General features: G+C 37.3%; 4 protein-coding genes and 1 long non-coding RNA gene across 5 annotated transcripts; 3 read left to right on the top strand and 2 right to left on the bottom strand.

Moving 5' to 3' along the window:
- Positions 1 to 14,675: 14,675 nt before the first annotated feature.
- srek1ip1 (SREK1-interacting protein 1) lies at positions 14,676 to 20,436 on the bottom strand. The gene is made up of 5 exons (XM_038291560.1): positions 20,294 to 20,436; positions 19,877 to 19,924; positions 18,041 to 18,199; positions 16,889 to 16,961; positions 14,676 to 15,997 (listed from the first exon to the last, which is right to left on the bottom strand). Exons 1-5 carry the CDS (start codon positions 20,304 to 20,306, stop codon positions 15,772 to 15,774), a joined length of 519 nt encoding a protein of 172 aa, XP_038147488.1. The 5' UTR covers positions 20,307 to 20,436; the 3' UTR covers positions 14,676 to 15,771.
- A 22,228-nt stretch (positions 20,437 to 42,664) lies between these two features.
- alpi.1 (alkaline phosphatase, intestinal, tandem duplicate 1) lies at positions 42,665 to 61,583 on the top strand. The gene is made up of 11 exons (XM_038291796.1): positions 42,665 to 42,850; positions 43,342 to 43,467; positions 45,895 to 46,010; positions 53,362 to 53,536; positions 53,781 to 53,953; positions 56,314 to 56,448; positions 56,540 to 56,615; positions 56,994 to 57,128; positions 57,247 to 57,438; positions 59,145 to 59,261; positions 60,898 to 61,583. The coding sequence occupies exons 1-11, from the start codon at positions 42,757 to 42,759 to the stop codon at positions 61,170 to 61,172; spliced, it is 1,614 nt and encodes a 537-aa protein (XP_038147724.1). The 5' UTR covers positions 42,665 to 42,756; the 3' UTR covers positions 61,173 to 61,583.
- Positions 61,584 to 67,781: 6,198 nt separating this feature from the next.
- Positions 67,782 to 77,741, top strand: alpi.2 (alkaline phosphatase, intestinal, tandem duplicate 2). Its single transcript, XM_038291692.1, has 11 exons — positions 67,782 to 67,901; positions 68,264 to 68,380; positions 69,250 to 69,365; positions 70,844 to 71,018; positions 71,129 to 71,301; positions 73,698 to 73,823; positions 73,934 to 74,003; positions 74,697 to 74,831; positions 75,736 to 75,927; positions 76,043 to 76,159; positions 77,189 to 77,741. The coding sequence occupies exons 1-11, from the start codon at positions 67,826 to 67,828 to the stop codon at positions 77,449 to 77,451; spliced, it is 1,560 nt and encodes a 519-aa protein (XP_038147620.1). The 5' UTR covers positions 67,782 to 67,825; the 3' UTR covers positions 77,452 to 77,741.
- Positions 77,742 to 81,112: 3,371 nt separating this feature from the next.
- On the top strand, positions 81,113 to 98,299 carry ankle1 (ankyrin repeat and LEM domain containing 1). The gene is made up of 9 exons (XM_038291691.1): positions 81,113 to 81,486; positions 87,340 to 87,492; positions 87,608 to 87,713; positions 89,428 to 89,557; positions 89,977 to 92,313; positions 92,424 to 92,592; positions 94,278 to 94,440; positions 94,916 to 95,048; positions 96,831 to 98,299. The coding sequence occupies exons 1-9, from the start codon at positions 81,422 to 81,424 to the stop codon at positions 96,995 to 96,997; spliced, it is 3,423 nt and encodes a 1,140-aa protein (XP_038147619.1). The 5' UTR covers positions 81,113 to 81,421; the 3' UTR covers positions 96,998 to 98,299.
- Positions 98,300 to 111,191: 12,892 nt separating this feature from the next.
- On the bottom strand, positions 111,192 to 138,409 carry LOC119787641. The gene is made up of 3 exons (XR_005281344.1): positions 138,131 to 138,409; positions 124,938 to 125,062; positions 111,192 to 111,323 (listed from the first exon to the last, which is right to left on the bottom strand). It is a non-coding gene; the product is annotated as an uncharacterized LOC119787641 (long non-coding RNA).
- Between the last annotated feature and the right edge of the window lie 5,770 nt (positions 138,410 to 144,179).

Below are 144,179 nucleotides of genomic sequence, written 5' to 3'. Positions count from 1 at the left end.
CAGTTCTTTTTCTGTAACCAAGCACTCAAAAGATGTGTTGTGATTATTGAGTAAAACCAGCATATTTTCCAAATAGAATTTTTTCTTATGGTGACTTTTGTGGTTGCTCTGGGTCTGACAATGTCTCACATATTGGCAGTTTTTGTTGTCTTTGTGAGGTCAATGTTGTGATAATGTATGGTTTTTCCCTATCGTAAACTTTAATGCCTTTGGTTTTGGTTTAAAAGTAGGCAAACTATACTGTTTAAAAATAAAAGTGAAAGGAACACTTAAATAGCACATTCTAGATCCCAATGATTGAAATATTCCAAATAAAAAAAATTATTCATTTTCCTAGTGTGTCTCCAATTTGTAATCGTTGTCGGGTTGCTATTGGTAACCTGACGCACTCCTTCTGGTCATGTGTTCAGCTGCACTCATTCTGGAAGAAAATTTTTCATTTTTTTTCAGCAGCTTTCGGAAAAAGATGGGATCCAGATCCTCTTATTGCCATCAGTGGAATCTCCAGTGCTTTGCAACCAGCCACTAAAAGTGAGAAAATGGCTGTCTTGTTTGGTTCTGTGATTGCTAAAAGATTGATTTTGAGATTTTGGAAGAATGACTCTGTGCCCTCATTTGATTTGTGGTTGGGAGAACTAGCAAATACTCTGCATCTGGAAAGACTGAGACACTATAACGAAGATAAGGGTGCTGTGTTTGAGAAAGTATGGGACCCTGTACTAAAATTCCTTCAACGAAAAAGTGATTAAGACTGACACGTCACTACTTAATACTCTGTATAACTTTCCTTTTTTTTCATGCTTGTGGGATGCTTTGGATCAATATATGGTGTTTTCGTCATGTTGTTTTGACTGTGAAAGTGTTCTATGATGTGCTGTTCTGGGAGGGCAAGGGTAGGGTGGTGATTTGTTCTTTTATGTCAATTTTTGTATATTCATCTGGAAAATTTAATAAAAAAAAAAAAAAAATTATTCATCACATAGTAGAAGGGGTTATGACGGGCGGACCTTTAGCAGGAACGCGCAAACGGAGGGTTAGGGCTCAGGATTAGTGTTTAGTGGCCGGTTTGGGATTGGGCCATGTGCTGGATTGGATTAATATCATGGGAATACTTAGGTTATTCCATAGCATCAATGTCTACATCATGCAGGAACTGCCTACAAAACCACATTAGACATGTAAGCCACATTACATTTATAACAAATGAATATGAAAAAGGGTGTTCTCTAAATTATGTTTAGAATTCTACACATTGGGCCAAATTGGGCCCAGCTTTGTAATGCAGTCAAAAGAAACCACTTCACTAAAGTATGGTCTTACAATGGGTCTGAGGAACTGGATTTGGTACCTGATGGCAGTCAGGGCACTTCTGGCTAGTACATAGTAGGCATAGCAGCCCTACAAATAAATACCTCACCACACTATCATGTCCCCTTTAGCATCAAACAGGCCATACTGGAGGATGTATCAGGCAGCATAACAATCTCCGTGTTTTTTTTTTAGACTTTGTCACATTTGTCTAATGTCCTAACTTTGAACCTGTACTTATCTCTAAATATCATAGGTGCCAGTGGTGGATCTGTCACAATAGACTAGTACTCAAAAATACAAGTTGCCCCCCATGATATCGGAATGTGAGCACGGGCCCAACTCGCTGATGCTAGGCCCTCCGACCACCCTCATGGAGTCTGCTTCTAACAGATTGTGAAAAAAGCACATTAATGGCCTGCTGGACATAATTTTGCAGGACTCTGGCAAGTCTCCTGCTGTTCCTTCATGCACAATGGATGACGTAATGGTCCTACTGCTGTGTTGTACCCCTACTATGCCCCCCTCTCCATCTCCTGTAGTAGTAACCACTTATCTCCTCCACGGTCTTACTGATGTGCTATATTGGATGAGCCGACATATTTGAGCAACTTATAAGGTTTGCAGACACTGCCTCATCTTATTTCTGGAGATGAAAGCACTGACGAAATGTAAACATGACCTAAACATCAGCCAATGAGGACTCCTTTATGGGGGTTGTCTTGCAGATTGCCTCTCATTTCCACCAGATTTCTGTTCCATTTGATCAACGGCTGATAAAATTGATTTAGCCAACATTAGTCAGTCAGTCCCAACTGGACTGGCTGATTTCACAGGAGGGTGATTAACTTGAAGTTAGATTATGTTGCTTATGTGTTCCCTTTATCCCTTTCAACAGTATATACTTACCTACTTACTTAGCTTTTGATATAAAGCTTACAAATGATTTACATAAAATATGCAAGGAGTCAGAATGTGCAGATTTCTTTTATGCACTGTCTTTATTGTTTATGACCAGATTATACATAAGAACCTAAGAGAGAAGATGCAGCTTTATGGTTTTGCTCCAACTATTATCTTTGACAACCATACGATAAAAACCATACTGTATAGCCAAATAAATAGCACAAATGCCTTGACTGTGCATCACAAAAAAATAGGTAATAATAAGATGTTACAACTACACATGATCTATTTTAATTCACTGTAATGCAGTAGAATTCTTCTAAATAAGGGCAGTGAGTTACTGCTATCTTAAATGTATTATGTGTCATCTAATAATTCTGCACCTTTGATAAGATCTAGAGCTACTTTTCAGTATTCTCCTATTGTCACCCTGGAAGAAAAACTCTATCGTGTAATACATATATATCTTCATGAAACGCACAAAAATTATTTGGTAATTTTGTACCTTCAGTAATGGTTAGAGTTAGTCTTGAAACACAGCCTAAGCAGGAACTCTCTTAATCTTTATTATCTCAGTCTCTTTTACTTTTCTTTTCCTTTCTCAATGTTGCTGTGAAATGCCATTCCCATGCGGTGCAGGCGCGGTTAAACCGGAGTCCAGGAGGGAATTACTGGGAAAACATCTCTGGTTACTCTGTGGTCATGCTCTTTCCCGATTTTTTTTACCAACTGGCTTGTTTGAAGTCATGACTAAAAACTGACGATACTTTCTTGTAAGTGAGAGGTATTCAGCAGCAATTAGGAATATTGCACAAGTACTTTAGACAAGTGCCATGATGCCTTATTCTTATTATCCTTTATTTTAGGGATTTCAAGTGGCAGTAAAGATTATGTTAGAGCCAGGAGTTAAGTCCTACTTCCTATACTACTTGTATTTATGACCGAAATATCCTATTTCCAAATAAATTTTAAACTGAAGCCTACTTAAAACCTGTAGGGACACTGTCACAAGACACTACATAAAATAACCGGGTAATGAGTTGAAGATTTTAACAATATTTCAAAGTATAAAATGACAAGGTTGTTACACTGACTTTATGATAGCTGAATTTCCACTGTGATACTAGAAAACGGAAACAGCTAGACAGAAGCTAAAGTAGGCTATGTAGTGTGCCAAAAGGTAGTGGTTGGTTATTTGTGGTGAGATTCAAGAGAAAAAGTAGGTGGTTTAATGGGAAAAACAACTCTGGAAGACAGAAAAAATTATAAGGAAACCTTTCGTGTGGTGAAGTTAATGCCAATGGAAACAGGACATGAAACTTGAAATTTTAAATATTAAATAAATTGTTTTAAAACACCAGTGGCTATTATACTGTAAAAACCAGGTAATCTGCCTCACAGTTTATGTACTCTAAATCCATCCAAATGTCCCTCCGTAAAATGTTAAGTTTTATGGTGTATATTTGTATAGGAGAGGAAAAACACAGATCTGTGAGATACACATTTTGTCTATATATATATATATATATATATATATATATATATATATATATATATATATATATATATATATATATATATATATATATATATATATATATATATATTAGTTTGTTGGGTCATATAGTTAAGGAAATAGAATGGACTTTTCAGAAAATTTCTTTACTTTGAGGAACACAGCGGAAATCTTGCCAATATTGCAGTGTATCAAGGTCATATATGTTTGCAATAATTTGAACTTTAAGTAGTTATACCCATCATCAAGAAAGAAGTGCTTTGGAATGAGAAAACATATTCTAGCATGTCTTTTCATTTCATAAATGAACCCGATGAAAACTAATTTACACAGCGTATTAGCCTTAGCTTTGACAATTGTAGCTTTCGAAAACATAGCCAATGATTAATTTCTCTGTGAATATAAATTTTCAAATCCCTATTTATAGGGACGCATCCTGCTAATGACAAACACAAAAGCAGCTCTCTTTCTGAAACACATAAATATTCCAACAGAGCTGTTCCCTGGGATATTGCAAAGGAAAAAAGGTGATTAGCTCAGAATTGGCTTAATAATAACCAGAACATTAAGCTCTCTTGATGTTCAGAATTGAAAGCTCAGCTCATCAAATGCATAAATGATTGGTTTCATAAAATCAGACATTAAGAAACAGCCCACACTAAAAAAAACATCCAACACTGGATTTATTCCTCTCCAGCTGCCTAATAACCCTAACTCTTATACACGCCTGACCACTTAGACAATTATAGAGGCTGTTTGTTTTGCCTTAGGAACTTATGTCAGTTTATGAGCCACATACTACTCTTAGAAAGAATTAATTTGGTGCCCCCATGAGACAGCAGAAGAGAAAAGAACCACCATAAAATGCCAGGGTATATTGTAAAGACACTGAAATGGCTCTGTATGGTGAAATTAAACTGTTGGCATAATTCTTAAGTCCTTATTTTTTTTCTCTTTTTAATATTGTTCCTAAAAACCCCAATGAAAAAAAAACCTTTGCAAAAAACAAACGAAAAAAAGACTTTTTCAGAATCTCCTGGACCTGCATTGAAAGATGCGAAACCTCTTCCCAGATGGCAGCAGGGAGAAGTGTGAGGTGTCATTTATAATGTTACGGGCTCAGCACACGCAACGCTGGGATGAAATGTCTTTTATGGAGGGAAGAGGAGCCCTGATGATCTTCTCTGCTGTTCTCACTACTCTTTTCACCTTCTTCCAATCTGCAGAGCTGCAGACTCCACACCACACAGTGAGACAGCTGGTCAGGGCGCTCTCTATGGTGCTTCTGTAGAAGGTGGTGGGGATGGGTGGGGGTAGCTGGGCTCTCCTCATCCTCCATAGAAAGTACATGCGCTTTTGTGCCCTTTTGAACAGTGAGGTTGGGTTTAAAGTCCAGGTGAGGTTGTCTGTGATGTGCACCCCCAGGAATTTGGTGCTGCTGACCAACACCAAATTCCTAGGGGGGCACATCACAGACAACCTCACCTGTTAGTACTGCCTGTGATAATTTCCCTGTACAGGGGACAAGTTAAGCGCTGTCATTACCAAGAAAAGAGTAAGTGCTTCTCTTGAGCCTCTTTCCCACTGAAATTAGCAGGTTAACATGGGTTTTTCAAACATTGGTAGACCCACTAACAATCAGCATTCGGCCCCCTTCCCATTGACAAAAAAAGTTGGGTCTAACCCCTGTGTGCAAGCTGCATGCCCTCTTCACCCCCCACCCCCCTGGCTCGAGATGCAATCACACTGGGTTAGCGATGATGTCCCCATTTTGACAGAAATCAGGAAAATAAACAATGGAGAGCAACATGTAAGGAAGCCAGTGCTTAGTACGTGTGCTGTATTTTTTCGCTCTTTTATCTGCCCGAATCCTTCTTACCAGTGCTGCGCCATGTATGTAAACAGAGTTGTAATAGCTTGTTAGATCAGATGCGACTGATGCTGTGTGTTGATGACAATTATCACTTAGATTAGAGGGTCGACCCAGGTCTGATGTTTCCACTGAATGCCGATTGGAGCTGAGCTGTTTGAATGCGATTTTAACCCGGGTCACTTGCTCGACGCAGGTCAGTGAGGCATTCCCACTGCCACTAAAATACGATTTTTCCTGAGTTTAAACAGGTTTTTCAGTCAGTGGTAATTACTTTTAAGTTCTGCAAAAAGCATTTAAAAGAAGAGTAGTCCAACAGACACCTATGACAAAGAAAAATCAGTTAAAGAGATGTTCAGTGTATTTCTGCAAGTTTGTGGCATATCCCTTGTGTCATTTGTATATTTTACCCAGAACTTCAATAACTTGAGATGTAGCTAATTCCTGGTGTCATTTTATATTTCAATGTCCCTAAACTGGGAAAAAAAATCTGTACTTCTGGAACACTTATTGCCTATTACTGTGAAGTCGCCTGCCAAACAGTTTGTTCATATTGTAAATAAGACCAACCTATTAAGACATGGTTCGGACCTCTGGGAGTTGTAGCAACATTCTGACAGTGGTTTGGGTCATATATTTGGGTCCAGTAAGAATTAGGTTTAATAAGTAAAAGCCTGCTTAATGAAAAAGTGAAAAATAAAAAAATGTTGCTATCAAGAATTCTAAAACATTAAAGATGCTTTAATTTCTAAATAAGAAAAATTATAGAAATTGTTTAAAGATTTTGGAGAAAATCTATTATTGATGGGAAATTTTACTACTGTAAAATGTGTCAGTCTGATAAAGTTTGGTTTTCTTCCTCATGTTAAAGGCACACTATGCAACATTTTTCAGTTAATGAATGTGTTCCATAACGTTTTGGATGATTAAATGAGTCATTTCAGGTTGAACAAAGGTATTCTCGGCCGCCCTGGTGGTCTGTGGGGGAAATACCGCACTTGCAATTGCAGGAGCACCGACCCGCACCCACAGGCTCAGAAGTCTCGCGAGAGTCAGTCTTGCTTTACGGCGAGAACTGCTACACGCCCCCAGTTAAAAGCATTCTCGTTGCTAGCACAGTGGCGATCTTTGTGCAGTTATGCTACGTTCACATCGGACGCAGCAAAATCGCGTCTGCTGCTTCATTTTTACTGCTTGTACCAGTTAGTGCAAAAGTGTGTCTGACGCGCGTTGGGCGGAGCTTCACTATCCTTTCTCTGCCTTGCAGCTATATTTGCTGTGATCAGTGGGAATAAAGTAGTTTTAATATGTGTTTAAGTGAGAAAATACACCTGAAACGTAATCAGTGCCGTCAGTTCATTCAGATTATTATCCTGCCTTCAATATTTTTTCTGTAGGAGCCGCTCAGACCCCCACATACCAGCGGTGCGCCTAGGAATCCCTTCATCAGCAGCCTCTGGCCGGGTCGCCTCCTCGCGGTTCACCGCAGCAGCTGGTAGGTGTTTTTCATCTAAATAATCCAAACTGCATATTCTGCCGGCAGATTTCTGCATTTTAAGTTAATTTAGGCGTCAATAAACTGTTTAAGAGGAGTGATCATAGCCTCTGATCATCAGCGCTGTGTCTCTCTCCCTGCGTCAGATGATTAAACGCACCCGACGCACTGCTTCAGCTGCTCAGACGCGCTGCGCCTGCTGCTCAAAACGCGCCGCGGGACCTTTTGCTGCGCCTTGACGCGCGTCAACCATTGACTTTGCATGTAAACTCGCTGCTTCTGTCGCGCCAGCTGCGTCCAGTGTGCTCAAAAAAAAAAAGCTCAAAACAACCGCGCCTGTCTTGACGGAGAAACCAGGAGAACAGCTGTGCATATTTACGACAGTGCACTTTTACTTTTGCCCTCTGGGGGGAGCTTCGCTGGAAAATCAACACCGGTTGCATAGCGTACCTTTAAATTTAGCAAGCTTTTAGGTTGATTGTCATAGTTGTGAAAGCAAACATATGGTATGGTTTTTAAGGGTATTGTAAAGGAGACCTCTCCACTTAAAAAAATGTGTTTGCAAGAACATGCAAAAGCCCATTTCTCTTTGTGCATGCACTGTTTAAAATGGCTAGCTCATAAGCTCACTTTCTTTTTGTATACTCTCTGCGTGCACAAAATTATGATAGAGTCTGATTCTGTCTATTTAGATGATCTACCTGGCAATAAAAGATTGTCCTGTATACCTTTAATTTAGATTAATGTTTAACCACACAGACCCAACAACTGCTGTATGAAGGTGCTTAGGATGATTTAAAAATAAGTGAGATCTTTGTCAGGAAGCCTGCTAGATCACTTTGCTGCTGTGTTCTTAAAAAGTAGATTTATGTTCTTGCATTTTTATGTTTTATTAGGTTTTAGTCTTTTACGTCACTAAAGGCTTAGGTAATAATAGACTTTGCAAATTAGCTAAGGGTATAAAATGTTAAAGTCTTCTGTATTTGTTAATATGAAATAAATACATCAAAGAAGATCAAGCGGTATTAATATATATGCAAAAAGGGGCTGTTTTAAGTCACTCACACAGAAACACCAAGAAAACGTATGTGAATTCATTTGAGGGGGGAAAAAAACCCAGCTTTGACGTCTGTTCCAGAGTAATTTTTTGTCTCTTATGATGAATAATGATGAAAAATAACCCTTTCCATCAGCGTCAGGCCATCATGTGCCCCCCCAGGTCCTGTTTGATGTCTCTTTCAAACACAAAGACAGAAACCCCCCACAGAATGCAGAACAAAGGAATGGAACACTTTTCCATATAAATGTCGAGTGGAAAGAACTCTAAAACCAGAATAAGACTGAGCAGATGTGCCCGACACGGAGATGACACCATGTTGTTGGCTTTTCAAAAAGCCACATGTGTCTGATGTTGGGGACAAGTAAAATATCCATCCTCATCCGAGCAGCACACAGGAAAAGATCTGTGGTGCTGAAGCTGTTGCTTCTGTTGTCATTTGCTTTTTTTGGTTCTTAATTGTCGGCAACGCCACTCCCCCTGCTACCTTCTGCGGTTTTTCGGGGACAGATGGAACATGTCAGACGAGGAGGAAGACACCCAGATGCCAAAAGCACACATGCAAATAAAATACATCATCTTAAAGGAACTTATAATGAAGGATGCAGGGAGTCTTTTTTATTTATCCACCAACATTTCTTCTTTCGATTGTTGTGCAAGTGGTAGATTTAAAAGGGTAGAATATTTAATGAATTGGAATTGTGTGTAGAATTGCGTGGATGGTGGGCTTATATACTACTTGCTTATATACAATTTCTTCATATGGCTGAAAAGTGTAGTGTTTTATAAATAACCCCTGACATTCAACTTGGTTTTCCCCTAGTAAATATCTGAAGAAAATTGGCCTTTCAAAAATGGCATTAAACTGAATAAACCTTTTAAAACTTTGCTACCGTAAGTGACAAAATGTGTGCACTATATGGCCAAAATGAATCACTCAGCTGCATTGACTCACATATGAGCTTAAGTGACATCCCATTCCTAATCCATAAGGGTTCGATATGATGTCTGTCCACACTTTGAAGCCCGTACAGCTTCAACTCTTCTGGGAAGGCTGTCCACAAGGCTCTCAGTCTCTTCTCCATTTCATCCCAAAGGTGTTCAATCAGGTTGAGGTGCAGGCCAGTCAAGTTCATCCATACCAGACTCTGCCATCTATGTCTTTATGAACCTTGCTTTCTGCACAATTGCACAGCCAGGATCGTGCCAGCTATATATATATATATATATATATATATACACGAATATACATATATGTATATATACATACATACATATATATGTATATATATATATACATATATATATATATATACGTATATATATATTATATATGTATATATACGTATATATATATCTATATATATATATATATATATATATAGATATATATATACACCGTATACGGTATATATATATATATACACCGTATATATATATCTATATATATATATATATATATATATAGATATATATATACACCGTATACGGTATATATATATATATACACCGTATATATATATATATATATATATATATATATATATATATATATATATATATATATATATATATACGTATATGGCTGTGGAATATCTTGTAACTTGAACAGGACTGACTCCTTTGTCATGGCGACAAAGAAAGTGACAAAAAATTAAGTGCATTGCTAAAACAAAATAACTTGTGGAAAGTGTCACAATGAGGGGAATTTTTTTTGTTTACAGGTGATTTTTTTTATTACGTTGGTTTTTATTACTAATTTAATTTAAATATGTAAAATAAATCATGTTCAAATGTTGCTTCATTTGTTTTTGACCACACACACAAAGATTGAATAGGAAATAAAAAAAAGAAAAACACTGTTTTTTCATGCCAACATCTAATTTAAAGAACATGTATGGACATGTACTTATTTGTACCAGGCTTATCACTTATAAGACAATTATTAAGAATAGGTGGTTTTGGAAACCTTTTAAGTGGAAACTGAAAAAGTGTTTAACAGGGATGGTGGTTCTGCTTTTCATTTTACAGTACTGTTTCCTTTGTGGGAGAAGTTCAAAAAGTTCATGGAGCAGTTGTAAAGAGTCTGTCAATGTTCCTACAGCAATTTAGAAAAAACAGAACATGGACAGTCTAATGACCTTCCCAGCTTCCCTCACTATCCTCAACAGGACCTCCTCCTTCTGCCATATTGCAGCTACTACCATGTTGAAATGCAAAATTTAAACATGCCTTCCACCACAGCAAGGTGAGTCGGTTTTGGTTGTGCTGGAAAGAGAGATGTTTGTTTCAGTTTCGCTGTGCACATTACATGATACCAGTGAACTTCTTCCTGCAGGTGAGATAACTGAAGAACCTAATGCTATCCATCCTCTGTGAATTATATGGGATTGTGTGCCCAGAAGTTCATAATCATCTAGTTTTCTTTTATGAAGCAGATTATGTTTTTATGCAGATTATTTTTCATTAAAGCTACAGTGTGTAGTAATTACAGGGATATACAGTCAGAAATGTAATATATTATACATAACTATGTTATTTATCATCATCTACGAGCTCAGCCTCTTAACCTTAATATTTGCGTTGCCTTAGAATTCGTTATTTGTAATTACATAGGAGCGGGTCTCGCAGCCATGGAGGCAGACATCTTTGCGCTACGGCAGCGCAGAGCCAACAAACTAGCGATTGCGAGATCGCCCATTACGCTCGAAAGTAACTACGGCAAGTTGAGAGAGATGAACTGAGACAGTACTGAACAATAGATGGCAGTATTAAAATTATCTATGTAAACAAACCTCATCACTTGAGAAGGTAGGTGATGCGGACGCCGTGGAAGACATTTTGTCCTGTAACGCTCGCCGTACTGTTGGGGGGGAGAAGCGGTGGGGAGGAGATGTTCATGTTGCTGCGGTCTGCAGTCTGGACGTTAGATGTCGCTAAAAATTACACACTGTAGCTTTAAGCCAGGTCCTGATAGAGTTGTCATTTGCTCCAAATTGAGTTCATAACACTCAAACATGACAAGTCTTGCATTTTACTGTACAATTTGTGATCTAATGTTTACATAATCTAATTCCTGATGAAAAAGGTCTATCTTTAATAGAAACATATATACTCTTGTTAGGTTCTAATTGACCTATATTCCAAGGACCGAGGAACTGCACAACCAGCAGTTGCAAAAGCAGTCCAATCCCAAACAGGTTTTGCTGCCTGTTGATCATGATCCAATGCGATCTGGTGTTAATTCCCCAGTGAAAGCCACCCAGTCAGTCCAGCGATTCCTGAAAACCACAAGGTTTACATGAACAAGCTCTGCTCCAGAGGAGAACCCAGGAACTAGACCGGTAATAACAGACCTCTGGAAAAAAAAAGAAAAGTTTTGACCAAAAGAGAGGGTTAGGAACGGAGACTCACCCCATTCACCCTGCCGTTTTCCTTTCCTGTAAATTTTTGGAGAATGCTGAACAGGCTTCATGTGCAGCAATGTAGTATTAATCACGCCCTACATTTTGGATGCCCGGGGTCATGTAGCCTGCTGTCTATTTATCCTACAGGTCATTTGCTACATTAGGCCTAGTTTCAGGGCCAACAGAGGAAGCGGGGAGTGAAATTTAAGATGAAGGAGCTAAATTGGTAGCAAATGTAAAGCTTCCAATCTGCCCCTTGGCCCCAATGCACTTCTCAAGCACTGTGCTCACCGTACTGCGGGACACGCCAACTGATTGCCTCTGAAATAATATTCAACAGTGCTTACTGACGCTAAACCGGCGCCATCTCTCAGCTCGGGTTATTCCCACTAAGTTGCTGCATCAGTAATTTTGAAATTTTTTCTTCAAAGATTCCGTTTTAATGGGGATCAGACAGTGAGAATAGACTAAAACTTCTGGGTTTTTTGTTTTACTTATGTTATTTCTTATGAAGCAATAGAAAAAAAAAAATAAAAAATCATATCTATAAAACCTTAAAAGAATGTAAGAAACAAATTGAAAACATGTCTATCGATAATGAAAAACCATTTACCAATATTATATTTACTCAGGTCACCCATTTTTGAAGAACATATTTCCTTAACGGTATAGAGTGGTGCCTCAAAGATGTTTTTTGTTGAGGATATGCTGCCATTCTGCTGAGTTTGACCATCTCATTTCCATTTAAATGACTCAATGGAGTCCCATTTGCTCTCTACTTTCCTGCAGCCAAACAGGCTCAATAAAAGCCAATGAGCTGATGCAAACAGGAAAACCTAGTTGCTTTCTTATACAAACAGCATATGGTTTGCTCAGTGTGGCTGCACATGGTAGCCTTCCTTCAACTTCATTTCATTGTCTGCATCAAGTTTGTCCTCTGGCCATCTGCTCTGCTAAAGTTGCATCTAACTTTCTTTTGCTGCTAAGTTTCTTTCTGTTGTTACAGGGACAACTTCTTTCATCATTAATCTGCAATATTCCTCCAGAAATTATTTTTAAGAGTAAATATCAAGTCTTCTTCTATGGATAATAAATTGCTAATCTTTTTTAAGGGCTAAAGTTATTTTTGTTTCAATTTCTACAGTTTGTCTCATGAAAAGGAGTTTTTTTTTTTTTTTTTAAGTTTAAGGCTATTGTCATAGCAACCAACCTCTGAGCAAAATATGACATGTAGTGATATAAAATGTGCTAACTTAATGCAATATTTATTCATCAGTCTCCATTGTTCTAAATAAATCTGACTGAAGGAGTCTATTTGAACTATTGAAAGACGAAATAGGGACTTCAGATTGTACCAAGAAATAACAAAAACTAGCAACTAATAATAACGTCCTTGGATTTATATTTTGGTAATTACCAATTAGTTTTAAGATGTAATTAACAGCAAAAATGAAAGAATCTAAATATCAACAGTATCAAAGAAAAAAAGGCAAATTACTTATCAGGTGATCAGCTCTATCTTGATTGGTGGGCAGTTTTATCCCTTTAAAGCCTGATCCAAGAATAAAACAAAACAGAAAATTACTTTTTTTGATTTGAATTCCTCATTCGTCCTTTTAACAAAATATGTAAAAAGAAAAACAGAAATACATTTTTGATATTAATAATTTATTACTATGCGATAAGTCAAGATTATTTTTTGTGTAGTCTTCTACTGGCTGTTATCAGGTATATCTGATTGTGTACAATAGGATTTTGAGCAAAGTTTTTACCATTAAATTATGCAAAAGGTGTCAGATGCAAAACATTTCAGAAACCGTATGTATAAAATACGATACATTTGGCATTGTAGGGTTAATCAAGTGTAGTGGGAGGGATACCCACTGTTTTTCCTTAATCACCTTCCTCAGAGCTCAGAAAGTCCTCTTGGTTTTAAAAAAATATCAAATACTAGCCAAGATAAGTCTCATGAATGTGGATCTTTCTAAAAATGCATTCACAGCCTCACACATTAAGAACAAATATTGATTTTTTTTTTATTGTTTTTTTTATGTATATGGAGATCTATTAACTGGATAATATTATAACTTTATTAAAATGTTTGATGTGGGAATAAATACATCTGAAGTAAAAAAAAAAAAAAACAGTCAAAGTGGTCTGTAAAAAGTAGGGCTTTTAAAAGGTATAGTACCAAGTGTGGGATAGGGAGGACTATGCATATTGCATATTACAGTCTGCTTGTCAGTCTTCAATATGAAAGCCTAACAGCTCTGATGAAGCTAGGCTTCCTTTGACAGCGCACAGCCTTTTCTCTGTGGTTTACAAAAGACCATGGAGGTAAAGTAAGGAACAGTAGATTAAGTGTACAGCCTTTGCCAGCTCAAAAGTAAATGTGTGTCAAGATAAAGTTTTGCAAACAACAGACCAGCCTGTCAGCCAGACAGCCTATTACTGTTGCACTCTAAACGTAATTGTTGGAAATGAAACAACCCTTTGTTGAAACACAAAATGTTTTACTTTCCCATTTCTTATACTTTTTGATTATCTAAAAAAATCAGAACTAATTCATGTCACACGTTGGACGTGGCTGAGCTAGTTTAATAAAGGAAAGAGGAATTTCACTTTATCTTCGTTTAGACATTTCCTGTGTTATTTAGATCTATGGTTGCTGCGCTTCATCCTCCCCAATCAGTTAGTGAAGGTGTTAACTTCATTAAACGTCATTTGGTAGGCAGGCCTCAGGCTCACAAAGTCCATTCATCCTCTCAGACTGTGCGTAAAGTTCATGAATCAGATCTCCCTCTTATTATGTTTTACAGAGTCTTTGTATTCATTAAAATCCTTCTAAATATTTGTTGTACAAAGATAGATGTTTGACACAGAGGCCTCTTCCATTATGGAGTAAAGCCAAAGCACTACTGCCGCCCATTCATGATTGCTTGGCCAATTGATCAAGAGTCAGGAAGTTTAAAACCTCTCGTATAGATCTGTTTGATTTCTTCCATCCCACATGAATAGATGATGGCAGTAATCTCAGATGATGGAGTGTGGTGTCTTACCGTTCACATCTCTACCACCAGGGGGCCTAAGAATAATTAAAAAAACTATACAGTATGAGCCATTTCAAAATTTTATTGATAACCATTATCCAGTTGGTTTTGTATTTTAACATTATTTGACTAGAGATAACAGTATTTCTAGATGTGTGTGTTCTTTTAAGCTATTTTCGAGATAATGTGATGGTAGACCGACCATCACTATTCTATTATACATGTACAGTGTTGCTATAGGCGTCCTGTTGGGTTTATTTACACTGTCTCCTAAAGTTAGACAGAACTGGCTTGATGGATTCCTAAAGAAAATAAATTGGAACAACTAACAAGATTTTTGGGATCATCCCTGAGCTTTCTGTGTCATTGCAGATCTGCACTAACCATAAAAAGTATTTTGCTGCCCTCTCTTGATTTTTGTCTGTACTACACATGCATGTAATATGATATTTAAAACAGACTTTTTAAAGAAAATGTGTATTTTTAATAAGAAGGAATGAGACAGTAAAAAAAAAAGGATAAATTCTGTAAGAACTAATGAGTAAAATTGATCAGGTCTGTGGAATAAATAAATCCTCACAGGACTAGAGACCAGATGGGCACCATTAGTGGAAAAAATATATATCCTGCTGAAGACTGTTGAGCTTACACCAACACCAGTCCTTTTTATACAGCTTTTGCACAAACCAAATTTGTTTACTGTTATATGCCTTCATAATTGAACTACAAAGAAACATGACAGCAAAAATCCAGTTACTTTAGAGTCCAGAAGTTTGGTTCATATTTGACCTTTTACTATAAAACATACGGTAATAATAGAAATACATCTGCATCATTATTATGATGGAATGTTTCTCTTGCTCTGAATAACAGTTTCCACTGATACACAAATGATATTGTACACCAGCTTTAAATAAAGATTATTGCAATGCGCATAAATAATGATGAAGCAGTTTATAAACTGATCACAGTATGTTGTCTAAACTAGTTAAGAAAGCAGAAAAACAACTGATGGTGGCGCCATATTTACAGACCTAGAGGTGTGTAGACACAGGTTAAAAAAAGCAAACAAAGAATCTTTAAAAAAAAAAAAAAAAAAAAAACTGGTGGCCGTAATCTGCTCTATAAATACCTCAGACGTGAGGCTTTACGGATAGGCGGCTCAGTCACTTTCTGAAGAGTCACTAGATGACGAAGAGGATGATGATTTATGTTTCTTCTTTCTCTCTTTCTTCTTGTGATGTTTTCCGTGCTCCTTTTTGTTCTTTTTGCTTTTCTTCTTGTGACTTTGTTTCTTTTTCTTTTTCCTGTTCTCGTCGTCTGATGAGGAGCGTGATCTGCTGCGTTTCTTTCTCTTTTTTGGTTCTTCATCGCTTGATGATAAGGATCTAGGTAAAGATGAAAGAACACAGATGTAGCACATTCTTTCCGTTCTATTGATTTTTCCTAATATCAAATTAAGAACATTTGCTCTTTGTGACTGTAATGTTTTAATGAGACAATGTTTAGTGGGGAGTGGCAGCCTATTACTTAGGGCATAGAGCTTGGAATCCTAAAGTTCTGTAACCTGACTCCGCCAGAGGGATTTGCTCCGCATATCCATCTGGAAACCTTCCGTTGAAGTAGTTTTGGGAAGGGGAGAAAATACTGGTTAGCTGATTGGCCTATGTTGGTGATAGACGGGCCAAATAAACCAATCAGATCAACGAAGCATATGACGTACTAACAGAGCGACGACGAAGAGGAGCCAATTGATAGATCAAACTCTTGCCGAAACCAGTTGGGAGAACATCTTTCGGGAGAAGCCTCCAGAGCAGTGTTTTGCTCTTCTTTCAGTGAAGAAATACCCTGTAATTCCGATAAAACTTGCTCAATAGTCACGCTAACACTAGTTTAATCGGCTGAAGCCGCCATGTTCTTTAGACTGAACTGTTGCGCTTCTCTTTGCGTCACACCTCAACCCGCCTCAAAGCCAACACTGTTTGCATATACGTTTGGTGAACGGCTCCAAATTTTCTTTAACGGAGAGTCTCCAGACTGATCTGCAAGTGAAACCTTGAAAGCTCGCGAAACCAGGATGGTCTCATGAGGCTAAAAGTTCTGAGCCCTACTCCCACAAACTGTCACTCTGGGTCCTTGACCAAGACCTTTAACCCCACACTGCTCCCTAGGCGACCCATGATGGCAGCCCACTGATCCCCATGGGGATGGGTTAAATGCAGAAATAAAATTCTCTAATGTGAGATTAATAAAGTTCAATTATTATTATTATTTCTTACCTTTTTCTTGGTTTTCTATCCTTGCTCTTCTTTCTTTTCTGTCTTTTTTTGTTTTCATCTTCGTCATGAGAATCTGAAAAATTTAAATTGTGGAGAAAAACTGAGAGCTCTGTGAAGACATGCCCATACACCAAATGTAATCTACATTGGGATGCCGTAGCCTCTGCCTTCTGACATGCCACCAGCAGTTTGCACGGCAGGCAATAATATCTACTTCTGTCGCTTCACCGCCTCATATTTTTTTACTGCTACTTTCCAATTTGACCTCAGCAAGGCAGTCCTGAAGCGGGTCTACGTGGAGTTTGTGAGTCCACCAGATCCTCCAGAGATGCTCCCACTTAGGGGAAGATCCCTTGAACAACACAGGTAAGGTGAGACAGCTTTTTGGATCCCAGAATGGATCAGCGGGACATCAAAACAAGAACCCTGGCTGGTATGCACCGGATTGGAGCAGAAGCAGCCGTCTATGTCCCCTTCTGCAGCTAAGTGAGGAGGACAGTGAGGAGTCAGAGCATGATGCTGGATAGAGACAATGCCTCAGCCTGGCAGAGGCAGTGGGGGGCCAGCTCTGGAGCTACTAATGATGAATGATTTAAAGGGGTCATTGAATGATTATATATGGGGTATTTGGTCCTCAAGGTCTCTAAATAGGGTGTGTAACATTAGTTTGGCTGCAAATGGCATATTTGCTGTTCTATGAGACCTAATGCAAGCCTGGTTAAAAGCCCTATAATAAAACAACAGATTTTTCTTCCTTTTATTGTATGCTAATGAATATTTAGATGAGCTGTGCGCCGATTGGTTGGTTTACAACGAATGAAGCTGCTGAGCAAAGACGCATCATAGCAACAAGCACTCACTCACTGAAACATCAAATGTTTGATATGGTAGGGTGACCAGACCTCCTCTTTTTCCTAGACATGTCCTACTTTTCATACCTAAAAAAATTGTCCTGGGTTTTAGTCGACTACATTGCAGCAGTAGCCTGCTTTGTAATCCTGGAAAATCCAAGGAACAGGTCTACCTGGACTGGGTCCTTCAACTAATCCTGCTTTGAACTGTCCAAGATTTTGGAAGCTGTCGTTGGTAAAATGCTTAGAGTAAATGAATCTATGCAAGTACTTTATGTTAGTTATTGAGAAGGAATCCTACCTTTATGACGCTGAACATTCCGTCCCAATTTCTCGTTGTGTTGAGAGGAAGGAATGTCATCTTCACTCTCCTCAGTGCTGGTGCTGCTAACATCCAAGACGATGTCTTTCTGAGGATCAACCCGGACAAAATTTCTGCACTCGAAGGTTAAATGGCCCGCTGCGAGACAAATAGAGAGACAGCATTGATGTAAATCAGGCACTAGCTTCAGAACACCCAACTTTACAGCCCCCAAATTGCAAGTAAAAAAATCTCCCGAAAAACAGTTTTCCATTTGTTCTGCTTCAGGGATCTGAGTAATTACTAGGGGTGTAAATAATAATCGTTTTGTATCAATGCATCGATCCAACAGCCGACGATCCGATGCATTGACAGGTCCGCAAGAGTATCGTTACATGTTTTTTTTCCTCCGGTCTATTTTTATCCATTTTGCTCCTGGGCGTGATTCTCACTCCCCTGCTGCGGTGGCGCTAAAACAATTTTTCCCTCCTACCGCGCTTCCTGGTGATACTCTTACAGCAGTGTGTTGCAGTAAGCTTGACACAGACATTTTCAATTTATGTCCAATATTGAAGCGTGGTCTGTGCTACACGCTTTGGGTCTAGATATGGTCGAGGCGGAGAGGAAGTGGGGGCGAGTTTAGTCCTACAAAGGAGGGACATGAGGGCCAAAAAGAGCAGGGATCCAGGTGGAAAAAGGGTCCCAGCGTTCTTGCGCACCTCGATTTTCTAGCTGGTCAAACTTCACGAGTATTTTTTCGCAATTTCGGTCATAAAAACAAAACAAGCCGGCCTCCTGTCTGCGGAGGGTGCGGGGACGTCTGGAGCCGAGGTATTAAATTGCACTCATTGGACTGATATTGTGCAGTATTTTTTGATGCAAAGCCTTTCAGAATCTATAACGCAGGAGAAATATTATTTTTCAGTGAATGAGGTTTTAATAGGAATAGGTGGAGTGCAACTTTTCTACTTCTGTTATTTGTGGTTGTTTCTCAAATAAAATGCATAACAATATTACAGCTTTCATTGATTTATTTCAAATTTTAAACATTGTCCAGCCTGTAAGGTAAAAAAAAAAAAAAATGAACCAATTAATCGAATCGTATCGTGGTGTATTCTTGAGTATCAAAAATAATCGAATCGTTAGGTCAGGAAATCGATACTGAATCGAATGGCCATGATGGGTTTGGATTTTTGGAAATTGTAATTTCTGCATATCATAGGAAGCTATTGTTATATACTGAAATCAAAATGCTTAATGACAGATAAATCTATCATAAAATGTGCTGATTGGTGTTAGAATAGAAACTAAAAACTACAATAAAACAAAGGAAAGAAAAAAAAAAATTCATGCACTAGCCAGTATTGTTTTGTTTTTATCTTAACATTCAAGGTTAATAATGATGTTTGTAGTAATAATCATTAAAACCAAAACTGAAAGCATTAGTAAGCTTTAAAACAACTGATTCCTGACTTATAAATACAGAATCTCTCACCTCATCTCCATGAGCATAGATTGCAACTAAATGCCTCAACAGTAGAAAAGAAGAAGCCTAACTTGATTTAATAAATTTTAAAAAAATGTACATTCCATATCAGGAAAAAAAAAAACCGCAATACCCTGGTGATAAATTGGCAAACTGGGCTCAGATGATTATTTATAAAAATATCTGCAGGGAGCAAATATGTGTGCGAAATATTTTTTCTGAACATGAGTGGCAGTAATGAATAAACAAAACCTGCATATTTTCTCTGTAATATATAGTTTCATAATAAATTGAATAAATTGAAACAATGTTAGCGACTTCTGTGTTTGCGACACAGAAGCTTTACTTACGGTATCCGCATTTTTTACACCCAGCTCTGATGTTGTCCTTATTGGGCCCTGTAAAAAAAGGTAGTGGTTGAAATATAAAATAAGTCTACAAACAGTTACTTTTAGTAATAAAGATATTTGTTTCTTGACCTTCTACCGTTTTGGAGTAGTATAACTATGAAGAAAACATTTCTTTGTTTTTCTATAAGTTAACTGCTCAAAGCTAAAAAAAAATATATTAGTTGTTAATGCATAATATCGAAATGAATGGTAAATATCAGCGCACAAAAACTAGTACAAAAAGTATCCTGTCAACACTACATTACGGAGTTTGATTCATGTGAATACGGAGGTATCGAAAGGTTAGAGATACTTTTAATGTCTTTGCTTTATAACTTTACTATATCACTAATAATAAAGCAAAAATAAAGTACATACCGGGAAGAGCCATTGTTATCTGCGATAATCAAACGTTAGTTTTGTTGTTTTAGCGCGAGGCAAACTGAGCCGTCCGAGGGAAAAATATGATCGACTGGAAACATTCTAGAAACTACTGTGTTCCTCTGTCTTCTTCTTCGTGTTTTGTCTTGTTGCTTTTAATGGCGGTTGGCAAACAACTTTCTTTGGTGCATTACCGCCACGAACTGGTGAGGAGCGTGGATCAGAATGGCCCTATTCATAAAGATACTTATATTTATGCATCTATATATTTATAATAGTAGTACAATAGTATACTATGCTATACTATAATAGTATATAATAATAGTTTTATGATAGATTTACCTTTCATTAAGCATTTTGATTTCAATAATATAATAGCAATTTATTTACAAATATTAAATCCGTCTTATTATTCCTGTTATTATTAAATATTTAAATAAATATTTATTTATTTATTTTTTTTACTTTTTTTCTGCAGAATATCTATCAAATCAAATTTTACTTTCTCCTTATTTAGGTCTTTTACCAAATTGCTTCTTTCTTATTCATACTTCGTGTTTTCTTCTATATTGGTAACTAAAAACATGCATACCGCCACCCTCTGGTTCCTATTCATGATGTCATGGCTTACCTTCTAAACAAACAAACAAAATAAATAAAAGCAGTGTACTTTGTAATCAAGCATTTCTTGAATTTAATAATCTAGATTTTTTTTTTAATAACGAAGGTAAAAAATAAAAACCTCCTCTTTAGGCCTTTTTAGTTTCTTTATGTTTCTTTTTAAATAATACGTCTCAATATTAGACAGTAGACTTTTAAATATCCCATGATCAGATTATATTTTTAATTTGTGATGCATCCCAGTCTTTAGCAGTGGGTGTTTTTAATTGTTGAAATTTGATCATAGTTCTTCCTTTAATGCTATGATTTGCTGTTAAAAAAGGAAAAAGAGCTTATTAGCGCTGTCATCAAAGTTGGGATTGTTGTTTATTACATAGTGCGTCATTATTACAATTATATTTTAATATTATTATTTCAAATAATAAAATATTTAATTTTAATGATGGAAAAAAGCAATTATAAATTTTTACTACTATATAGCATAACCAAACCAAGACATGTCTAGTTAGATTCTAAAATAACAGTTTTAACTGATGAGATTTTAGGATTTTTTTGTGACTCATTTTAGCATCGCTCTGAAGGCGATACTAAACTCAATAGTTTCTTTCAGCTATCAGTTATGTATCTTTGCAAGATAAAGTGCATTGTAATGGTGAAAGTGAAGAAATAGACAATCCTACTGTAGAACCTCAACTGCCTAAGAAATACAACATAACCATAACATTTTCTGCTCAAACCTAACCATGAAAATGTTTATAATTTATACATAACCTGTCTCTCTATTTCCTCCAAGCAGCTCGGGTCTGGAAGCTTCAGGGTTCTGCGCAGTGTCTTTGCTGTTCCTAGAACTACACTTTTTTGGAATGAGATGTCTGTCCAGGAATCTGCTCTAACCACACTTCCAGTTTGGGGGTCACTGCCCCTAGTGCCCCAATGACCACGCCACCACTGATGCCTTGACCTTCCAGGTTTTCTCCAGCTCTTCTCTGAGCCGCTGGTATTTCTCTAGTTTCTCATGTTCCTTTTTCCTAATGTTGCAGTCACTTGGTATTGCTTTGTCAACCACAACGGCTTGTCTCCACTCTTTGTCCACCACCACAATGTCCGGTTGGTTTGTCATTACCATTCTGTCCGTCTGTATCTGGAAGTCCCAAAGGATCTTGGATCGATCATTCTCTACCAGCTTTGGAGGCGTTTCCTACTATGACCTTTAGGGTTTTCCACCCCATATTCTGCACAGATGTTCCTGTATACTATTCCAGCGACTTGGTTATGACGCTCTATGCAGGCTTTCCCTGCTAGCATCTTACACCCTGGAGTTAGTTTGTGCTGGATTGTCTTAACAGCGGCCACTTTGCACAGTCTACACCTGGGGTCTTTTCTGGTGTTGGAGATCTGGGCCTCTATTGCTCTCGTGTACAGGGCCTGCTCCTGTGCAGCCATGATGAGTGCCTCTGTGCTGTCCTTCAGTCCAGCTCTTTACTCTATCTTCATCTTGCCTAAAGTTAATTAATCTACATTTGGATGAGGCAACAACCCTGCTGGTCACACACAGGGATTTGGAGAAAGGGCTTCGTCACCACCAAATGAACAGATCTAACAGTGATCTACAGCTGGGTTAATTGCCTGTATTTATTAAAAAAAAGAAACTATTTTAAAAAGTTTCAAACTGCAGGCAATGTCAACAAACAATGTAGGTCAAAGTGCAGAGTTAATGCCTGAATAATTAATGCCTCCAGGAGCTGCACACCTCCAGGACTCTGAGGCTTGCAGGGAAGATGGTGGCTGATCCCTCGCACCCCAGTCACAAACTATTTCAGTCACTACCCTCTGGCAGGAGGCTGCGGTCCATCAGGACCAGAACCTCCCGTCACAAAAACAGTTTTTTCCCATCTGCTATCGGCCTTATCAACAAGGCCAAGACCCGCCCGTGACACTGAACAATGTTTCTCTCCCCCATTAAGGATTTCTGCGTTACATTAACGCACAGTCTACTGTTTGTATATAGCTTCTGTGTGTATATATATATATATATATATATATATATATATATATATATATATATATATATATATATATATATATATATATATATATATATATATATATATATATATATATATATATATATATATATATATATATTCTATCTTATTTTGCTATTTTCTTTTGTTTTGTTTTGTTTTTTGTCTGCAACAACAACACCAAGTCAAATTCCTTGTAAGTGCAAACCTACTTGGCAATAAACTTGATTCTGATTCTGATTCTGAACCTGATGAACTTTTCAAGATGACAGAGGGGCAGAGATCAACATCAGGACTGAGTACCACGTATGTCAAAATTAGATAAATAATATTTTATTTATTAAGCCCAATTTCTATAAACATGAATGTTTTGCCAATAGCTGCACCTTTTCTTAAGTTGATTCCCAAGCAGAGTTCAGTTGTGGTATTTTTCAGGGGTTAATCGACGACAGCCAGTGTAGATGGAAAATGCTGACAGATGTGTGGCCCCTAGACATGCTCTCCTTATTATGCTTGTGGCTGTGAACAACATTTACAGAGGCACGCACACACAATCCAGATCTTGAGTTTCTGATAGGCACATGTCTTTGCTAAATCTCAAACAAATAATTAATTTCATCTGTAAGACAAATGGAGACTGTTACTCTGCATAAATCACATGACTCTTAAGCTGCCTCTTAGCTCTTCAGATTAGCTGAGTCAAAGAACTTTGATCCATTACACGTCATCTTATCACATGCTCATAATTACATACTCATAAAAATCAACATCTCTGTTTTTAATAATAGTTTCCATTCAAATACTAGGAAGAAAATACAATTCCTTTCAACTTATCAGTAGCTCTGTTTTCAATCCAAAGTCCTTTCTTATCCTAAGGCTTATAGATGCAACATATTAATGTAACATAAATTGTTTCAATTACGTGTTTGGGCTTATTGATTATATTCACATTAAACTTTGGATCATTATACTTTAAGGTAGGGTGTAGTTCATACCAGGAATTTGTACCAGCATTACTGTGGTTTTAATCTCTCATTTTTATTCTCTTATTCTTCAAATAGAGAATAAAGAAGCCGAGACACAGTTCAAAAGTCCATGTTTTAGCTTTGCTGGTTTACTGTCTCAGATGAGAGATTAAAACATCAATCATTAGAAATACACACATCTGCTGCGTTGATAACGTCTTCAGGACATTTGCTCTTTAGTACTGGAAAGATTAAATGATATTTTACAAGAAACAAGAAATTATTCTGAAAATTCAGTGTGACCATTAAACATAGTTCTGATAGTCAAAGAAAATAAACAAAGAGTAGGATGAATGGAACAACATGATGGGGATTAAATTTTAAAAATGAAAAATAACTCAGTAACTTGCCTATAACAGTACATTTGAGTAAATAATTATTTAGGGGTTACATGTAGATTATAGTAAACCAGAGGTTTGTGTTAAATAATAATACCAAGTATTTCTTTTTATATGAAAAGCAGACCATAATATATATAATATTTAGGCATTTGAAGAAAAGTACAGGGACTAAACCAGTAGGTGACAGTGTTGACAAGTTGGTGGTAGAAACATGTTATTTCAACTTCTGCCTTTGTCCATTGTTTTCTGTGTCCAAGCTTACTGTAGATAAAAAAAAAACTTGTTTGAAAAATATTAATATAATATTTCACTTTATTAAGGCAAACTCGTCTTATTTAAATATATTGATCCAGTTTAATGTAAAATTCTTTAAAGACAATTTTGGCTTCTGAACAGCTTGTAGCACATTTAATTAGAATCCAATTTATAATATGGTACAACAAACTTCTACTAAGGTATTTCAGCCCCCCTGGTTGACCCCCCTCCATTTTCTTATTATTCAAACAAGTCTGCAGGTGATCCAGTCAACCTAGAATCACACTTCTCTCTGCACAACCTAAACCCCCCCGGGACATACAGGTGCTGGTCATAAAATTAGAATATCATGAAAAAGTAGATTGATTTCAGTAATTCCATTTAAAAAGTGAAACTTGTATATTATATTCATACATTACATACAAACTCATATATTTCAGATGTTTATTTTGTTTAATTTTGATGATTACAAATGACAACAAATGAAAATCTCAAATTCATCATATCAGAAAATTAGAATATTGTGAAAAGGTTCAAAATTGATGGCCCCTGGTGCCACACTCTAATCAGCTAATTAACTCAAACCACCTGCAAAAGCCTTTAAATGGTCTTTCAGTCTAGTTCTATAGGCTACACAATCATGGGGAAGACTGCTGACTTGACAGTTGTCCAAAAGACGACCATCGACACCTTGCACAAGGAGGGCAAGACACAAAAGGTCATCGCTAAAGAGGCTGGCTGTTCACAGAGCTCAGTGTCCAAGCACATTAATAGAGAGGCGAAGGGAAGGAAAAGATGTGGTCGAAAAAAGTGTACAAGCAAGAGAGATAACCGCACCCTGGAGAGGATTGTGAAACAAAACCCATTCAAAAATGTGGGGGAGATTCACAAAGAGTGGACTGCAGCTGGAGTGAGTGCTTCAAGAACCACCACACACAGACGTATGAAAGACATGGGTTTCTGCTGTCGCATTCCTTGTGTCAAGCCACTCTTGAACCATAGACAGCGTCAGAAGCGTCTAAAGAGAAACAGGACTGGACTGCTGGTGAGTGGTCCAAAGTCATGTTCTCTGATGAAAGTAAATTTTGCATTTCCTTTGGAAATCAAGGTCCCAGAGTCTGGAGGAAAAGAAGAGAGGCACTTCATCCACGTTGCTTGAAGTCCAGTGTAAAGTTTCCACAGTCAGTGATGGTTTGGGGTGCCATGTCATCTGCTGGTGTTGGTCCATTGTGTTTTCTGAGGTCCAGGGTCAACGCAGCCACATACCAGGAAGTTTTAGAGCACTTCATGCTTCCTGCAGCTGACCAACTTTTTGGAGATGCAGATTTCATTTTCCAACAGGACTTGGCACCTGCACACAGTGCCAAAGCTACCAGTACCTGGTTGAAGGACCATGGTATCCCTGTTCTTAATTGGCCAGCAAACTCTCCTGACCTTAACCCCATAGAAAATCTATGGGGTATTGTGAAGAAGAAGATGCAATACACCAGACCCAACAATTCAGAAGAGCTAAAAGCCACTATTAGAGCAACCTGGGCTATCATAACACCTGAGCAGTGCCACAGACTGATCGACTCCATGCCACGCCGCATTGCTGCAGTAATACAGGCCAAAGGAGGCCCAACTAAATACTGAGTGCTGTACATGCTCATACTTTTCATGTTCATACTTTTCAGTTGGCCAAAATTTCTATAAATCCTTTGTTTTTATTGGTCTTCAGTAATATTCTAATTTTCTGATATGATGAATTTGAGATTTTCATTTGTTGTCATTTGTAATCATCAAAATTAAACAAAATAAACATCTGAAATATATGAGTTTGTATGTAATGTATGAATATAATATACAAGTTTCACTTTTTAAATGGAATTACTGAAATCAATCTACTTTTTCATGATATTCTAATTTTATGACCAGCACCTGTATGGAAGGATCTTAAATGTTCACTCATGTTTGCCTTCAATGCCACCAACTCAGATGTCCTCTATCTTTCAGACACTGTCATAATCAGCAACATGATGGAATACCTTGGCAATACCTTGGCTGCATATATTTGGAACTCTTTCAAGTCATTACTCTGATGCATCTTTAGATATAATTTCTGATTTTAGTCTATTTAAGTAAACACCCTAATACAAGATATCAGATAGATATCATTGCAAATCTAATTATGCTGAAAAAAGTTCAGTTGCTCGTGTGGGATTTTTCTGACCAAAGAATCTCATCAAACAAATATATCAGTTAGGAGGAAGAACAAAATAGAAAATTCCATTAGCATTATGTATGTCATTTCTAGGACTGTATGTACTGAGGAGTCTTTATAATTTTTTTAAAATATGCATAATGTCCATTGTGTCATTACTTTGGCGCCGATGTCTGACGAACACAAACTTATAAAAATGACACAGTTGACATACTGAGAAAAAAATATATACTTTTTAAAAAAAATTCTTTGACTAAATACCAGGAAAATCTTCCAAATCTTCATTGAAAATCAGTAGGGTCACCTGCAGGTGGCTTTAAACTAGAGGTTTCAACAAAATCCTAAAATATTTATGGAGCTTTTACAAGGTGAAGTTTGCAAGTATTATCAAGGCAAGATATGGCATGTTGATAGACTCCTCCCTAAGAAAAAACAAATGGAAAAAACTGTAGTTTTGTTCACAGTTTAGACCACAGGTTGATTTCTTCACTTTTCTGTTCTCTTTTCTGTTAAACAGCATATAATGCAGGCCAGGTTTGGAAATTATTAACCCTGGTCTCTTGAGGGCCACTATATGCTGCTGCTTCCATCTGAGACTTTAATATATAATGTCTGTGTCATCAGCTGTATTTGTGAAGCTAAGCAGACCCTTTTCTGTTACAGGGACTTTCAGAGTTTAACCACGGCTTTGAAATCCCTCCTCCCATTTAAAAACAACTTTTCCTGAGTATTTTTTTTTTCCTATTCTGCAGATCAAAGCTTGCCATGATAGTAGATTCCCGTCTTGGAGTAGGAATTAAATCTGACATCATGGGATTTAAACCAAGGTATTTAAATCCAAGGTATTAAAATCCTGGGGCTGTTATGTACTTTATTTGATATGCTATCTTACTATAGGTGTTTTGTTATTTTTTGGTTGTCATGTATTAACTAAAAACATAGTTGAATATAAACTAAACATTCCTGAAACTAAACAGACCTATTAGAAGAAGCTGTTAATAAATAGAGCTTATTCAGTTATTCCTTGTAGTTTAATGGTTTAAAGGTTTCTTATCAAGAGTCTGTTGTATAGTAGGTGCTGTAAGTAAACTTAAAAATATATACCAAAACTAATGCTATAAATGCTATAATTAGATACAGTAAATTTCATGGCACAATTTATTGATTGATCTAAATCGATTAAGAAAAACAATAATGAATTTATCATTAATGTTTTTAATTATTACATTTTGTAAAACTTATGGAGTAAAACTTAACAGCATTGTGTACACTTTTGGAACAAACTCAGTATAAAATGTATTCCTGGTTTGGGAGTCAGCGATCTGATTTATTATTCACATCTCTGGCACAAAGTAAGAGCTTCAAACTGTGGTTTTACATAAGCAGTTTGGTGGTTCCTCAAATCCCTTTTTCCCCAACCAGAATGTTTTTCTTACCCAGTTTTATGTTACTCCCCAAAGCCCCTGGAAAGCCGGACTGTTTGCAGTGACATAATTCAGTAGGAAAGGATTCCTTGCCCTGACGCAAGACAAATCCCAATACTTTTGTATGTCACTCTGTTCTGTTTTGAGCTCCAAATGTAAAATTTATTTGTCCTAATGGGGAAATGTCAAAGTGACCTGAATCTATTGCTGATCTAACCAGTGGCCTTTTACCCAGAATCAAAAAGCTCAGAGAAATTTGTTTATTTTAGAGTAATAAAGCATCTAAACCTAAATACAGAAGTTTTTTGGTGTTTTTTGGGACATTTTTTTCCAAAGTATCTCCTATAATGTATTTTGACTTTAACTAAAATCATGAGAAGGGAGACAAGAAACCTCTGGTTTGTCATATTACAAAGAGATCTCCATTGGTGGTCCAAAAAACTCTAATATCTGCAGTATGTTTCAGCAGTAATCTATATCCTAGTGGGTTTCCTGAATTCTCAGAAAGAATGAAATGAACAGTTCTGTTCTAGTTGTGTATAACAGTCTGCCTGCCTCACAGCTTTTCTACCGCATTCTATGTGAGCACCCTCTGGTCAGCACCTGGAGACTGCAGAGGATTATTTTGGACAGAAGCTTGACAAGATAAACAAATCTGTGTCTGACCTCAAGCGCCAGTCACAGAGGGCCGGATTTATCAAGATCCAATTTTGCGTGCAGTAATTTGCGCTCGCAAACTGGAATTTTGCGCGAGGGGCTGAACCATGGTTTGCGGGTGATTTAACAAGAGTGATTGCGTAACTGGTGGAAGGTGCAAAACTGTTGGAGACGCCCTATTTAAATTATGGTTTTGCGCGTTTTGTGGTTTGCGGCAAAGTAGTTTGTAGTCTGTACAAACTAGTGCATTAAGAAATTTAAATCTTGCAGTGACCCCCAACAAAAAAAATAAATAAGTAAATATATATATATATATATATATATATATATATATATATATATATATATATATATATATATATATATATATATATATATATATATTTATAAATTGGCAACCTTTATTCCCTAAGGTGGTATGTGCTGCAGTAAAAAAAAAAAAAAAAAAAAAAAAAACAGGTGTTTTGTATTGGCCTGTGACTGTGGATGAGATCCCCGCAGCATTTGGCACGTTGCTCCACAGGCGCAGGGGGAGAACCCCGACCCCGTCGGACAGCACTTCTGAAAAAACGAGATTGGGAGATCCCAGCTCACGCTGCAACCGTACGCTGGAATGACCCAGATGCAAAAAAGTGCAATGTTGCAAGGAGTTTTGTGATATCTGGTATTGCGTGTGGGTCCTCCTTGTGGCTGGCTCCAAATCCATTCGGAGTTCCCCCAACAGCTTCAAAATGGCAATGCTGGATAAACTATATGTTTTGATGATCGTTTCCTCGTTCATTGCAAAAATATTCACACGGAGTGAAAAAATGCGTTCTCTGCGTCTCCTTGCTTCATTTCAATGTCTCCTTCTTGCGACAATAACCGCTGCCATGTGTGCGCAATTACGCATACAGACCATTTGCACCTTCTTTTGAAACGTGTTAAATATAGAGTCAGATACCGTTAGCAAAATTGCGTTCAAGTTTGATAAATCACTTTGCGAGTGCTAAATTAATATATTTACATGTTCTCCTCCCACAAGACGCACTTTAGCGTGTAAACGCCCCATATTGCATATTCATTGCAGAAAAAGTACTAAATGGATCAGAGGCGCTATTTAGCACGTTTTAAAGACCAAATGCTTTTAGCACGCTGTTGATAGATCAGTTTGTACATTTTTTAGCGTGCGCAGTGAAATAGCTCACGTTTTAATACACGCAAACCTTTGATAGATCCGGCCCAGAGTCTCCTAACCTCACCACTTGACACAATGTTCCACATCATACCTGGGTGGTCATTATAGACAGGAAAAACTCTTAACATGGGAAACAAATATATAAGGAGGAATGGAGATTGGATGGAATTTTATTTATTAAGACATATTTTTGTAATAGTTTTTTTTGCCTTCCACAGTGCCAACAATTGCAATAATGATTTGTTTGTTCAGCCTTCCGGTTATCTGAGAACAAGAAAATATACAGTAGTCCTCCCCATTTCTTTGCACTGTTACAGGGCTTCCCTGTTGAGGAATGAAAACAGTACTTTACATTTAAACTGAGCGTTGAGAATAGAGAACAGCCTTCTCTAAGAGATAATTTGAACAATTTGGAGGTGTGTGCTCTAATCTGGAGTTGGGAGTGGGGTTCATTGAAAGAACATTGGCATTTACCATGCAGGAAGGCTGAATGTGATTTTCTTTTGGAAGGGCTGTAAATCATGTGATCCATAATTTACAGCCACAGAATCATCGGGATCACATTTCTAGCACACTCCTTTCTCTTAGTAAATCTCTTGTTATCACTCCATACAATGTTCTATGCCTGATGATCCATTTTGGAATACAGCCTCTTTAATCTTACTCTTTTTTGCGGTAAGTGCCCTCTTCGGATGGGAAGGCCAAAAAATGCAAGGCAGGTAGACCACAGTTGTGTCTCCTGGTTAAAACCCCTCTTAGGCCAGACTTTGTTCAAGCAACTTTACAATGAATGCATCTGTTAAGTCTATGGTTTTGTGCTTTCCCCCAAATTCTTGTTTATTTTTCTGCTAACCCCAAACAATCTGTCCCACTTTGACTCTTTTGAAACACTTCAGGCATTTCCTGCAGCCAAAGACAAAGCTTGAACCAATGTAAGTCCACCATGGAAAAAACAACACAGGTTCATTTAGCATAATGCAAAGTTGAACGATAAACAGGAATACAAGAAAAATGGGTCTACCTTTTGATATGATCGATATTTATAACCCAGATTGACAAAAAGGTTGGTAATATCTTATTGCTACCATGAACTTAAGTTAATTTCCCAGAGAAAGTACTTCTTGCCAAATAATAACGTGTAGCTGTTTCTCTGTCTGCCAAATCCATTGACAGAGATATTGTCGTCATTACATGTGTGCTTATTTTTTTCTGTTTTTTGTAGTGTTAAATTCACACATAAAATTGTAATTTTTTGAGTCTCCCTCATGTTCTCTCAAACCCTGACCAGTCAGAGCAAATGGCAGACCATGCTGAGTTTTGGTCTTCTGAAAGTTTCCATTTCTTTTTGAAAGGAAATGGCTTAATTGCACCATCACCAGTATTTCCTCGAGATGAAGAATTGCCATAACATCAATGAGCTAATGCAACTTGCTTTGTGGCCTGAATTTCATTTTTTCAAAATGGTATCAGAAGATCATCTGAATCTCACTCCCAATTCGTATCCCTCGCAGTATCTGATGCGCAGGGAACTCGACCAAGCGTCAATATGTGACAAGTTGGGACTGAGACTATATTAGCAACAGACAATCAGGCTTATTTGGACGGTGATTGGATCAAAATATGTTTGTATGATTTTTTTTTCAACTGAATTGGTTTGGCTATTCAAGGTATGCCCTTTTATGCAGAAGACGTTGTGGATAATATAAGATAAGATGTGCACCATTTTTGAGTTTTTACTATATAAATAAACTGAAATAGAAGAAATTATTACGTTGCCCTGGCTTCTATTGCTAAATATTGCTGCCTGACGTCTTCAGTGTTAAGTCATAAAGATGTGCTTCAGTAATTGATAATTAACCGTGCTGCTGTTTAAGGGGTATGAAGAAAATGACAAACACAAGCTCTTTAAAAAAGTTTATCTGATTTTTCTGATAGGGTGTTCAACACCATATCTCTCTAACGTTCCATTATGTGTGTCAATCCCCATCAGTTGGCTTTACCCCACTGTTTCAATTTGTGATCTCTACTCAAACAACTGAAGTTTGTTTACAAAACTTGCTATCTGGTAGCTAAAGGCTAAGAATCCAAACATACAGTTAGAGTTATCTTTCAGTCTCTTAAAAGTACCTTTATGGGTCACATACAGTGGTGACAAATTAGGACACCCTGCAACACTTTCAATTCAGTTCAGTTCAATTAATTAAAAAATGATGTACAGTACAGTCTACTCTCTCCTGTTTCTTCTGAAATCCACAATAAACTCCTTTGTTTTATTCAGATTTTGGATCAGATGATTGTTTCCACACCATGCCGCAGGTCAAGCAGCTCTCTGTACTCAGCTTCTTACTGTAAGAGTGTGGTAAAGAAACTAAAGACATCTCAGAGAGAATTGAAATAAGTTATTCCATGTATAAAAACTGCCAACATGTCCACATCTGGAAATGACACGAAACCCTTAAAATACAAGAACATCTTTAGAAAAAAAACATATAAATACATATGATATGATAATATACATATAAATAAAACATAAAATAACTATAGTTCTTTTTTTCTAATTCCTGCACCCATTGTTTTTTTATGATTAAAACTTTCTCAGCTTCATGTGGTTCTCATTATCAATACAGTATGTGCCACTTTGATGAGGTGTTTTATAAACAGATTTTTAACAGATTATACGTTTTTAAACACACCTATTAGTTTCTTAAAACAAAAATGTCTCCTACCCCTGCCTATGCTTTACTAGGCATTTTTCTTACACTTCTTTATCTTTACTTTTTAAGTTCACGGTTATGCAGTCTCTAATTTACCTATTGAAGATATAGACTCCTCACACATGAGAGCCTAATTAGATTAGCTCTAACTTTCTTTTATGAGTCAAATTAAAACGTAAAAGAGGCCCCTTTTCAAAGCCGTCAGCCTGTTTGATGGGGTTTGTCTTTTTCTGTTGCTGATGTGAGTAGCTGCCTTCACCATGGATGGGGGTGTCTTGAGGTTTTCTACCTTTAAGTGCTTCCCTGTTTATTTTCATCTAAGCAGTATAACTTTCTTTCGTCTGTCAAAATATTCTTAAAACTCAGTATTCTTTATTAACGTGACTTACATTATTTATGGTTATTTTCAATTGATCAAGATACTTTTCAATCCTCTAATGTGGAAAATATTCTAAATATGTTTTTTTAGGGTACAAATCTGGAACAGATTATTATTAACATCTTTAGAGATGTAGTTTGACCATTCTTGCCTTGGTTTCATTCTATGTAAGAGATGTGACTCAGCTAGATTTTAGATATCTTTATCATTTACAAGACAGTTGTTCTTAAAGTCTTCTGTTAACAGTTAGGGGAAATGCCTCCCCCCATCCTCCTTTAAACTGGAACTGTGTGGTCTGGCCTCGTCTACATCTGTAACCTCACTTTGACAACCTCAACCTAAACATTTTCCTGCATGAGCTGTAATCTAAACGCAAACTCTAGCTAACCACTGTAATTTACACAATCTATAGGTTCACGAAACCTTGCAAGTCAACCAGGGGGAGGGTCCATGAAAGTACAGCTTTCATTTCTGAGAACAAAGTAACAGTTGAATTGAATGAGGGATTGGAGTTAATTAGATTTAAAAAGTGCCCTTTTGGAGTCTTATCAACACAATAAAAAGCCAATACATGGCTGAACATTTTTCATTTAATTTCCTTTTTTTAACCATTTTTTTTAACCATTTTAACATTGGGATGATTAACAAAGTCGCATTGCTCATTCTTAAGAATTGTTTGAAATAATGTCAAAGGGGTGAGATGAGATATCTTGAGCTCATACTAAAGATTATTTAATGCCATAGAAACCTTTCTATGGCATAGAATAACTATGCCATAATTCCCTTTATTTGTCCCAACATTTGGAACTAGCAAAAGCAACAGGAAAATGTGTTTGAAGCCAAGAGAATAGACGGTACTAGATCTCTTTAAAAGATAATTTAGGGAAGACAAAGTCAGGCCAAGTTGAGCTTTATAGATCAAAGTCATCCAATTAATATATCTCCTTTGACTCAGAGGAGGCCATTCAGCTTTGGTGTACAACTCACAATGAGCGTGATGTCTGCAGCATATTAACTTTCAAAACAGAGTGATTAACATTATTTAATGACTGATGACATTTGGCTGAAGTGTTCAGACTCATAACATTTGACTTAAGTAGATGTAAAAAGGTTGCTGCAACCAACCTTTTTTTAAACTTCATGCTTTATTCTACTGAAAATAAATGCTTTTGTTATACTAATAACGGTTTATCTTGCTAAAAATCTCCCGAACAGCCAGTTTATACACTTCACTTGTAACTTGCTTCCCCTCCCTTTGCTTTCAGAAATGCTAAAAACGCAGCCATTAGGTTCTGAAAATAATAGTGTTACACTTGAGGTGGAGTTTTGTTGACTGTAAATTGTTTTTGCATGAATCGCTTGTTGTAATGCATCTGAAAGGTGCACTAACGGATTGAGATTTAGCAAGTGGGTAGGGTTTTATTGTCAGTGAACAATTGCCAAGTTCAAGAAATCAGTCTAATTCAAGTGGAACATTGGTGCATTATGCTTTTAATATTTTCTCTTATTTGTATTCTAAGTCCCGTATCTTAAAAAAAAAAAAAAAAAAAACACCACAGGCTAAACAATATCGAAAGAATGTGCAGAAAGATTACCTGTGCAGGTCTTGTGGAGCTCTTTTAGTTCAACAGGGCAAGAGTTTTAAGAAGGATAAAGGCTATCCTTGCAGATCAATACAATCTCACTCCTAACTTATCAAATATTGACGGTTAGTGAAGCTCCTGTCGTGTCAAATGCTGACGAGATGGGGATACCCATCTTGAGAGTTGATAGGCTTGGTGCATGACAGGTAGTGGCAGTAACTTGTGGAAAACTGTCAATGAACTTCAAAGTAGAAAGGTAGCACTACCTCATCCCTTACTCTAACCTTAACCACTACACCAGTGGTCGGTAACCTCTGGCTCCAGAGCCAGAGGTTACCGACCATCTGTTATGTTTTCCAATGCTGTAAACATTTATATATTAAATAAATTTAAACAATAATTTTAAATATTTGTGTCAATGAAAATGTGCGTCATAGCCACACACGTTTCAGCCCAGCGCGGTGCCAGGCACATCGCTGTTGAGCGGTGGGTAAGTCTCGGGTCATAGATCCCAAAGGGGAAAAAAGGATTCAAAGAATAATGGACCAAATATTTTGCTTTCATTACCAATACGGAAGGATTGCCCTTCATGCTTGCTTTGTAATGAGAAGTTGTCACACAATAAATAGAGTAATTTGGAGAGGCATTTCCATTGAAGGCATGCTAAATATGCAGCCGACCACCAAGTTGAGAATCGTGATTTAAAAAAAATGCGATTGCAGAATTTCTGGATAAATTACAGGAACGCAAAGATAGATTTAAAAAGTGGATGGCATCTCCAAACTTCTGCTGATATTTTTGTTTCAAGCATGGAAAACCGTTCAAAGACCGAACAGGTAGTGCTCTGGTGCAGGAATGGGAACTTTCTTCTATTTTGTTTAACAAATCCTCAAAATAAAAATAACACCAAGGAACGCTGGTGACGGAGGATGTGGGATTTCAGGGTTAGAGAGCTCTGCTCTGATGGATGTCAGCTCCTGCTTGGGTCCTCATGACTCAATCAACTCCTCCCAACAGAAAAACAACCACCATAGAAAGATTCCTTTATTTTTGGTTCCATTATTTCCATCAAGGTAACAAAACTTAATATATAAAAATCACGTGGTGAAGGGCTTTGATGCGGTAAGCAGGGAACTCCACTGCTCCTCCCTCACCTCATGCTACTATGTGACATTTGTTCCAGGATAAACATTTAATCATGAGCGCTTATTATATATTTAAGCCCACGTAGTCCTTTTTCATAGTGGGCTAATACACTTAGAGCCCATGATGCCATACTAGGCTTAAACAAGACGTTTACATGTTTGCTGCTTCAGACAGATTTGTTTTTTTGGTTTCTTGGTCCAATATGGCTTTTTAAACATTTTGGGTTTAAAAAGCCTAAAGAAACACTAGTATACATCTTATGATACACTCTACCAACAAAGCTACCAACAACAACTTTGAAGGTTAAAAACGTTTAAAAAATTTTTGGTGTCACAACATACAATGATCAACTGCCATTTACTATGGACATCAATATATGAAGAGAGGGTTACCCCTTGACGCACAGGGGTTATGAATCTATTATTGTAACTTGACTGTCTGCAAAGGGCTGACCCAATGCTTTGTGGTGGCACTAAACCACAGAATGTGCCATTCATGTGCCGGCATAAGTCCTGTGTAGTGGGTGAAGGGTTTGCTCTTTAGAAGTGGCTAGTGAACCGAAATGATTGACCACATTTTTATCCACTAAATTCACAAGAAATGATTTTTCTAAGCTAGCTCATACTTAAATGGAGGCCGTTTGAAAATTTTGTTTTCTTTCTGGTTTTGGTCTCTTTTTTATTTGGTTTTTGTGTAAACATACATATCATGTTTTAAAGTAGTTGTATACGGTTCACTTCAAGCTGAGCTGTTGATGTTTTCTCCTTTTCACTTTGTTATTTGTTTTATTCGACATCCCGTTTCTTGGCTGGAACTGACTGTTTCCAACTAACTCAAGGACACTGAGACTGTTATAAAGAGGTATAGGGATTTTGATATTAAGGTTGTAAGTGTTGTATATCATTGTAAGTTTTAAGCTTTTTTTACCATTGTGTAATTTGTTTAGTTTTGCATTAATATGGGAATTTCTTAAGCAAAAAACCCTTTTTGTGCTATGTGTGCTCTATTTAATATGTTAAACTGTTGTACAAATCTGTATTTTTGACATACCCCTTGAGTCTTTCCAAAAGAGTTTGGTTTGTTTACCTTTTGCCAGTTGTTTAGTCTATTTCTTTTGCTTTTTCTAATTGTTTTAAGTTGTTGTTTTTTCCATTCACTATTTTTTTATTTTTGAATTTATTTTCTTAGTTTATTTCTTGCAGTATTTATCCCTGTTTTATCATTTCTCCCTTTACCCAGAGCTGCCTGTTAATTAGTTAATTCTCTGCACCTGTGTTTCTTAATTTATTTGCACCTGTTTTCCACAGTACTTAAGAAGGTCTCACTCATTTGCCAGTGTTCACTAGGTTCTCAGTTGATTTTTAAGTTTCCTTATCTGCTATTATTTTGTCTGTCTGAAGGACTTCATGAAAGTCTTTAAAGTCACCATTTTGCATGGGAGCCACATGGGTTCAGAACAACACTGTGACATGTGTATGCTAAATTCTGAAATTGAGACTTATCAAAATAAGCAAAGTTTCCCTTCTATCCAGCTTTGCTGGCCCTGTAATAACTAAAAGCTGTGACAGCCACAGAAGTCTTTCACAGCTGTAGCTCATCAGCATCATGTATCAATGCCATGTAGGTTCAGAGCTTCGGAATGCACCAGCATCAACATTTGGCATCTAGAGGGAGACTTACAATGGTTGTTAATATCTGCTCAGTTTCACTTATTGGACTGATATGTTTATAAAATACCAACATTACCAATGCTGATGTTACTGTAAATATATATGGTACATGCCTTGTATTTCTCAATTATGGACAGTAGTTAATTTAACTTTTTGGATTCTATTAAAATGGAAAACAAAGATATATAAGGAAAAAAAGAGATTAACTGGAATTTGGTACCGGTATATTTATTGAGACCCAATTTTGTAATTGATTTATTTATTTTTTTTCCAGTTTCATCAATTGATATTTTTTTTTGCCTTTTTGTTGTAGCATTTTATAACCTCTGCCAAGGATGATATATTTTTAGGAGTGTGGGTGTGTGTCTGTGTCTGTGTATGTCTGTCTGTGTATAGCAGGCATCCCCAAACTTGGTCCTCGAGGGACGCTGTCCTGCAGGTTTTAGAGGTTTCCTTGCTCCAGCACAGCTGATTTTAATTGAAAGCTGATTAACAGGCTTTTGCTCTACTGCAATCATTACAATCAGCTGTGCTAAAGCATGGAAACCTCTAAAACCTGCAGGACAGCGGCCCTTGAGGACCGAGTTTGGGGATGCCTGGTGTATAGGATAACTTGAAAAGTTATGGACGGATTTAATGACATTTTTATCAGTGGTTTCCCTCATGCCAAGGAAAAATCCATAAAAGTTTGGTGATGATCCAGATCAAAATCCTGTCGCAGGAATTAAATCTCTAAAATTGTTAGAATAGGATATTTGGCAGAACAAGCAGTCTCTCCCCTTAAACCAGAGGGTGGCAGCACTCAATATTGACAGTTTCAGCATTGGACTCAAATATTCTAGAGGCATTTTACTGAAGACAAAAACAGAAGAAAAGGGAATGTTGTTGGTTTGTTTGCAGGATAAATTAAACCCATGAACAGATTTGATTGAATTTGTTTGTTTTTTTTAACCAAAAGTTGACCTTAAATAACTTGAGTGAGTAGGGCCTAATATCCATCCATCCATCTTCTTACACGCTCAATCCCAAGTGGGGTCGTAAGGGGTGCTGGTGCCTATCTCCAGCTGTCTACGGGCGACAGGAGGAGTACACCCTGGACAGGTCACCAGTCCATTGCAGGAGAAGGGCCTGCTAGAAAAATACACAGACCAACCCTATTTACTCCACCATACCTTCTTTAAGATCATTTTAATTCCCTTTCCTCTTTATGCAATACTTGCTTTGACTTTAGCAAGATGTTTTTACCATATGTAGATGGCTAAATGCATTGGGATTGTTGTGCCATAGGCTGTGATATAAATTTTGGACATTTGGGACCCTCCCTTACGGGTCTGGCAAACTGCTGTAAAACGAAGAGTTTCTAGCTAAGTAGGGTTTTTTAGGGAGTTAGGGCTCTAGATGATTTCTGGTTATTTTGGGTGTATTCATTTTGAGGAAAGCAAGCCAAGAAACTAATGGCAACCGGGTGGTAGCCAGGCCAAAATTCTAAAATGTTTTGAAAGTTGTTTAGAAAGTTAAGACAAACTTTACTTCAATAAGGGTTTAAACACTAAAATTTCTAACATAAAAAAGTTATGTTTCCTGATATGCTTTTACATTAGACTGCTAAAACATGACCTAAGAGTCCTTCATGTCTACTAGTTACTGGCTCCATTGTCTTCATAAACCAAACCTAGCTTAGGAAGCTAGGTGGTCCTTATCCTTAATAATTCTTTAAGGTATAATCACAGGAGGATATATTTTATTATCTAAACAGTCACTGAAATCTAATTTGGGCAAACTATTTAATATCATTTTACAAAAACAAAGTTTTATTTCCCTCTTGGATTTGCAATGTGAACTGGTTTGAGCACAATTCAGTTTTTCTATATTGATGAAAGCTTATTTATTCCAAGCTTATTTGATTAAATTGAACCCAACGTTTAATCATTTCTGTAATTAATTATTCTTATGAATAGAATTTTTTTTTAATTTATTTACCATTTGACAATCATTTGAAGTCAGATCACACTTTCATTTGTTGTCCGGACCCACAACCAGTTGGGCTTGTTTTCACAAAACACAAAATATGAGAGTCCAAGTTATTTCATGATAAAAATATAAAATACAACATCATTTAACTGCATAAAAAACTAATAAGACGCAGTTGGCAGTTTTTTCTTGTATAAAACATGCTTGTGTATCTATCGTTGAGGGCAGAGAGGGTAAGATGCAATTGATATAAATCCACCAAAAAAGGAAAGATAATAGATGTATTTACAAAGCAATGTTATTTTAGATTTAATAGAACAAAGAAATATGGAGATCACAATCTTTACAAACTCTTTTGCTTTGTTTACTTGTACAATGTGAAGCTTTATAGAAAAAAAGTTGAAAACCTGAAGCTCTCACCTTTCACCCTATAGAATAAAGAAAACACTTTTAAGTATAAATTTGTAATTTGTCATCCTATTTAACAACATAAAAAACATGCAATTGCTGATATTTATTTTACGATATGTATGTTGATAGAAGTTTAGGAAAAAGAAATCATGTTCAGCCCTAGAGATTAAAGGTTTGTTTTGGTACGATATTTTCAAGCTGCATTCAAAATAATTTACCGATCCTATAAAATACAGTTTCAGCATCCATTCAGAAAAAAATTACTCTTTTGAGGGTGATATTTTTTACACATATGGACATGGGCTACTTATGGTACAGAATAAAGAACAGGAAACGTACCTAAATCTAACCCTGTTCGGAGGAAAGCTCCCCTCTGTCCGGTTTCTGCTGATTTGTGATCTTAACACAGCCCACCATCTGCTATGCTATAAATATACTCTTAGTCTTTACCACAAGCCAAGTTAAACAATCATGACTTTGGTCAAATAAATCAACATTTTTGCCACAGTCCCTTGAAGAAAGCAAGTCAAAATTAATAAAGCTTGAAATTTAAAAACATTAAAAATACACTAAGCGTTTAGGTTTTTGGCTGTTTTTTTTTTTTTTTTTTTTTTACATAGTTTAAAAAAAATCTTAAGTATTTTTTTTTTCTGCTCCTATCATGATCATTCAGAACAACACTGTCTGATGATAAATCAGATTGAAACTTTCCTGTTTTATGGAAACGTACTCAAAAAGTTTATTTTCCTTAAATACAGTAAAAAGAGAACCTTTTTGCTCACAATTGTCGAGTCAAACGCCTACGCATAAATGCATATGCCTATCTTTAGTATTTGGTAGAATTTTCTTGCAGACTGTTTGACTTCGGTCAAACATTCCTTCCACAACCTTTCCCCAGTAGTTTGCCGGGGTTCTGCCCCCTCCTTCTCACTGAACTGTGGTAACTGAGTCAGCTGGAAGGACATCTTTCTTGCAAAACATTTTCAGCTCTTCACACAAATTTTCTGTGGGGCTGAAATCAAGCCTTGACGATGGCTCCTCCAAAACCTTAACTTTATTTCGTAAGACTATTTTCCCAGAAATCTTGGCACTTTTATAAGTCGTCCTCTATTTAGCGACTGCATTTACCCCTAATGTTAAACTTTCTGGCTGATGCCTAGGAGATGTTGCTACGATATCTACACAAATGTCCATTACTCATGGTATCATCTGTTTTGCATCTATTTTGTGAAGTGTAGCAGTTTCTCCTGCAGCAACCCCAGCCCCTCCCCACACACACAACATGGTGCAGCCAACACTATGCTTGATACTTGGAATGATATTCTCAGGCTTGAAATCTATTTTCATTCAAAATGTCACAGTGGTAAGAAACGTCACTGTTAGTTGTTCAGCCCACAAAACATTTCTCCACAACTTGAACTTCTATGAAACTGTGTGACAGCACATCTATGTGTGTAAACAGCTGACTAGTTTCACTATGACTTTGGCATTTAACAAAAAATTGTAATCCAAACGGAAACTAAAATGCTCAACATTTTGTCTGACTTGATTTCAGACATTTTAAAGCAAACAAAGATGTATAATCTCCTTTTGTGACGGATAAAAAAAGCCACGGGGTTAACTTACTTTCAAAACACTATCCATTATTTCTCTGAGCAGCAGACCTGCATCACAGAAGAAAAGACAAACATGCCTGAGCAGATTTTTTGTTGGGTTTTTGTCTGTGTGATTTTAGTTCTTTTTTTTTAAATGCTGAAGATATTTCCAGTTCCTGTGTTTTTGGCAAAGTCATGTGAGATCCCCCGGTTGCTTGTATTGCAGTCTTGATTAGACACACGTGACTGACTGGAAACCCTTACTGGCAATACAAGATGGACTGGGGAAAATCAGAAAAGTTCCAGAGTTTTGAAACATAACAAAGATTGAACCTTGTGGGCTACTAAAAGCAAGAAGGCATTCACCAGGAACTTGATTCTCTCCTCACTGTGTGGAATATGTTTGGCCTAGCTCACCTCATTTCATAAATTAACTGCAGTGTTTGTGTAGAAGAGAAGACATTTTTACTTTTGCAAGTGAACTCCACTACCTCACAGAGGAAAAATGCTTCATTTCCCACAGAAACACCAGCCAAGATGAATTGGTGAGGGGAAAATATTGGGGTATTTTGTTTAGCACAAGAATTTCAAAGAGACCAAGAAATGTAAATGTGACTTACTGATATAAAAGTAGAGCATATTATGATATTTTACAGAATACCAACTAGCCCCCACCCCCACCCAACCAACACACCAGCTCCTCCGCTTTGGGCTTTGTTTTTGCAGGGGTTGAGGGCAAGAAGTGGAAATAGCAAAGTTACGATTTATATCATAATGAATGCCAACATAAATTGGATGCCCAATTTTTCTTTTCCTGTTGCTGCATGCTAGATTTTTTGTTATTTTACCACATCAGAAGATCATTTCTATTTTCATTGATTACAGAGAAAAAGGTGCCAGAGACAATATCGAAACTGCAACTGATTTAATGCTCAAAAACTGTAAAGCAGAAACCCGGCAATTCCAGGATTCAGAGTGAGCAGAGGGTCTTAGATGGCATAAAAAATCCTGTGATCCCAACTTTTCCCAATCTTTTTCTGTCTCTCTCCTGTCTCTTCCTCCTTCACTTAGATTTCACCCCCCTCCTCCCATTTTTCATGGCTCTGAGCCTATGAGCTGGCGCAGGCCCTTGCTTGTTACACACCCCAGCGGGGCTTTATAAAGGAGGGCTGCAGGTCTCAGCAGCCACACACAGTCTCCGCTTGTGCCTCTGCCTTTTTCGTCTTGTTGTTTCTGCTTCTTCAGTCTCCTGGTTGGATTAGTGATGCAGATGACACCCTGCAGGACCAAGTATTTTCAGCTTATACTTTTGGGCCCCTTCTTGATGGCTGTAGGCCTGGCCGCCATGGACAGCCAAGGTGAGAAGATCATAGGGTCAGGATATTGGTTATGTTTGCGGGCAGGCTAAAACATATAAGCAGGTAACCACAACCTGGAAAGTGTGAGATTGTGATGGCAGACATGTCGCTGGGAATTAAATTAATCGTGATCCAGGTTGAGGTGTGTGGGTGTCACACAGTCTGAGCTGATGAACAAAAAACCTTGTGTGAGAGTGTTTATGCCTATGCCAACCTGTTTATGTAAACTGTAGGACCTTATATTTATTTTTCCGTTGTTAGCTAAGCTTTCCTGAAAGTACTGCTTTTGACGGCTTAATGAATAGACAGATTTCTGTTTTGGCAGTTAGACATCTGCAACTTTTTTCCTATGTCAAATCCTTTCCTTGTTTTCCAAAAGGTAAACTCAATGTTTCAGAAATAGACTGAACAAATAAACATGTGTACATAATTACTGTTCATTAAATCCTTCCATTCTTAACCTTTGGAACATCTTTCTGTGTTTGGAGCAGCATTGCATCAACTTGAGAAGGACCCATCTTACTGGGATGCAAAAGCAAAGGAAACACTGGATGCTGCACTTAAGCTTCGTCGTCGAGAACATCGGGCTAAAAACATGATTCTCTTTCTTGGTGATGGTAGGTTAATGCTGTCTTTATTAAATGTAACTCACTCATTTTTAAACTAGTTTCGATTTAATGTTATCGTAAGTCCATTAGGTATGCTTCTGACCTGAATTTTTACATGCATATTAAATATATCAATAAAAATAACACATTAATAAACATCAATACATAAGTAGTAATACTTTCATATAGAACTAGCAAAAAGGGCCAAGTGGTAACTTTAATAATCAAAAAAGATCTTGAACATAATATCAAACATGATTTAAAGTTATTAAGAGCATACTTTTTATAATTAGATAGATTTAACTAGTGTTAAAGATAATTTTTACTAATATTAAGATCTGTTATGACCCTTATAGATAAAGGTTATAAAAACCTGTATATCTCAAGACAGTGGGCTAATACAATAAGCTGTTTAGTTTTCTCCTGATAAATACAAATTTCACTCCTCAGTTTTCAGAGAACAGGTTAACAATGCTAAAAAGAAATTTAACAGATAAATTTGCATGACTTCACCTACTGTTTTAAACCAAAAAGGTCTATAAGAAATCTTAATATAATTTTATGTAATAAAATTGATAAAATACATACAAATTTAAAATAAAGTTTATAAAATACATACAAATTTACAAGAATAAAACCTAATCATGAACACTCTTAACCTAACGCTTTATTAAAACCTGTGTTTTTTTTCCTTTCTTTCTATAGCAAATAGTCTCAATAATTGGAGGAAATTTGGGGAAAACGGGAACATTACAATAGACTAATACTTTTTAAATTGAGTATTCTCTAAGTCTGTCATATGTAGATGCTCTGTATATACTGTATATATCCCATGCACCTTTTTTCTTCTTTTTTTTCAATCAATCAATCAATCAATCAATCAATCAATCAATCAATCAATCAATCCTGAACCAAGAAGTATTTAATAGGAAATGTGGCTGAAACCCTAAAATGTGTTTCAGGATATGTTTGGGTTTAATGAGGATAAAATTTAAGTTTAAGACAGAAAAGGGAACACGATGAATTTGACACATTGCCAAAAGCACAACCACTACCATATTTCCACTGTGAAGTATGGTAGTGGCAGCATTATGACCAGGGGCTGGCTTTCTACAGATGAAAGCATTATTTTTTTCTGATTAAGTAAGGATAGAAGCGGAAATAATCCACATTTTAGTCAAACTTTTCTTAAAAGTGCAAAACAAAGTATTTTTTATATATTGAGTCGAGGCTCCATCCAATAATACATATTACTGAATGATAGAAATAGGAACGTTTTTGGACAGCCTAGTCAGAATCCAAACCTCATCCCGACCGAGCAACCTATCAATCACTCAAAGGTGTACATTTATCTGGCAAACTGCTTCAGTCTCATGGAAATGTTATTTTCCTTCTAAAGAGTTCTGGATACCTTTATGTTCTTTTGGTACATCACTACTTTTCTTGGCTCCATTACTTGCTGTTTAGCTCTTAAGGTAGGAGTGTGATAGTCTTGGCAACAACTCAATTTTCCTGTGTTTGAATGTTATTGAGGAATAAATGTAATAGCCTTGTAAAGTTTTATAGTTTCTAACTTAAGTGGGCACCTTTGTGCTGTGTTTGCTGACTTGAACAGTCATGGCCGAGGTTCTAGCCTTGTCCTATGATTTTCCAACGTCAGTAGAGTTAACCTTAACAGGAGACCATTTACATCTGGCTTGGATAGAAATTCTTGTGTGTTTACAGTCAGCAAGGCATTAAATTAATTGTTGCAGGAAAAGCTGTTCTAAGACATATGGATTAAATAACTGTTTTCCAGTTAACTACTAAAGTATCTGTTTTAAATCAACTCTACTTGGTCACATTTCTGGGTGGTCGAGGTTTGGTTTTCTTGGTGAATCTCCCCTTTCTGCCATCTCTGGAGCCTGTTCTAAGTTTTATGACTGAGATTCTTAAGTTAAATTTGCTGCAGCTGACATGTTCTTTTGGCATTTGCTATTTATAGGTTAAGGGACAAAGTCCTGAAGGTAAAGTACATCCCTTAACTATTCTACATAAGCTACTAATGTGATGTTTGGGTCTTCACAGCAGAACTTGGACCTATTCTCACAAACCCACCCAACAATTTTCCCCAGTTTTATTTTGCACTGCAAAGGCATATTATCTAAATACTGATTATGTTAGCTTTAGTTTTTTTTTTAATTAAAATCCAGTCACTAAAAAGAAACTGACTGTTATAAAGGCAGCTACATAAAGTTGCAGTTGTGTTATTCATATTTAGAAAATGGGGGCAGAAAATGCTGTGACTTTTTGTGACCTTGGTGGGCAATGAACACAGATATGTGAACCATTCTTTGCTAAATATGTGATTAATTATGTTATTACTTTGAAATAGCAAAGACAAGGAAAACAGATGGGAGCCTAAAGTAAATTTATTTGTCTCTCATTCTTTGACAGGGATGGGTGTGTCCACGGTGTCAGCAGCACGTATTCTGCGAGGCCAGAATGAGGGCGGGTCTGGAGAAGAAACAGTGCTGGCCATGGATACTTTCCCATATGTTGCCCTTTCTAAGGTAATAATACAGAGCATGACTGTTGTAATCTAGGTTGTTTTCTAGGTGTTTTGAACCATCATCAAGCTTCAATATTTACAAGTTGGGACATCAATTTAAAAAATAGAATAAACTGAGCAACCACAATACAATCTTCCTCCCATTTATCATGAGTTCCAAAGACCTAGCCTTAGTTCTGGTCATTGCCATCACTGATGAGGCCCACCACCGTGGTGTTGTGCAAACCTTCCGAGGTGATTGGTGGTGAACCTAGGGACGCAGTCATGTGTCATCAGGGTAAACAGCCGGAGGCTCAGGACGCAGCCCTGAGGGGAGCTTGTGCTTAGGATGATGACATCAGAGGTGTTCTGTCCGACCCGGACTGACTGCGCTCTGTTGGTGATGAAGCCTAGCAGCCAATTTTGAAGGGTTGTATTGAAGCCCAGCTGTTCCAGTTTGCCCATCAGATGCTGTGGGATGATGGTGTTGAAAGCTGAACTGAAGTCCATGAACAGCATCCGCACCTGGGTATTCTTCTCCTCCTGGTGTGCCAGGCCCCGGTGGAGAGCAGCAGAGATGGCGTCCTCAGTGGAGCAGTTCCGTCGGTAGGCGAACTGGAATGGGTCGAATGTTGGCGGCAGACTGGAGATGATATGTTCTTTAACCAGCCTTTCAAAGCACTTCATCATGATTGGAATCAGTGCATCAAGGCGGTGATCATTTGGTGAGGTGACCTGATGCCTCTTTGGGACCGGAATAATGGTGGCAGACTTGAAGTATTCTGGCACTGTGGATTGGTCCAGCGAGGTGTTAAAGATGTCTATGAGGACACCAGCCAGCTGATCTGCACACTCCTTATATACCCGCTCAGATATGTTATCAGGTCCTGGGGCCTTTCTTGGATTGACTCTCCTCAGAGTTTTGCTCACTTGAGTTACGTCCAGGTTTAGTGTCTCCTCTCCCTGGTGTGGAATGGCTTTCACTGCTGGAGTGCTGTTTAGTGCCTCAAACCTTCCAAAAAAGTTGTTCAGTTAATTTAGGAATACAGTGTTTGCTGCATCTACCAGGGGGAGGGTGTGTTGTAGTCTGTGATTATCCGAATGCCTTTCCACATCCTCCTGGTGTTGCTGTCGTTGTGGAAAAGATCCTGGATTTTCTGGCTGGGGTTCTGCTTCGTTGATCTGATGGCATGGTTTAAGTTGGCACACGCTGTCCTCAGTTCCTCTTTATCACCAAACTTGAAAGCTGAGTTCCGTACTTTTAGCGATTTCCTAACCTCTCCATTTATCCAGGGTGGTTGGTTGGCCCGGGTGGTGATGTTCTTTTTGATGCTGTTGTCCTCAATACATTTGTTGATGTAGGCTGACGCAGTCATGGCATACTCATCAATATTTAATAAGTTGTCATATGCTGCTGCAGCCTTGTAGATGTTCAAGTCAGAGCATGCAAAACAGTCTTGGAGGTCTCCATGGCACCCTCAGACCACACTCGGACCTCTTTAACTGTCGGTTTAGCCCTGATCAGCTGGGGCTTATATGCAGGGATAAGCATGACCGAGGTGGGGCGGGGGCCTGCTCTGAATGCATCTTTGATGTTATATAATGAGGTCTAAAATATTTTCACCCAGAGTTGCAAAGTCCACATGTTGGTAAAAATGAGGAAGAAAAGTCTTCAAGTTAGCCTGGTTAAAATCCCCAGCAATGATGAAAACACCCTCTGTGTGCAGATTGGAGCTCAGAGATAGCCTGGGATAGAGTCGTCATGGCTTCTTATGTATTAGCGCTGGGGGGCACATAAACAGCAGTGATGCAAACCACACTGAACTCTCTGGGCAGATAGAATGGTCTGCAGTTAACAGTTAGAAACTCGATGTCTGAGAAGCAGAATCTGGCGACCGATCTAGTTTTTTTACACCATCTCTTGTTGATGTAAACACAGAGCCACCTTGAGTCTTACCGCTCAGTTCTTTGTTTCTATTGGCGTGGTATAGCGTTAGCCCCTCCAGGTTAATAGCATTGTCTGGTATTGCTGGATGCAGCCATGATTCTGTCAGAATAATGGCGCAGCAGTTACTAATTTCCTTCTTTGATGAGAGTTCCAGTCGAAGATTATCCATTTTGTTTTCCAGCGAGCGGACGTTGGAGAGCAGGATTAATGGAAGCGTAGGTCTGTGGGGATTTCTCTTTACCTTTACATTTAGCCCCCCTCTGCAGCCTCGCTTTCTCTGTCTCACGCATCTCTTCCTGCAGCAGTTACGTTTTGCTGTTGTGTTGTTGAGATTCATTTGTAGCACTCTGCAGCTCTTTAAGCAGTCAAAAATGTCAGTATTTAAAACGTTTTGTAACCATAGATGTCAGTTGAAAGTCTAGTTTGTATTGTTTTAAGCGGCATATTCTTTGAAATTGTTAAGAGGAGTTGTTCTTGGCCGCTGCTTTGGAGCGCCGCCATGGTAAATTCACAGAACATGTCATCACAAGGCACTTTGCAGAGACAGTTCAACCAGATCATACAGTCAGACTGATTCAACGTTTACTATCTAAGGAAAACCAGCTGATTGCATTGACCCATTGACTCCACATCCCTCACACTGAGTATGCCGTCATCAGCTCTAGTGGCTCCAGATCAGGGAAAGACACCTGCTGTTGGCTCTGGTGCTCAATTCTTGCGGGGTTCTTGCTCTGATCTAATGCTGTCCTCCTGCAGTTCTTGCAATTACAATAACTTCCAGAGCTGGCCCTCGCAACCCATTTCTTTCCCCTCCTGCCTGTCTAGCGCACACTCTGTCTGGCCCCTTATCTTACTTCTGTTTTTTGGGCAATCCTTCCCTGAAGCAGAATAGTTTTTTACCGAGACTCATTAAAATTCAGATCCTCCATACTGTTGAAACCGGCAAGCAGCAGATATAAGCTCCTTCTATTTGTTGAGGTGGTGAAGTGGCAGGTGTGCAGCCTGCCGCTTGTAAATTCCTGACCCTTGCCATGTGAATTGCTGGCAACATGATAGGTGAGCAACAGAATGCTGGAATACCATGCAGAGTGAGTGCACCACCAGATCCGTTGCTTGGTATGTGGTAGGTTTTCAATGAAGGTGGAAAGATGGGGCCACTGTGTTTAGCAAGATATCTACAGGTGTTTACTTTCTGTTTTTTTCATTGTTTCTGTGTTGTTTTCTCAATGTAAACGCCCCACTGGTGTATGATCGCTAAACACTTTGGGATTTCCTCTGCCTATTGCTAAAGTTCTGTATTGATACCATGATAAACACAATTATTTGCCTCCACTATTGGCTGGAGTCCAGTCTTACACATGTAGGGCACCACACCTTCCTCACTGGAGAAAATGTCATCGGCTTCAGATTAATTGCAATCCGCTGTTGGTGAGTGTAAGGACCAGTTTGGCACAATCACAAGAGTTTTTTTTCTCCCTCTGTAGTCTGCTGCCTGCAAGATTTGTCATAATCAAAACTTTTATTCTCAAGGATTTATATTTGGTTCAGGGTTTGGAATTTCTTTGTGCAACTAGGACTTTGATTCCTTTGGCTGAGTCCAGTGTTTTTTTCAGAATTATTACCCCAAGGCTGCACATACTTAAGTACCCCAAGGTCCTTAAGGTCTGCATCCTCTGGCTCTCCAGACTGCTAGCTTTAAACTAGGCATATATAAGTTGGGCTACTTTCCTTCACTTTTGGGCACAATTATTTACCACCCAACAAAATACAGTATCCCCAAGATTTGCTATGTGTGAATATATGCCCAAATACAAGCAGGTTTTGATTGCTGGATATTATTGTATGCATGTGTGTTTCCACAAAAGGCGCCCATAGAGGATTAAATTACAAACTCTCAAACCCCTTGTGTTCTTTACAATATAATTGGCACTGTTCTTGATGCACCTGAACCAGCCCTTTTAGGTCTCAAGAAAACTTTGGGACATTTCTCAATTTCTCTTAAGACAAGGCTGTTAATACTAGTGCTTTTAATCTTTTCCATCCCATGATCCTTCTGTCCTGGTCCCCTGTCTCGCTGTATTTGATCATTTGGAGCCTATATCGTTCTCCAGTTTGGAGAAACCTGCCACCAAAATCAAGTCATCTGGTTCCCCCTTTGATGTTTTCTATTAACTGGCATAAGCCAATGTACAGACTGATCCAGATCATCCCAACCATGCTTAATCAATATTAAAATTGTGCTGGCTATGCTAAAACTAAAGTTCTCAGCTTCCATGTATGGCTTAAAGACCCTTGCAATTTGCATTTGTGTTATCATGCTTGTATGAGATGATGATAACGGATTGATGGCACAACGGGCCTCAGGAAGTAATCTCTTTAGTACTATACATTCAAATGCCATAAATAAAATGCCATCAAAATGTCCAATTTGTCCACTCAATCAACAATGTCAACATCAGCAAACCACTCACTTATTCAACTTATGTTGGTTACAACAAACTGTAATGAAGTCTTAGACATAGAAAAATGTATTGTCATTTCATAAACACAGAGTGTAAACAAAACAAAATTTCAATACATTCAGCTTTCCGACAGTGAGAAGCAAATTAGCAGTGAGAACATTTCCATTTATAAAAGGCAGCAGTGATCAAAATGTAAACAGTAAAGGAGGGACATAGTGCAAAAGGCACTCAGAAAGACTGAGTTGAGTTATTTTTCGTACAATCACCATGTAGTGCCAGTATGTGTACAGTGTGATGCGGAGTCTCCATTTTTGACGGGGAAAAGCTCTTACAGAACCAGTTGGTCCTGCAGGGAATGCTGTGAAACCTCTTCCCAGGGAAAACAGTCCATGGTGGGTGTGTGAGGGTGATGATGTTACAGACTCGGGACATGCTGCGCTGGTATGAAGTGGAGACCTAAATGAGGACTACAAGCAAGCTGATTAGGTTCCCTCAGACAGTTTCTAACAATATGCACAGAAATTATTTTGAAAATTAATAGCTGTAACTGATATGCAGTTTGAGATGGAATATTATATAGAAATTAGCATTTAGTTCACAGGCCACAGCTCTGGTGGAGTAAAAATGCTTATCGCATGCTCCCTGAAAACTATCACTATCTCTGATATGGAGCTCTGTGATAAAAAAGCACATTTAAAGTGGCATTTTATTATGCTCCGTTTAAGACACGCCTGTGAATAATCATGTGGTCTAATCAGTATCTTGATATACCACACCTGTGAGGTGAATGGATCATCTTCACAAGGACAAGTACTCACAAACTCAGTTTTAGGTAGATTTTTAAACAATATTCGAGAGGAATAGGCCTTGTGTACAAACAAAGTCTTCCACAAAATGGGTGTTGGGTACTTCATTATCTTGATGTTATAAGCATTTTTTTTATGATGTAATTTATGTTTTAGCTCTAAAGTAATCAACAGAGAATTAGAACATATGTCCTACAATCTAGACCCAGAAATAGCTACAACTATTTCAGAGATGTTTTTTTTTTTTTTATGTTTCACGATCTTCAGAGTTGAGGTCTAACTAGGCCTTCTGCTTAACATAATCTTGAAACATTTGGTCTTCATCTAAAATTATAATTCATCTTAATCCATTGAGCAGATTTTACTATTCAGAACAGATAAAACGCCTTGGGGAGTTGGGTTAAAGAATAGAATGAGTCATACCTAAGGATTTAGGAAAAAGACAGCCAGACTCCAAAAGGAATCTTCCAGCAATTACAGTAGGTTGTGGGCTCTTTACTGAAACTACTGATGTTCCAAAAGGTTAACCCATCTCTTTTTCTAAATGTTTTATTTTAATGACAGGATGGAATGTTATTGTTTCAGCTTATCGTTCACACTCACAGATACCTGTTTTCTTTAAGCATCTGTTTTTGCATGGTTGGAAATAACCAGTATTTCCCCTGGAATTTCTTATGCCAACATACTCTTTATAACATATATGTTATAAAGAGTACATTTTCAGGGTTTCTCCTTTACATTTATGAGCAAAAAATGTATTATTTATTGTAGTTTAACTAACTCTATTTAGGCTATTTAGGGCAATCTGCATCAATGTGCAATATAGAACTTCCAATGTAAGTTCCAAGAAGAAAAACGTATACAGTGCAGCATAAAAAGAGAATAAAATAACACTTCATACTGGCACACATCTAACAAATGCTCTGGCATAGTGAACACTTTGTCTGCACACAAAGTAAAAAAATCAGTCAAGTGATATTACTTGTCACTTGGTGGAAAAATCATAAATCTTGTTTAAGTCTGATACAGTTTCCAGAGTGAATGTTTTGTTATACTTCTCTTCACCTCTCCTTTGAAACAACTCCAAAAAACTGCAAGACACTTAAAATTGTCAGCATATAGAAGCCTGTTTTATCAAGAAAGAAATTAATCAAATTTTCACCTAGACTATATTTGAGTTAATCAGCACATTGTTTAATAGAACACAATATCACTTTTAAACCAAGGAAACTGCAAAAAATATCTACACAATCAGTACATCTTAACTAATTTCACGGTTCTCTGGAATCCTTGAACATATCTACCACCACAAACACACATACAACATTAAAGCGCATAAAGCTGTAGTGAATTTTAAGCATACACATGCAGGCATTGAAATCGTTTATGCATTTTTGGTTGCTTGTCAAATTGGCACTGTTCACTATGAATAGTGAGACAGAATTGTTACTCTGCTTTTCATCAGCATGTTGAATCTTGTCTTTTAATATGCACCCACTGCAGTCTAAGCTCTTAAAACACAGAACTAAAAGATTTAAAGGATTTTGTTCAAATCCACCCTCGAGTTAAAATGCTGACAACAAGCTATAAGTACTAAACACAAGTTCTGGGTCTCACTTATCTCTCTGGGTAACTTTGATCCCTAAATTACAGTACCTAGGCATTGTGGAAGGGCTGAGTATTTATTAATTGTAGTTTTTCTTCCTCAACCTATAGTCAAGGAAGATGCATACTTTGTTTGAAAAAGCATATCAAATTTTTTTTTTTTTTACCAGACATTAAAAAAATTATTAAGAAGTTGTAATATTTGTATATTGTACTTTTTTTTTGTCTGTGTTTGTCATTATTATAAGTAAGTTAGTAGCAGGCCTTGTTAAATACTTATCTAGGGCTTTTGAAGATATTTATCATAAATTAATGAAACTGTGTTTCTTTGCCTTGTGACACATCCTCATAAGTAATAAATAAAAGCTTTTACTTTTTCAATTTACTGCTCAGACTTTAAATATGTTCAAGTTTGGGTAAATGGCATTTTTTTTATAATATTTGCCAGTTTCCTGACTTGTCAACTGTCAACTTGAATACAAACGATTAGGGTGTATATTTAGACCGTATGTTATTTGTGTTTTTATTTATTTTTGCTACATTTTATCGCAGACCTACAGTGTGGATAAGCAGGTTGCAGACAGTGCCAGCACGGCCACAGCTTATCACTGCGGGGTCAAGGCCAATGCAAAGACAGTTGGACTCAGTGCTAAAGCAGTGGCCTATGAATGCAACACCACCTTTGGAAATGAGGTCTACTCAGTGCTACGACGTGCTAAAGCCCAAGGTAAATGTAGTGGATGAATAGGTGTTCTGCATAATGGAAAGATCAGCCAGTTAAAACTGGATTCTTATCTCAAGATACAGATTAACCTCATTTACCTTAGCTGAATATAGGCGTAGTAAAACAATCATCTGATAAGAATTTGATATAGCATCTTATGGTTAAATGCACTTATAAGACTTAATGCTTGACTATTTGATGTTCATTTCATGCAATTCTGATATGAGCGTATCCCTGTGTTGTCCAGGTAAATCAGTGGGTATAGTGACCACCACACGTGTCCAGCATGCCTCGCCAGCTGCAGCCTATGCCCACTCTGTCTCCCGCAGTTGGTACAGCGACGCAGACCTGCCTTCCGATGCTCAAGAACATGGCTGTGTGGACATTGCCACCCAACTGGTCACCAACTTTGATATTGATGTATGAAAGAATAACTCTTTTAATTTTGTGATTAATTGTAAACATCTACAGGAATCTTTATGGCTGAAACCAATGTTAGATCGGCTTTTTTTTAAATCTATTTTAACTGTTGCCACCTTATCTAAAAAACACCCAGAGCACTGCTAGTAGCCCCATACATGCTTGTGTTAAAAAGGGCTATTACTTTACCTTTGTCTTTTAAACCTAACAACAGTCATTATGGTCAGATAAATAAAAGTTTTATCAAACCAAAGGACATGTCTCAAAAACAAAAGACCTACCCCTCACTCAAAAAGAGAAGGTATCCTTGTAACCTAAATAAAATATATCAATTTGTAACAAGTAGAGGATTTAACTTAATTTGTCACTAATTGAAGCAAGTTATTTAAGTTTTAAGTTGGTGCCTTCATTTTAGAGTACTCAGTGCATTTGAATTAATTAGAGAACTAACTTCACTGTGGATACTATGGGTCGGATTTATCAAGATCCAATTTTGCGTGCAGTAATTTGCGCTCGCAAACTGGAATTTTGCGCAAGGGGCTGAACCATGGTTTGCGGGTGATTTAACAAGAGTGATTGCGTAACTGGTGGCAGGCGCAAAACTGTTAGAGACGCCCTATTTAAATGATGGTTTTGCGCGTTTTGTGGTTTGCGGCAAAGTAGTTTGTAGTTTCTACAAACTAGTGCGTTAAGAAATTTTAATCTTACAGTGACACCCAACAAATATATATATATATATATATATATATATATATATATATATATATATATATATATATATATATATATATATATATGTAAAGAAAAAACTTTGGCAACCTTTAGTCCCTAAGGTGGTATGTGGCTGAATTTCTACTTCACTGCAGTAAAAAAAAACAAAAAAAAAACAGGTGTTTTGTATTGGCCTGTAGAAAAATGCACATACCAAATGGCTCACAAGAAGTGACTGTGGATGAGATTACGCATCCCCGCAGCATTGGCATGTTGCTCCACAGGCGCAGGGGGAGAACCCCGACCCGGTCGGACAGCACTTCTGAGATTGGGAGATCCCAGCTCTCGCTGCAACCGTACGCTGGAATGACCCAGATGCAAAAAAGTGCAATGTTGCAAGGAGTTTTGTGATATCTGGTATTGCGTGGGTCCTCCTTGTGGCTGGCTCCAAATCCATTCGGAGTTCCCCCAACAGCTCCAAAATGGCAATGCTGGATAAACTATGTTTTGATGATCGTTTCCTCCTTCATTGCAAAAATATTCACACGGAGTGAAAAAATGCGTTCTCTGCGTCTCCTTGCTTCATATTGATGTCTCCTTCTTGCGACAATAACCGCTGCCATGTGTGCGCAATTACGCATACAGACCATTTGCACCTTCTTTTGAAACGTGTTAAATATAGAGTCAGATACCGTTAGCAAAATTGCTTTCAGGTTTAATAAATCACTTTGCGAGTGCTAAATTAATATATTTACATGTTCTCCTCCCACAAGACGCACTTTTGCGTGTAAACGCCCCATATTGCATATTCATTGCAGAAAAAGTACTAAATGGATAAGAGGCGCTATTTAGCACGTTTTAAAGACCAAATCCTTTTAGCACGCTGTTGATAGATCAGTTTGTACATTTTTTAGCGTGCGCAGTGAAATAGCTCACGTTTTTATACACGCAAACCTTTGATAGATCCGGCCCTATGTGGCACTATCTTTGATCCCAAGATCTTTTACTTTTGTTTTTTGGCTGCATACCCAAATTACACCTGACAGCATATTACTGTATCACACATGGAATCTAGCTTCTCCATGAAATGTAGTGTTGGCGGACATTCGCCTGCTGCTAAGTGTGTGGAGGTCTGCAATTGCCTTTCCTAATATCACTCCTGGATTACAGTATTTGACTATGCACTTTAAATTATGAAATTCACACAACTGCTTTGCATGCATCTCATTTAATCATGACTCGATAATCTATCCAATATGCCATCAGGCAAACCTCCCCTCTATGTTAGCCTGTGCAAACCTAAAGAGCAATGACAAGATAAGATAACATGTAGCTAATGGTAAACTATCTTATCCAGCTCAGGTAGCACTTTAAATTGTATATTGCCTCGAGGCACACTGTGACTCCTGCAACTGTAAAAGATTAACTATTATTGATCTTTTTATGGTTGGTCATGTTATTCTTTTATTGTCACTTCAAGAAAAACCTTTATGCCTTTGCCTAAAGTAGCTACTAATCAGTTTCCATTTCAAATATCCCCCCTTTCAGCATGAAAAATTTCCCAATGAATACTTTGAATTCAGTAAAGCTTTTCAGGTGAATGATGCAAAGAAATTCTGCACTAAGTTTTTCAAATTTTTTTTTTAAAGGTTATTTTAGGGGGAGGCAGGATGTACATGACACCAAAAGGCACTCCAGATCCTGAGCATCCCTCTTCCAATTCTCGCAAGGGAAACCGCAAAGATGGAATAAACCTTATTGATGTGTGGCTTAATGCTAAACCGGTACAGTTAATTAGCAATAGTTGGATATATTTTCCTATATTTAATTGACCTCTGCAACTAACAGATACATGTGACCTTGGATGTGTTTCAGAACAAAAAATCACACTATGTCTGGCATAAAAAAGAGTTTGATGAGATAAATGTAAGAACCACAGATCGTCTTATGGGTGGGTATACAAGTAATCTATAATGCCTTTATCTCTAAGTATTACCCTTCATCTTTACAGCCATGTCAAACCATCATGTTGTAATGTGTGAATTTACCAGCATTATCAGGTACAGTTACAGAGATAAAGCCTTAAGGGTATATTTCTTGCTGTAATTATCTATGCAACAGTAATCCAGGGGCAGCTATGAGTTCAAAGTCTTTATTATCTTAGTATTGCCTTGCCGTCTGATATGTAAGGTGTTTAACTTGTTGCACTTTCACATGGCCACTATTTTTGATGTTCATGTCATAATTACTTCTAAACATAGCTGAATCTTTCCTCTCTAGCCACGTCTTAAAATTCTGATTTGGTAAAGCCTTTCATTTGTGGTTCTAGGTCTTTTTGAACCAAAAGACATGAAGTTTGAAGTTTTCCGAAATACCACACGAGACCCATCCATTGTGGAGATGACAGAAAAAGCTATTCAGATCCTCAAGAAAAACCCAAATGGATACTTCCTCTTTGTGGAAGATAAGTATAATGAGTTACCAGTGAATATAAAATCACAATGAATCACACTTGCATTTTAGAAAAATGTAATTTCAGAATCCTATTTGTGCATGATAAATGATGTCTTGTACTTTATTACGAGGTAGAATTGACCATGGACATCATGATGGTATTGCTAAACTGGCTCTTACTGAAGCGGAGATGTTTGATCGAGCAATTGAGCGTGCTGCTCAAATTACCAGGGAATCTGACACGCTGACTGTGGTAACTGCGGACCACTCTCATGTCTTCACTTTCGGTGGTAACACACCCCGAGGCAACCCTATTTTTGGTAAGAATCTAAGATTTTTTTGTTTATAAGAGTAACAAGCATGCAAAGCAAATATTATTTTACTAAAGGCAAAAAATATTGACATGGCATTTAATTTCATACATGTATTCTAAGGCTATGTTTACAAGCAGGCATAAGGGATCCAGATCTGATCTTTGTGGCCATATGCTACTCATGTCGGATTTTGTAGCAACAATCTAAATTCTGCCCAATTTTTATATTTTCACCCCCCAACAAATCATATTTGAGCAAACTGCATAAATGGTCATGCCAGGTTTCTTCTGACTTTTACTAGAAAACAACTGCACAGTCAAAAAGCCACATAGTATTTACTGTATATTTGAAGGAAGAATCAGGAGGAACCCCATGTGACGATGTACAGGTTCTACCTGCTGCCAGGTGTACTTTTTCAACCAGTAAACTAGTCTTATCCCATAATGTTATTGTGATTAAATATGTATCTTTGATATTTTAAATACATAATTTACCTTGTCAAAATGAACATTTGAAACAATATGAGTCTTCACTGCAAAAATTTCAATTCTAAACAAGTATTTTTTACTTAAAATAAGTGCCTTTTTTCTTGAATTGAGGAGATAAGTAAACAACTTCCCAATGGAACAAGATAATTTACATTTAAAATAAGAAAAAAAAACAATTGCATTGTCTTATTTCAAGGGAATCTTAAGTAATTATCTTATTCTAAAAGAAAAAAAATACTAATTCGATTGGCAAAGCATCTTATATACCTGCTCAAATCAAAGGTAAATACACTTATTTAAGAAATGTTTACTTATTTCTAGATTGTTTTTGCAGCGTTCATATCTAAAATAAACATTCTGGATGTCTAAAAATTAATTTCCTCTTCCCCTTCAATTTGTATTATTTTCATAGGGAAGACATGTATTTCAGAAATCATAAATACAAATACAGTCAAGCTGATAAATGTCAAAACAGCCAGCTAAAATGCTGGTGAAGATTCTCAGTCATCCAGGTAAAAAAAAAAAGTAAAAAAAAAAAAAAAGAATCCACTGCACTTTGTTTTCCAAGTTTGAAGACATTTCACTTCCCAGAGGGAAGATTTTTCAATTAAAAAAATTGAAAATAGAAAATATTTTGAATTGAAAAAGCTTCCTGGATAGGAAGCGAAAAGTCTTTAAACTTGGGAAACAAAATGTCTAAACATATCAAGAAATATAAACTCTTTTGGTTTTTAACATTCTAAAAAGCAGTTTCTGCTGCAAAAATGTGATTTCGGAAATCTATTATTTCAATACTGACCTGGAATGCGATTTTGACCAGGAAAAATCCTAATTTAGTGATCTACACATTGAACAACAGAGAGGAGAGTGCTTTTAATAAATGTTAAAAAGGCCTGCCAGAATGGGCATCATATAAACCTACTCATTAACTCATGCAGCAATATTATCCTTCGCCATGTCCCTATCCTTTGCAGCTGTAGTGCTGCTCCTGTCTTTTACACACTGCCCAATTTGTGTTTCATTTATCCATTAAAATCTATAGCTCCATTTATAAATTTGCATTTATAAGAAGGGTCCTGTGAAAAGATTCTGTTCCAATGAGAACTGCTGTATGAACATAGCCTAAGTTCTTTATCCTCTTTGGTTATGATGTCAAAGCCTGTTCAAGTATCAAGGAAAACTTTGCATTACAAATATTGTTCACTTTCCTACACTATCATTCAGGTCTGGCGCCAAAGAAAGCTGATGACGAAATGCCTTTTACCAGCATCCTTTATGCCAATGGCCCCGGTTATGTGCATGTAAACGGAACCAGAGGCAACATCACAACGGTGGATTACTGTGAGTACAGGCTAATGGTTTTCAGATGCAGTCCTTTGTCTGTGCTGATCTATGTACAGACAGCTTTAACTGATGTGGTTATGGCTGAGTCATGCCTGTACTTGCCTGAAAACAAAGTTGAAATATAGTGCATTCATTACATTGTGATCTGTTTTCTTTTTCCCACAGAATCCTTAGCATTTCTGTATCTCAAATTTTAAGAGGCCTTTGTATGTCTTTTTAAAACATTTAACAATATTGACCAGATGGAAAACTTATAAATACTTATGCCGTGTGATTATGCTTGTAAATATCTTTTATATCCCCAAATTATGCTCCTTTTGATGAATGGACCGACATTTTGGAATCAGATTTAATGTTTAATAACCATAGACCCAACCCAGCTCTGTATGGAATTTGATTTTACAATGTATCCATCTGGGGAGGCAGGGAGCCTTGTAAAATACATGTAAATGTTGTAATGAAATTCTAAAGCAACAAGAGAGCAAAACTCTCCACAGTACTTTTCTTACGATCTGTGCACATTGTGGGTCAAAAAAACAAAAAGAAAACCTTTATCTGGACTTTAGGAAAAAATTTAATGTTTTTAATCATAACAACTCCTCTTTCATAATACTTTATCTTACTTCCTCTGTAATATGTGCTCATTTTATTTTAAAAGTCAGGCACTATTTCTGTAATTTACATCAAAAGAACTTTAATTGCCTGGGTGCTGGAGAAGGCTGCCATTAGCTTTGTGTTGGTAAATTATGGCAACTTTAGAAAAGACTACTTTAAAGGCCAAACTACTTTTAAAAAATGAGGCAAATGTAATAATAATAGTGCAAAAGTAAAAATAAACCCATAAAAAAGATCATTAAAAGCAAGAGTAGTAAAGGCAGGAAACTCAGGTTTTTACCACATTTTTACTGTATAAAATTAGGAAGATAAAACATGACAACAGAAGCTTTTTAACAATATATAGAATAAAAACTAACGGTTTTAAAGCCTTGTTATTTTCTGTATAATCTTAAGTGTTTTGCTTTTATCAACTGTAACTGGAAGATCATAAGTTTTTATTATTTCAAAATAAAGAAAAAATTATTTTGATGTTCATTTCTAAAAATAATTATGGTTGGTATAATTTTTTTTTGGATTGATATTCTATGCAGCTTCTCAAACATATGTTGCAAAGCTTAGGTCTGGTCAAAGACTGTAATTGTTCAGTATTTAACTGATGTCTTATTTGGAAGTTATATAGCAAACTTTTAACTTTAAAAACACTTCTTGAGCTGTGTAATTTTGATCAGTGGGTTTTATAGAGGCTTCTGCAGTTGGGTGTATTTCTTATCATTTTAAGGGAAAAAAAAATTATGCTTATTCTACCTGAAGATCTCCACCAGTAGCCATCAGTTAGGATTTAACATATTTAATTCATTTCCCTGTTTTCTTTTGCTTTCAGTACTATTTCACATCTTGTTATTTACACGTCCCATTTAACGGACTGATTGGTTTTGACTTCTGTATCGATTGCTCTATACAGATTGTTATGTATAGATGTTTATCTAATTATTGTCTGTAAAGTTAATTGGTGACTACTGCTTTCTAAATAATTGACAGGGTTATGCTTTTGTTTAACTTGGCACTTGTCTTGCAGTTGACGAGGAGTACATGCAGCAGGCTGCAGTTCCGTTGGATTCTGAGACACATGGGGGAGAAGATGTAGCCATATATGCTAAAGGTCCAATGTCTCACCTGTTTCATGGAGTGAAAGAGCAGAACTATATAGCACATGTTATGGCTTACGCAGCCTGTTTGGAGCCATACAAAAACTGCCCTCCTCACCATCACAGCCATTCCTCAGCTGTGTGTTCGCACAGACATTTAGGCCTTTTGCTCATCATGCTTGTCCTTCTCTGTTTTTTAAGATGACCTTCATACATACACACACATGTTAGCAGACATTTAACTTGCTAGGCTATATGTATGCAGTAAAACAAAGACTATGGACTAAGTGCTTCCAGGTAAATATGCAGACATGTCTGCTATGTGCGTGGGCAAGAAATAGATTGATAAACATCGGCAGTACTGTAATAATTACCAGAAAACTCCCTTAACCACATCACATTTATCAACACACAGTTGTATTTTACCTTGCATTTGAAATACATGTTTGAGCACGTGACTGTTACCTCATATCAGCTGCAAAGCAATAAAAAGGCAAATACTGACAGCGTGTGCACATGCAAATATGCAAAGATTAGCTGGACTTTCATTAAAAACTGTTTACCTTAGACAAACAATTTAAGAGTCAGGTACTGATCCAGCTTTCCAATTGAACAATGAACAACTTCAAAGAGACTACAGAGTTGCACTAACCTGTAAATTCATCATTTAGCAAAAGGTTTTCAGAGCTATTCAAGCCACAGTTCAGATTTATATTGAGTCAAAATTTACTGTGTGTTCATAAAACAGATTTTTTCCCCTGAATAACTTCAAACCAAAAACCAAGCTGGAGCTGAACTGTGTAATGTCTGGACTCTATAGAAGCATATACATGAATAAAGTTTCTCAATAACATAAATTAAACCTGACATTTTGACAAAACTGAAGATGTTCAATGGGCATATAAAAAGGCAGGTTACTTGAGCTCTTATGTCTAGTAAATAACATGTATGTATTTTTATATTAGATATCCATTGGATTCCAGTTTTAACATTTTTTAATTCAGTTGTTTTGCTACATAAGTGTTTGTATTGTAAATAAATATAATTTGCCTGCAAATGGTTAATGTAATTTTGTACTAATTGTTTCTTAAATATATAATTTTTAAACTTGGGTTTTTCGTGTTGTTTTTTATTGAATCGATTGCCAGTATTTTGCTCCTCTTGGTGTCTTTCAAACAAATGTGTTGAGTTAGGATTCAGGCATATTTTTGCACATTACTCCCATCCAAAGAAAATCTTAAGATTAAAGGTACTTTTTGCAAAGTAACAGCCTCAAGCCACGCATTGGAAACTTAGTCATTGTCAAGTTTGTAGCTTTCAGAAGGAACAAGGTGAAGACTGCAGACTGTTGAAACTGATAACTTTAAAATAGAATAAGATAAACATACAGGTAAAAATGTTAGAGGAACAGATCTTTGAATAGGTATCTGTAGTATTTGGGCAGTGAAAACGAGGCATCAGAATGTACAATGTTAATGGAAATATCTGGCAAGGAAAAAATGTAAACTACTGAGCTTATAGCATTTGAGGGAAGAATGGAAGGGTGACATAAAATATAGGTGTTTAAATTGGGGAATAATGTGTGCTTAAGGAGAAGGTGTGCAGGGGGGCTGAGGGAGGAAGGCTAGTTAACATGGATGGAGCTGTACAAAGACATATAAGCCAGGTGTAAGAGAGATAATTTCAGATGCAAAAAGAAGATAGGACAAGATCAAACCAAGACATTAATGGTAAGGGATGAACTAATAAAGCAACAGTTTAGAGCAGTGGTTTGAATCCTTGTTCTCAAGTACCACTCCCCTGGATTTTACAATTCTCCTCCTTGCCACACACCTGACCTATATAAAAGAATGACAAATAGGCTTTTGCAGTGCTTAATGACTTTAAATTAGGTGTGCTGCAATAGAGACATATAAAACATACTGGGAGGTGGTACTTGAGGTGCAAGTTTGATACCTACTGCCTTAGAGAACATAAACAACTAGGACATTATAAAAACAGTGAGAGCAAAGAAAACTCGGACACATGAGGATCCTAACATTTTAAACATAAGAGCAAACTAAGAATTTAAAAATAGTTGGCTCCCAGTGAAGGTCAGCTATAGTTAATCTTTGATACACCACATAAGTGTGAATGGATAGTACAATTACATTTTTTGGCAGGGATTTGTCAAGAAAAAGCTCAATTGGCTTAAAAAAGCAGATGTTATCCCATTCAGATCATATAGTTCAATTGTTTTAGTGGCTATTGGAAATTATATATTATATATTGAGCAAAGGAAAACTGGATCTCCTGGATCTTGAAGAATCTACACCTAAGCATATTTGAATGCATAAATAGTCAAAAGTGGAGACAGAAAATCTACCATCTTAACGTCGTAAGGAAATCATATTTAAATGTCAAATCATTCTGGCTTAAACATGTATATAAATGTACTCTATATCAGACAATATTGTCCTAAGATTTAGAAAATTTCCATTAAAACAAATCCTGTCTTAAAATCTGTGTTGTTTTTTTTTCGTTATCTTATGCAGACCAGCTAGTTATACATCAGTTATAAGTGTAAACCCATTATACACTGCTCAAAAAATTAAAGGAACACTTTGAAAGAACATCAGACCTCAATGGGGAAAAAATCATGCTGTTTATTTATACTGATATGGACTGGGTGATGTGTTAGGAGCTAAAGGATACCACATCATTTGATTGAATTGAAAATTATTAACCTACAGAGGGCTGAATTCGAAGACACCCCGAAAATTACAGCAAAAAAATGATGCGGCAGGTTAGTCCATTTTGCTGAAATTTCATTGCAGCAACTCAGAATGGTTTGTATGGCCCCCACGTGCGTGTATGCATGCCTGACAATGTCAGTGCATGCTCCTAATGAGACGACAGATGGCTTCCTGGGGTATCTCCTCCCAGATCTCGACAAGGGCATCACTAAGCTCCTGTACAGTCTGAGGTGCAACCTGGTGGCGTCAGATGGATCGAAACATAATGTCCCAGAAGTGTTCTATTGGATTTAGGTCAGGTGAGTGTGGGGGCCAATCAATGGTATCAATTCCTTCATTCTCCAGGAACTGCATGCATACTCTCGCCACATGAGGCCGGGCATTGTCGTGCACCAGGAGGAACCCAGGACCCACTGCACCAGCATAGGGTCTGACAATGGGTGCAAGGACTTCATCTCAATACCTAATGGCAGTCAGGGTGCTCTTTCACTAGGCTGTATAGGTCTGTGCATCCCTCCATGGATATGCCTCCCCAGACCATGACTGACCCACCACCAAACCAGTCATGCTGAACGATGTTACAGGCAGCATAACCTTCTCCACGGCTTCTCCAGACCCTTTCACGTCTGTCACATGTGCTCAGGGTGAACCTGCTCTCACAGGGCGCCAGTGGCTGACTTGCCAATTCCCGTGTTCTGTGGCAAATACCAATGGAGCTCCACGGTGCCGGGCAGTGAGTACAGGGTCCACTAGAGGACGTTGGGCCCTCAGGCCATCCTCGTAAAGTCTGTTTCTGATTGTTTGGTCGGAAACATTCACACCAGTGGCCTGCTGGAGATCATTTTGTAGGGCTCTGGCAGTGCTCCTCCTTGCACAAAGGAGCAGATACCAGTCCTGCTGATAGGTTTGTAAACATTCTACAGCTCTGTCCAGGTCTCCTGGAGTAACTGCCTGTCTCCTGGAATCTCCTCCATGCTCTTGAGATTCTGTTGGGAGACACAGCAAATGTTCTGGCAATGGCATGTATTGATGTGCCATCCTGGAGTTGAACTGCCTGTGCAACCTCTTTAGGGTTCAGGTAGCTCCTTGTGCTAACAGTAATGACAGTGACCTGGTGAAAAATAGTCAGAAAAGATGAGGAGGGGAAAAAATGTCAGTGACCTCCACCCCTCTAGTGCACCTGTTGTTAATTTCATTAACACCAAAGCAGCTGTAACTGATTAACAAACCCCTCTGCTACTTACCTGACCTAATCAATATCCCATAAGTTTAATTAACTTGATGCTATACTGTGATTGCAAAGTCTTCCTTTATTTTTTTAGTAGTGCAGTTGAAACATACTTTCCAGTCACCCACCAACCTAGACTGCCAGTCAAGAGGCACTGTCTACACTTGTCACACAATGTTGAAGAGGTTTGTCACCACAAAAGCCCAATACAGAGATCCAGAAACATTGGATACTCAGGATAAATCCCAGGTTGGTCTTGGACTGCAAGGTTGAAGACATACTTAAAGCACTCATTTACAATCTCCTCAGTACAAGTTATCAACTTCCCACTCCTACAGTAAACAATGTTAATGAAGCACTGCTACCCCTTCCAGGAGCTTGGACAATTTGCTAGATTCACTTTAAAGCAGACCAACAGTTTTTTCAGTAGATGCTCACTACTAGCAAGGGCCTACCCAGTCTGTCTTGCTTCCTCCACTTACCTTCATGTGGTAAATGGTAGACTAGTCTGACCTTCTCTTCATCCCGTGTGTCCAACACATGCAGCTAAAGGTCAGAACATAAGACTACAAAGCAAATCATTTACTTCTAGCCCTGGGCATTCTTGTGCCATGTGCACTGATGAACAGCCTTTTGTTTAAACTTGGAGTTCATGACTAGCACAAATGTCCGAATCAAACATGGGTCAGGTTCTCCTCTACCTAAAGATAGAGGGATTCATCCCACACACCCACCAGGGTAAACCACTACACAGGACAGCTGAGCTTGAAGGGAGACAAACTCAGACTTTGAGCCTATCCTGTGAGGCACACCAGACAAGACAACGTCTTTCAAAGAGCTGGGTGCCAAAGCCCATACTGTGCCTTGAGATGAGTCTGACCATTTGTTACCAGTGCTGTTTAACCTCATGCACAAGCCCATGCTCCTTACCCCATCATGAGGTGATATCCACATCCCCAGAGCTAGTTTAAGTGATTATGGATAAGGTGCCTAAGGCTTCTACGTTGGACTGCTGCCCAGTCCTTTAAGCACAGGTCTCTCATGATTCCCCCTGTAGGTGGTGGGCCCAATAGGAGATTGCCAAGTTCGGCTTGCCCCATCAGGGTTTTACTGGGACTAACCAAAACACTGGGCACTTGCCGACGAGAAGCGATCCCAGCCCAGCTCCTCAATCAGGTCCTGGTTCCATTGTTCAAGGGGATGCCACAGGCTTCGATTGTCTGGCATCCGGCAGGTTTTCCAACTGCTCTTTCTATTTCAGTCAGAGCCTGTTTGCCTATCTGTCTGAATAATAATGAATGTTTGAAGTTAAATGTAAATTTTTGACACTAGGGACCTGTAAGTTAGAGGCCTGAGTGGGACAGATTTTCAAGTCCCGCGCCTGCCCGCTCCTGCAGTATTTAGTCCCGCTCCTGCAAAGAATTATGATTTTCAGTCCTGGTCCCGGTCCCGGCCACACCTGTAATAGTTTGTCCTGCTACCGCCTGCAATTCCCGCATGATTCCGACGTTCGCCTACTGCTCAAGGCAGTCACCCTTGTCTAGCACCCCTAGTGGCCATAAACGCTGCAGCACTGTCACAAAAGTCAACAGTCAGCCAGCCTCCTGTGTGTTCTTCATCATCATCACCATCATCACGACCAGCAGCGAAGCTAAGGAACAAACTCCTTACACAAGATTGACTCCTGTTTATCCTTGTGCATGATCCTTTTCACTTTTTCTTTTTTGGCCTCATGAGAAGGTTTAAACTTTTTCCTTTTCTCAGCAATGACTAGTAGTTGAGCAGGCAGAAAAATAGTACAGCAAACGCCTTTGCGTCATGACTATATAAGAGCCTGTGGCCATAAAGCGATATGTTCTTCCAGGTCAGTTGACCTGACCAATGGCGGTGCGTCTTCTCCCAACTTACGTAGTCAGTATTTCAAGATGGGAGTCCTGATCGTAGCATTGATAAGGTTAAGCTCTGTTTATTAGCCTGAGGGAATCATTTGAAATAACTCATATGCTTCAACCCTTTAGGTCACAAAGTCCGCGGTGTGCCTTCGAATTAAAGATTCTTTCTGCACTGACTATTCTGCACTGATAACATTAATTATTAGTAAGCATATTGTTATATTGTGCATATATTGTGCATGTATTGTTAAGCGACAGAAGGGCTTACTCAGGATGGTGTTTATAAAGCCACTGTAAGCTGCTACATCGTGCTCCTGCAGAGCATTCATTTGCTAGATATTATTGAGTGGTCATACAATGATGTTTGATGACAATAAAAATGTCAAAGATCAACAATAAATTAAGATTTACCAAAGTCTTCTGTTAAATGTATCTAAGATTACCAGGAACAAATATATAAAGCAGTTAAAAGCTAATTATTTATGTATTTATTGGTTATTAATAATTGACATCTTCTCTATTTCGTGTCATTCACCTGTGGTAAAGTGATTGTTGCTCTACTGGTTTTCAAATATTAAACAAAACATAAAAGAAATGTAGCTTTTTTTAAAGATTCAAAAAGTACACAGGTTAGAATAATGAAAGACACAATTTGATAACTGAAAGCAAGATGGTGACTCTGTTATGTAGAAAAACAGCTGCTCGCATTCCCATCCCTACAGTGGTAAACATTAAAAACCGTGTCACTTTTTTTATTTTTACATTTGATTATATACACACACAAACACACACCATATAGTCTGAATATAGTAATTTTTTTAATTAGCCTTGAAAAGTTATTTTTTCCATGTAAAGGTTTGAGTTTTTGTGTTTGGTTGTCATTTATAATGTTGTTCTTGCATCACAAACCATTTCCATGTGCACTTTGCTCCTTCTGCAGTTATAAAGAGACTTTAGACGCTCGCACAATCACAGTTTTGTAAAGTGACCTGCGACCAGGAGAATGGCGAAGACGCAGAACCTCATTTTTGCTGGATTGTTAATATTCAGCTCAGCTCAGTGGGCTTCAGGTGCAACAGGTAAGAATCTATCAAATATTTCTTTTATTAAGTGTCCATTTATGAATAAATATATTTCAAACACAACTGTAGACACGTATCACAAATATTAATGCATAATGTATCATAGCATAAACCATGCCATAAATGTTGCTATATCTGTAAATTAGGCCAAATAATTTTAAGGATGATTATAAAAGCAGCATTGTTTTTGTTCATTTTTTGTTAAATAATGTATACAAAGACTGTGACATATTTAAATTGAAGGAGTGTCAGTTCATTTATGTGACTTCTAACTACTTTCTTCTTAATTCCTTGAGATTTGATGGATGAACACTCATAATTACATGATCAAATTCCCAACTCATTGTCTTTCATCATAGAGGATGAACTTTATGCTGATTACTGGAACAACAAAGCTAAACAAGCACTTCACAATGCCATGAATGTTCAGAAAAGCGTGACCCGAGCCAAAAACCTCATCCTTTTCCTGGGGGACGGTGAGTCCTTTCTACTATTAAATGCATTTTTCTGAAACATCTGATTATGATCTGTTTTACCTCGGATTAGATTAGTTGTATTGCAAGGCAATATAGCTGAACGTCAGTGTAAGTTTTATATAATAATTTTCATAAAATATCCAGTTTGTTTTGCCTACTTTTCCTAAAAACAAAAACAATGGCTTTAAAAATTCTACTTTGAGATAAAAGAGCATGTAGAACAGAACTCATTGACCAGCTTGGGTTGCTTAGGAAACCACTTCTCCATGTGCCATTTAACTGATGGAGATGCAAATGAAGTGATGCCATACAATGTTTTTTAGATGTGCATTATATTCAGATAATGTGACAATTATTATTCATCATTCCGAGATAATCTGTATGACTTTGGTAAAGAAAAAATCTTCAGAGTTATGGAGTTCTGATTAGAACAGAATCGGTGCAATAAGGTGTTTTGTTTATAACAAATCTTTCATCTAAATAATGATAGATGTTTGGTCTGTAACCCTGCTCTAGCTGTCTCAGGTGAGAAGACACTTCATCCACCTTCCGTTTGTGCTTTTAAAATGCACAGAAAAATAACAATAGAAATATCTCCAATTATGAACCAATTTTATGAGTGCTATATTTTATTAAATATAATCATAGTTTTTACAGTGACTGTTAAAAACACAAGTATTTGTTTGGTTAGAAAAACACGTTTGCAGCTCTCAAAATATGCTGTATAATATTTACAACCTCACATGCATCACTGTCTGTGATTGTAAATACCCTGTGTGTATTACTGTGAAGTAATTTCCACATCAGCAGAGTGTTACAAGGTTCAAATAGTAAAATGTCGACCTTTGATCCTCTGATTCTGTATCCAGGAATGGGAATACCAACAGTGACAGCTGCCCGGATCCTCAAAGGCCAGATGGAAGGAAGATCGGGAGAGGAAGGAGGTTTAGTTATGGACACATTCCCGAACGTGGCCTTGTCCAAGGTCACTTCTCTTCAACTGCACATTTTCACTGCTTAGGAGACATTCTATATCTGAAAAAATGTAGCTGTTGCACAATAGTGAAAGCCAATCCTCAGCTAATAATCTCTGACAGTGAAAGCTTGATGAATAGATAAGATTTAAAAATTTCGAAACAAAATGTCATAAGCAAGAAATTACAGCTTTTTTAAACTGTCAAATGCTCATAAAATACACATATATATATATATATATATATACCTGATGTTTTCTAAATGTTCACCATAAAATAGTAGCTCCATGTCTGCATGTGTCAGGGTAGTTTTGCTCTATATCCTAAAGTTTTTATCCAAATTGCAAATATGATTTTTAAATCATATGATATTACTGTTTCACCATAAATCCTATATATTATTATCTGATAAATTAACAATGGTATTGGGATTGCTTTGGTTTCACTTTTGGGCTTACAGTTTTCTAGCTAGTCTTTACAGGCTAAGCAAAATTATTGAAGAAATGTACCCATAGCGGAATTTTATTTTGTAAACATGTTATACTCTCTTCGTTATATTTCGACCTTGGTCAGACAGATTAATCTGTTTTTTTCAATACACAAGGCAGGGCAAGGGAGTACATGTAAATTTTTGTAGAACATTTAGGCCACGTCCACACGAAGTCAAAACGAACACGAAACGCTGTTATTTTCCAAAACGTTTGCCGTAAAGACGGAGACGTAAAATAAATGTGAGCGTCCACACGAATGCATGAAAACGCTGCAAAATGTATGCCAGGCCTGTAAGTGGCGCTGTCGTGCCAAAGCAAAAATAAGCGACGAAATGTTGGGCATGCGCACTAATATTTATACATGGTTGCCCTGCGGGTCCATTTTCGTGGTTAAGTCAAATTCAGGTGCTGAACTATGTCGTTGATATTGCTCTGTTCTTCCTGGAGATATTCCAGAAGAAGAAGATTCTGTTGTAAGCCCGACAGCAGGGTGAGGAGCATTAGCAGCAACGGCGCCATTGTTGTTGTGATACTGGTCGCGCATGCGTGTTTAGAGGCGACGCTATGACGCATGCGTGTAAAAAATAATATGCGGTTAGAGCGTAAAGATGGAAACGCGAAAACGGCGTTTCGAAATCTTCCCACTCTGAAGGCTGAATAAAAAAAAGATCGTTTACAGACCCCCGAAACGCCGGCTTCGTGTGGATGAGAGGCTGGTTTGGTGAAAAATGTGTGCGTTTAGGCCAGGGTTCGTCTTCGTGTGGACGGGGCCTTAAGCAGCAAGCCAATTCAAAAATGAAATAAGGTTTCTGCATCAATCTGAAAAACTTAACTTTAGAGAACAGAAAAGCAAATTTTTTATGTAAGCAAATTTTTTTTTTCAAAGCAGAGGAAATGTCTTGTGAATTAAAAGTAATAGAAAAAAAAAATCCATCCTTATATGAATGTAATTTTAAGGTTTTGGTTTTTGTTGTTGTTGCAATATTTGATGCTTGCAGACCTACAATGTGGACCAGCAGATGCCAGACAGTGCTGGCACAGCAACGGCATACTTATGTGGAGTGAAAGCCAACTATGGGACCATTGGAGTCACAGCTTCGACCCCAAGGGGTAATTGTAGCGCCGTTTCTGGTAATGAAGTCACATCTATTCTGCACCGTGCCAAGAAAGCAGGTAGGCACTATTATCTACAAAGCTTAACCACCATAACGGCATCTTATTTTATTAAAGAAAAATTGTGTAGATTGCTGCTGTTACATCAGTCTGAAATCTATGTGTTTTAGGAAAATCGGTTGGAGTTGTCACAACAACGAGAGTGCAGCATGCCTCCCCTGCTGCCACCTATGCTCACTCTGCTGACAGAAGCTGGTATTCTGACTCCGACCTCACAGAAGAGGCTCTTGCAAATGGCTGCCACGACATTGCTTACCAACTGGTTCACAACACTGAGATAGATGTGAGAATTTATTAATGGATGATTTCATTGTAATTATCAGTGGTGTCAAAAGCACACACATTTGTTACTTAAGTAGAAGTATAGATACTGTAGTTTAAAAACATTCTGGTAAAAGTTGAAGTATGAACTTCACCTCTTTACTCAAGTAAAAGTGAAAAGGTATGTGCTCCAAAAACTACTTAAAGAATAAAAGTATAAAGTAACTTTTTAAAAAAACAGTCAGATGCCACTATATGAAAGCTCAATTTTTCGGCTATTTCGAAGAATGGTTGAAATAGGGCCAAGGATGAGGGAGGTCATGTTGGTCTCCGTCTCCCAACATGCTCTGGCCTGTGTCCGACCTTTCAGACATTTCAACATCTCTGAATCCGAGACTTTAGCATGGCATAGACAATTCACGGTTGCAGTTTGAAGAACACCTGCTTGCTTCTGATGACTTCCTTTAGCTAACCAATGAGTGTTTGCATTATATGCAGAGATGGGAAGTAACGAAGTACAAATACTTCGTTACTGTACTCAAGTAGATTTTTCTGATAATTTTACTTTACTTTACTACTTATTTTTATGGCGACTTTTTACTTCTACTCCTTACATTTTTACACAAATATCTGTACTTTCTACTCCTTACATTTAAAAAAATTGGCTTGTTACTTTAGCTTTGAATCATTTCAATGGAGTTAGTTACCGTTATTATTTTTCACGTCATCAATACCAAATTCAATCTAATTGGATGGGAATCTACGTTGCATTTGACGCACCACTACAAGATGAATCGACAGATTTGGTGGTATTCATTGGCGGCAAATCATTGCAGCTTGGTGGCGGTGGCGTTAGCATAGTAGTATGGACGACGAGATGATTGAAAATGAACACAACGGAGATCTAGTCCTATTGGCAGACGTCCATTTCAAATGTAGGCTACGACATGAAAAAAGTGGTTTCTACTTTTACTTTTATACTTTAAGTAAATTTACAAGCCTGTACTTTGTTACTTTTACTTGAGTAAAGAAGTTTAATCAGTACTTCCACTTTTACCAGAGTATTTTTTAACACAAGTATCTGTACTTTTACTCAAGTACGGAAAGTGAGTACTTTTGCCATCTCTGATTATATGACTCATCCAATTACACTAGTTTTCAATAGATATGGATAGCGCAAATGATCTGCATTGGATGGCGCACACGACATGAATAAAATTTTTATAAACATTATTGTTTTACAAATGTAAGGAATAGAAAGTACAGATACTTGAGTGAAAATGTAATGAATAGAAGTCAAAAATAGGAAGAAAAATAAGTAATGGAGTAAAGTACAGATACCTAAGTGCTTCAAAATTTATCATATGGCTTTCTAGAATTTGACCATTCAAAAAAATACACTTTTAGTTCTTATCTGTGATCGTCTGTCATGGTCATTATTTCATTCATATCCATTCAATTCATTTTATCCCTATCATACAAATTCACTACAAAGGTAGTATTATGCCTCATCACAAATTAAACCAATCTAATTTATACAACAAAATGAGTTCAGCCAATAGTTTGAACAGATTCAAAGTCAGTTACTGAACAAACACTCCAGTTCTCAACTCTAATATAAAACTGTGCAGCTAGGTATGTTTAAAATGCCAAGAAAACACCAAGAAAAGAGTTTACTATCTAAGAAACTTAACTACAAATGTTTACTATCTAAGAAAATCCAACATTGTGTCTCCAATTTCTTGGAGACACAGATTTTGCTAAACTTTCTCCTCAACAAGCCCTTGTTGTCAGGAGAGAGTTAATTAATAAACAGCATGTTTGCAATGTTTCTTACAAAAAAGAAACCTCCAGAAGAGAACCAGAATTGTTAAATAAAAAGGAAAGTAGTAATGGCAGTAGTTTTTTTTGATGGTTTTGTCAAAGAGAGAAACGCTGATTAACTCTGAGCTCAAACTTCAATCTGAAGGAAAGATCTGTGTTGGGAACATGTGGAATAATTGCATCTGTAAAATATGATGGAGTTTGAATACTAAGGGCTTTGTAAGTATGAACAAGATTTTTGTATTCTAGAAGGTCTTTCAATTATTAATGAGTAAATTTTCCTTAAAACATTTATTTCTTAAATTAGTTTCACTAAGTATAACATTACTCAGATTAATCAAACACAGATCAATGTTTTCTAGCCTTTACTTTGTCATTTTTCTGCTTACAGCAAATGCAAAAAGAAATTTATAATTAGAGTATTAAACCAGTTATTAGACCAGAAGTTAATTTACTTTTAATCTGATAAGGGAGCCTCATCAGAAGGCTTAATTTGTTGAATTTGACTTTACAGTAAGGGAAATGGATGGTATACTTGCAAAAGACTTAGCATTTTAACAATTGTGCAAATATTCTTCCTCTCTTTTAATGCAGGTCATTCTTGGTGGAGGTCGTGCATATATGTTTCCCAGAACCGAAAAAGATCCTGAGTATCCGGATGATACTGGTGACCGGAAAGATGGAAAGAATCTTGTGCTTGAATGGGAAAAGAACAAGACAGTAATTTTGTTTTTGTTTTTATTAAATAACTTAAAGTCAGGTATTCAAAAAGAAATGTATAACCCTCTCTGAGATTTGCACTTTTTAATTTTTGTTTATGGTACTTACAGAATGCAAAATATGTTTGGAACAAAGCTGATTTTGATGCTGTTGACCCGCGAAAAACAGATTTCCTACTAGGTAAGCTGTTATTAATATTCTATATACAATAAAATAACCACATGATTTGCCTTAAGGTCTTACAAGTTTGCAGTAAATACAGCAAACGATTGAAGGCTGTTTACATTGACATAACACCTACAAAAATACGGATCTAAACCTGCAAAATAAGTATTACCACAAATTGCATAACAGACCAATACTGTGGTCAGCTGCTTATGCTGTTGTGTCTCTAACCCCAATTGTGTTTGAAACACTCAAGATAACCTTCTTTTAAACCCTTTCAGCCCATCCTGAAACTCTTGGTAAAAAAATGCAGAAAGTAGTTTTCTTATGGCATAAAGCCATGGTGCTGCATTGTGTACAACTTGGTTGTTTTCATCCCACTATGTAAGGTGTAGCTGATCTTATACAAGTTATCAGCTAATGATTATACTATATATATATATATATATATATATATATATATATATATATATATATATATATATATATATATATATATATATATATATATATATATATATATATATTTTTTTTTTTTCCCCTTTTGTCAACATTAGCTAGGTAAAAACTAAGTATTTGAATGCTGTTATTCTTACACAATAAACAAAACCTGAAAAAGGTACTTACATTTCATTCATAAGCTACACATTTAAAACCACACTGCATACCTTAGCTTTGAAATCAATTTAAAACTCTCTTTGCATTCAGGTTTATTTGAACCCAAGGATTGTCGTTACGAGTTGCAACGGGATCCATCCATGGACCCCTCGCTTACAGAGATGACGGAGAAGGCAATCAGAATTCTAAGTAAAAATCCCAAAGGATATTTTCTGTTTGTGGAAGATAAGTATTACACACGCTTCAGATTTAGAAACCTTTTCCATTAGTGTTGCTTTTGAATTTTGAAAAACTGTTCTTTTGTTCCATAGATTTTAAAGTCCTATATTTTATGTGTTATGACTTGCATTTATTATAAACACACAATCAAAGACTCCACATTTAAACCTTCAATCAAAATGTATTCTCTGAGAGATATGATCCAGTGCTATTAAAATTAGCCAATGTTTACTTAAAGGAATTGATGAGAATTATTGCCTTAGCTGACAAATTCGATACATCAGTCTGCAACAATTAGAGTCCATTTTTAAAAACCTTTAAAATATGTCAATACTTTCTAAGCAAAATGAAGTGTATGATGCTTTTAACAGATATCCTGTTTGATTTAGATGGTGCAAGAAGAAAATTTAACAAGATTTCTAGTCAGACTTATTGCCTAATATACAAGAAAAGTGTAAAAAAAACAATGAAATTAAACTGCTATAATGTATAATGCAATAATTGTTCTCTGTATTTATAACATGGGAAGCTTAATGGTGGCAAGACACCATTGTCTCTATTTCATGTGTAAATCATTTTCTTGTAAATTTGAACATATTTTCAAGCTGCATGATGCAGATGTATCAATGGCCCCAATGCCTTAAAAAAATGTAAAATATCAGTGGAATATTTTATAAGAGAAAAGTTATTCAAATTGAGCAAGTCTATTTTTTGTCTGAGGTCCTTTTGGACTAGCTGGTAGTTGCAGTTTGTTGTACCAACTAATTTTGACACATAGAACAAAGACAATGTGATAGTTTTCCACAATATCTTGCAAGACCTCAACAGAACCTCAAACATGTAGCTACTATTATTCTTTTTAAATTGAAAAGATGTGCTTTTGAGTCAGTGTGCTTTGATTGAACTTTAAGGGGAAGAATTGATCATGGTCACCATGCAACCGAGGCGAAAAAGGCTCTCCATGAAGCTGTAGAGTTTGATCGTGCCATAGGTCGAGCTGGCGAACTCACCAGTGAATTGGACACACTGACTGTAGTCACTGCTGACCACTCCCATGTCTTTTCTTTTGGGGGATATTCTGAAAGAGGAAACCCTGTTTTTGGTAAGATTCAAAACGAGAAAAATATCTTGAAGATAGCATATTTAAGTTAAACTCAATTTGCATTGTCTAAATGTTGACAATAATGCAAACCACCCGCTTGATTTCTTATCCGCAGGAGTTTCTAGTAGTTTGGCAGACGATGGCAAGCACTTTACTACTGCTGTTTATGGTAATGGCCCAGGATATCAGATTGCCAATGGAACACGCCCTGATGTGAACGATTCAGTTGCATGTAAGTACGTGGTGATAAGCTTTGTGTAGGAACAAAAATAAGGAAAGCCAATAGCTCTACCTAGTGGTGTATCCTGATAAATTCTGAAAATACAATATAGAGTAGGATTATGTATTATTGCCTTGGCTTAATATAACGTGATTTTATTTTGCCTAAAGAGCTGAAATCACTATTTTTTTATATTCTTACTTAAAGGAGAATTTATTCTTCACTTATCCAATCAAAGGGGAAAGTCTGAAGTTCACCTATTTCCAGTAAACTTTGATTTTCTTCTATTTCTCCAGTTGTTGTGTCAGTTCAATTATTAAGCTTAGCTCCTCCTACAAATAATAGTCATGAACTCAAACATGTCAGTTATCGTAAAGAAATATCATAAAACAGAGATCTTCATAGTTTATGACTAGGGTTGGGTATTTTTGCCAAATTTGTGATTCGATTCGCTTTTGATTCATACAATTCTAAATCGATTAATTTCGATTCTATCCGTTTTTACAATAATGAAAGTGGTTCAACTGTGTTTCAAAATACTCATGTATTTTATGTTTTCCTGTCATATTAAACAAAAAGTGCAAACTTGTAAATCGGACAGTTGAAACTTAACCATATTTAACCATATTTGCAGTGTTGTCTGTAACAACCACAGGGTGTTTGTTAGTCAGCACCCATTTGTTAATGTCTTCAGTCAACCTATTGGCTATATTTGCAGCTGTCTGGTTTGAAGTAATCTTGAGTGCATCTTTGCTGCTTATTTGAATATGAACATCACACGTTTCACTATAAAACTAATCAATCTCATTCCCTAGACATCGATTTTGCAAAAATTTAAAAGAATCGATTCAAAATTTATTAAATCTACTTTTTTACCCAGCCCTATTTATGACCATCTTTTTTCCTGATAAATATTTCATTTCTATGTAAGTTGTTTGATGATTTTAGCGAGACAATTTAACAGGTTTGAAAAACTTAAGTGCCGGAAAAATGTGAGAAACTACTTGTTTTTTTCCTTTTTCTCTCCCTGTTCCCCCTCAGCAACGACTGGTTACAGACAGCAGACTGCCGTTCCTCTTGATTCAGAAACCCATGCTATAGAAGATGTGGCCATATTTGCAAAAGGACCAATGTCTCACCTTTTCCATGGAGTTCAGGAACAGAGTTATATTCCACATGTTATGGCGTATGCTGCCTGCATAGAGCCCTATGAAGACTGTACCATTCCAAGCAAAAGTGGAGGAATTCACCCCAGCATGCTTCTCCTTCTGATCGGCCTGCTGCTTACCGTCTGCTCTGCCTGAGATATTAAGATGTTGGAATTACTCCACACTCCATAAAGTATTATTGATACAATCCTGTAAAGAACGTAAATACTTTTCTAATGTTCATTTTTGTTCTAACAAATGGCTTTTCGAGCTATTCAGATTAATTATTTTTTTTTTTTTTGTAGTGTGTCAGAAAAAGTAATTAAATGACTGCTGAACAGACTGGCTGCAAATGTTGAAATATTGTAAAGTATTATAATAGAAAATGTATTCTCAATTATGTTTCATATAAATAATTTTCAACAAATAACGTTGTTTTTCCTTATTGTTTAGAACGTGTCTTATCTCCATTAATAAACATTAGTTTAAAATACACTCAAATAAATAAAAAAAAGTTAAAATCAAGTGTTACAGGAGGTTTACTATTTTATTACTAAATGCTCTTTTTATGCATCATGATATTGTAAAGTTGCAGCACTTGTCTTTAAAACAGTTATATGCTGAAATTAGTCAATTATTAAGCTTCCTTTAAATTTCCTCTATTTTCACTGTTTCAGTCATGGTCATGTTGCCTAGGAATGGACTGGTAACCTTTCCATGATCTGTCTGCCTTTCACCATAGACTACTGGAGAAAGGCTGCAGTTCCCCAGGATCCTCATGGGAAACCATAAAAAAACTGATGGATGGACCATGACCAACAAATGATGTTAAAAACAACCTTTACTCTCATTCCGTGTTTTCAAAGTCAATAATAGCATCATGTCAACCTGTGGGACTGCTCCACATGGAAACACATTACATCCTAAAGCATATTGCACATTACAGGCTCTTTAATTTTCTCTAACATCAACCTAAGTCACATTACAGTAGACACAATTTTGTCACCCATAGAGCATTGTATGGTTCATTTTAGTTTGCCTCTTTTTTTTTTTTTTTTTTGCTCTAAATGTTTAATTGATATAAAATCTACAAATTAAATGTTTTTCCTAAAATGAAACATTTTAAAGAGAAGGCAATTCATTACCAAGGTTATTGAGCAACCAGTTAGTCCCCAGTTTTATAAAAACTACATGGTTAGGTCAACCTATTCTATTTGTTTTTTTTTAATTCATCATGCTGCCAGTGAAACTGTTTGCCAAACGTGTAAACTTACGATGAGTCCAAAAGGCACACTGTTCAGCACCACCCTCCTTGGACTTCTTGTGCAAAACATTACCTATCGTCACTCATGTGCAATAGTCTTCTCTCTTACTGCGCAATAACACATGTCAACTACTCTGTAGTCTGTGTAATTTTTACATTATTTATATGGTTAGTATATTACTGCAGGCAAATGCAATAATCCAAGTCAACTACTGTGTAGTCTTTTCTTAGCTCTCTATATTATGCTCTTTTGTACTATGTACACTCATTGTATATTGTCTGTTGTATCATTATCTTTAATGGCATATTGCTTTTAACTCTGCGCTTTGTACTCTATATAAGCTACTAGAACAGGACTTTCCCCGAAGGACTAAGCCCAAGTGATAAATAAAGTTTAAGTCTAAAGGTCTAAGTCTAAAATTACAGTAGCTCCAACATCTGTACAGTTACTCGCACCATGCAAAAAGATTTGAGTACAATGGTCAAGATCAAAGATGAGGGGTAAAAATAAACAAGTGCTTTTGAAACAAATCATTAATAATAACTATGCATAGAGAAAGAAGAATACCTGTTAGAATACCTGTTGGAGCAGTGGCTAATCTGTATCTGAGAGAAAGCGGCTGGGTAAGCTGATCAGGAAGGCCAGCTCTGTGATTGGATGCCCTCTTGACTGAAGTTGTTACATTCATACTGATTTTGCAGTTTCTATCTTAGTCAGTTAAACAACATTCTGCTGCCATTGTGGCACATCTCTGATGTTGCTGCTATTTTTCAAATATCCATTACTGTAAAAAATGTCCACAGCTGCATTTTGGTTATTTATTCTCCAGGTGCACATTTTTTTATATTGTTACAGTACTTTACAGTACAGTATTTCATTTGTTTATTTTTAACTCTTCACTATTCTGTTATTCTTTTACACTTTTGTATTGTTCATATTTGTGTGACAATTTTTTTTATACACATTGTGGGACAATAAAAGGATTTTCTGTTTTATTCAAAAATTCTGACATGCTCATTATTGTTGCTGTTGTCCTTACCATTTGTTGCAGAATCTAATGGCTTGTGTTACTGGAGTAAACCTGTTTCCATTTGAATTGTTCAGACTCTCAAATGTAATCAAAAGAGACTTTTGATTTTTAAGATCAGTCTAACTTGTGCAGCAGTGTTTTTTTTTCCTGAAGTGTGCTTTTAAAAAGATGCATATTATTTGTTGCATTCCTTCAGCTAAAACATGTTCTGTATTGTCCAGTTGTAGCTATTTTGCAAAATGCAAGTAAAAATACACCAACATACAGTACCTATAAGGTTTTCGTCAATAGATCCGAACATTGTCACATAAAAATGAGCCTAAAAGGGAGACCTAGATGCCAGAATATTTAAAAGCATCTGATTGATATGAAGTTGTCCAATGCACAAGTGAGGGTAAATCTATTATTCAGAATAAAATCTGTAAGGTTTGGCAGGAACAATGGGATAATCATGACACTGGTAGAGATCTAAACAAAATTCAAAAGAATGTGGGGGGTAATAGTTGTAAGAATGGAAGGTGGAAAGAAGAGGTCATATCTCGATTTAGAATTGGTTATACTGGACTTAATGGTTCTCTTTTCAGAATAGGGAAACAAGAAACAGGGACTTGTATTCACTGTAATCAGATGAAAACAGTGGAACATGTATTATTCGAATGTAATAAGAGGAATGTCAGCACTTAAAGTCAATACTAAACAGAGAGAGAATAGGAGTTTCTATGATTAATATTTTAGGAAATTCAGTTAGAATTAATTAGATTTTTTAAAAACACAGGATTATTTATTCACATTTAAAGTTTGCATATAAGTGTGTGTATGCATGCGCTTATACACAGATATAAATCTATATGTGAGTGTGTATGGATAGAAATTTGCAGATTTGTGCATACCATTGAGGTATGTATTACTTACTTCCCTCTGACATCATTGATGACTACGCTCCAGTCTGATAGGTGGCATTGAATGCACCTTTAGTTGATTGCCATCCGCCAGTAAAAAACAAAAGAAGAAGAAGTTGTCCAATATAATGAGGAGAAAAGGAAGAAATAATAAAGAAGAGGAAACCATTATATTCAGATTACGTTTTGATCATACAAGGTCAAATAGTAAAATATTTAAAATGGGAAAAACATCCAACAGGAAATTATGATTTTTGTTTTCAGGAGGAGACGGTAAAACATGTTTTGTTAGTCTATTCTAAATTTTCTGTTGAGAGAAGGGAATTAGTTTGTTGATTACAAGTAAATAAATTGCAATTAAATATACAAGATATTTTGGAAAAACTTTCTACTTGTAAATGTTTTTTTCATTTAATAAATTACCTTAAGAAAACGAAATTGATAGAATATAAGATTCAGTAACTTAATTATTATAATTTTTTGTGGGAAAATTTATATAGAGCACCCCGATTCACACTCTATTCCAGTAGATGACGGTAATTCGCATCATTAAGTTGCTTGTCAACCGCCCTAAAAAAAAGAAGAAGAAGAAGTTGTCCAATCAGAAGAGAGTATGGGCGGATCTTCCGCGTTTCTTCCTTGGAGGGAAGAATCAAAACATTAAACGCAGCTTCGGTTCTTTTGATAACCTTTCATTCCGGTTTCGTTAATCGCCATAAAGATTAGTAAATAGCGTATTTTAAACAATAAGTCATAAAAATAATTTGTAAAACGACAACATCCAAAATGCAGCCGACCCTATGTGAGCAATGTGGAGTTTTGCTTCTATAGAATTAGCCCTGTTAGCTTACATCGGATGAAAGCTTTCTAAAGCTTCCCCATTCATTTCGCCATGAGCTAAGCAGACAGAGATTAGGTGATCATCGGTGGTCATGGATCGCGACGAGGAGAAGCTTGCAAGTCAGCTGTGCGCTGCGGTGAGCGATGGGGATCCCAGGTCGGTCACACGCCTCCAGACATCTTTCTTTAACCCTGAGTTTGTGCATGTGGATCAGATTAAATCTAACTACTACCACGTTAAAACAGCGAGAGTCGTTCAGTCTAACTGTAGTCTTAAGTATTTATTTAGTATAACATTAGACACTAACAAATAATAGGAGTTTTGCAATTAAAAGATGAATGAACGTTTCAAAGTGAATGCACTATATCTGAAATATTTGTATGTTTTTGTCAGTCCTGGCTGCGGATCTGCAGAGTTGCTGTTTGAATTTAACTATTTTTAAACAAATTTTTGAGATAATTCTTATAGATAGAAAGCACACAGAGCATGCTACTTCGGTAAATTTGGGAAGATATTCGACTTTTCGGTCTAACAATCTGTTCCCTCTGTGTCGGGAGCGCGCATCGCAGCCAGAGAGGCGGATCTCGTTAAAAACAGCTCATATTATCATCCCAAGGTTGTAACATTCAGTTTAATCGGCTGCTGTTGTTTACAAAATTTTAAAATATATAAATAAACGAGATCCTTTTACGTTGTTAGAATCGGTCTTTTTCAATTTTTTTCACTTAAGCCTGACAGAAAAACAAGTCAGTCGCCAAACACAGATTTCCATTTTTTCATTGCTGATATAAGATGATGGAAACTGATAGCAGGACACAAAAAGTAAGACTTTCTGCAAAGATGAGAGCCCTAGTTCCAACAGTATGACGTGAAAGGGCGTCACATGATGCTGTTGGTCCCATTGCAGTTGAAAAATGGTATTTTGTCCATAAAGATAATCTCTCCTTCCATCTTTAAGTCATTGTCCTCCACCTTAAAGCCCTGGCTTTCCAAAATTGACACATCAAGATAACCTTTGCTGTGCTTCACCACTTAGGTGTCCTCCTCTGAATCAAAAAACACACACGGAATAAAAAACCTCTGTTGCCATCTTCATGCTAGTGCATTTTAGAAGGAAAGCAAAGGCATATAAGGCTTATTCCATTATGTCTTTATCTGTAGTTTTCGTCACCGATGCTTGTAATACAGCATTCAAAATATGGGCTGAGCAAAGATGAAGCACTGTAAAGGTTGGGATTTCTTTCCTTTTTTTTTTTTTCTCCATACATTGTTATATGCTCAGCCAAGGTAGACAGAAACATCTTTGTTGAATGCAATAAACACGCCGTTAATCATAGCCCAGCTATGATCTGTCTCAACAAGGGTGTTGTGATATTATACGCATCGTGATACTTGGGTCACGATACATTGATATATTGCGATATTCTACCCAGCTAATATTAAAATTAAAGGTAGAGATGAAAAAGCAAGTGCTGTGTATGTTCATCAGGAGATATTGATGTTTTGCACAATTTCAATGAAAAAAAGTGCAGTTGCAAGCACTTCCATTGTAAAATAAAGTGCAACAAGTTTCTTTTAACCGAAACTGGTGTTTAGACATCTCAAAATAGTCATTGCAACATAATGACTACATTGTAACAACCATAAAAGTGAGAATATAAGGGATAAAGTTAGCCTCGTGAGACCATCCTGATCTTGCGAGCTTTCAAGGTTTCACTCGCAGATCAGTCTGGCTACTTTCCGTTAAAGAAAATTTGGAGCAGTTTACCAAACGAGCGTCCAATCAGCTTTGGCTTTGAGGCGGGTTGAGGTGTGACGCAACAAGAAGCACGACAGTTCAGTCTAAAGAACATGGCGGCTTCATCCGATGAAACTAGCGTTAGCGTGACTATCGAGCAAGTTTTATCAGAATTACAGAGTATTTCTTCACTGAAAGAAGAGCAAAAAACTGCTCTGGAGGCTTTTCTCAGAGGAAAGATGTTTTTGCTCTTCTCCCGACTGGTTTCGGCAAGAGTTTGATCTATCAATAGGCTTGTGTTTGTGTTTTCGTCGTCGCTCTGTTAGTACGTTATATGCTTCGTTGATCTGATTGGTTTATTTGGCCCGTCTATCACCAACATAGGCCAATCAGCTAACCAGTATTTTCGGCCCTTTCCAAAATTACTTCAACGGAAGGTTTCCAGATGGATATGCGGAGCAAATCCAGCAAATCCATCTGGCGGAGTCAGGTTAGCATAAAGTACCCTGAGTTACTGATAACATTCTGTGACCAGTAGGGGAAGGTTGTCCTTTCCGGTGCCAGGCAGAACTAGCACAGAATACAGAAACTTTTTGGTATTTTCCGCACAACACTGCCAGTAGCATCAAGGTACAGAGTGATGGGTTTTTTTTTTTATTTAATTTTTTTTAGGTCTTCTGTCAAAATTTTAAATCCACCCTGTGTGTAGGAATGTAGAGCAAACGGATCAAGTTGTAAGTGCTGCAGATAACCTTTAAAAGATACATGACTGCCGCCCTCCAGGATTACTTTTTGAGTAAGCATCAGTTCTGACATTACATCGTTGTGAAGCCTTGAGGTCGTCTTCATTTTATAGGATATTTTTTTTTAAACATCCTTGGTCATGCTACAAGTTATGTTGCCAGCCGTGTATTCTTCAGCATGATGTAAGGGATATTGCTGACACCTTTGCTTAGAGCTTTTATTTTTCCTCTTCGCACGTACTTTGCAGGTCAAGATCTCCTTTGATCTTTTCTGTGTGTAACAGCACCAACACAAATCACTTGAAAACTTTTTTATATTGGGACTGGGCTTGTTTCTCTCAGAGAAAATGTAGACAGCTGCACACTAATCAGAAGTGCATCTTGCTTTTGTGTCTATGAAATTTTTTTATGCTTGTACTTAAATGCAAGTATGGTTCTCTTTCATAGACTCATGATATAATGTGTCTTTCCATGGTGATCTGACTTTATTCATGTATTCATGTTTAGTATTTATTTTGTGTCACTGTTTTTTTGTAATACAAATTTTGAACCTTTTTTGGCCTGTTTTGCAACGTCTATTGTCAATCCCTTCCCACTTTACTGTCAGTGACTTCAGCTGCTGGTATGTCTTCAGTATCCTCACTGTTACTGTCCACCTTTTCATCCTTTACATCATCTGACTTTCCCTTTCCATGGATTTTCTTTGCTTGCTTTATCTAAAATGAAAAAAAAAATGTTATTTCATAAGATAAAACAAGATTGATACTGGAGCTGCACGATATATTGAAAAACTTTCATCATTGTGATATTGGCAGGTGTGATATGCATTAATAAAATGATACGGGATACTTTCTAATTATTTAACGTATAAGAAAGGCATTTTCTTACATGCACACCTTGACCAGTCTGCTGAGACCTTAAATACCTAGTGAAGCAAAGCCCTTCAGTATTGGTGCACGTCACCCTTTGCCTCAATGGTACAGTTTACAACAACAACCAGCATGTCGGGGGATGAAGACATCAATGAAGATTAAAGCAGAATGCAACTGTTTCCTAAGACAATGCACCTCTGGAATTGGGACTGCTTCGGTTTTGCAGCACAGGACGAATTATAGACACAAGTAATATGCAAGTCATGCCGAAAAAAAGTTGCTAAGTCTAGGGGAAACAAAACATATCTCCACAGCCACCTTCAACACAACCACAAGGAACTTAATGCTTGATATAAAACTCCACAGTCAAATCCGGTAAAGTCAATTTGCAAACAAGAATTAGAGAAAGTTTCATATCTGTTTCTCCTTATGAAAAGACTTTGGGGCGACACAAAGCATGAACTACAGCCATTATGTGATATACACTATATTGCCAAAAGTATTTGCTCACCTGCCTTGACTCACATATGAGCTTAAGTGACATCCCGTTCCTAATCCATAGGGTTCAATATGACGTCGGTCCACCCTTTGCAGCTAGAACAGCTTCAACTCTTCTGGGAAGGCTGTCCACAAGGTTTAGGAGTGTGTTTATGGGAATTTTTGACCATTCTTCCAGAAGCGCATTTGTGAGGTCGCACACTGATGTTGGACGAGAAGGCCTGGCTCTCAGTCTCCGCTCTAATTCATCCCAAAGGTGTTCTATCGGGTTGAGGTCAGGACTCTGTGCAGGCCAGTCAAGTTCATCCACACCAGACTCTGTCATCCATGTCTTTATGGACCTTGCTTTGTGCACTGGTGCACAGTCATGTTGGAAGAGGAAGGGGCCAGCTCCAAACTGTTCCCACAAAGTTGGGAGCATGGAATTGTCCAAAATGTCTTGGTATGCTGAAGCATTCAGAGTTCCTTTCCTTGGAACTAAGGGGCCAAGCCCAGCTCCTGAAAAACAACCCCACACCATAATCCCCCCTTCACCAAACTTTACACTTGGCACAATGCAGTCAGACAAGTACCGTTCTCCTGGCAACCGCCAAACCCAGACCCGTCCATCAGATTGCCAGATGGAGAAGCGCGATTCGTCACTCCAGAGAACGCGTCTCCACTGCTCTAGAGTCCAGTGGCGGCGTGCTTTACACCACCGCATCCGACGCTTTGCATTGCACTTGGTGATGTATGGCTTGGATGCAGCTGCTCGACCATGGAAACCCATTCCATGAAGCTCTCTGCGCACTGTTCTTGAGCTAATCTGAAGGCCACATGAAGTTTGGAGGTCTGTAGTGATTGACTCTGCAGAAAGTTGGCGACCTCTTCGCACTATGCGCTTCAGCATCCGCTGACCCCGCTCCGTCAGTTTACGTGGCCTACCACTTCGTGGCTGAGTTGCTGTCGTTCCCAAACACTTCCATTTTCTTATAATACAGCTGACAGTTGACTGTGGAATATTTAGGAGCGAGGAAATTTCACGACTGGATTTGTTGCACAGGTGGCATCCTATCACAGTTCCACGCTGGAATTCACTGAGCTCCTGAGAGCGACCCATTCTTTCACAAATGTTTGTAAAAACAGTCTGCATGCCTAGGTGCTTGAATTTATACACCTGTGGCCATGGAAGTGATTGGAACACCTGATTCCAATAATTTGGATGGGTGAGCAAATACTTTTGGCAATATAGTGTATAGTGAAGTGCACACACTTAGTTAACATGGTGTGTTAAGAGGGCTTTTTGGATGTGGCTTCAAAGTTACATCTTTTATTTTTCATTTTCAAATCTCAAATTATTTTTCATACTTTTTTTAATGGAAATATTAGTATTTTTGCTCAATAGCTTCCAGGTCATGTGATCAATTGACTCAAAATCAGTGTCGGATATTCGTGTTCCATTGTCTTCAAAAGTAAGGTTTTTTTTTATTTTTCCATTTCAGTTCTTGAATTAGTTTTAATTAATTCTTATTATGGAAATATTAGCATTTTTGCTTAATAGCGTCCATGTAATGAGTTCAAAATTTGTGTTGGATCATCGTTTTCCATCGGCTTCAAGAGATGCACCTTTTATTTTTGCATTTCTAGACTCTTAATAGTTTTTAAATAATATATGCTTAAATATTAACATTTTGGCTTAATAGTTTCCAGGTTTTGTGACTGACTGACACAAAATCTATAAGGGATGATGGTACTGTACTGGTTTCATGAGACACACCTTTTTAGTTTTGCATATCAAATCTCTAGATATTTATCAGTTTTTGTATGTGGGATAAATACTAACATTGTAGCTTGAGAGCTTCTCAGGTTCAAAATCTTACACTTTTATTTTGAAAATAAGAAGTCTATACATGCTGTAGCCATTTTCTCTCGCCGTTTTTCTACTGTAAGGTCTCTAATATGAGATACAGTCTGAGGGTTAAGGGTCTTGCTCAGAGGGGCAGTCTGTGGGATTGGGGCTTGAACTCAGAACCTCTGGGACCCAAGTGCAATGCCCTAATCACCGTGGTCGGCTTTACATACGTTTATTTTGGATACATAGTGTTTAAGATTGTTATTATTGTTTGTAAGTTGTATACAACCTTTTTACCAGGGTTTCACAGGTCTTTATTCATTGCAGAAATGTGCAGCTGTTCCTTTCCAAGGGTGCAAGCCCTAACCTGGTGGGCAGTGAAGGTGTGGCTGCAATACACTTGGCAGTTGGTAACGAGACAGAAAAGAATATACGCTGCTTGAAAATGCTGCTGCAGCATGGAGCCGATCCCAACATAAGGTATAGTTTTATACATTGGAATCAAAAAAAATGTTCAAAAAGCAGTTGAATTAAGCTGCTTAAAAAACATATTCTACACCAGTTTAAACTGATTTTGTATTGTTTTCTCTATTAGGTCTTCTGAAGGTCTGACTCCTCTTCATGTTGCTGCTCTTTGGGGATGTTACCAAAATCTCAAGGTGCTGTTGATGAATGGAGGGAACCCAAACGTAAAAGATGATGTAAGTCATAATAGTTGAACAGCTTGTTTTCAGCTGATTTAGTACTGAGATCTGGGTCAAGTTTATACCTGGATTTGCACTGTAGAATACTGAAAGTGGCTTTTCAGAGACTACTTGTGAGTAAAAGTGGATTGACTTTGTATGCCAGCAGCAATCAGGACATAATTCATTTCTTAGTTTGTTTATATCTCATTTATTCAATAAAAATGGAAATCTTGAGGCACGTTAAGAAATTGGTCCAAGTTATATCCAGTTTTATAAAACCCTGTTCACCTCAGAATCAAGTGTATTCATGACAAAATGATTTAATTGTATAGTCAGTTCAGATCAACCTTTATTTATTTTTTATTTGTACAGATGGAGAATAAACAGTAAGTCCAACAAACGGGGAAATGATCAATTCTGTCAAAAAATAGGTTGCAAAAACAGAACTTAACAATCTCTTAAGAACTTCACATCGTATCACTCACTCACTCACTCACTCACTCACTCACTCACTCACTCACTCACTCACTCACTCACTCACTCACTCACTCACTCACTCACTCACTCACTCACTCACTCACTCACTCACTCACTCACTCACTCACTCACAAAAACTATAGAAAAGAGCAGTGAAGATTTCCAGACAAAGGCTGTGCAGTCAAAAAATCTAAATATAATTTTTTTACTACTTTTCAAGGCAGCACTTTAAAAAAGATGAAATTGTCCCGAGAGCTGTTCCAAACTAAATTTCCTTTTTGTTTTACACTTGCGTAAACAAAATGACAAATAAAATCTGTCTAAGTCTAAGATCACATCAAAGCAGGAAGAAGGAGAAGGGAAGTCCACTATTTCAGAATGATAAACTTCACTGCGCATTGGCAGAGAAACAGGCAGATGGATTAAAATTCAACAGGAAAACAAATAAAAATAGGAAAATACTAAATACAAACTATGTGGATGTGAAGATGTAACATACAACAGAATGGGTTGTTGACTGTTTCTTTAATTTCGGGCAAAAGTTCCTGTGATGTTATGACCCGGAAAGCTCTTGAACTCCAATACCCAGTATGCAATGGGGCGCATGGCGTCATGGGTTGGAGGCCAGAGCGAGAGGGCAGGTCTGGATGTAGCTTGCTACTGAAAGGTTCTGTGGAAGTTTGGAAATAAATATACAGAACAAGTTTACACGCCTCGTCTGTTCTATATAGAATCGAAGAACACGGTTCCAAAAATCTTTCAATGTCATCGTTACTTGTGTGTTAGAGACCATTATTTCAATTTTCAATGAATCCGGGTTAATCAGATACATTAAGTGAATACATTTTGTTTTTGTCTTAAAGGACATAGAGTACACAGAATGACCTCTGTAATGCAGTGATAAAGCATTAATATCTTTTCAATTCTTCTGATACACACTAAAACTGTTAAGAAATAATAAAGAAAATAGAGAAGCAAACTAAGGCGGCTTATCTGACTGCTCTCCTGCTGACTTAGTGTATAAAACAGTTTACTGACTGCAACAAGAGGCCTCTTTATTTGTTCAGAATCATCCATCTGCCAAGACAACCCAGTTTAAATGTTATCATGTTACAAAAAATATCAGTTTTGAGAAAAGGAAAATAGACATGAGTTACTTTAACTCGTTCATGTTCAGGCTCTTGTTGTTTTACAGGATCTATCATTGTTCAGCTTCAATTATTTATTTATTTTTTATTTCTGTTTGGTACAGGAAGGGAACACACCAGCGAAGCTAGCAGAGCAACACGACAACAAGAAATGTGCCTCTCTTCTTCAAGAATACCAGTTCAGCTCAGCTGAGGCAGACGACCACTTTCCTCGGTTCCAGTACTGTAAGAAATGTAAGGAAGTTTTCTTAAAAAAATGTTTTGGGCTAAAAATATTCGATTTTTCCAATCTGCAGAAACTATAGTATATCAGTAATAATAGAAATAAACACATATGTCATCAGGTGTTTCTTCAAAGTCATAAATTACTTTTTGTTTTTATATTTCTCTTTACTTTTCACAATCTGACGGCTAAAAACAGGCAAACAATATTTCAGTGTTTACTTATTCTGACCAACTTTAAACAAATCAAATTGTTTATGGTTGCAAAAAAATTAATCAAGTATATTCGATGTATCGCCCATCCCTAGTTGCAAAGAATAAAAATTTTGCACAACTCTCTATTAAATATATTGGCATTAGATAAATACTGCAAAATGTATAAAGAGCAAATCTTTACAGATAATCTGTGTTTCTTTCTTTTTTTGTCAAAGCTGTGTACTCAGACCAGGCTGACACGTCCAGCTACCCTGAATCAGACTACAGCTTCAGTTCCCGCTCTTCCATGATAAGTGATTTTGGTGAAGGCCTGCTGAGCAGCACAAGGTTTTCCTCCGTATTGAACTCGTCTAACATAGACGGAAGACCAAGTTGCGTTGGAGTATCATTTAATGGACCTTCTGTTCTGTCAAGCACTCGCATTTCTGCAGCAGGCCCTGCAGGTGACGTGGCAGCTCCAAAAGAGGATGCTTTCTGTTTAATTGATGCATCGATGACCAAAGATGACAAAAAGGCAGCTTGTATTAATGGTGTGGCGTCTCCTTCCAGCAGCAATGCTCCTCATGAGTATTTTTCCAAACGAGCGAGTCGAAAGAGTGTTTGCTTCAGAAATGTAGATGAATATTTTCCTGTATTTAGCCCAGAATCCCCTAAGCAAGGCATTGCCACTGAAAGCGACCAGTCGACGGAAACTTTACCCTTTGACATGTCTGAATACACAGACTTCCTAAATTCGGATCGCTTAGCCACAGTTTTACCAGAGCAGGGGATCGACGTCACATCACCGGACCATGTGTTTGTCTTCAGTAGAACTAGCAGTGATAAAACTCCTGAGGACTTGGAGAAAACGGTAATAAGCCACTGTGATCTCAAACTGAATGATGATGAACCAGAGGGGCAGGATAACACAGAACGTCAGGAGAGTCCTTCTAAACGAAAAGAGCAGACGCATGCAGGCAGCAGCAGCGGGACTAGTAGCAGTCAGTACAGTAGCTGTGAGAGTGACCATTACTCCAGCTGTCTGGATGCTCCTTTACACCCAAAACATCCTGTATTCCCTCCTGTGGAGGTGACTGAATCCCACGAAACAACTGAACACAATTTCCCAGACTCTAAGAATGAACTTAAAAATGGAGACAGAGACAATCTTGGTGTTCAAACAGAACACAAGACGGACTCAAACCCTGAAGCTGAAGACCCTTTGTCAGGTTTGATTGATAAACTGACATTGTCTGTTGATAAATGTACAGGAAAGGAAGCTTCTATTGGTTCTTTAAGCACTGTGAGAAAACCAGATGTGGTTATGCAAGATGGTGAGGCATCTCAAGAAAACAGCGGACTTGGTTTCACTCCGACTCCTTTTGTCACTGGCAGGACACGTTCTAGATTGAGCCGCTGTTCAATGAGAACAAGCAGAACCCCTGAGAGCCTCTTAATAACCTCTGCTTTGTTTGAGGAAACGCTACCCACACCAGTTCGGATGTTCCGCAACACTCCCAGGTCTCAGGGTAGCGGACACCGTTTCAACTCTTCCAAAACACCTACTTACACATCAGACTCTTCAGAGACAGGCGGCGGAGGAGATTCTCTAGCCGAGGAGAGCCAGGACTCTCAATCAAGTACATTTAGAGATCCAAGCATCAGTAACAGCCAAGCTGATACTCTTATTCTACATAAGAGCACTGCTGAGGGATCACAGTCTTTAGAAGACACAGTGATATTAGATCACAAGAACAACTCCGACGATGAGTACGAAAGAAATTTTGCTGAGATTGTTACGGCCATAAGAGAACAGAACAGGGATTGTTCTAAAGATGGGAAACTTCTAAATGATGATCTGAGTAGTTTGCCAAAGTCCAAAGTAGAGGATCTGAAAGAGGAAGATTATTTAAATAATGATGATGTTTGGGTGACTGAAGACCACAGCTCACAGTCCGGCTCCACATCCTCTTCATCCACCTCCAGCTTTTTTTCTCCAAGGAGATCTGCAGAGGACTCTGAACGTCTGCGTACTCCAGGTACAGGATACATCCCGAGGTACAGCTTGAGCCGGCTATCAACCAGCAATCGACCGCAGCGAACGAAGGAACTGTCTTTTCACCTCCCGATGGGCGTCCACGACGTGGATGAACCGGTGGAGTATCTCTACACTGATACAGAGCAGGGCCACAAGCTCATTGAGACGCACGTCCCGCCTACGTCAGACACCTCGCTCAGCACCGGCACAAGTACCAGCGCCTGTGATGACACAGTTCTGTACGACTGGCAATCCTTGCAAACTGAAATAAAGAGTTACAAATGGAAAGAGAACCAGTCACCTGAGATGCTGGAACAGGGAGAGGAACAGAATAAATCTGAGAGCAGCCCGTTGACAGGAACTAGAGGAATGACTGACAGGGAGCTGAGGCTGAAGTTGGTGGAACTGGGAGAGAGCCCGGGTCCCATCAGCAGCCGCACCAGGCCAACATATATGAGGAGGCTCTGCCGCCTGTTGCAGGAGGCAAACTGCAACACACAGGGTCACAAGACGCAGCCAGAAAAACCTCAGAAAGGTAATGTTTATGAAATTATATTAGGTTTTGCTAGATGAGGAAATAATTCTTGTAATGTTGCACGCCTGTCAAAGCTTTCACACATGTTTTCTCCTCTTAAATTTATCTAGATTTAGGTTATAGTCCAGAACTCTATCGGGTCCTGAGGACTTTCCAGCTGCCTAACTGCCATGCTGATGAGCAGACTTTGTGCGAGCAGTTTGACCAGCCAGATCAAAACAGGAAGTGGAGAGAGGGAGTAATCAAGTCTAGCTTTAACTACCTGCTGCTTGATCCCAGGTACGTACGTTTTGTTTTTCATTTTGCTGCACATTTTTTCCACCTCTGGATGAAAGTTATTTTTAGAGAGCTTGAATAAAAGGGACATCTTTTTTTATGGTTTTAAATGACTATTACCCCATTTACACTACCCTTGAATAACCGATCCATGTCGAGACCGAGCTGCGTTTAAGCATTTTAAACATTCTTATCTATGTGTAAAGATTCTCCTCACCACTAGTTAAAATTGAAGAAGCCTCTTGGATGAGAGGCGAAATGTCTTCTAGAAAACTTCACATCCAGTTGCCTAAACTGAACTTTTAAAGCTCATTTCTATCTAGTTTGAGCATCTGCTGCTGTCAGACCACGTCCCAACTTGCTAAATATTACATGATAACATAAAATGCAAGTTCATCATAACAGTTACTGCATTCCTAACTGTCCTTTGCAATACAAATGTTGCACATATTCGATAACGCTTGTGTAGAATACCAATTTTGCAGCTGTGAGTATTAACCAGTACAGATATTGATAAATCAGACATACTTTGATTCAATATTTTATAGTGTGGAATGATAGAAAAGGCTTGATCAAGTGATATTTCTCAGAGAGCAATAACTAACAAGTTAGTTATTGGAACTACTTAGCTATTTTCTTTATTCACCTAAGAGGCAAATACACTTTAAACAAAAGTGAATGGAAAAGAAGTGTTTCTACAAGCTTTCTAATATTGGAGATTTTGGAAGCATGCTGATATATTTTTCCGTAAAAGTTCAAAAAAATCCACTGGACTTGTTTTTCAAGATTTTGAAGACGTTTCGCCACCTCTCCAGGAAGCTTTCTCAATTCAAATGTCTTCTATCAGACATGGGCAATGTGGAGTCAACAAGTCATCTCCATGTCATGTATTTGTTCTACCCAGCCACTGAAGCAGGTGAGTCCAATCTTCACCGTGAATTAACCTGTGCAGATTGGACTCACCTGGTTAATTGGCTGGGTAGGTTAAATACATGACATGGAGATGACTTGTTGACTCCACATTGCCCATGTCTGTCTTATATAGGCAAAGCCTTGTATTGCTTGGAAACATGCAAATGGACCCGATGAGTGGGTCGCTTGGTTCTATTGTTAGCCTGTAATATCTGAAATCTGTCTATGATTCTGAAGGTCGGTCGTTAAAGGGGGGGGTGTATCCTGTAATACCTGAAACCTGTCTGTGATTGTTAAGGGTTGGTCGTTAAGGAGGTATTGTTCACCGGCTGGAGCGGGTAGGTGCTTTGTTCCTCTGTGATGGGGTGGGGGGTGTGAGGATATCTGGAAGGGATCGTCTCTATAACTGAATTGTAAGTTTTTGAAAGCTTGAATCTGAGTCCACCACCTCTGTTTAAAGTTGTTTTTTCTCCCTTGTTGTGTTTGTATTTTGAGAAGAATAGTTGGTTGGTTATGTGCTACCTGTGATTAGTGAAGCAGGACGGTTGAGTTGGCTGAAACAAAGAAGCCGCTGTCAGTGTGGTCATTTTTCAAGGAATCAACATGGTGGGGAGATATAGATAATACCAGCAAATATTATTCCCCATAACCGCAATAAAAATATTTATATCGGCCTTAACTTTCATATCTCTGCATATCTTTTTATATTAATGCTGTAATGATGATTCATTTCTTCAATTTTCCAGAAAGTAATACTATACTTCTTGTTCCATTAGGGTGACAAAGAACCTCCCGTTCCGCAGCCACGCTATAACTCCTCAGGAGTGCTTTCAGACGTTTATTCACGCCATATTTTATGTGGGCAAAGGAAAACGCTCCCGCCCCTACAGTCACCTTTATGAGGCTTTAGAGTACTACAGAGGGGAGAAGAGTGCCAAGGTAAGACTGCCAGGACACGACTGACCCAAAAAGAGATGCACTGATACCTGAAGTGAACGTATCGGTTAAAACCGATCTGAAACTCCTGTTGAATTAATGAACTGTATGCCTTATAATGTCAGTGAAGGAATCAGGTTTGCCATAAACATTGTTAAAAAAAAAAAAAAAAGGTAGAAAATCAGGACAGATGTAAATAATCAAGAGCGGAATGATGATGTAATCAGAGTGGCAGTCAGAAAGTTGTAGTTATTGGATCATTGTAGCTTTACTGCGGTGTAGATAGAAATGACTGGATGGGAAACGATGGATCGGCGTCGTTCATCTGATCCAGTCTGGTCCAGCTGATTAGTAGCGACGCTGATATCAGAGCTGATTATTGGATCTGTGCATCTCTAGTCTGGAAAAACTAGAAGGGTGTTAGACCTCGTTGACGTCAATTTTTTTTTATAACAGCCTCTTTTCTTCATTTTGACAGAAACTCTGTCCAAAAGTGAAGCACATCCTGCAGGTATGGACGGCCGGACAGGGAGTCATCTCACTGCACTGTTTCCAGAATGTCATTCCGGTTGAAGCGTACACTAGAGAGGCCTGCATGGTGGAGGCAATCGGTGAGTTGAAACCTCCTGTTGATAAATATCCATGCAGTGTATGATGTCAGTCCAATAATAATTTGATCATTTTATAGAAAAAAATTGAATAATAAATCAACCAAAAGCCATGAAAATCTAATTCAATTCAGAAATATTTGATTGATCCCAAAGGGAATTAAAAGGTTTATTAATTGATAGTTTTTTATTCAATGTGTCGTTGTAGCTGTAGGCAGGAAGGACCCTCCATGTTGACTCGCCTCTAATTGTAGAAGTTGTGATGTTTAACAAAGTTGTGAGGATGATGCTCTGGGTTTTCCATAATATTCTGTTGAATCAACATACTGTTTGTGGCTCTATTTGTCCTAAAAATAGTTGCCTCGATCTTACTGTCAAATTGAACTAGTGAGGCCTGCAGTTAATTAGATAAATCTGAGAGGACAAGGAGTTAATGGTCCTCGTAGAAGCAGGGCCCCCCTTGTTCCCCAGTCTGCTTCTTTACGCCCCCACAGGGATTGCCTTTCACCTCTGTAGACTCCCTCTACTTTGCCTCGATTGGTAGCAAAAGGAACTGAGGAACCTGGACCGAGGGAGTCTGAGAACAGCAGACAGAGAGCTGACCTTTGAACCTGGGCCTCCTTTCCACAGCTTTACCGGGTCCATTTCTTGTGCATTTTGAGCGCCTGCATCAAAACCTCTAGCAGGAAGGTGATAGCAGATGATTCTTTCAAATTTCCACGTTGGAATTCATAACACCCTCCCTTGGATATGTAATAAACATACAAAGTCTTCTCTTTCCCACAAAGGTTTCTGACATGATCTGTTCCCCTATTTTAGAAATTATGTTGGCAAGCACCAAAAAAAACCTTTTAAAGTGCTTCCCATAAGGTTCTCACAGAAACCGGTCGGTTTTTTACCAAACAATAGATTCCCCGCCGTGTAGCTAATCTTTTACTTAATCCTCATTCAAAGGTTCAGCTTTATTCCCACCTCAATGGTCAAAGAACTATCAGAGATACGCTCTCAGGGAGCACAGCTTCCCCAGGTGTCTTTCTGCCATACCTTCTGCAGTTAGACCTCTGTAAGTTCCTAACCATGACCATCTGCAGTGCTCTGGGGTTTAGCGAGGAGACCAACTTCCCATCTGTCAATTCCAACATGTTCTTCACATTCGGTTTCTTGAAAGTAACTCATTCTTTTCAGGAATGAACAATAAACTGGGTCATTTTCTAGACCTCTTTATAACAGCACAAAAAAAGTTACAGTTTGTCTGAAATGACGCGTTTTAGCTTCTCACTTCAATAGCTAAGCTGTTTGGAAGCCTAGGATGAAACTCCTATAACAGAAATAGTTTGCTGAAAGCCCTATAACCCGCCCTTCATCTCTGATCCAAAAAGTCAATTCCAGGACCTTTGTTAACAGACTGAGGCCCTTCGCTGTCTGTCCCACCGCTGCTCAGGCTCTCCTAAGTCTCCATTATCAACAAGTCTGCCACAGACACTCAGTGATGCAATAACAGAGGCTCAGCTCCTCCGTTTGCTCTAAAACTAATTTGCTATGGTATCAAAAATGACAAAAGGAGTATTTTTCTTAGTTTTGGTATGGATTTTTTTTATCCCAACAGGAAAAAAAAAAACCAACACGATAAAAGAGAGATAAAACGTCAAATATACTACAGCATAAACAAGGTTAAAAGCCCATCCGAATAGCTGCTTCTTATGTCTTTTGGAAACGGTTTGCCTTTTTGAATGTGTCTAAAATTTCTTGAGGATGTTATGATGGCCAAATCTGTCCTTATTCCAGGGCTGAAGATGCTGACCAATCAGAAGCGAGGGGATTTCTATGGGCTGGTGTCAAACTGGGACTTTAGGAGGAAACGGGAGCTTGGGATCCATCTGCTGTACCGAGCCATGCAGATCTTCCTGGCTGAGGGTGAGAGACAGCTTAGACCAGCAGACATTAGGCAGTAGAGACCCCCCACTAGAGAGGCCAGGGGGGGGGGGGGGGGGCTGTCACGAAAATGCCAACACTGACTAGATGAAATACCACTATGTATAAAGGGAGTTTGACTGTTAGCTGCTTTTAAGCTCTTATTGAGCAAATTCATCAGGGAATGAAACTTTCCTAAACCAATAAAAACAACCATTTGAATGCATATCTGAACGTGAACATGCAACCTTATGTGAATGCAGAAAATGTTTTGTGTTTTAGGATTCTGCTCTTAAGACAAATTAAATTCCTGCATTAAACTTTGAGTAAAATGTATAATCAGTGTGACTAAATTGATCACTTCTATCCTATTGAACTGAATATGTACCTGGTCTGTTATGTTTTCTGTGATCAGACATGTTGGTGTCACTTTGTGTTTTGTTTTTCTAAAACATTTTATTTTTATTAATGTAATTGTTACCTATTATACATATATAGATTTGCTGGAGGAAAAAAAAGAAAATAGTGTGTAGTGATAGTAGTGAGCAAATGTATTTTCTTAAAGGATTGGATGTAAAAACAGAATATTTTAACATGGAAGTAGATAATGACATATTTTAGTTTTCAGCAGAACTAGTTTAAACCTTGTTCCTGTGTCACGCCTCTTTAGTTTGCATGCTGGATCTCAGGGGTTACAGCTGTTACTTGGTGTCATGATCTCCATAATTTTACCATCTCATTTACTACACTTCAGTGACCCGAGCAGCAAGCATCCGCAGAATTTATTATCTCCGCAGGGATTGATGAGCTCTCCAAGTGTTTCTTCACAAAAAACCCATTAGCAGACAAATGCAAACTTTGTGTTTCAGGATTTTTTTTCTTTACAGCCTGGTAAAAACTATACTAAACATTGTCACTTTAGTTAAACATCTGAAACCAGTTAAGATTCCGTTTCTTAAAGGGTTCAGTCAAATAATCGATTAATCTTAAATGTCACTGTTAAGCTTCCACTATCATTAATTGTGTGCATTACTGCTGATGATTTTTTTCTAACATGTATTAGAAATTGATGTTTGTACAGCGAAACTTCTATCTTCCTTTACGCTTACACTGTATCATTTTTTCTCTGTATTCAAGTTCTTTTTCTTCAGTCTTTGTAAACAGAGGAGAACAGAAAAGCTTAAACTGGAATCTGCTCAGTACCTTGTTGTTTGGGGTCCCTCTAGTGGATGAAGAGTGTCATTGATTTCTTTACATTGTATAGTACTCGCCTTCTGTCATTTTATTTTTGTGTGTTGAGAAAATGTTTGCTTTGTTTTTCATAATTAAATCCTTTAACGGTATATTTTCTGACTCGGATTTCTTTTTAAAAAGTTTTCAACACAGTCTCTGCAGATAATTAGAATTTTCTCACTTTTATGGCTTCAGGTTTTACTTTTGTCCCAATTTTGCCTCTTGGTTGTTTTTATATTACAGTTTATTGTGACCCAAATATTTTTTTCTTTTTCTTTTTTTATTCATTGCTTCAATCTTTTTAGTATAACTATAAAGGAATAGTATTTCATAATTGCTTCTTTAGGCACGTTAAATCTTTTTGCTACTCTGTGCCAGCTCCCATGGAATGATCTTCCTTTGGGCATAAGACATGTCTTCTAATTTGCTGTTTTTTAAGTCTGTTCTTAAGACCCATCTTTTTTCTTTAGCTTTTGGCTCAAGCTGAGAGGTTTCACTTTGTTTTATTGTCTCTGTATAATAATATGTATTTTATATTCGATCTTTTCTATTTCATAACGCATTGCATTTTATGATTGTGTACAGCACTTTGGTCCTGTCAGTGTATAAAGCGCTTTATAAATAAAGTTGGTACGGTACGGAATGGTACTATAGACAGTGACTACTGTGTTAAGGGTAAGTGATTCTTTAGTAAAAGTAAATTTTTTTCTTTCATGTTTAATCAGTAAATCTTCTGGGACTTACTATGAAATAAAAAGGAGTAAAAGTTAAGTTATCTTTACGCATAAACACTGACATATTTTCCAGAGGTAAAAAATATCAACCCTTTTCCAAGTGTATCTTGTTCTAAAGTAAGTTAAATATAGCTATTTCAGTTACTGGGTCAGCTTATGTTTTCATTTTTATTTACATAATTCAACTCTAAAAAGTATTTGATTCAAACTTTAACTTATTTAAAGTTTGCATCTTAACACTTATTTAAGGTTAAAAGAAAAATAAGCATTAGTTTAGCAACACAGTTCCTAAAAAGTACAAAAGAAAACTGATGCGCATTGACTTGGCAATGCAAGATGTTTTTTGATTAATCAAACATGAATCATTTTTGCAAGAACTGCTGCTGTTTACTGTTAGCATGACTCATTCAGTTTCAGCTATAGTTTCTAGGTAATTGTTACGCAGCACTTTGTTACCAGCATCATCGTTTTCTCTGTATCACCACAGGCCTTTTTTAATCCCGAGGCAGTGACCCGAATGATGAATCATTTAATCTGATGTGGAGGGGATTCAGAGCTCATCAGAGTAGCTGCTTATTTGCACTAAAACTATTTGCATATTAGCCTTAAATAATAATTGGAAAATGAAAAAGCTTAAAATGGTGATGGCTGTGATGTTATCAAAGTACAATGATGGCCTAAAATTTCCGACAGTCATGACCTCCCTTGCACAAAAAAAGTGACTGTGGTCAAGATGTGGTGTTATTTCAGATTTAGAGCCCTTCTGTTATTTCGGTTTAGCCGGTTCTTTCCCGACTGAGTTTCCAACAGTGTTCTGTATAGGACAAAAAACCCCAGATATAAGCAAGCACTGTATTTTGCAATTTTATTGTAAAAAACGTGGCCTAAAGTAACAGCTATATAGGCTGAAGAGTTTGAATTGTGATTTTACTTCCTCTTGCTAATTCCTTTTAAAACTTCTGCTTTACTAAAATATTATTTCTACTTTTGATGGACCTAAGCTCGGTTACAGTTTTAAAGGGTTTTTGCATGTTTTAACAACATTAAATGCACAATTGCTGTACAAGTTAAATTGTTTTTACAGGTTTGTGTTATATGTTACACTTCCAAAACTACAGCTTCACAAACAAAGACACACACTAAAATAAAGACAATATATATATAACATAAAGAATGTCTTATTACTCTTTAATTTGCAATCGCGCAACCTTTTTAAAATATCTGGTTTTGTGATGTGGAAATAAAAGATAAATGATGTCAAAGATTACGATGAATTAGTTCCAAACCTCTTCCTCATTTAACGCCAATCTTTTAGTGAGGAAGTGTAACTAAAAGAATAACTTGGTTGCACAATGCATCTTGAGGGAGTTTACATTTTGTAACACCAGATATAAAAATAATAGAAACTTAAGGGACTCATGAAAATATGACCTTTATCATTTTGATAATTTTTTTTATTTAAAAGTAGAGTAGTATTCAAATATATGCATTATATCAATTAAAATGAATCTGATTAAACAGAAGTGATATAAAAAAAAACTGGTAGAATTTTCCTGATACTATTAACATGTAGCAAATGCAGTAATTTGCAAAAAAAGGTTACAAAGACAAGGTTATTTTGTAGTGGCAGAACTTTGCTTTGGTTAGCATGGATGAAAATATAAACTGTTCTAGAAACCAGTGTTGATTGGATCTAGATGGAAATGCATGATCTATGGGAAAATCAGATGAGTGCCATGAATAAGACACATTTAAAACGTATCAAAGAAGAGGGCAAATATTGTCAAGTCCACATTCAGTGAGCCGACTGATTAAACCTAAGATTACTATTAAAATAGAAGCATGTAACATACACCTACACAACTGAGTTATTCTAACTTTGTTTTAAAATATGCAACTTTTACCTTTTCATGTACTCTATTTAACTCTATAAGAAATTAGTCAAACCTTGTTAAATTATATATAAAATATTGAAGAATACAAAAGCCAGAAACCGCAGTTTTTGAAGAAAATTTACATCTTGGCTTCCGGTGATTTGATCACTAGGATTTACATATTGCAGCAAAATTTCAGTTTCATTCATGTTTTAGATGAAGAGCTTTGATTATGCTACATTTAATCCACGGATCAAATAAAATACAAACACTTTTACTGAGAACTCAAAGTGTGCTTTATTGAAACTGATCAGAAACAGTACATGCAATGTGTTATTAGAGATATACAGTAACATTATACACTGTAGCAGCTGACCTACAATAGAAATGAAAACTACCCAATGCTTCTGTTAAAATAATATAAATATATATACATACCTGCACTTAGCAACTATAAAAAAGATCAAATCTAGTATTAGCATTAGTTTGGTCTATCTTTTCTGCTTCTCTTAATGCCAAACTGTGGAGAAGCCGGTTCACACCACCCTGTCACGGTAGTTAAAGGAGGTAGACATGTGAAATAAATAGTGCCATCATCAGCTCGTCGTGACAAAATTCCTTGTGATGGTGGGATGAAATCTGGGACACAGTTGCATTCATCGTTCAGTGAGCTCTTCCACAAAGTCAAACCCACCGACAGCAATGAATGTTGATTGTGACCTTTGCTGTGCTTTACAAAGCTGGAAGTGTGTCTGGATTATTTCTTTTCCAGAAGAAATCATCAGGCGTTGACGTCAACCCTCCGTTTCTCTGATCCATATGCAGTCGCTTTATCTTTGTCTTTCTTTAAAGCATTAAAGCCGTCCACAGGGTACAGTCAACGGTCGATGGTTTTTGTTAAGATCAAACTCACCGACAGCGTTGAATGTTCACTGAGGCAAGCAGAGACCTGATGGTGACCAGAGATGACAGTCTCCTGTGGGAGGAGAAACTTCTCTCACACTCAGAAACTAAACCTTTCTTTCAATCCTGGAAGTACAGTAAACCGGAAGGATAAATTGAGCTTTTATACTCATCTTGCACAAAAAATTAATGGATGTTTAAAAGGATTACAGGTGAGATCAACATTTTTTATAAATTTTTCAAAGAGAAAAAACTGATGGATGTCTATCAAAATCTAACAAAAATTATTTTGAGGGAAATATATAATTCTTTTCATTTGAAATGGGAATAAGAACAGCAGTATATTTAACTTTTAAATGATCTTAAAAAAAAAAAAGCATTACAAACAAGGGAAACATCCTTCAAGGGAAATGTTGGCAATCTTTCATAATGAGCTCCAAGTCTTCCTATTTGCTAACAATCTAATCTGTACCTTCTTCAACTGAATCACTTTCAGATTCCAGATGGGATTTGAAGCAGTAAAAAAAAAGAATAATTCAAAGATTACTTTAGCCCTAAAATCTTCCATGGGTTTTGATCATTTTAGGGTTGACTTAACATCAATGTTTCCGTTCCCTTTCACATGACGGGGAAAAAAAAAAAAAAAAACGCCCCACAATTAATGTAATAATATAAAGCAAATAATCAAAACCTTCTTTTGAATTAACTTTTTAAAAGGGGCAAACAGACAAGCGGCGTTTTAAAGCAGTTTTGCCCCCCTTCAGTAGTTTCCTTCACAGCAGCCTAAAAGAAAGGACTTTTGACTCACCTTTGCTTTAAAACGAGAGACCGAGCTGTGGTGCGAGTATAATTTTACTTCCATGACACAGTCATAATTACACTGAGCTTCAGTGCATGGGAACACATCTTATTTTTCTGAAAGCAGCAGTTATACAAAGGAAGTCATCTTGAAACTCCTGACTCATAGTAGGTTTTAGTAAACACAGCACCTGGGCAGAGCCCACAGTTGGCTGACTTTTTTTGTTTTGCAGTTTTCAAGCACAGCTGCTCTAGAGAAGCATCAACATGCCTCAGAGGCTTCATGAAAAATATTTGAGGACGAGGGAGAGACCGGGTCTGAAACTGTCGACTCACCCTGATCGGTAGTGCTTGTTGTTTCACTATGACATGGTCTTCTGAGTCTGAGCACCGAAAGACTTAAATGCTCTTTGTTTATCTTTCCTCTCTGCAGTAATACCAAGAGAGAAACTGTCCACTATCTCACACAGTGATGAATCATATCTCATCTTGGGAGGAGGAACAAAGAATGTACAGATAGTAAGGAACAAGACTATCAAACACCACATAACTTCAGTAGTAATCAGACATTACATGATGGCAACTCTGGTAGTGAGTCAGCATGTTCGCTTATAAAAAAACAGGATAAGGAATGACTAAAGTGATCTGGATGAATGTGTCACAATCTTCCAAACCCTCATTAAATGCAACTTATTCAACTTTGATTTAAAAATTAGATTAGCGCTGGCTAGTGTTAAAACTTAAAGAGGAGTGTGTTGCCCATCTCCATCTATTTATCTTATACAGGTGCTGGTCATAAAATTAGAATATCATGAAAAAGTAGATTGATTTCAGTAATTCCATTTAAAAAGTGAAACTTGTATATTATATTCATACATTACATACAAACTCATATATTTCAGATGTTTATTTTGTTTAATTTTGATGATTACAAATGACAACAAATGAAAATCTCAAATTCATCATATCAGAAAATTAGAATATTGTGAAAAGGTTCAAAATTGATGGCCCCTGGTGCCACACTCTAATCAGCTAATTAACTCAAACCACCTGCAAAAGCCTTTAAATGGTCTTTCAGTCTAGTTCTATAGGCTACACAATCATGGGGAAGACTGCTGACTTGACAGTTGTCCAAAAGACGACCATCGACACCTTGCACAAGGAGGGCAAGACACAAAAGGTCATCGCTAAAGAGGCTGGCTGTTCACAGAGCTCAGTGTCCAAGCACATTAATAGAGAGGCGAAGGGAAGGAAAAGATGTGGTCGAAAAAAGTGTACAAGCAAGAGAGATAACCGCACCCTGGAGAGGATTGTGAAACAAAACCCATTCAAAAATGTGGGGGAGATTCACAAAGAGTGGACTGCAGCTGGAGTGAGTGCTTCAAGAACCACCACACACAGACGTATGAAAGACATGGGTTTCTGCTGTCGCATTCCTTGTGTCAAGCCACTCTTGAACCACAGACAGCGTCAGAAGCGTCTTGCCTGGGCTAAAGAGAAACGGGACTGGACTGCTGGTGAGTGGTCCAAAGTCATGTTCTCTGATGAAAGTAAATTTTGCATTTCCTTTGGAAATCAAGGTCCCAGAGTCTGGAGGAAAAGAAGAGAGGCACTTCATCCACGTTGCTTGAAGTCCAGTGTAAAGTTTCCACAGTCAGTGATGGTTTGGGGTGCCATGTCATCTGCTGGTGTTGGTCCATTGTGTTTTCTGAGGTCCAGGGTCAACGCAGCCACATACCAGGAAGTTTTAGAGCACTTCATGCTTCCTGCAGCTGACCAACTTTTTGGAGATGCAGATTTCATTTTCCAACAGGACTTGGCACCTGCACACAGTGCCAAAGCTACCAGTACCTGGTTGAAGGACCATGGTATCCCTGTTCTTAATTGGCCAGCAAACTCTCCTGACCTTAACCCCATAGAAAATCTATGGGGTATTGTGAAGAAGAAGATGCAATACACCAGACCCAACAATTCAGAAGAGCTAAAAGCCACTATTAGAGCAACCTGGGCTATCATAACACCTGAGCAGTGCCACAGACTGATCGACTCCATGCCACGCCGCATTGCTGCAGTAATACAGGCCAAAGGAGGCCCAACTAAATACTGAGTGCTGTACATGCTCATACTTTTCATGTTCATACTTTTCAGTTGGCCAACATTTCTATAAATCCTTTGTTTTTATTGGTCTTCAGTAATATTCTAATTTTCTGATATGATGAATTTGAGATTTTCATTTGTTGTCATTTGTAATCATCAAAATTAAACAAAATAAACATCTGAAATATATGAGTTTGTATGTAATGTATGAATATAATATACAAGTTTCACTTTTTAAATGGAATTACTGAAATCAATCTACTTTTTCATGATATTCTAATTTTATGACCAGCACCTGTACCTACGATGTAGTTGTCTCATTTTGTCTGTATCTGGCAAAATCTCTATGTACAGAAAAAAAAAAAATATTTAGATATAAATGCACATATATTATATATAAATACATAATCATACAAACATGCATATATATATATATATTAAAGAAAAGTCCTTTCTGCGACAACACCCCCAATTGTGTCGTGAGTGACAATGTTTGAATTGACAGAAGTGGATGAGAAGGAATGTAGCTTTATAAGGTCTTCTCTTGCCGCAGGACGGGGTGACTGATGGAAAGAAAGATCCAGGACTCAAAACTAAAGAGAGAAGAGCCCTGAGCTGACAATGTGGCCTTAATCTGAATGACAAGGCCTGCACATCAGCCCTTAAACCAGCCCGAGTAGAAGCGATAGAGGAGGGGGGTGCTGCTGGATGATGTGGGGAGCTAAACGAGGAGGAGGGGGATATGAAGAGACAGATGAAGAAGGAGGGAGGGTGTCCTTCCTTCAAACACGCTGGCCTTAATGGCATGGACAGCTCTGACATTTAACCACTGAATCATTTTTAGATAAGTGGACGGGTTGGGAGGAGCTGAGACTTGGGCTAAATAAAGGGAGCTTTGAAAGAAAAAAAAAAAACAATAAAAACGAGGAGAATTCAGTGTTACTGAAGGGAGGTTCTGTAAAAGTTTAAAATCGGCAAACATAGCAGCAGTATGTAACTGTATCCAGCAAAGAATACATTCTAATAAGCTAAAGATGTCATTGCAGTTTATTCACAGCATTTTCTAAACCTGAAATATGTTGTAAGCTATGGATTAGATAATTATTTAAACTAAAAATAAATATAATTTATGCAGGAAACAGGCTGGAAGTGGTGCACCACTAATTATCTTCCTGTGTGTAACCTGTAGTGAGAATGAAACATTTAAAGAGTTTCCCGTCAGACTAGATGTCTCTACGAAAAGTAAACTAAGGCTGGGACAATTAATCTGTTTATTTTGATGATTATTGGCATAATTGGCAACTAATTAAATATTTGAATCAAATCATTACCTGGAGTAGACAGACAGACACACACACAACAACCCACTTGGAGCAGATATTAAGGCCGAACTGCACTGTGATATAAAGATTTTCCATTCAAGATGAACATTGTCTTTGAATGTTGCAGAAATGAGCCACTGATGTAAATGCTCTACCGAGAAGTCCTAAAGTGGCATAATTTAGCTCCATCTGCTTTAAATTCTGTAAGAGGAAAATCTGTAATATTTTCCTAACCAAACAGTAATGCATTCATCAAAAAAGTAGTCCACAAATCAAATACTTAGAAAATTTATCTTTTGCTTTTGATGTATATATATCAATTTCTATAAAAATTAATATACATATATTATCATAATTATATATTTTACATATCTTTAATATAAAATTAAGTTAAAAATGTTAATCTAATGAGGATTAATTGACTAAAATTATATTTGTGTAAACCAAAAAATCTATTGATTAATCTATTTGCTGAAATAATTGATAGCTGAAGCCCTAAAGTCAACAGATGTTAAAATAAATAGTGATAGAAATTAAAGACATATTAACCACTAGGACATTCATGTGTTTCACAACCCTTTGCCTCTATATTAAAGAAATACTCTAAGAGGATGCTTTAAATTCCATGTTCTCATTAAATTTCACATGAAGGTAATTGGTGACACTGATTTCCTCTGAAAAATAATTGTTGGATGCTCGGTAAAAAGGCCAGCGTACATGAGATTTTATTGGCACTAAGCACTATGACTGAGCTGAAGGTTCACTTCAGATAGCAGTTAGTTTAAGTCTTTAGGTCCAAGTAATCTGGAATTATATCTAATGAAGCGCCTAACTTTAAAAGTCATGAACTTTCCCTCCAAGAATAGCACCGCTCAAAGAGTCTGTGCAGGCATGCAAATGGCTCAAACTGCACAAAGGAGTCTGACTGAGGGGTTAGTGAACAGAATAAACTGATGCAAGACATGAATTGAAAGCTTTCTGTTCCAAAAAAAAAAAAAAAATGTCTGTCAAAATTTTGCTCAGTGATTCTGACAAAAAACTATATAGGACTATATAGGACTTTTCTTACTGCTGTGTATATATATATATATATATATATATATATATATATATATATATATATATATATATATATACATGGCCAGCTGAATTTGTGCAAGGAGGAAAAAAACAAAACAATGGACAGTTCTGACAATGCTCCAAGAAAATCGCAAGGCAGGTTTGTGTAATGAGGACTGTCAGCATTTCACAATTAGTGCTGCGGACTTTATCAGCAGAGACTAGCATTTCCAGACAGACAAATCATACTGGTTAGTAAATCCCTTGCAAACGCTGCTCGCTTTGACAGGCTTGTGACCAAAACTGTTCCATTTTATTTTTGTCCCTTTACTAGCTGAGTTTTACAGGAGAACATAGGGACTGAAATGTATTCTGCCAAAACACAATGTCTGCAGAGATTTTGCACCTATTTTTCCTCTACTGCTGTCAATCTAACTCCTCTGCTTCATTTCATCACAGGAGCTAATTTTAAACTTGGAAGTGTGAGCTTTTGCCTGGAGGGAGATTATGCATAAAATTCTAAAAATAACATCAAATAGGCAAGATTTCTATAATAAAGCTGAAGAACTAAAGGTCGACACCATTTTTTTTTCTTCTTACAAACAACTTAATGAGTTATCAAAAAGTAAAAAATTTTTTTTTAACATTTATCAAATTTAAAAAAAATTTTTTTATTGATCAGGCAGTTTTAAATGAAAACGATTATAAGATTTTTATTATATGTGGTCCATTTAAATTTTAATGAGGTGAGAAAGACCTAGCTTTGGAGAAGAATGGCCAAAGGCTCTGTTTGCACCCGTCTTTCACCTCCAACACGCCTTCCTCCCAGGAGTAGCAGGAAATTCCTCCTAGGTGCTGGGAGTCGCTGTTCTCAGCCTGCACGTACAGACCGGCCTCCTCTGTCTGCAGATATCACACCGTGACGTGATCTGTTTAGCACCCTGGCTTAATGCTCACCTGCTCGTGCTCAACCCCCACCCCCCCAGTGTGAGCGCAAACGCCTCTGTGTGTGCAGCGATTATTGCGTCCGTGGTATATGACTCTTTTCTCCTCACAGCTGGAATGGCGTCTCATTCTTTATCTGCAGCACTGCAATTATAAGCACACATGCACACAAAACGATAGATGGATTCTTACTGCAGGGACAAGATGTTTTGAAAATAATTTCAATCTCCTAAAAATAATAGTGAGGAAGTAGAGTAATCAAAATAAACTAAGAAAAAAAGGAGTTGAGACTAAATGAAATATGATGTATGAACATTTTAGCATTTGATGCAAACATGTTTCAGATTTTTCCCATAAAGTATGTGAGAAAAAAAAATATAAAAAGATAAGTAAACTGAGTTGATGCATTGATTTCTGCAATTTGCATGCATAGTTTGTCATTTCCCCCTGAGGTTGTCACCGCTGACAGATACAAACTGACTTGTACAACCGCACTCACAAAACGCACACCGAGACACTCAAGCAGAAGTCTGAGTCCAGCTGGATGTGGTCTCCTGCCAAACCTGCAGGGAGGCTGACTATTCATATTCATCACACACTGATTGGAACTGACAGGACACACACACACACACACACACACCAATTCAAAGCACACAGGTTTTAAAAAGAAAAGCTACTGGATAATGATTCAATAGCTAAATGAGGTATATGTTGGTTATAGTGGAACAAGGCTAAACATTTTAATATTGGTAGTTTTCCGTTCCTTTGGATTAAAATACTTTTAATAAGTTGAAAAGAAAGTGCTGAGGTCAGGAGTGTATTCGGTGCTGAATAAGGCACAGAGTAATGGAGCTGCCCTTCATACCCTGTCGCTGTGCACTACCAATCAGCTGGCTGAAAGAAGTAATTTTACCTTCTGAGAAAGACATATTCAGCTGTTCAGAAATATTTCTGGACAGTCATGCAATTTATACTACCTAGCCATCCTATAAAGGTTATGCTGTTTCAAAACTGCAGCTATTTAGTATTGAACAGCATCTGTGATAAGTAATTAATTAATCTAACTACAGCGAGAAAAGCCCAACTGACTGACCAGCTAACATCAGCTTGCTAGACGTGAGTAAATAGCACTCCTAAATCTAGTGTTTTCTATTTTAAATGTGCTTTAGTGATAGGGGATACATAAAAATTAATGAATTATGAAACACATTAAAATGATAGTAAACATATATGTTTCGTTTTTTGCAGTTATTTTAGCTGTTGCTTTTCTAGTTTAAATCAAAGCAGTTATATGTTATAGTTTAGATTCAGTTTTTTTATGGAAATAAACATTTTGTTTTCTAAACAAGCTAATCATATCCTAAGAAGCTCTTTTTGTTGGGTTTTTTTATACCCCAGTTATGAATGTTATACATTGTAAATGAAATAATATAGACTGTTTGGTCATGGAAAATGAGGTGTTTATGGTAAAGAGATAGCCCTGATGGGATGAAGAGCAGGAGCAGTAACTAATGTCATGAAAGGTGTGGGCTGAGAGAGAAAAAGGCAGAAGTTAATGATAGCCTATGGGCTGGTGAAGGCAACATCATTGAGAGACATAAAGGATGAGTACCTCTACACACACTCTCTCTCATCCAAATACACACAAAGGAGAAAAAAGAGAGAGAGGCTCCATGGGGCGCCGAATAACAACCTTCCATGTCATTATCATCACCAAGCAAAACCGCTCTCCTCTCCACTCTTCCACCACCACCTTCCATCTTCAACACAATCATGCCCTATCGTTTACAGTGTGCCGCCAAATGGGAACATCAATAGACACATCCATTAGCAGCGCGAGTTCTTTCCTCTCTGATTCTCGAGTGCTTTAATAGTCTGCACACACACACACTTACCCTCAACCGACTGTTAACCAAGCTGGCCTCGTGCAGGAAACAAGCTCAACTGATGGAGTATATCATTAAAGCTTGACTCTGATATGGACACCATGAGGCTGGTGTCGTAGGTTAAAATAATAGCTGAAAATGAACTGGGCTGCTTTAAAATCTGAGATGGCTATTTTTCAACTTCTGTTAACATTTTTTGTATAATAAACTTCATTTTAGTAGCTCTGTAAGTCTGAGCTCTTGACAGTCACATTGTTTGTTGTTAGCTGTCGCCACAGGATTTGTTAAAATATATAAATGCAATGCCGAAATATATTTAATGTTTTTTTCTTTACACAATGTCTGAGCAGTTGTAGCCTCTTCACAGCAGTACGTTCTGAGTGCCTCAATTTGATAACTCGGAGATGCAGTAAGCAGAATATCAAAGTGAAATAATTAGTATGCTAATTAGGGGTGTTCATTAGAAATGTTTTTCTTCTTGAAAAATGACGAAGAATTATCAGCATCCGTTTCAAATCAATCACAAAGAAAGTTGAACTGTTTTCCTCATTCGTAAAAAATAAGTGTGTATTTATTCACAAAAAAGTCATTTTTATTTCCCTGTAGCTTTATGTGTTAATATTTAATGCCTCAAACTCCTAGAATGTCTGCACAAACTTTTCCAGAAAAACTGAATATATATATATATACCGTATATAACTTCTAAACCTAATTGTAGCTGCAGATTAATATTAGTGTATGCTGTTTGTTGTACTTCATTCTAATTTAAATTAAAATACAGCATCCTTAGAATTAAGCGAAGCCCAAGAATCAGCAGATTGGGTGGGGGGGGGTATCGTGATACAAAAGAGGGAAGGGTTTCCCACAGTTCCGCACTGTAATTTCGGCTTGGAGGATTTATTTTGAAGGGTGTGCTCGGCAGGATGCTGGGAAGCCTGGGAGGGGCGCTGGGTTGGTTATGCGGCTTGGTTACAGAGGTGTTGTGGGATGTGTGGTGGGAATGTTAAACTTGTACGAATAGGAAACACGGGAGATGAAAATAGATGTAGGCTTCTCTAACGCATAAAAACATTAAGACGTTATATACACGTCAAATTCTGTATTGCTCAAAATATCTGAATTGAAAAAAAAATGAAATTTGATTAAAAAAAAGACTGCACTGTTCTAATTTGCTTGTTTTTTTACTATATATGGCTGTTACTTACTTTTCTTCTATAAATTCCACATTTAAAAATAAGAACGTATCCTTAAAGTTAAAGAAGCAAGCACAAGGACAATAGGAATATTTTTTCTTAAATCTTATTATCATCCTGACTCGGTGGTCTCTTGATCCTTACTGTAAAAGGCTCTGTGTGTGTGTGTGTGTGTGTGTGTGTGTGTGTGTGTGTGTGTGTGTGTGTGTGTGTGTGTGTGTATGTGTGTGTGTGCAGCTTGATAGTGGTAGACCGCAGACAGCCTCTAGGTGCCATTGCACTTCGCTTGTGTGGATGCTTTCGTGCCTTCTTCATGTCTGGACCTGGGTAGAAAACAAACAGAAGAAAAAAAAAGCAGTACAGGGTAAATTCAAGGTGTTGTCTGGTTAAAGCATGTTATTAAAATGTTATACAAATGCATCAGTAGGAAAAGACACACACTCTTGCACAAAAACAAAACGTAGTAAAGACAGGGAATGGATTTCAATCAGCAAAATGTAATTTAATGTTTGTTTAGGTTTTAATTATATAACAACATATAATGTGCAAACTATATCTGCTTCAGTTTTACTAAAGAACTTGCATATTTTCATTTGTGTAAAAAAAAACAAAAAAAAAAACACTTTGAAGTGGACCAGATCCTATCAACACCTTGGGTGGTCCTTTGCAGGGTAGAAAATGAGCTGCTGGGTGTGTACATTAGCCTCTGATATAACAACAAAAGAGCTCCACTCTTAGAATCATATTAAATCAGCATCTCTGAAATAAAAGACTTTGATTTAAAAACACACATCAGAAGCTGTATATTGTAGTGGCCAACAGAGCTACTGTAGAAAATGCTTTAATGTTGTGTTCTACTCCCACTGAAGAACTTCAGGTTTACGAGGGCACTGGTTGTGATGTATTGTATACTATAGCTCTGTGTCTGATGATAAAAAGCTGGATGAGTCCAAATGAAGTCTATAGTCAACCTGCGTTGTCACAGCAGTAAATTTTCAAACTCAGTAAATCAGTATCCAGGAAAATATTGGGAAACTCAGCACTATTTTTGATTCCAGATTTCAAATTACAGATGCTAGTTGAATAAATGTGCAAAATTAAAATAGCATTTGGTACCAATAACATGCCTGATTAGTATTGTATCTGAATATAGCATCTGAGTATCAATACTTTATATTGAGAATAGATACATTTGATCAACCTATACCTGGAAGGAAGGATAAAAACAATATTGTGCAAACATCTGTTATATAAAAATACAGAATATAAAACATTTACAGAGTTCATTGATACATTGTTCCGAAAAATTTTCTCTTAAAAAAAAAATCTAAAACCAATTTCTAGTTTTGTTATATGTATGTTTTTATATTTTTCCTTTTCTTTTGGACAAAATAAACACAGCATTTTTCAAATTTAGTTTTTTTTTTTTTTTGTTGTTATATGAGCAGCTGCAGCTTTCTTTCATTTTAATGTCATTTAGCCCTTAGTTGTTATGGTACAATATGGTGCTCTCTAAAAACTGACGGCTCATTTGTGGTTAGCAAAGCACATCACAAATCCTGTGGAAGTCACATTCATTAATGTTTTTTTGAAGCTAATTTATGCCGCGTTAATGAATTCTTCAAAAATGCCACTGCTTGTAGTTTTAAGTAGTCCCTCTGAGTCTTTTTCATTTCCTTTTTGTTCTGGTTTGGTATCATGTCTGCCCTTTGGCATACCAGAGGAAGCGGTCATAATTAGATATGTACAAGAGATGGTTAATAAATATATGTAGTAGAAATTTGCAAGTTTAAGCACAACAGGTAAATATCAACTATTTCTTTTTTTTTTCTTTATATAAACATCACTAAGTGTGTAAAATTAAACTTTTCTTATTCTAATCTTGTGTTATGTGCATAGATGGATATATTATTCAAATGGGTGAGCTTTAAAACATTTCAACAGGATGAGACCACAGCTGTATTAAATAAGTCATACACTTTTAGGTTGTTATACTAGGTTATTATAAAAAACACAGTGAAACTTAAAAAAAGAAAAGAAAATGCTATAACTGTAGGCCTAAAAACATATTCAAATGGCCCGTTGCTGAAAGATACATGCTTTTTCATCTACATTCTCGAGGTGAACAATGATTGACCTTGACGACACATGAAATTGTTCGTACTTCCCTTTGATTTTAAATAGAGACAGAGGATAGCACAGGAAAGCTGCTTAATACAATAAAGGCAGATTATTATGCCAACTAAGGGCTTCTGTCAAGAAGTTAAAAATAAGAATAAAATATCTCCTCTCTGATCAGGCAAAATCTGGTAACCCTGTATATCGCTATACCAATATACCTACCCAAGGCATAGTTGCATACCCCAATTTTTTTTTTTTTTGCAAATATAATCTGTTGGATAATTATTAACAATAATAATCTTTATTAATACACAAATTTTTAAACAACTATTACAAACGGCCTTCCATCCAATAACTCTTGTATGTCAAACCTTCAGACCCATAACAGCAATTTAACTGGCTCTCAAGAGCCAAAACATTCATATCATGCCATAAACTACAGAGGTATGTTATTTTAAAGTGCTAAAGTGGCTAATACGCCAAAATAAATGGGAGTAAAGTTATAGCTTAAGAGCAGTTTGTAAATAAAATTCTGAAAAAAAAAGTTTAATTTAAACAGCTGAAAGTGGCCCTTTTAAAGACTTCACAATGAAACCTCACCTCTGCATATTAAAAATGTGAAATGAAAACTGATTGTACTTACTTCTACTCCAGATAACAATAAATACTTTAGTCTGGAAATATTTTGGGGGACATAAGATAATTTAAGGTGTGAAAAAAAAAGTCTTATTACGGTCATATTTTTAAATTACTCTTAAACAAGAAGCAGAGTTTCTGCTAAGCAGCTGGACATTTATAGAAGCAGTATTAGTTTCCATAATACACATCTGGAAAACCTCTACTAAATCAAGAAGGTTAATAGCCGTTTTTGCTTTAGTTTAAGAATTAAAGTAAACAACATATAAAAATAACATATATGAAATGTACTTCATGTGATAGCACATCAAAGAAGCTTTAGATTTTTCGAATATGCCTTTAAAAAATACATATTCACTTTTATTTCCTATTTCTCTTAGAGGAAAGTGTTTCATCTTTAAGTTATACCTCTGTTTTGTGCTATGTTGCTGATTTATTTATCTAGCATCGTTTCTCATCACGCTATCTCCTTTTTTCCTTCTTTCTCCAAATGTTCCAATCTTTCTGTCTGTATGCCTGCTGAGAACAGGGAAGTGCTACCACCATTAAAGCCCAAGCACACTTAAAAAAAGTGAACCCCTTAGTACATTTAAAAGAATGGGACCACCCACTTGTTTGGAAAATAAAATGCAACCATAAAATCCATGTTTACTCATAGAGGCCAGTAGACACAACGGGGGGAAAAGGCTGTTAATTGAGATAGGAGCATTTCATCGAACAGAGGAAGTATTTTTGGTAGGGAGGAAAAAAAAAAAAAAGAATGAATCAGGGCTGCTGGTAAAGCTCTTGCTGCAGGTCCTAACTGCATTCCAGTAAATCTGTCAAAATGTAATTACCAGAAAATAATCAATGCATCGCAGCTTTTCATATATCATTATTAAGATGCTTCATTATTTGTGTTATGATGTTCCTCCACAATTAACATTTGCATAGCATGCTATGCCATTCAGTTACTGTGTGAATTTTTTGTGTTGTTTAACTTAAAATCAAATTCGGCCTAATTTACATTAGCGAGTGGAGCAAAAGACAGGAAGACTTCCTATTCTGGAGGGCCACCCAGGTTTAAAATGTACAATATGTGAGATGTTGATGATGGAAAAATCCGGCAATTTTGTAGCAGCCTTTTAGGGCTAAGAGATTGCTAGAAGAACATAAATAATTTTAAATACCAGGGGGGGAAAAAGCCTTTATGGTTTTTATGGGAAGTTCAAACAGATGGCTTCCATTCAGAGGCTAAATACAGATTTGGATATAGGCTAAAGTTAGCTACACATTGAAATGCAGAAGGGCTGTACATTCACAGCTCTTCTCAGTAAAGCAAAGCAGTGATGTTTAAGCTCCCTTCTAGTAATGTCTGTCGCTGCTTTGATAATTTCTGCAGCACCGTGTCCAAACAATCAAGCCGGTAATGCGGCAGGAAACATACGGCGAGACTGTTTTTCAGGTTTATGTCGCACAGCGTTGCTAATCTGCTTTGTTGGTTTGTATGTATGCGCTCTTACCATGTTGTGCCTGTTTACAATAAAACTAGCACAGACATGTAGAGCGAGACCACCCAGAGAAGTTCCCCAAATACCGATGAAACTCACTAGTCTTAATTATATCCATCTTCTGGGCGTAACTTTTAGCCTAAAAAAAAGACATCCGAACCACCCCTCGACTGATAGGCCACAAGCCTCACGATAAAGCTTTATGAAAAAACTCTGACTTTAGATGAAAACAGTGCAGCATTGGCCTATTACTATCATTATCAGTATTATCATTAATATAATTTCTAGGCTATCCCATTTTACATTTAATACACATTGTATTAAAGACGTGGAAGCCCAATACTTTAGGAGGCTGCAGCAAAATAAATAAGAAATTTAAATCAAAGGGGTGATAGCTCTGCAATGAACACCTGTGCAGTGCTTAGCACTTCATTAACAGAAGGAAAGACATGGCAGCCTCCAAATGTGGTCCCACGCATGAGCCACTTTAGGAAAACAACTGCTGCCTGTTTTGACTGACCTGTTCCTGTCTGCAATCTCTAATTTTCATGTTGGGAATGTAAGGGGGCAATTGTTTTGGTTGGGAACGTACGCAGACATAGAAAGGTGCAAGAAGACACAAGAGGAGAGAGAGTCTAAGCAGACAGGACCTCTGCCACTGTCTGCCAGACAGAATCCTCCTCATGCTTTGATCTGCTGCCCACTTCTCCCCTCTGTGCTTTTCGTCTTCAAGCACACAGCTGCGATGATTAGCAGAATTGTTGATTGTTGAATCCAACGCTGAAAAAATTTAAATACAGTGAAAGTTCATTTGAAATGAATGCCAGTTTAACACCTAACAATGCTAAAAATAATCATAAAGATAAACTTCTACTTTTAAAAACACAATTTAAATGTAAAATAAGCAGCTTAAATCTTTTCTTGTTGCAGTTTGGCTGAGATGCTATCTAAAGCCATTTGTTCCAAGTAGTGAAGCTAATGATCCTGATCTGACTCTTGGCATTAGGCAGGGAGCAAAGGAAGGTAAGTAACCTCATATGTTCTCAGGGGGCCGAGATAATGAGAGGGAATGAGAACACAAGCTACAGTCCATCATCTACTTAGAATCTAGACAACAGTGCTGTCTTTCTGCTACCATCCCATACCCAACCAAAGCTTGACAAGACGTGCAAACACAACTCTTCCTCCCCATCTAATTTTCCTGCTGTCTAGTTAAGTAAACGTAATATGTGTTGCATGCAATCATCAATAAGTCAATAGCCCATTAACTCCGAGGCATTGGTATTATTACTGTAAATAAGGAGTTCCATCATCAGGAAAGCCGGCTGTCGCCATTTGCTTTTTCTTTTATCTGCTCGGTTGGCATCGTATGGTCAGCCAGGACATTATGCTTTCTAGATTCACTTAACAACCTGAAGGATAACAGATGGACTGGAATACTGGCAAAAAAAATGTGTGTTTTAGGATTAAAACAGTGTGTGACAAACTATGGCAAATAGGTATAGTACATTAAGGTGTTTTTCGTTGTTTTTTTTGTGGTAAATGAACTAAATGTACCCCCAACAAACCCCACCTCCAGACATGCTCAGTAATTTTAATAAACATACATATACAATTATCTTTTAGAAAACAAATAATGGTAAATTGTAATCAACAAAATTTCTGGTCTGATAGTTAAAATTTAAGTTGTATTTTCTAAAAAAAAATAAACCGTTTTACACAACTTGGCCCACTGACTTTTAAAAATAAATACAAAGGTCCACCTTTGAGGAAATCTGAGATCTGTATGAGACACCGTATGTCGCTATTACAAATCAGAAAGCAAAGCTGTTGGCATTTCAAAATAAATGCTGCATTTTTAGATTTGGCTGTAAATGAATATATTGTGTTTGATGTTAAATTGTTAAGAAATATGCTCAACAATATGTAAATAGTAATATGCCATTATATAACTTCACCCGGACATTTTCTGTAGGATGAAAAAAAATAAAACAAGTACCAAACTGCTGAGTTTCATTCTGTTATTCTCTTCTTCAAATACTATTTATTTCCTCATTTATAAAGATGTTTTACACTATGAATCTATTATATCTCATTTGTAAGTTTAGAAATATGGTATATTTAAAGAACCGCTTAACAGTTAAACCAGCTCTTAAAAAAATGAAACCATTGTTCTTAGATAAGTTTTGAAATAGGGCTGAAACAATTACTTGGATTAATCGTGATTAATTGACTAGTGAAATAATCGTCAACTAATTTAGTAATCGGTTAATCGTTAACTGTAGTATAGAGACTCTAAATGCCTTTAAACTCTAAATGCCTTTAGCTGACAGAGCAGCCGACTAAGAGCAGTAATTATACGTGAATTGTAACAAATATATATTAAAATGTCAAATATAAGATAAAAATGTTTTTCCTGTGTCAACATGCTCTATCCAGAACTCCTCCACTGGAAAAGTTACTAGCTTAATTTTCCTAAAAAAAACTTCTTAAAGGAACCTTAGGTTATCCAATTATCAATCAATTAATTGAAAAAATAATTGACAGATTAACCGATTTTCAAAATAATCATTATTTGCAGCCTTAATTTGTAAGGATGTTGGTTATTTAACCTCTTAGTTATTTTGCTGTTCTTGAGATTCAAAATTGTGTATCTGGAAAAGTAGATTGCAGGATGTTTTTTAACTACCATGCTTTAGTTGATAGCTACCATGTAGATGACAATGAGTGAATTCAAGTACTGTAAGGAAAAGTGGTTATGCAAGCATAAAATAAATATATAAAAATTAGACATGCTTTTCCTCTTCTTTTTGATAACACCAAATTTCTTATTAATAACCGCTTGGTGGTTGAGTTTGCTGCCATAAATAAAGGAGCCAAAATGTATGCATAGACATTGTATAGCCAGGCAGTCCTTGTACATGAGGCAGAGAGAATTTGGTTGTAATGGGAAAGCAGCAGGCGGTCCACTCCTTTGCTTTTATGCGATTGAAGCTGAGCAGATATTTTACGTGTGTGTGTGTGTCTGTGGAAAAGAGAGCAAAGCACCAGAATAAGCACCTCCTGCACTGTGGATGTGGGTGTGTATGCCTTGTGGAGACAGCGTAAGGCCAATTTCCCAGGAATATGTTACATTGTGGGGACCAGTCAGCTGGTCCTCATGTGGGTTAGGTATGTGTTGGTATAGGTAAGGGTAAGGGTCGGGGTTAGGCCATAGAAATGATTGAGACATGAATTGAAGTCAATCAAAATTCCCCTTAAAGAGAGCAAAACACGACTGGGGTGTGTATAAATGTGTTCGTGTGTGTCGGTAATAGCTCCTATGGCAGGCTAATGATAGGTCTTATCGACACCCAGCAGTGAATGCAGGCCTTTGTCTCCTCTCGGGACGCATTATGAAAAGCTTAGGGGGCTGCCTTTGACTCCTCTTTCATTTGTTCTCGCACTGATAAAACTTGGGAGAAAAAAGCAACTCTTATACGTCTCCTATATTGCAACTAGGTTGGTTAAAATCAAGAGCCCTGTGTGCTCATCAACAAAACAAGCAAAAGTTAGAGCCACCGTGCAAAACTCATAAGTAGCAGACAAAAGATGAAGATTAAGAAGCTGAAATTTACATATTGCAGAACAAATTTGCAATGCTCCAACAACAGTTATCAGAATGGAAAGAAGGAAATAACATGAGTGTGCTTAAGGTGCAGCTTTAGATTGTTTTCAGCAACTGAACAAAATATAAACTCGGATTATAAAACATTTCAAAATTCTTGTCTGGAACTTTGGGATTTATATCTCAACAACATTCTAAAAGATTTTGCTTCTTCAGATTCCTAAACATTAAAGATAAACTGAACTTTTATTGGTGTTGCTTTATTTGTTTTAACATAGCAGCCTTCTGCTTCATGTTCCACCGGGACTGGCAGCATTTTTAGCCTGATGAACAGAAACTGTCACTACTCAAAACTCATTTTAACTATATTTATTCTTTAAATTGCACACGCACTCATTCAGTTTAGTTGATTTTTAGGGACAGGTTTAAAGTGTGTACTACATATAGTTATTTTTTTAAGGCTAGGTTCATCACTGTGCTTGCTTGTTTGCTGGATGTGCAGCTCGTTTCTACAGACGAGCAATTTGTGACATACCAATGTTTTCTTTTCCAAAGATGTCAGTGCTACTCATCTCTGATCGTCTCTACTTCTAAGCAGGGTAAAAAAAGGCAAATACAGCTAACGAACAAGCAGTAATGGAAACATTTGAAAAATTATGTGGGTGAAGTAGAGCCAGGACAAGAGGAGCCGGTGGAAAAGGAGCAAAACTTTACTTCTCATATTCTTAAAACCATCCCCTTGGGAAAGTCTAGTCATTTTCCTGCTGAGTCAATAAAGGTTTATGCTCAAACTACACACTAACTTTTGTTTTGTTAGAAATTTCGTATTTGGATTGTGGGCGAAAAAAGATGCAAGAGTTGAAGCAAGAGTTGAGTTGAATTCCCATCCTGGAATCGTTCTGCATGGAGTCGCTATGTTTTCCCTTTGTATCCGTTGGTTCTCTCTGGGTAGTCTGGCTTGCTCCCTAATAAATGATTGGAGTCTCTAAATTGCCCTTAGGTGTGAATTTGTTGTAGACATGGTTTTCTGTGTGTTGTCCTGTGAGCTGTCCAGAGTGTACCCTGCCTCACTGGAGACAACCCCCACGCCATGACCCTGACAGATAAGTGGTAGGAGATTGATGGATGGTTTGGATTTTTACCTTCTGGGGAACCCTCTTGTTGTTTTTCCACTAACCTTTACCTCTGACACTGTAACAATTCTTCATCTAGTTTCTTAACTAAATGTTCAGTGTAAACTTTCTTTGTTTCTCCTCTGTCTTTCCCTGTCGGTTTTGCCAACACGGTGATAAATAATGAATCGCCCCAATAAGCTGTGCAGCAGGGACTTGGAGGCTTCATTTAGCTGCCACATAGTGTTGAGAGTCCCCCATCCCATTCTTCACAACAATTAGAAAAGGGTCCAGGAAGTGCATCGCTTTTATGATCTTTCAAAGACGTTAGAGACTCTACTGCACATACCCTTAACACTTCTGGGTTTACTAGTTCCACATTATCCAGTCTGTCTTTCAATCATCTCAAAACCTAACTTTAAAATTTAGTGAATTGCATTTTTCTGTCTCTGTTGCTTATCCTCCAGTCTGTAAATTACTGTCTGTAAAACCACTTCTGCTCCATTTTCTAAGAATCTTTTACTGATATCTCCAGTTTCAAAGTGAAGTGGCTTCAGACACAATAAAACCTCTGTGCAAACACAAATGTTATCTAGTCTTCTGCTCTTTTAGGTTTTCATGCTCATTAACTGGCCTTCTTGACTAAACCCACTGGAAAACTTTGTGCTACATTCGCAGTTATTCGTAAAAGAAAATTTCCCTCAAAAATCATCCCATACATATAAATCTGTAAAAGGAAAAGCTTTTTATACACTGCAGCTTGAACCTTTTTAACCTTGTCTCTTTCTGTCGAAATGAACAACAATAGAGATTAAATCTGCTTTTTGAGTCAAAGCTAGTATAGACAGATTTCTGTCTGCGGTTGAAATGCATCATGTCTTCAGAGAAAAAAAGGGTAAAGAGGAAAAGTCAGCAGCATGTCTGAATATTTTCTTGCATCCTCCACCTTTATCCTTCCTTTCTTCCCAGGACAACTCATGCATCCTTTGACAACTTCCTAAAACAATGGGATTGTTTATCATGGCGCAATTTACGTCTCCACTAATCCCAGGTGGTTGATACACAATACATCCATCAGAAGGATGATGAAAGAAGGCATTTCTTCCTCAAAGGAGTTCTAAACCACTTATATATAAAAAAAAAAAGTCTTGTGTTGCTTGTATGATACAAACAGACACAACCATCGCTCAACTTCCTATAACCCTGCCAAACCATTTCATCATCTCCTGTATCTTTTTTTGTTGTTGTTTCTTACGTCTGTGGCTAGTAAAAAAAAAAAAAAAAAAAAAAAAAAGATATGCTACTTTATAATTCCATTTCCTTACATAAATGAATGCAATAAAAGAACATAAATTGTGATAAATGCTGGTTGCATATGATTAAATTATTAAAAAGACATGAGGCAACAAATAAATATAAAGACAGAGCTGAAATAAGAATAAAATGAATTTAGACGCCCTGTAGAAGTTAAGAGGATGACATGGAGAGCAAGAAGAGGCAGCCGAGTGTAACTATACAGGTTTGATATTGAATGAGTTAAGCTGAAATGAACAAGACCAGACGTGGAATTGAATTTGCTGTTTCTTCTACAGAACATGAGCTCGAGTTCAGTTTAGATTGAAAGTTGATGATGTAATACCTGAAGCTGAAAATTTATATAAGTCGTAGTAAAGTTTGGTAGGCTACAGTGAGCCTGCATAAAATGTCTAAATCATTTTCAAGAGAGTTTAAAAAAATACTTTTACACAAATTAAAAATAAATAAGCGCTATAATAAAGAAAGGTATAACTAGCTTCTATACTTTATTAAAAACCTTGAGGGGGAAAATGGTGAATAATGGATGAATTTTTAACAAATAAAACCCCTTAAAATCTTTGAAGAAAAATCCCATCATTGCTGCTGTAGCCTGTGGGGGCGAGGGTTGAGGTGCAGGAGTGTTTTCATCAGTAGGGAGGGTGACAAGTATGGAGAAAAACAACATTGTCTTTGCCTCTTGCTGGATCTCCTCTTTAACAACCCCCCCGTCTGTGTACCCTGGTGACCGTTCTGTCCATGCCTGCATGGAGGAAAATGATTTACTGCTGCTTTAAGCTTCACACAGAGAGTGAGAAGATTACTCACCGAGACGGCACTCACATTGGGAAACACTCAAACACAGTTAAGACAATAAGGTGGCTCCTCTGCCAGCTTCATTCCTGTATTTCACCTTGTGGCTATGCTGTTCTCCAAACTAATGATTTATTCTCCTTCTCTACATCCAAGCATTGTTTGGCTCTTTATGCTCTGATGCAGGCTGAAAGAAAAAAAATCTTACTATATGAAATGGATACTCTGATCACAGGTGGAGTTTTTAAGCAGCAGGTTTCATTATTAGAATAATGGCTACTAAAATTTAACCGTGATTAAGAAATTTCCTCAAAGGAGAACTTTTTTTTGCCTGCTTAATTAAGTTTCCATGGCCATAGGCCACTTCAAATAGAAGGGTTTTGCAATTTCCGTTGACTTTTCTGTCACTGTGGATTTAAAAATTAATCTCCTGGCATTGATTAAACCTTCAAAAAAACATTTCTGTTACTCAAAATTCCTTATCTTCAGTTTTTGCAGACAAAAATAATCCCCTCATGACTTAAAACAGCTTAGATGTACTTCAACACCTTCCTATCATTTATAATATGTGTATATATGAATATGTAAATCAGTCGCCGCCTCCACAGCTTTCCTAAGGTCGCTTCTACCTGCTCGACATAAACCCTGCTCAAAACTTTACATGCAATTTATAAGAGAAGGAGGGTGAAGTGTTCACCGCTGCCTTGAAGTAAGTTATTCAAAGTAGTGACCCGTTTTGTATTTTTTCCACATGACAAATGGGGTTAAAATTGCGTCTAACAAACCAGCAAACCTTTTCGACATATGAGGAACACTTGGGTTCAATTTGGTTGAAAAGCTGAAAATGTTATTTAGCTCAAGACGTAACTATTAACAATATTCCAATTCTTCATTAAAGATTATGTAATCCATTGTTTAATAATAATAAGTCAGTTGTTCACATATTGTTATTGACTATTGTTCTGTATTTAAGTAATATACATTTTTAAAGGGTCAATCAGTCAACGCTTAAAGTTGCAATATCATATCAGAATAGGTCTGCAACTAACGATTAATTTGCAAATTGATTAATCTGTCAATTATTTTTTTCGATTAATCAATTATTAATCATATGGCCAAAGGTTCTCTTCAAATAGATTTTTTACAAAATTGAATCAGACAAAACTAAAACTTGGGGGGGTTCTGCATAGAGCATATTGGCAGAGGAAAAGCATTTTTTTTTATCTTAAATGCAAAATTTTTAGATATTTTCTTTAACAATTTTAATAAAATTACAGCTCTAAGTAGGTTGCCCTGACAGCTAAAACCATATTTTACAGTATCTATACTCCAAATAACGATTAATCGATTACTAAATTAGTTGATTAGTTCATCCCTACATCAAAAATAAAAAAAGTTGCATCAAAAAACCACTGGCAAATATTCACTTTGACTATTTTTGAATAATTTTTTAATCTACAGCATTTTGGCTTTCGGTTCAAAATGTTGTAATGTTGATGGTGCATCAGTAGGAGATAGAAACGCAGATGTTAACAAAGATGAAACATTCTGATCCTCGATTAAATAAAGCCAGGCTCCAGATTAGTCTGAAAATGGTTGTAATTCTTGTGAGGCTAATTCCCCATGTCTTAGCTCCTTTGCTTTTGTTAGAAGTTTAATAGCAACAGAGTCAGCACAAAGTCAGAGAAACGTGCAAAAGTCACAGCTTGGTGCTTATTAGCCTCTTCAAGATTTCTTTCTTTTAAAACAAATTTCCAGATGTGCAGTTCATTGGAGTATTCCGCAAAACCGGACTTTTAGAATTATCCATTTTGAAATGCCTATTTAAAAAAAGCCAGTGACTGAACATCATTACTGTGAAAAACTGTCCATGTTTATGTCAACAATGCCCTAAACTAAAGCAGAGGAATAAAAACCAAACTATCTCTTTTTTTCTTTTAATAGCATCTTGTAGCTCTACACTGGCAACAAAAGGATTTATGAAAACATTTTAAATAATGCAAATGGTAAACAAACCTCAATATGTTCTGAAGCTTCAGTCTTTGCTTCTTGGAGTTTCTGCATGATGTAGAAAGTGATATTCTAAACGCCAATAATCATGATACTTAACGATTTGCTAGTGCACTACAGTCAAGATAACAAATGCATTTGGAATCTTGGTACATTGAGTTCACCATGATGGCCACACCTGATGTAAGCTCAATCGGTTGAGATGCTAAAGCTTCCATGGAAACTAGGGTGAATGTTAATGATGGAAAAGTAGCCCTAAGTTAAATACAGCAGATATCGTCTGATAGAGTAGCAATATTTGATGGCATTTTTGCAATAAGATCTTTCTCTAAACTGTGCAGCCCTATCTTTTGAGGAAAAAAAGCTGTTTAAGCAAAAATCGTGATTATTCAGTAGTAGCTGTTAAAAAAAAAGGCTCCTTTATTATAATAGGACATCATTTCTCAGTTTTTAGGAAATAACCACTTATGTGCGTGTTGAACGCTACCCTTTAAGGTTTTCTCGATCTTACTTTTTTTTTTGCAGGAATGTATTATTGAAAAAGAAATTGCTAGGTGAAAGTTGTAACAGTAAAAACAAATGGAAACAAATTATAAAGACTTGCGTTTTTTGGGAGGAAAAATAGCTAAACAAGGTGCAAAGATAAAGGGAAGACAATGACTATAAACAGAAAATAATTTATTTACCTGTTGATTGTGGCTCAACATGCAATAGAGACACACAAACCAAGACATGCTCAGTTAAGGTAGGAAGAAAACATACACACATACAAAAAAACAAACCTGCCCCAGCTGTACAACTGACCCAGGTGGAGAAGACAGCAGAGAAATGCTGTGAAACAGGCCACAAACTCACCTGATAGTCTGCTTTTCACAGCTCGCCACTTTAGTTGGGGTCTGCTTCCCTTTCTCTCCTCTTTGGTGAAAACCAACACTGTGAATTATATTCAGTCTCTTCCTCCTGTCAGTTCGTTTCATGATCTGTCAGATAAAAGGACCAAAAGGAGAAAACCAATAATTAAGACACAGTTCTAAAGAACTAAGGTCAAGAAGCAACCTAGATTATAAAAAGTTGGGCTTAATTCTAAGCCCTTGGTGTCCAGTTCATTTGTCCTGCATAAAAGAAGTTCTAGGTAGAAATAATTGCGATGGAAATTCTTTTTTTATTGAACTACAAAAGAGAAAAAGAGCAAACATTCCTGCTCGCAAACCTTTACTGGTGGTCTACTGTAAAGAGTGGTCATATAATGAAACATAAATACTTAGGCATCGTATGACTACATAAAGTGTCATTTATAATTTGCCGAACTGTTTTGACTTGTTACTCTGTCAGTTTCATCTTTCTTTTCTTCACTTAAACTGTGTTGACATGTGCAGTTTGGGCAATTTTCTCATGGCTGTAACTGCTTCGAAATAATTGACACGGTTTGTTTTGCGAGCGTGCGTGCGTGCGGGGTGGGCTTACAGTGCGCTGATGAAATTGCTAACAGCTGTGACAGCCGCCATTGAGCACAGAAACCCCCCTTTTCGTCATCTCATTTGTAGCGTACAGCTGCACAGATAAAGCACGAGGGTTAAGCAAATAATGCACAATAGCCAGAAAACAATGTCCCTCCTCTATCAGTCCCTCGCACACACTCGTTCCAAGTGCAAGCGCTGCTAAAAAAGAAAAAAATAGAGTACCAGCTGCAAGTGCAGAAAAATGAGTGGCACTGCTTGTCTTCCCTGTAACTGGGAGCAGTGTGTATACACCCCTGCTATCCTTCCATTCATTCAAATCTCTTTTTCTTAATGATAAACCCTCCTCGGTCACACTCTCTCCTTGCCTGCACCCCTCTAACCGCACCCCTCCAGTCTGGTGTCGACCCTTCAACAAGGCAGCAACAGTGCTCCTTTGTCTGTCCTCCTCCCCTCCTCTCTCTCCTTGCCCCCTCATCCTGCCCTGAGAGATGCTGGTTGGCGGGGACGGAGGCATGCCTCGACAGGAACGCCAGAGGAGAGGAAGGGAGGGAATGCAGCAGGAAAAATATAGGTGGAGGAAGGTCAGGGGGGAGGGGGTGGGTAGGGGTGTGTGGGTTGGTTAGGTGGGTGCGGGGGTCGGCAGTCAATTTCTGTCAGTATTTCTTTTTTCTACTTCTCTGCTATCTATTCAGACTGAGATGAGTGCAGCTTAAAAAGCGCTTGAAGGGGGGAAAAAAAATAAGGTGGGTTTCAAGTGGCCGCACCCTAAGTGAACCCTTTGACGCCATGCTTACCATTACAAAAAGTGATTTCCAAAGGGGGAATAGCTGGTTTGAACAGAGAGCCTATTTTTAAACTCTAAAGCAAAGTTGGAAAACACAAGGAAAAAAAAATATTCTCTTTGAAAACCAGCTCTGTTTATTGGGTTTTATGGTTAAAAAAAGATTTTTTTGCAGTTTTCCAATAGGGAATTCTTAAAAATAGCTACAAGTATATGATGTATAATTTCTCATTTATGCAAAGAAAATACCAGAACCAAACCCACCGAGGTTAGTCAGGACATAATTTTAGCAGATTCATTCTGGTACCACTGCGGGTCCTGCAAACCAAGGCCCCTAATAGCATAAATACTGCTCTTATAGTGGTGTCTGGGGAATGTCTCATTTGGTGGTGAGGGAGACAGAAAGGTAGAGCAGTACCTTTTTAGCAAAAACACATAAACACTGCGTCAAGTTAGAGGATATTGGATCATTAACCCGAACAAATCTACAAACATTGGATTTATGGTAAACACATTCCTAGCTTTATGGGAGGTGTGTCAAGCCATGTTATTACACTCTGAGCTTGAGGATAGAATATATATTATATCTATATCTATATATATGTGAGCCTCAAAGAACGTGGGGCCACATCCCTCAGTTTCAACGTGGCTCTGTGTGTGTGAGGGATATACCACAGACAGTGAAAGATTGTGACAATTTCTGTGTTTGTGTGGCACGACTACAGTGATGCAGCTCTGCGCCTTGATCTAGACTCCTGCCTGCATGTGACACCCACTGCGCCTGCTTCATTAATCAATAGGACAGATGAAGACAGACTCCTGCTGCGCCGTGACGGAGAATGGTGGCTCGTATTTCCAACCATGTGTGTTTGTGCAAACACATAGACGCCAATGCCCCAGGGTAGAATGTGGCAGACATGATGCGAACCTTCAAGGCTTCCTGCCCACTCAGATCATCTGTATTGCATTTGCCTTCTTGTACCTCCAGAAGATGAAAACATCTTTGTTTATTTGATGTTTTGAATTCATTTGTGTTTTGCTACTGTATTAACCAAAATGTCCTGAAGCCCTGAATTCTTCAAAAAAAAAAAAAAAAAAAAAAGCTAGGATTTTACGCTTATGTTAAGGGTATTTTTTCTGTTTATCTCCTATTGTCAAACTTTCTGAAGTCGCTTCAGTTTTGAATAAAAATTTCAATGAACGCAACATCAGAATCACAGCAATTAGGAGGCTTTAACTATTGTTCATCTTTTTTAATATGGCACATGCCTTGAAAAGAGGAATCAACTTCTTTCATTTTAGTTTTATCTGTGATTTCAAGCACAGACACACACACATAACAGTAATTGTGAGTTCTTAGAAACACTTAGAAATACACACAAAACTCCTGGTGTGTTTATCCCAAATCCTTTTTTTAAACCTTAGCTAAAAAGAGAAAGTGCCTTAAGGGTATACTGAGAAAACTTTTGTATACATAAGTCTATTATACCTCACTGTACAGTCAGACCATCTGAAAATTACATCGAATCTTAAAATAAACTTCCCCTTTCATGTGAGACCAAAGGAAAAAAAAAACCCTCATAATTTAGGTTTTGACATTTTTTGGTTCCTTTAGAACTGTTGCAACAACAGAATCCCAGTTATATTCATAGTAATGTGTGAGAACAAATACAGAAGTGGAGTAACTTCCAATTATTATTTCATCTATTGTAAAACGTTTGTAGTCCAACAAACATCATAAATAATAAACCTGTACTGCAAGTTTCGTCTTTACCTTCATTAAAGCAACTAATTAGGAAGCGTTTTACTGATGCAAGCTGATAGATTAATGCTTTCAATCATGTGTTTTTGTGAGCTCAAACAAAAAAATATTTTAATTAAAAAAGCTGTACTGGGAAAACAGATTTTGGGATGAAGAGAAATGAAAGAATGTAGATCAGGGAGGGTTAGAGGACCGTTTTCACGTAATTCAGTGCGACCCTTCTCCCTCCTCATGCTGCGCACTGCCAGTCAGCTGACACAGTTAAGACTCCTATATTTTCCTCCAGCTTATCATAAAGATTGGTTTGGCTTTTTGGAAACACAATTGCGGGTAGTCATCCACCATTCTTATTAAAGCAACTACAGTCATGTAAAGACTTGTTTCTGTTTTACACTTTAATATAAAATACCACAATAAAGGTATATTTAGTCACTGATATGATACTGCAAGAATCTCCTAAACAGGAAATGCCAATGTAGTGTATCTGTTTATCAATCGTTAAAAAAAAAAAAAAAAATCACAGAACACAAGCTGTTTTCAAAGAAAATACCATAATTTACATTACATTGTATAATGGAAACACAAGTTATCCAATAATAAACCATACTTTCATCTTCATGACACACCCTACTGCATTTGGTCTTTAGTATTCTTAAGAAAATAAAAGACAAAACAATGTAACACCAACATATAAATAATTTACTGAATATGTTCCATGAAAGTTTGATTTGCATTAAAGTATATTCTGGTAACTGGGCAAGAGGAATGTGTGTAATTTCCTGGAGCTCTAAATGATTTGAATTCAAAGCCACTGAGGCCATTTTCTTCCACAGAAGCTAAATCTTGCAGAACGGTTATCAGTCATTGAGGTTTTTTGCCTCATGCATGTACTGCTAGACCGTTTTGTGTGCATTCAGTGTAACTTGTGATACTTGGCCAGAACTCAGTGCCCTCTTTGTTACCCATTGTGCAGTGATGAATGAATCTTTCTTTCAAATTTCATACAGAGTTGCTCTGTGTAGAACCATAGAGACTCTTCTGAGACTGCTGTGCAAATGACCTGTGTGACCACCTAAAAAAGTAATATTAACTGACGTAAACTTACTAATAGCAGTTGAATTAAAGTAAAAGAAATAGAGCATTATCTAGTTTTCTGCAATATTAAGTAAACCTTGATTAGTGATAAAAGTTTCATCTGCTCTTGTATTTCTTGATATATTTGTGTTTTTATACAAGATAGATTAAAATTAGTTAGAAGACCTTGGTTCATTTTTTTCAATCATTTTTGTCAGGTTCAAAACAAATTTAGGCTCAGAAATGCATTTGTTTGATTTATTCAAGAAACTATTAAGTAGCTTGATGGATCCCCGACTGGCAATAATGCATTAGCTGTAAATATGTGACAGCAAATCATTTTGGTTTATTGATGAGAACCTCTTCTGCCTCTGTGATGGATTTTCTCTTTTATAAGAGCCGAGCATCGCTGCAACATTACATAGAATTTGTTGATTTTTAGTGACTCATATCAAAAGCCTTTGTTTACTCTTTGGAAAATTCATATGGTAACAATATTCTGAGAATACATTTCTTGTGTATTTCTCATGGATTTTACTAATGAACCACAATATAGAAATGACAAATGTGATTCCACTCTTGCCTTTAAACTAATAAATAGAAATAGTTTACAAAAATAATATTTTTATCATTTCTACATGTAAACAAGCAATATTTCTTGAATAGCGATTTCTGTGTGTATACAAAAAAAAAATCCTGTTGTTGGTTCTTAAGCCAAGGTGCCCTGATTAGATAGGCACATTGTGTGTTTTGACATTGTTGGCCTGACATTCAGACAAAGGGGACCAATGTAGGACTCAAGAGGGCAGATGACAAACACTCCTAAACCATAGCCAGACATAATCCCCCCTCCACCTCCTATCAAAACCCCACAACAAACATGGGGAGGAGGTGGACTTATTCAGAACATATTAGGGAGGTGAAGGGGGCCAGGCACAGAGGGACTCTCTTCTCTCAACTGTCCTAATCATCTGAGACAACCCCTCCAGAGGCAGACCTTACCGCCAACAAGCACCCCCCTCCCTCCCAAAGGCATGTCCCAGACACATCCAGGAGTGTTTACAAGGGCAGGCGGCCATGAAGTAGAGAAGCTGACCAGAAATGAACAGCCCCCCTGGGAGATGTAGTCTAATTGTCCATATTCTTGGTCCAAATCAAACAAGCTCAGGCTTCTCCAAGTATCCATACACTCACACGCTCCGCCCACTATCACCACCCCCTCTTTAACTGACTGGCACGTTCCGCGGAGAATGCCGCTGATGCAGAATGATGAGCGAGACCCCATTGTCTCATTATATTGTCTTCAATTAGGGAAGAGATGATGGGAGACAATGAGAGAAGCATTTGTAATCATAAGCCTTCCAAACTCATGCTGGGAAACAGAACTTCATTATGCCCAATGGTCCCTCATTGACGATAAAACAGAAAATATGCTGTTCATCCTTAGGAAGTTTTCAAGCACAAATGGCTTGGAAAGAAGTGAGTCAACATGAAAAACTGTAGGGGGTTTTGAAACTTAAGATAACAACAGATATGTATTGAGGCAAATCGCCTTATTTTATCTGAACTGCGAGAGAGCCACTGACTGCAATCTATGAAATCAGACTAACTATATCTTGTCTCTTACTCGTCTAATGCAAGCTTACATCTTGGTAGTGATGAGTTTAAAGGCAATGCAATTTTAAGGAGCGGGGAGTGGATATAAAGTTGTAAAAGATGGCTCATAATCCTTTCAGAATAAGAAACTCAAAATGTCTCATTTGAGTTTCCCAGAGATCAACTGAAAGATGTTAAATTTCGCTTGGATGTCTTTTAATCTCCACCCGGCAAGTGCTACACAAGTTAAGCCTATACAAATAAATTGTGGTAGTACTGGTGTCACAGTCATCGGTTGAAATTAGTCCTCTTTGAAACTTGACAACATATTGCCTTACATTCACCTGGAGAGTGTTGAGCTAAAAAATGACTAGAACCTGACATATTGCCAGCTTTGTAGCTCACCATGTCATTTTAAAAATCATGCTTCACTGTAGCTGTCGGGCTTTGATAGAACCATCCAACCGGACAAATACTGCTTTCAGAAAATTGTGCAAATGATTTCTTTCAACTAGGATTGGGGCTGTATTGTCCCCACTCTCCACCCCCACTGCCTGACTTTGCTTTTCCCTCTCTTGTGGCACAAAGAGCTAATCTGAGACAAACACTCGCACTGGCTTGAACACACTGTCAGCGCAAAACCTTAGCGATTTTATTTTATTTCAATCGTGTGAAGTGACAGAGAAGGTGAAAGCCACCATCCTTAGAGGGCAACACACAAAAAAGGAAAGATTGCTCCACATAATATGCTGGGATAATTGATCATTTTGTGTTTTACTCATCCAAACATTTGCTTGCTTTTTCACATGTATGGAAACAAAAACAAAAAAAGTCCTAAATTTCATTTTAGTTAAATTTTTCCCATTTACTGATTAAATCAGTCTGCAGTGGGTGCCAGCGAAAGGGATATCCACAAATTCAAGCTGCCCCAGAGCTAAACATCCTTTATTTCAAAGCTCCTTATCTGATACCACCAAATGGGGCAATACCATAGCCATGCCAACTATAGCCTTTTTTCTCTTTAAAAATATTTCCCTCTGCTTTCACACCAATGCATTGATTGCGGACAGACCCTTATTTAGTTCCTCTGCTTTCAAAACTCCATTTGTAACATGATCATCCAGACAGAAATGGCAGACGAATGGATGGACCCTAATCCCGTCACAACATTTGTGATATTTTCAGGAAAATTGAGAATAATACAAGCCACATTTTGGAGTCTGTTTCTGCTTTAAACTTGGGATGCAAGTTATCGCTTAATGAATTCATCTAAGGTTGATCGATATTATCGATTAACCTACAATTAATTGATGAGCTGAGATTTCCTTAAAAAGCTGACGTTTCTCATTATCAAGACAATCTTTCCATATTATAGAGGACTAAATATTTTTTTTTGCAATATTCTTTAATAGGTAAATAATTATTTTTTAATATCATTTTATGACAGTTGTACTAAATACTGACAGAAAAAATATAGCGCATTATCTAACTTATAAGATATATATAAAACAATGTATAATATCAAACAAAACAGGAACCTATTAAAGTACTGGATAAAAACAGATTAATAAAATATTCAACATAGTATGATTTCCAATGTACAGAGATGTAAAAACTATCATTTTAAGACGGACAATGTTGATCTGACATGCTGTCAAACTATTTTCCACTTGGTATTTATGAAGTGGACAGCAGCTGTAATTAAGCTTCCTGTTTTTTGTGATTTCCAGTAATCAGTTCTTCGGGAAACTTTGCACTGTTAGCAGCGCTTTTAGACAGCTGGTTCTAGTTTCTCTCAGATGAACGGTGAACTTGGTTCTCTGTAGTGCATTAACATAATATGCCTATATGTGTTTTTCTATTATGTTACAAATATTTTGCATACTGCTGTTGACCTTTTAAGATCAAATCTTTGCCTTTAAAGCACAACAGAGAAGTCAGTGTTGCTCCACCATGCAGTATGGCTAAATAGGTGCTATTTAGGTGATAAGCTGAGGACTTTTTAAATGTTTATATTTACAAAAAGAACTGCACAAAGTGCATTCTGCATACTTGTCACCATTAAATATTACAAATATTTCCAGACCAGGCTCTGGATCTAATTATGTTTCTGCTCCAGCACACCTCTGCTGCAACATTACTTTACTTGCAAACACCACTGAAGCTCCGCTTATGAACGGCTAGTGGATGGGGGTAACATTACAAAATGTTTTGATATAATAAACCATAAAACAACATAAATGGTAAGTTAATTATTTGTTTACATCTGTACTCAGAAATCATTTTCATTTTATACACTCGCAAAAGGGTTAAACGGAAAGGAGCCTAAAAAAGCTGCCTGGTTAGTTCTTTTAAACTAGAGACATTGATGTTAAGCTCACTCCGGGATGTTTCTCACCAGAAGCCAAACATTAAATGTGCTCATTGACCTCTGAGGACTTGACACATTCCTCTATGTTGAACAAGACTGTGCAGCAGTGCAGCATAGGGAAGCATCTGCCTCGTCACTCCACCCAGATGGCAGCAGAAAGTATGTAAATTGGTTCATTAACCTTACAGTGCTTTAACCAGTGGGCCATGCAAAAGGCTTATTCAATCTAGGCTTTCTTGAATTTTATTAAGGCCCATTAATAACATCAGGGAACTTCTGCTAATGGCCGGAGGTAGTTTTCTGTGGCGATATCAAACACTATAGTAATTATACGTGGCATCCTTCTGATTAACACTTCTGTGATTATTACACCATATACAAATCCCATTTACTCCCGTTTCAAAGATAGTTATCTATCTTATGGGTTGGAGGAAAAAATATATGACAGCAGTTACCCAATCCCCACAAGCAGGTTTGGATCTTTAACCCCAGACAATAGAGAAGCATACCAAAATAGCAGGGGGTGAAAATGTGAAAGGGAGCTGCGATTTTATGTTGCATTTCCCCCTCTTTATGGAGTGTGTGTGAGGAATTGGCTTGCAGTGTGTGTGTGAGCTGCCAGGAGTGAGGGCTTGCACCTGGAGCAGGGAGGAGCAAGCAGAGGGGCCAAGAGTCACCTCGTGGGCTAAACAGGATCGGAGTTCTCCCTCTTCCTAAGGAGGCCAGACGGCCCCCGGGGCTGCATCTCACAAGAAAGTCTTTCACGCCCCCTTCCTTCCTTTTCCCCCTTCTCTCCTTCCTCTCCTGGTCACTTCCTTTCCTATTCTCCTTTGGAAAAAGGCACAGTAATCCATAACCCACTCAACTATCAGCAGCTCAATTATCCCTCCTGTTCCTCTATTTTCTCCCCTTGGATGGAGATTCAAAAATAATTAACCTCTTCACGGCAGGGGACTTTTCTCAGGAAAGGACATGATTGTAAATTTAAAGACTCCAACATTTACATTCCTGACCATGACTTCACTCCTTCACGTCTAAATATGGTTACTAAAATTCTAATCGTGTCTAATTTTTCAACGTTAATACAATGGATGTTGTAATAGGAAGCTAAGCAATATTACAACCCTACGAAGAATTTAATCATAAATGAAATGTGTTGATGTTTAAAACAGAACAAAGGTCCTGTCTTATTTGTTTTGTTCATTTTTGTTGTTTTTCTTTTCTTTTTTTTTAAACAAAGTGTGTATAATATCTAGAGGTGCCTCCTATTCATCTCCAGGTAGAGAGCCTCAGAGTCTAGAAGGGAGAACAGCTGGTTGCACCAATTGAGCCTTTAATTACTCCCCGTTCAAAGGCTGGTAGCAAGAGACATGCCCTATGCCTCCTAATGCAGTGATGCAAAATTTCAAAAAACAAATCCAAAACAGGAGTGAGGATTGCGAATGGAGCTTGGTGACGGATTTTACAGACCCTCGTTCTTCAAAACATCCCATTTGAGAAGATTAAATTGTTGTTGAGCCCACCGCCCCCACCCGCCCCCCCCCCCCCCCCCACACACACCCTCTTCCAGCTGTTTGAGGATAATCCTCCAACAAACAAGTTTATCAAAAGGGAGAAACAAGAAAAACAACTGGTAGCCTGCTAAAAATATCTCCCTGTCGAACAAAGACCCTGACAGTCGGTTTACTACGAGGCAAACTAGCTAAATGTCTAGCTAACCTGTCAGAATTGGAATGACGTAATGCACAATCAACAGAGAGGGTAAAACAAAGAGCCATCTAAATCTGAATCAGTTCATGTCCACCAACATTGATCTTAAAATTTACATATTTTTGTATTTCATGTATTTGGATTTCAAATGTCACAAGACCTTATCTATCAGCTCAATGATGCCATATCAACGGACATCTTTTTAATGTCTATTTCAGGCCCAGTCGTCTTAAATCTAATGTAATGTTAACTTTAATGTAGCAAATGTTTTTGTGAGTCAGGTTTTTCCAAATCTGGCTTAATCAAAGACACAAAGTCAAGCTCATATCAACTGGATTCAATACAAACACTATATTAATCCCTTTATATGAAAAATAATTGTGTTTTAAGCACAAAGACATCAACTGAGGTCTTCATATGGACATTTTTTAAAATACAAAACATACCACTGTAAGAGCTTCATAGAGACAAAAAGTTGTTTTTTCATGAAAGGGAGTATTCTACTAATACTAAAAAACGTTATTATTTAAATATTTTTTATACTGATGTTTTTAAACCTTAATAAATCTAACCAAAATCACGTCTAACATCCCAACCAGCCATTTTCTGTGAAGAAAACTAGTTTAATATGGAGTTAAGCCAACAATATTTTTAGATTTAAGCAGCTAAAAGACCTTAATTAAAAACTAAAAGACAGCTCCCACTAAACCCCTTTTACATCATATTTAAGGTTGACAAGTTTCTGTGTTTATTTAGAAGGAAAAAATGTAAAAATTGGAGACACATAATAAGGTAGGTGTATGATAGGCTTAGTTAGCCAACTGGTCAACCCCAATCACACGTTAAATACATTTATACTTCAATGGTTTATTCAAGTGGAAACTGTTTCAACCTTTCATTTCTCAACAACAGAACATTGGGATACCAAGGAGTGATGTCTTATTCATATTTGTTCAATTCGATCTTACTTATGGTGTCCGAGCCTCAAAGCCATACAAAACAGTATCTGTTCAAGAGATTAATCACTCAGTTGAAAGATGAAACTGTGCTTCAGGAATAATAATACTAAAAATAATATATATTATATAATAATAATATGTAATATATATAGGGTATATATAGGGTATTTGCTGATTTATGACAAAACCCCTTCAAACACTGAACATCCATGAGGTCTGTTCTAATCTTTTTAGCCTTAATAAGCAGAAAGTTGGACTTTTCTTTTATCTTACATGTTTAGATTTCACCATTAGCCAATATGATGAATTTAAATTATCTTTTGCCTTTATTCAAACCAAAAAAGTATTTATTTATAGACTTTTATTTTTCCCAACCACCTCTACATGTGTTTTTGAGATGAAAAGTAATGTTATCTTTTCCATGACTATTCCACAGAACTCTGCTCGGGGCAGGCCATTGTAACGGCTTCTCTGCACCATCAATCAGTCTTTGTTCTACAGATAAGAGTACTGAACTTAGACTTAAATCACACTTAACGTCACTTTATGAATAAAGACATTCCTGTGTTTTATCACCCATATTCCCCATTCACATTTTAAAAAGGCAAAAATAAGAACTTAATGACAAAAAAAAAAAAATAATAGATCAAACTATGACGTGGTCGCTGTGAACACATAATTGCAAAAAATATGATATCGGACAAATAATGTAAAGAGAACCACAGGGTAAAGTGTCTTGCCTGAAGAACACAAGTAGATCCTGCCTCAGACAAAAACACAATAGAAGACAGAAGAATTCTTTGATGTTTCCTCATGAGTGTGTGTTTGTGTGTGTGTCTGTTACAACTCTGTGAGTCACCCACTTTCATCCAAGATCCATACAGGCTGCACGGCGACAGCAGCAGTAGCACTGAAACCACAACCCTTGTGCATGCGAAGACAAAACACTCACAAACAACATAGCGTGTCTTGATTTGGGATTGTGGAGCGAGGGACGGGCAGGGCAAGCCAGGCCAACAGGAGAACAGGAGTGAGGAAGAAGAAGAAAAAGGAAGGCGGAGAAGATGAAAACCTAAAACAACTGGCTGTACTACAGACAGACTGAAACTTCACTTGATCATTATGTCTAGCCTTCAGGTGTCTAGGGTCGGCGCACTGTAGGCAATAGTTAGGGTTAGAGGGAGGATGGGGTGGGTGAGAACAGATAACACAGCAGCCAGACAAAGAGGGAAATAAGAAGCACTGCCTACATACCACAAGCATCAAGAAGCAGAGGGTGGGAGTCAAGGGAGGGAGCGACAAGAAGAGAAAGAGGAGGGTTATAAAAATTTGATTAGACGATCCTCTGCTGAAGTGACTTTCTGTGTCGGGTTTGCTTTTCTTTCTTTCTTTTTTCTCCTTCCCTCCTCTTGCTTGTTCCCCTCCCTTTCGTGCTTCTCCAGACCGCTGCCTGAGAGAACGGAGCAGACAGATTTTATAGGTCCTAATTAAAGCCATCTGAAGCCTTTCAAAACATCAAATGGCCCCGATCCCCGAGTCTTTCCCTCTGATTGTGTGGTAGGTACAGAAAAAAATAAAATAAAAAAAATAAGGGCATCTATTTTTTGCCTTGACTCCAGAATGGACATACATTTTGTAGTCCCTCTTCCCTCCATTGACCCCTAGAACCCTCTAATTTCCAATCAATAAAAAGGTTCACTGAGTGGCATGACCCTTTTAAGATGAAATCCAATCCAATTAAATTTGATACTTATGAAATTTCATTACATAAATGAGGGTAAGAAATAAACTTTTGCTTTTAATTTTGATATAAAAATGACAATCCATCTTAATCTTTGTTAGGCGGTTGGAAGTGAAGTACAGACCTGTTTCAGTGCGCCTCCATCTAATTCTCCTGTTGGCCCCTCTAATTGTCCTCATTGAGCCGTGTGGCCCGGTTGCACAGCCTGCCTCTATGCCTGACTGGGGTCAACGGGTTTACTGTGTGCTTTTTATCTATATTTCATTCTATGGCGCTGCGCGGAGACAGCCACACATTCACAATGAGGACATTCACAGAGACACTCACAAAGAGTTCCAAAAACAGAGACAGGAACAAGAAATAAATGAATAAAAACATCATGTTAGTGAAACATTAACCAAGTCAAAATGTGTTATGACATATTCACACGTGCGCGTTTTTTTTTTTCTGTTTGAATGAGGAATAAAAAGAGAAGCCTTTGCGCGCAAAAGTGGAACAAGGCAATCAGTTGAAAACGAAGTCGGTAACAAATCAATACTTTTGCGAACAAAAGCAATCAGAGAAAAAAATAAAATATCATATTTAGACACTTACAATTTATTTAAATAACTTGTGGGTGTTGTTGTCTCGACGTCTGCATTCCCCTCGTCTCGACAGCAAAAAGTCTCCTCCAGCGGTGAAAGCCGCGTTCGTTGTGCGCCGTCAGGAGCGCTTCATCAGCCTCGTTGCAGGGAGATAAAAGTTTTTCTAATATTAAAAACCTGGACGTTCAATTGCAGGGAGCGGAGAGCAGCGCGGACGTCCGGTTCCCTGCGATGTCAGGTCTTCAGTGATGCCAGAGCTGGCCGGGATTGAGCGCCTGAAAGGACTGGAGAGCGCACGGAGAGGCGTCATGTGAGCAGGGGGCGCTGCGCCATTGGCCAGCAGGGTAAAACTGTGATAAGGCTACCCTGCGCACCATTGGTTTAGGACGGACGCGGAGGCGCCTCCTTACTTGACTATGCACAAGAATGTGAGTTTGAGTCTTCATAATTTTCAACATGGCAAGAACGGGTGGGGGGTTGGCGGTAGGAGTCCATAAGTAACAAATTGGTGCTGAGATCTTTTGCCTTTTTATCCACTTCTTTGCGTCTTTTGGTCATGGTCAAAAGGGGGAATAGATACCATCCTTTTTCTGTCTGGTTTCCTTTATAAGTGCATATGTCAACTGTAAAATACTTAGAAGACTGCAACAATTAAAGAAAACTTAATGTACTGCTCTCTCATTTAATATTGCTTAGTTTTTTCTTTTTTTTAACTTGCGTTTGTTGAATGAATGGCAATCTAATTTTGCTTATCGATTTCTATTGGAGTAACATAAACATTAATGTTTTATTGCATGAAATACAAACAGCGTTTCTAAATGAGACCTTATTTTGGAGGATGCATTTTAATAAAATATAAGAACACTGTTAAAAATAATGTATTTCAGCTCTAAAATAGACCAAATGAAATTTGTATTAACGTTACAGTAAAGACAAATACAAATGTTTTAACTTTTCACCAACGTTTAAGATCTCTGGGTTCATTTGATCACCTAATCAGTTTCTTACAATGTCAAAAAGAAAATGTGAAATTGATTTTTGACACATCTTTTATAAAGAATCCTCTCTTAAATACAAATAAAGTTTTAAGCCATTTTAAAATGTCTAATCCCACCGATTAAAGGACCTCAAAGCAGATTCTAGATCAGGATTTTAATCTAACACCTGTATATACATACAACATACATATACATCAGGCAAGCTGAATATGACCATCAGAATGGGAAGAACATGGCATACTGTAGTTTTTTGTGCAAGAAAGGCATTACTTCGTTTCATGAACTGAATCTGACCTGAATAGGCATTTTTGCAGGTTAAAGAAAGCTGGCCAATAAATATAACATTTAAATATGACTGGCAGTTATGTTGAGCAGATGTCAGGGATCAGAACAGCCTGCTTCGTGTCAAATTAGAGAGGTGTAAAAGCAGCTTAAATAAAGAGTAGCTACATCCAAGACATGCAAAGACAAACAAAAAAACACAAATAACATGCCAAATGAAGGTACAATCAGAAGCAAGATTATAATGGCTACAGTTCAAAGTCTCATCAAAGCAGGACAACAGCAGACTGCTTAAAAAAACTGCAATTAAACTTAATTTTGAGATTTGAAATTTAAATTATAGTGTTGATATTTGGAGTAAAAACAAGAATTTGGTTTGATGTCTGTTGTGCAGAGTATTCTGTATTCAGCCATGGTCTGTTGGGCTAGCATCATCTGAGCACTTGACTTAAAGCTGCTCATCAAGCAAATTAAGGAGGACTCCTCTATTCCTGAAAGTCCTCCTCTGGAGATGAATTACAATATATAATCTTTCAGGTTATATTAATTTCAACAATGAGGACTTTTCTTTTGAGAATAGATACACATTTTTGAATTAAATTGTATGTTTTATACAGAAAAACAGATTTCTAATTTCACTGAGTTATTCGACTGATTAAATAATGGACACATACATACATATTTGGAGATACCTATAGACAGAAGGAAAGACAGACATACATATAAATGTCTACCAAGATATCCGCACTGTCTATGCTACACCTTGTTCTATTAATGCCAAGAAGACCTAATGTGGTTGTGAAGTAAAGTAGGTCTAGGTTAGTATAATAAAGTAGTAAAGCAGTTTTCAAACTTGTCTTAATTATTGTAGATAATAATAACAAAAAGCATTAAATATACTGCATGTTTCTTAGCTCAATAGGGACATTTAGTAGTTTTCTTTTCATGATGGTCGATCTTGTATGTGGCTATAAATTTTACATAATTAAAAATGCCTGTTTATTTCTCTTTTAAATTGTTTCATTACTTTAAGTAAATTGTATTCGTAACCGCAGCAGCAGAGTTTAGCATGTTGGTGTAGCATCTCAGCCACTGATAACATACTGCAGGTATGTGCATAAAATGCAGTTAGCACACACAGTGAGCTGTATAGACTATGCTGAAGGTCAAGACAAATATTGTCATCATATTGGTTTTGCTTTGGAATTAGTCTAGTCTAAGAACTGCAGATTTTAAACTACAACTCAAATGCAGTATAGAATTCTCCATACATGCATAATGATATTTCACAGAGGGAAACTACATAAAAGAGCATCATCTCCAAATATCTCTATGGTCCTCCAGAGTGTGGAGACAGAGGAGCTCAAGAGAATCCTGTATGGGTGGGAAATAGAGCGCATGTAATCTGGAGCACGCATCTTCCCCCTGCTCAGGGTGCAGCATTAAATCGATATTCTGCAATGCTTTCCCTTGTTTTCACATTCACTTGACTGCTGCTGTTATGTGCCGTAAGGGTCGCGCAGCCTCTCCCTGATTTTTGTGGCACTTGCCTCCTACCCTTTATCCCCCTGTACTCTCCACTTCCCTCATCTGCCTCCTCCACCTCCTCCATCGCTTCATTTCTCTTCAGATCCAGACCCCCTCATTTGGTTAGCTTCAAGGCGATACTCCTGTTCCGTTTGTCTCCTGTGTTAACGCGAAGCGGCAGAAATAAGGCAAGACGTTATCTCTGTACAAAACATTATCTCCGCTTGGCTCTTCCAACACCGTGAAACAGTGATTATTAACTGCTTAAGGAGCATGTTTAAGGGTTTTGAGGCTTGTTTGCCACACTTAAAAAACATGAAATATATTACACACGCTATGCACAACATCTTTACATTTTGTGTGGCTGATTACAACACTTCCTTTGTTTTTACTCCTTGTTAAGTTTTTTCTGCCCTTAACATCAAGGAAATATGGCTAACAGAGTTGTTACAGGACACATCAGTAGTAATTCTCAACAGACACTAACCTATGATTTCATTTCAAGTTTTAAAAGCTTGTTGTGCAGCAGCAGCAAGGTTACACCATTTACGCATTCATACACTTGCGTGTTCCCTCATGCTTTGCCGTTATGAAAGCAAAGCTCTGCAAAATGGGTCACATACACTGCAGTGACTTTATTTCAGCAAATGTATTGTGCTTGGGTGAATGTGTGAGTGGTAGACATTTGAATGTGTGATTGCACATCAAAGGCAAAAAAAAGGGGAGTATTGCTAGGAATCTTTGCTGAAACAGGACTTAAGTAAAGTCAAGCCAGTGAATGTTTTCATCGGTTGGAAACCTTTGTGATTAGAGCTTGCCCAGAGAGCTAAAATTTTCCTCAATTTTTAATACCTTCAAACAGCCAAGAGGAAGATGCCAACATTCAAAAAAGATAAACTCCAGTAGTATCATTTTTATTTTTCTGCAGTCACCCAGAATGGCTAATACTATAACTGATATTTTTCCAAGTAGTGGTGCATTTAAGATTCTCTCCAAAGACAAAAGATCCATCTTTTTGTTTATCTGTGGGGTTCAAAGCATTGTTTAATAAAAAAAAAAAAAAAGAGAGAAGACAGCTCTGTCTGCCGTATTAAACAACACTGGTTCCTGTACAGGCTAAGCTGTGTTGTGTTGTATGACTATTCTAAGACCAATGTTTTGGCATCAGAATAATTATCTGGGATGAAGGGAAGCTTTTCAAAGATTTTTACTGAATCTCATTCTTTTATATTGATTTTTTGACTTGCATTCTAAAACAGCTGTTCTCATCTTCCCTGCCCCAATAATACGACCCAGTGCTATTATAAGTTGTTTAATATGTTGGTTGATAATCTGTCATGATTTTATCCAAAGATCTGACCCACATGCAGAAAACCAAACAGAGAGACCAGGGGAAGGTTTAACAGGTTTATTGTAAGTTGGTAGAGAGGAGTCCAGTGCTGTTCTGAACACAGGCAAACCGGGAGTTTCAGGAAAAAGGTGTCTTTCTTTGAATCCAGTCGGTTTGGGTTGTTCCAGTAATAGACTTGTTCGTTAGAGGGCGGACAGGGTTTAGATTTCCCGTGGTACTTGAACCGTTTCTTGTGGAGATGAATCCCCTGCTCAGAGAGAAGCCAAAACAATCCTTGGGGAAAAATAGATCCAAACCACCAGTTTGAATCCTCAGCTCAGTTTGACTCTCAGAGAATCCTTCCAGGGGGAAGAAGGTCCAAAACATCCAGTTTGCAGGATGACTTCCCAAAACTGGCAAACACTCTGGCGTTGAGGTAGTGGCATTCAGCAGCTTAAGAGTCCTCCGGTAATGAGGCAACCATCCGCAGGTGTCTGAGAAGGCCAACAAGAACAAGGCGCCACCTGGTGGTGGAGGAAAACAAACAAACAACACAACCCACACAAACTGGATTCCTAACATAATCGTGTCAAGGTTCACCAAGATTGTATTCGCAAATATCCAAGAACTTGAGACAGGCGATCACCGGCTCTTTAGAGTTTCTCCATTATGTGAAATTAACACCAAACTGTTTTGTTGTGAAACAATAGTTTAAATTTAGTTAGCAGTGATAAGTGCCAAGGATAGTTAAAAATAAAGTTGTCTTGATGCAACACAAAAGTTGCATCAAGACAAATGTTTTGTCTCTACTCTAAGAGACTTTGACACTGTGAGAAGGTCCAGAAAGAATCAGCTTTATAAACAATTCCTCCACATATTGGATCACCAAGTTATAGCAATACAGTGTAAATTTTAACCTGTGTTAGGTTATTTTGCTTTAAATATTAAGTTATTTTTCTGGTCAATACACAGTGGGCTGCAGTTTTTAAAAAGTTGGCTGTGCAACACCACCCAAACACCACTTTACAATTGTCTGAGTTTCCCTTAAACATGAGAGCTTAACCAAGAGGTTGTTGTTTGGTAAAAAAACAAAACAGATACAACACTTCCCCTATCACATATATTTTTGGTTCGCTGATATAAGAGTTGATCTAGAGGGTGAATATGGCCATTTCTTTACAAGTAACTCCATTACTTCTAAATCTTCTGTTTCAAAGTGGTCTACGATCAGATTTCAAAACTCTTACCAAGACTACTTGATTTTGAGACAGTGTCTTCAGTTGTCTTCAAGGGCACTAAACTTAGTACTTACAGGTCTAGCACACATACCAGCTACAAGTTACACAGCGTTCCTTTAACAGGCTTAAGGGCAGACTTTTGCATCTTATGGCAGCTAGTTAAAATTACAGCAGTGTTGTGCACGCACATAGCAGAAGAGGAAACATGGAATGTCCTCTCATGTAAAAAAGTTCTACATATTGAAGTCATTGCGAACGGAGCATCTTATCTTTTTAGCAAAAAAAAAGGAACAACTATGAGCTTCTATTCACTCGGGAAAAGACCAACTGTGGGTCCATTCCCAGGGCAGATCTAAGGGTTAGAGTTATCGGCAAAGCATTTTAGCATAGTGGACTGGTGCACTAAAAATATGTCAAGTAGGCTGATACACAGGCTTTTTTTTATGACCTTATTGGCTTTTTAAATGACATCTGTACCCCCTCCATCAGGGTTCTGTGTACTACATTTCAGCCCAATGAATCAGATTCAAGTTTATTGCTAAGTAGGTTTGCACTTACAAGGAAATAGACTTGATGTTGATGGTTCAGAAAGATTAGATATACATATAGAATACATTATCTATAGTTTTATTTAAAACATACAATATACTATATACAATATATACAGTATGTTGCTATGTACTA

Source organism: Cyprinodon tularosa, unplaced genomic scaffold, assembly GCF_016077235.1.
Source record: "Cyprinodon tularosa strain WSP-4 unplaced genomic scaffold, ASM1607723v1 ctg30, whole genome shotgun sequence".
NCBI lineage: Eukaryota > Metazoa > Chordata > Actinopteri > Cyprinodontiformes > Cyprinodontidae > Cyprinodon > Cyprinodon tularosa.
The sequence above is the reverse complement of the archived record's forward strand: the minus strand, read 5'-3'. Positions and strand labels throughout refer to the sequence as shown.

What these genes read in the sequence shown, in the direction of transcription:
- alpi.2 (XM_038291692.1), top strand. Translation starts at nt 67,826, where the DNA reads ATGGCGAAGACGCAGAACCTCATTTTTGCTGGATTGTTAATATTCAGC. An exon ending in ATATTTTCTGTTTGTGGAAG is followed by an intron (nt 74,832 to 75,735) that starts ATAAGTATTACA and finishes ATTGAACTTTAA; the next exon opens with GGGGAAGAATTGATCATGGT. An exon ending in AAGAGGAAACCCTGTTTTTG is followed by an intron (nt 75,928 to 76,042) that starts GTAAGATTCAAA and finishes TCTTATCCGCAG; the next exon opens with GAGTTTCTAGTAGTTTGGCA.
- srek1ip1 (XM_038291560.1), bottom strand. An exon ending in GTGTAAAAAATGCGGATACC is followed by an intron (nt 18,200 to 19,876) that starts GTAAGTAAAGCT and finishes TTTGTCTCGCAG; the next exon opens with CGGGCCATTTAACCTTCGAG. An exon ending in GAATGTTCAGCGTCATAAAG is followed by an intron (nt 16,962 to 18,040) that starts GTAGGATTCCTT and finishes TAAATTTTTCAG; the next exon opens with ATTCTCATGACGAAGATGAA.
- ankle1 (XM_038291691.1), top strand. Translation starts at nt 81,422, where the DNA reads ATGGATCGCGACGAGGAGAAGCTTGCAAGTCAGCTGTGCGCTGCGGTG. An exon ending in ACCCAAACGTAAAAGATGAT is followed by an intron (nt 87,714 to 89,427) that starts GTAAGTCATAAT and finishes TGTTTGGTACAG; the next exon opens with GAAGGGAACACACCAGCGAA. An exon ending in TACCTGCTGCTTGATCCCAG is followed by an intron (nt 92,593 to 94,277) that starts GTACGTACGTTT and finishes TTGTTCCATTAG; the next exon opens with GGTGACAAAGAACCTCCCGT.
- alpi.1 (XM_038291796.1), top strand. Translation starts at nt 42,757, where the DNA reads ATGCAGATGACACCCTGCAGGACCAAGTATTTTCAGCTTATACTTTTG. An exon ending in CATATGTTGCCCTTTCTAAG is followed by an intron (nt 46,011 to 53,361) that starts GTAATAATACAG and finishes ATTTTATCGCAG; the next exon opens with ACCTACAGTGTGGATAAGCA. An exon ending in CATCACAACGGTGGATTACT is followed by an intron (nt 59,262 to 60,897) that starts GTGAGTACAGGC and finishes CTTGTCTTGCAG; the next exon opens with TTGACGAGGAGTACATGCAG.